This window comes from Corylus avellana, chromosome ca9 (assembly GCF_901000735.1).
Source record: "Corylus avellana chromosome ca9, CavTom2PMs-1.0".
NCBI classification, from domain to species: Eukaryota; Viridiplantae; Streptophyta; class Magnoliopsida; order Fagales; family Betulaceae; genus Corylus; species Corylus avellana.
Window position 1 is genome coordinate 22,233,149 of NC_081549.1, and position 106,247 is coordinate 22,339,395.

Consider the following 106,247-nt stretch of genomic DNA (forward strand, 5'->3'; position numbering starts at 1 on the left):
ATTTGATTTTCAAATGCAAATTCTTGCGTTCAAGTTTAGAAGAATTTCTTTAATTCAGTTTAAAGTAAAACTTGTCCTATTTTTTATTGAACTTATAAGAACTTTTATTTGTATTTTATGGAGCTATAAATGCTACAAGTTGAAGCTATAAATGCTACAAGTTTCTCTTATGTCTCTCTAAGAATAATGTAGCTCTTAAAATCATCATTTAGTTTGTAATTAATTATTATTGAATTTTGATCAAATTATGATTTTAAAAGCACCTCATTTTTTTAGGGACATAAAAGTGATATAAGAGAGACTTCTAAAATTACTCATAAACTCATTGTATATATGCGAATTGGATCCTTGACACCCCACACATTCCTCGAAACTATCTTGACCGTTTAAGGTAACACGATTAATTTGTTCTTCATTACATTGCCAATTTGGAATTAATCCGTCAAAAAAAGCAGCATGGGACGCCCTAGGAAAAGAAACTCAATTATGATATCATAGGTAGTCGCCTTCCTTATCGACTTTACGATCCTATAGATTAAGTTTTACTATAATCTCTCTTCTTTTGTGACAGTTAAATTACCATTCACTTAATTTCACTTACCGAACATAGATGTTGACGGGAAGGACAGTAAAAAATGAAATTTTACTCACATTTTTCTCTTTTTGTTGCATTCTCTCTCTCAAATATCCAACTGACTTAGTTATTAGGGTTTTTTTAACTGTTTCTCACCATCTGGCATGACCCCGTAATTTTTCCTTGTTTTGCAGGTGGTCCATCGCCATCCCGGCATTCGAAATGATATATCAACATTTTATATTTTAATTAAAATTATAAATATAATAATTGAACGTCATATTAATGATTTTTATAATTGGCATATTCAAAAAAATATATAAAATGACATTACCCAATTGTAAAGTATTAATAGAACTCAAAGCGTGGGTTGCGATTAAATTAAAAAAGAAAAAAGAAAAAAAGAGGGTTCCTGTCCCGGCATCTTGGAACAGCTAGACATAAGAAATGGGTCAGACAAAAAATGCAGAAGATACTCATATCCAGGGGAACCTCGATACTGCCCAGAAGTGTAATACTAAATTCCAAGAAGCCATTTGCTGAATATTTTCATATTTATACCTATGTACTTTTCAATATCCAGCAAAGATTTGGATGTCGAATATAATCTGATTTGCTACATTGTTAATTGAAAGAGCTCATAATATCCAATTAAATATGAGTAATGAATTGAGCAAATCATGGATTGCGTATCAAAGTAAGATACAGAGCTAATGATCTTGTTGTACGAAATATTGTATTGTATAAGAATGTGTGTTTGGTCGTGCCATAAGATTGATTATGGCCCTTGCCAGTGATATAAGATTGATTTGTAAGTAATTCAAAAAAAAAAAAAGAAGAAGATTGATTTGTAAGAACAAATGGATGGAAATTGATATAATTGTATGAATTGGAGAATGGTGATGTAAATGGATTGAATGTTTAAGGAATTGAAATGAAAAAAGTGACAGGTTTAGACCATTTCGAGTATAATCAAAACTCCTCCTACAAAACCAAGCTAGAGCAATTTTTATTTACAACAATTAAATCTCAAAATAAGAATTTTTCTAACCCAAACTCCATTGAAAAGAATTCACTGATTCTATCAAAAAAGAAAAGAAAAACGAATTGAATAAATCAAAACAGCAATTTGAAGTTTCTGTTGGTTTTTCGATTGCTGTTTTGATTTATAGTTCACGTCGGAAAACCAATAGAAACTTCAAATTGCTGTTTTGATTTATTCAATTTGTTTTTCTTTTCTTTTTTGACAGAATTAGTAATTTTGGAAATTAAATTTTTACATCTTGATCAGGGTTGTCGGCAAAGAAGTTTTGCAGTAAGGGGCGGCGTCATGATTTGCCTTCCATGCCTGCTAGTGGAGGCACAAACTTGGGTGAAGAAGCTAAAGAAGCATGACACCCGTGAAGAAGAAAAAGAAGATGACGACATATCAATACTTTGGTAGAGTTAGGTTTTTTTTTAAATATTTTACTTGATGTGTTTAGCTTGGAAAAAAGCTGAGGTGGGAGTATTAGTTTGCATAATAATATGACTTGAAAAATTCAAGTGAGCTTTTTAAAAGTCATAAATAAATATGACATGTGTCATAATTTTATTAGATGTGATGTGGCACACTAACAGAATTCGTTAAGTCAATGAATGAAATTTAATTAGGGAGTAAATTGTAAATCAAGTAAACCATAATAACTAATTTTACATTTTTTCCTTTATATTATACACACAAGCCCAATTATTTTAACAAATCTAACAACTCAGCCCATGTGTAAGCCCAAGCCCATTATTCATGCTAACGGCCTTCAGCAACACTTGCATCATAACTTATTAACAACCCACATGCCTCTATAAAAAAAATTTAATTTATTAAAAAATAAAAACCCTAAAAATTCAAGAAAAACAAAAAAAAAAACCCCGCTCAGTGCCGCTGAATCATTTTTGAGTCTTTCAAATCTCTTATTTCCCTCTCACTCTCAGTTTCGTCTTCCACTCTCCCGCGGCGTGAGACCGAAGCCCACAACCGTTGCCTAGCCTTCCTCTCGGCGCACTCGTCACCGACGCCAACTCGCTGGCTCGCACCCCTCTCTCTTCGCCTTCTGATCTGATATTCTCGCAGTTCCCTCCGTCCTCCAGGTTCGGATCCTAAGCTAATACTTTTGTTCTTTTTTCTCTCTGTTCTAAATCTTGATTTTGATAGCGTCAGAGAAATCCGCCCCCGCAAATCTCAGAAAGAAAAAGCCAAGAACGAAAACATTATGAGTGATAGTATTGGCTTCCTGCCTAGAGATGCTTATAAGTTCGAAAAGAGTTGTCCATTTAGGCTTTCTGGTTAGAACCATTATCTAAATTTGCAATATATACTAGGGTTGCTATATATATATATATATAGTCCGGATTTTTTCTAGGGCTGAATTTTATGGAGTAATTTTTGTTTAGTTATATATATTGGTCGCTTTTCATTTAATTTTTGTATAGTGATATCCATGAACATGTCTTATTCTGGGTTAATATTTGTTAATTCTTTAGGTATGTACGCTTTTCTGCCTTTAGATATTTGTCTTTTCCGAGATTTCATATACCCCTTGGTTCCGCATGAACCAAATTTATTTCCTCATCCATTTGTTCAACAATTACATGAATACTGGATATCGAAAATTGTGACATAGTACAAGTCTGCAGACACACCCGTATTTTGCATTTCTTAGTTTCCTTTGCTTGCATACATACAAGAATAATAAAGATCATTTTAGACATACAAGAAATTAACGATAATTTCAATTGATGACTGAAAATTTAATATTCTTTCCCATATTTTTTTCTCTAGAATTTTAGTAAATAATGATTTTTGACCTTTTCACGCTTTATGTAGATAGTCTTGTATATTATTCTACATTTTCTCATATTACCACGTCTAGTATGAACTGTTTCTACTCTCTCTGGAGACCGTAACAAACTTAAATCCAGCTATCTTTCTTAGTTTTCTTTGATTGTTTGCATGCCAAGGTGCTCAAGCATATCTATAAACATATAACCAATAGAAGTCTCCTACTACCAAAACACCAACAATTTGGTGCATCTCTTCACCATATTTTATCTTGTTGCTTTTTTTGTTTGTTCCCCACCTATTGATTAGTACATGAACATGATCAATTTGGAATGCTTTATCGAGATGGTATATTTTATGATTAATCTAGAATTTTTGTTGGCAGCATATCTAATTTCACCTCCTGTTATTTGTAAAGAAATGCATTAATTTTAACGGTAATAATAGTAGTAATGTTGATGATATCAATGAGCTCTAGATCAAATGCCACCTTTTGCCCAATAAGAACAAGACGGAGGGTTAAGTTGTGAGTTTGAAACTCATTGATATCATCAACATTTCTATTATTATTGCCATTAAAATTAATGCTATTGAATTGTTGATGATATAATAACATTAAACTACAAAAGAGATAGCTTCTTTTGTTTTACATTTTCTTGAACCTTACAAGTAGTTATGTGTCCTTTATTTCTCTTAGTGAAACAGGAATATTTTATTATCATGGAAAAGCAGCCTAAACCAGTGGCATGTTCTTCTGTGTCTCAATCTAAAGGAAATCTTGTAGAGAGTAGTGACAGAATCAGCATTCTTCTAGACCGTATTGCTCTTCACATCCTTTCATTTCTCATGATGGAGGATATTGCACGATTGAGCGTAGTGTCAAAGCGGTGGCGAGCATTATGCATATCTATTCCATCCTTGACTTTTGATGGCATGAAATATGAACACAACCGTCGTAAACACGATTGCTTTATGGATTTTCTTGATAGGTTCATCTTTCGACGCAGTGAAATAAAGATGCCGCAGTTTTGTGTTCGTTGGATATCTGACAAGTGGTATCTGGAAGGATATCGTGTTCTCACATGGTTGCATTATGCAGTTAGGTCTAATGTGGAAGTGCTTGATCTCGAACTCAATATACGCAGTGCAGGAATTCTTCAAATGCCACTTGATGTTTTTCGTTGTGAATCCTTGAGGTTTCTAACTGTGGATTTGCATGGACGGGTTTTGCAACTACCACCCTCAAATGGATTCACGAAGCTTCAATCGTTAACTCTAAAACGTGTTCGAGTTCTTGACAAGCTTTTTGTGGAACATGTCTTGTCTTTTTGCGAGTCCCTTAATAAATTATGCCTTGATAATGTTACAGGGATAAGTAACATCAACATCAGGTCCTCATCTCTAAAATATCTGGAAATTAGGAGCTATGACTATAATGACCTCTTCCATATTGATGTCTCGGTGGAGCTACTTGATGAGTTGATAGTAGGCTGGAAATTTACTCCCTCTGGCGACAGATCACTGAAAATTGCTGCTCCCCACCTCAAATATTTGACATGGGATGGATTTGGGCCAGATCACTATGTTTTGGGGAACTTAGAGTGTTTACGTTCTTTTGCATTAAGTCTTGAAGAGCTTTCTAGCTCCTCGTACTTGGTGGAGTGTTTCAAGAGTGTGAAACGGATTGAAGATCTAGTGATACATGTGCAGTGTCTTAAGGTAAGGAAACCCATGATTTCAAACTCTGATCTTCACCCACTTTGGTAAGAATTTCAATGCTGAGAACTTATCTTGCAGTGAAATGCTTGAGGAAATATAGGTTTTTCCAAAATTTGTTTGCTTGTGAGAGAGTATGTTGGCAGCCATCTTATTTATATGAGTAGGACAAAGCCATAACAAATAATTTGTTACAAGGATGTCATGGCTGAGTTTTTTGTAGAAAGCCTGTTATGGATGAGCCTTAGGGAAGTGGTCTATACTAATTACAGATAGAGATTGCTATGTTGGTGATGGTGAATTCATCTTTGTGTTAGAAACAGATATTTAAAAGTACATATGGAGCATTATATGATGGAAATTCATTTCAGGGAACTTTTGTTATTTTGGAATCAAAACCAGTTGGACAATTAGGTAAATTTTAGCCTGTTTATGTCACATAAAGGTCCTTTTGAAGGCACTTTCATCGCCATTGGGTGGTTGTTAAAACTTGGATTTTGTATTTGTTTGTTTATCATTGGAGTAATGCTATATATTATATTTTTATCTCACAATTATCTTACAATGATGATGTAGCAGCTTCAACCAACCATTGCGTTTAAAAAGAAAAAAGAAAAAAGAATTGATCCAAGAGTTGGTTAGAATGGCCACATCATCATTGTGGGATAAAAATGTGGTATATGGCATTACTCTTATGTTTGAGCTTCTATAAAATTACAAAAATGTGAAAGTAACTATCATGTCTTATTGAGTTTATGGTTATAGTTAAATAAAATTGTAGATCGAGTCTGCTAGATATTTACATGTAAACTATGTTCCTGAAAAGATTATAAGGATATGTAAACGGTATAATAGCATTTAACTATAGAGTAATAAAAAATATTAAAGAAATTAGGAAAGCTCAATATAATTGTTTACTGGTTGGGTAGAAACTATGGAGCCCAATGGCTTTATTAAACTTAATTTGGCTTTTATGGTTATGATATGGATCTGAGGGTGTGGAAAAACATTGTCTTCCCACACCCTCAGTGTGGAAATGTTTTCAGTCCTAACAGCTAATAAAATTTTTACAATCCGTAATATTCTTTTAACCAAGCATTAGGAAAATGGGATGATGATGACTTTCTTTTGTGAAATAGTTTTTTTGCAAGGACTTACCTTATGTATGTTTTCATTTACCCAAAAAATAATGAAAAAACTAGAGGAAAAAAATCACTTTTTATTGAAATGATTTGAGCAATAATATTTTCGAATTTATGTATCAAATAATGTATTTCTAGCATTCAATTTCTCCAAGGACATATAGAATCTTTTGGAAGCTAATTTGTACTTGGTTATTAATTTGATAGTTTTATTCACGAATCTGTTGTCTTCATTATTCTTCCTTGTTTCATGGCAAGGATGTCTGTTCAAATATCATTCTAATAATTGACATTCGTGATGTTGTAGGCATTACTAAAGGCAGGCATGCTGCCAATTCTTTGGGAGTGTTTACATAGTTTGCGTATAAACTTTAGCTCTTCAGATGGTATGGATGATGATCTAGTCCCAGCAATAGCCTTACTTCTGCACGGATTTTCTAATTTACAGGACTTGCACATAACATGTTGGAACGACCCTAAATGTGAAGCTTATTTTAGAGAAAAGGTACCCCATATGATGTCTTATGTGCACACGAACCCACGCAATGATGCATGTTAAAGTAGTTTGTATTCTTCCCGTATTTCTCTTGTATATTTCTTGTGTACTTGGGTGTGTGCTCATTTACTGACCATAAAAAAAAGTAATTTGTAGTTCTTGTGTATCTTATTCATTAAAATTCCATTCTGAAAAATGGAAGATCTATAGATCTCCAATCACAAATAGAGCCATTTGGGTACCCAATAATGGGGTATTTCCCAAACAAGGACCTACTCCAAATTCATGGTTTCAATAATTCCTCTAAAAGACTTTGTGTTGTACTAGATCTATTACAGAAAATGGTTTTCAGTGAGTACATTGCAGTCAGAACTAGTGTTTTGGGACCTGAATGACATTGGTTGGGGATTTGAACAATCATAAATTTGTACTGAAGCTTTGAATAGTGTTCCTTAATTTGCTGAGGATTTTAGTTTTATTGGTTGTTATTAACACCATTGGTTGTGATTTAGAAGTGCTGAACCTTGGTAGAAGAGGGATTCTTATGAATTGAATGGCTGTGGCTGTGGCTGTGGCTGTGAATTAGATTTATTTTTCTTCCTCCAAAGGAATTAAAAAGGGGCATAGCAGAGGAGTTAGTAGTGACTTATGGTAAATTTTCTCTATTCTCAGAGTAGAAAGAGGTGCACATTTGGCAATTCTCATTGAGGTGGGGTGTATCTCTCACCTCCAACTGAAATTGTGGTGTCTATGTGAACTGAGATTCTTGGCCCCTTGGGTATATGAGAACAAAGCATATAGACTCTGCCAATCCTAGAATCTATTATTTTGTTGATAATTTCCAAACCCTTAATTGCATTTATTTGAAATGTTATGCTATCATAGATTGCTCATATTTTGTAGTGGCTTCTCATGACAGGCTGCCCAATTTGACCGGCCAGTTACAGTCACCCCCTCCCCCCAGTCAAAAAAAAAAAAAAAAACAAGTGACAGTCTGGTCTCAGAAACAGTAACTGGAAAAATTCTAACAGTCGTTTTATGATCTTTGTTTTTTTAGGCGAGACCATTGCCCGAGAAGGCATCTGGATTTAACACAACATATTGGGTATCCAAAAGGTTGACGAGTATTCGTCGTTTGAAGAGGGTAAAGATGGAGCTTATGAAAGGGCTTCTTTATGGCAAAAATTCATCGGAGCTGCTAAAGTATATCTTCAAGCATGCCAGAAGGTTGGAGCAGATAGACGTTGTTTGTCCATCTTCCTGGAAATCATATATTCTTGCGAAGATCACTGAATGTGGGGTGGCTTCAACTGTTAGAGTTTGTGTCGTTTGTAAGTAGACATTTTATACGTCCAATGGTTTTTTTACCATCATATGTGGAGATTCGAACTTGGGGTAGACGCTTAAAACTTGATTTTACATAAGACATGTTTGATAAAGTAATATTAAAAAGGAAATATGAGTCATATTTTTAACTAGTATAGTTTTTCTTTTTCTTTTTTTATCAAGAATACAAAGGTATAATTTTTGAGAAATGCTAAATTCAATGGCGATTTTCATTGTCATGTGTGAAAGTAAGCATTTGGGAGTTTGTGAAGTATTTCTCATTTTTTTAATCAAGACTACCATTTAAGGTATGGTGTTCTAGTGGATACAATAGGGTTAATGACATGAAATTATATTGATCTTTAGATTATTTTGACACAATTTGTTGCATCCAAATAAAAATAGGAAGGAATGGGAGAATTCTAAAGGAAAATTTTATATTTCATCTCTTGGTTCTTCTTTCTTCTTTTTTATTTTTTAAAATTATTATTGGATTCATATGGGTCCTACACATGGACTCTACAAATCCAATGTGATTTTGAAAAGTGGGAGAATGAGAGAAAAACCAAAGAAGAATATATAAGAAGAGATCCGCTCTCACTTAATGTTTTTCCTAATTTATTGAAAATAGCGATAGTTTTTTGTCCAATTAAAAAAGCTGCATACTTGCAGTTCTCAAGGTTATTATTGTTAGTTTGGAAACCTCGAGGAAGACAAGGCAGTCTTCAATAATATCATATGAATAGCTTCTTTGGATTATTCTGAACTTGAGGGTATGAAATTTGGCTGCCTACCTTTAGCTTTTTGGGTTAAACATCCATATGCTGTCTTTAGCATGTGGTTTCTAGGTCTATGCATTGATTCATAGAGAAGAGGGAATTTACATGCTTGGACGCATGCATAATTGTGTGATCTAACTAAGAAGAGTTATATTTCAAGTTGGACTAAAGTGTGAGTGTGGTGATCCTATCACATTTATGTATACGAGAGAAAAAAAAAAAAAAAAAATTCAAATACAAAATACAAATTTATGATTCAGTTGATCAGATGGCGGAGTTCAGTCAACGAATACTTTTAGGGAGAGTTGCTAGAGGGGAACTCTCCAATGCTTAAGTTAATAAATAAATGGTTTGACGCTCTAAAAGAGTTTAGAATTTGTGTATGAAATTAAATGTTAGGTTGTGGCTAGAATGAAAATATCACTAGTTTATTGGTCGGTTATGGCCTGAGCCAAATTTTGCACCAAATTTTACACTTTGACAAGTTATGACCTTAGCTAGATTATATGCTTAAAATCATAGGCGGAATAGTTATCCTCTGCGCTACAATTACAACATTCTTTAGCTAACCATTGTGCTGATGTAGTTGGTCGAGTTATTTAGTTTTTTTTTTTGGTTGAATCATATTGCTTGTTCTTTGTTTTGTTCCCTTGCATTGGCCTTTGTGGTCTAGCCGAACTTGTTTGCTTTTTGGCTCAGATTGGAGATTATTTTGGAGTCGGAGTTTGGTTTCATTTGCTATAAGGAGTAGAAGATTAAGATAAAATATTTTTATGAAAAAAAAAAGTTTTTCTTCCATTTCAGCTATTGGACTAAGAGGCTTTGAATTATCACGAGTGGCTTTGACACTCCTAGCCTTCAAGGGCAATGAATCGACCCTTGTGGGTTTGTGACTTGACAACTAGGTAGATTGGCACCCAACACCTAACACACTCATTGGATCACTCCCTGACCCATCTCATTGCTAAGATCCTTTGTATAGACAGAGACTGAACCAACCCCATCATTGACTCCATTTTGGATTTTCTTTACTATATATTGACCATGACTCTAATAAACACCAATCAATTTTGGCTTTTAATTCTATTTTACAAGGTGGAGAATGGTCATGGGATGGAATCACGGGGCCAGAGTAGCCCCCTTCCATGAAATTTTTCCTTCAATCTTAACCAAAAGTTCATGAATTATGCGGAATTATTAATAATTTGAGTAGAACCCACTAAAAAGTCACAGACCGACCCTCCAAGGCCTTGATTCTGATTTCGTCTCTACGAATGGTGTCACTCAAAACAAAGTCTTGATGTGGTTCTATAAGTTCAATTATAGAGGAGGCAAATCCTTATTAAAAACAAAATTGGTGAGACACATTTAGTGAATGAATTTTTTTTATTTGAAAAGTTTGGCTAAATTAGGATCCCAATCCCCAACAATTTTCTATTCAAATTGTTAGGAAGCAAATGTGAGAGAGTTTCTATTTAGAGCATTAGCAGCAGATGCCCTATATACCATTCTCTTCCCTATGTTTAGGGAAAATTTAAAAAAAAATTACAAAAACGTACCCACATCAGAAGCCCTATATTTAACCTACACTAAGAGGTATCTACAGTGTTTTTCAATGCATTGAGAAACACTGTAGATACTCAATGCTTTATTAAATTATAAACAAATAATTCTCTCTCCTCTCTTTTTCACGCGTCCCCAACAATTCTCTATCCTCTCTTATTCTCTCTGTTGGGCGTTGGAACTGATTGCAATGATAAAGAAATAGCTAGTATTTAATTGATATAAGGAAAAAGAAGAAAGAGAAAATAATAATAATAAAGATAAGAGTAAAAAATTGTATTTAATTGATATAGGAAAAAATAAGGGAATAAGTGTTTTTTTTTAAAAGGAATCAAAAAGTAGTTTTATTTCCTAAATTTAAGAAAAATGGTTGGAAATGTGCTGCTACTGTTCTAAAGTGGGTGGGCTGCTCGAAACCTATTTGGACAAGTGGCCTCTACATAAAACTTTTTAGCAAAAAAGTTGCTGGGATTTTGAGCCATAAAAAAGCATATCGAGCCATATCAAACCAATTTAAGCTTGAAAATGAAACTCCTCCTACCGAGAAGGCCACTCAATGACACAAGATGGTTTGAGTGGATGAAAATGGAGGTAAAGAAGCAAATGCGATAAATGCCATTAATGCATATATCTCATTGAAGGGATCTTCCCTACTTCTACCGGACAGGAAGACTGAAAAATCCAGCAAAGCATGGAAGTGGCAAGTTCCCATCCATATGAGCTTTCAGTTCATTGTACACCCAATAATTTTGTTGTGTGGGGGCTTTACTTAGGTTACGAGAATGTCCAGACTCCATGTACACGAGGGTTTCTTGGTTGGATACAACTGTTGCCCTTAAATGCATGGCTACGTACACAAGATCATTGTCTTATAATATCTAGTAATTTTAATATGGAATAAGAAAGGGGACCATTCAAATGTCTATTCATATGATTTGATTGATGGGTCATTTGCAATATTTTTGAGTGTCGGTTGACTGATTCTTCAAATTTTTAATAATTTATTATTTAAATTGTTAACAATTCGGATAATAATTGTATGAAAATTCATATGGGACTCAAACAAGTGTATGGATAATTTAAAATTTGTTTGAATATGTTGGTTCCAAATCAAATTGCTAACCATTCGAATAACTCAACTGTTGAGGATAGAGCATGATTAGATATGACCCTGCTTATGAAACTTGGATTATTATGACTTTATTACGACACAAGTTTTTACGTGATATAACATTATAACATAAGAAAGAGTTAATTAGAAAAGAAGATAAAGAAGTCATTCATTTCATTGCACACGTCAAAGGCATTCATTACAGTATTATTATAAGTTTTTTATAAATTGATGTGATAAATTATAGTTGGAGATAAAATGAAAAAAAAAAAAAAAAAAAAAATTAGGGATAAAAGTGTCGGATCCCTTTCAAAGAGATCGGACGAGGCTATTTTGGGGACTTGGAATATACACGCACGGTGAAAGACGAAAGAGATGGTGTGGCTACCTCCATCGGTTGCTTTCCAAAAGGACGAGACATTTAAAACAGTCAACCTGCTAGCCTGGCATCTTGGAGCGGCAGCTAGGCATCAAATTTATTTTCGAGAAGATGACAAAACTCTCCCTCACTTTTTCCGCTTTACTCTTGATTTATCAATGCCCGTTTCTTTTGTTTTCTTTCCACTGAAATAGAAATTTTTGGAGTTTTAAGACGTACAGATTAGAGGTCGCTTTCATAACGACATGCATGAATTATTCTTATTACAAGAGTTGGGTGGAGCTATATATATTGTTTATTCTGAAAAGAAAAGAGGGCAAATATGGCAAGCATGCTCACTTGGGTCAGATTTATATATTCACGACAATAACAAGAATAACAATAATGTTTATAATGTTACAGCAGCAAATATGGTAAGCAAAATTATACTTAAAAAAAAAAGAAAAAAAAGAAAGGAAGATAGGAAATAAACAGAATGGATGCATAAGGTGGGCAGAGATAACACTAACCCTAGTTTGCAATTGTGAAAATGTTAAATGTTACAATTAAAGTATGAAATAAATTTTGGCGAGCAATCGATTCTGTGTGTGGCAAGTTCAGAAAGACCCAAACAAACATTCCAGAAAAATCAATTTCAAGCATATACCCAAAGAACTATGGAATAATCGTATATATTTTATGATAACACTTGTGTTAAATTATCAATTTATCAGTTGTCCTATAAACTTAAGTTTTTAGGATAAATAGTAATTTAAGATGGTATCGGAGCTAAATGTCATGAGATTGAGCCTTAACTCCGCCAAATCACCCTCTATTTAAATGAAATACTCCACGTGTTGGGCATCTCCTGAGTTTGAGCCCACACGTGAAGACGAGTGTTAAAGTAATGATTATAACTCCGCCAAATCACCCTCCATTTAAATGAAATATTCTACGTGTTGGGCATCACTTGAGTTTGAGCTCACACGTGAAGACGAGTGTTAAAATAATGATTAAGTGATTAAATTTATCTCTTCCTATAAGTATAAGCTTTTGAGATAATTGATAATTTAACAATTTGCTCGATCAAGTAAGTGATAAAAGAAAAACTCTTTTAGTTTTATATCTCATGAGGCATGATAAAGGCACAACTTTTGCCCAATTTTCCTCTTATTTTTTATTTATTTATTTATTTAAAAAAAAAAAAAAATTCTGACGCAATAACATCCTAAAATACGAAATAAAAAAATGATCACGTAAGATGTTATTGCTTAAGAATTTTTTTTTTTAATTTTTAATTTTGTTTTTTAAAAAATGACCACATAAAGAAAAAATTGGACCAAAGTTATGCAAAAAAGTTGTGCTTTTATCATTTCTCTTATCTCATTCTAGAAAACTATCATCTTGTCTCTTGTCCCCAAAAAAGCACTGAGCTTAGTATTTATTTATTGAGAAATGCGATAATGCAATAAAAATGTCATTTTTGGCCTATAAAGTCTTAGGTAACAAGAGGCTATAAGCTCTATTCGTAATTACTTTGATCTCACCTATTGATGAGCCTATGACCTCTTACTATTTAAGACTTTTATGGATAAAAAATAATTTTTTTATTGCACTATAGTATATCTCAATCCAAACCATATGATCTTCCATGTCATTGAAAGACAATTAATCACGACCACACACGTCATCTTCAAGCCATAACTCGTTCCACCAGCCCACCCTTTTGGCTTCTTCACTTCTCCTATAAATAGGCTCCACTCGCCATGAACACCTCACTCGGACTTCACTCTTTTACTTCCGGAAAACATGGCAGATGGTGAAATTCAAACGTTGGATCAGTCCAATCCAAAGGCCCGAGAAACGCAAAGAGAAACGGAAAACAAGGCAACCGTGAGCCTGCTTTACAAGGCGTTGGCGCATGGAGAAACGGAGGCGGTGGCGGGGCTCCTTGCAAACGACCTCGAATACTGGTTCCACGGGCCCCCACGGTGCCAGCACATGATGAGGGTGCTGACGGGGGAGTCGGCCGGCGGCAAGGAGTTTGCGTTTGAGCCGAGGAGCATAACGGCGATCGGCGATGACTGTGTGATCGCCGAGGGCTGGGAAGGCGCGCAAGCTTATTGGGTGCACGTGTGGAGTGTGAAAGACGGAGTGATAACGCAGTTCAGGGAGTATTTTAACACGTGGCTGACGGTGTGGGATCTCCGGCCATGGGAGGTTGGTCACGTGAGTGACGCACTTTGGCAGAGCCAGCCTCGAGACCTGTACAGTCGTTCTTTGCCGGGTCTTATGCTGGCTATTTAGAAACGAACCCACTTGCTGTGGCTGTGGGAATTATTATTGTATACAAATCAAATTGCAAATTATGTAAACAGTTAAATAAAAATAAAAAATAACTTAAAAAAAAAAAAAGAGAGCTTGAATGGCCATAGCTTTGTGCTTGATCATCAGAAGAAGAGCAGAAAGAAACAGTAGAAAATAGGAGGGCGTGGGCAGAGAGAGAGAGAGAGAGAGAGTTGGAAGGAAGAGAAGTAATTGGGCTTAGCTGGACGTGCAAAGTGAGCTGGACCTAAGAAACTGGCGAGTTAAGTTAGTATAATTGGGCTAAAATAGCTTTTAGTCTTTCAACTTGTAAAATTGATTCAGAAGCTTGTTGGGCCATCCTCAAATTGCAACACGTTCTCCATTTTCATATTCAATTCTATCTTCTATATTACATTTTTCACCATTAACATCACTTCCACACACTTTTCTCTTTAAAAAATGAAAAATGATTTGTGTTAATATTTTGCTCGTATTTTTTTCATATCATCTTACAAATCAACCATTAGATTTGTGGATTTACGTGGATTTCATAAATCTAATGGTTGATATATTAAATTTGTAGATGAATATATCATTTTTTTTCAAAAATAGTAAACAAGTGTTTCAAATTTAAAATTTTATCTAATTGTATTTTTTTTTTTTTTTCGTTGTTCCATGTCATTTGGAATTTTAGTTTATGGTCTGTAATTTTATAGTAATGGGGTCTGATTTATGATTTGGGTTTTAGATGTTTTGGTTTTATATTTCTGATATGTACATAGTGTTGTGAATTTTATGTTGATCAAATTTACATGCTCTGCTTGCTTCTTCTTCTTTTTTTTCATACGTTTGGTACTTGTTTTAAGAAAAACATTATTCGATGTGATGTTAGGAATATATTTTTTATATTTTAGGTGTAGATGGACACAAATTTCCTCCAAACTGATTTAGAGAAAATTTTTTTCAACTTACTCTAATAAATGCCAAATATCATCTAACATGTGTTGAGTTCCTAAAAACTCAATGTTAGGCTCCTAGGTTAATAGGAGGGTAATAAATGACTGCTAAGAATATTAAAAAAAACATGTGCATCTCACATGTTATAAGGAATTAGGATTTAGGACCCTTTCTATTTCATTTGAACTGAAGAGTGGATGTGTATTTTTGTCCCCTCAAAAAGTGAAAAGATAAAAATATCCCTCTACCTATAACTAACTGGATATTATCCAATTCATTTGAACTGAAAAAGATCATGTTCCATGTTATAAGACAATCGACATTTATTAGAGTAAGTTGAAGAATTTTTTTTTTTTTTTTTCAAGTGTAGTTTAAGCTAGTCCAGTAAAGGGCACAAATTCTTGTAAAGGCACGAAGTCATCTCCATGCAGGAGATGATTTTGATTTTTGATTTCCCTAGTAATGCAGGAGGTTTTTCAACCACAAGGGTATCATATCAAAATTTGCTCCTCTGATTTATAGAATCACAGTATCACACCACATAAATGATAAGATAAAAGATCTGACTCTTCACATTCCAAAATCAAATTATCGTTCTAATTATTATACCATGTAAATAAATAGAATTGAATCTGTGGTTGAGCTTTGCCCTCTCTGTTTGCATCTTAGATCATCAAAGATATAAGATGCCAAAAGAGAAGCCTCTCTGCTGATTCAAAATCTCACCAATAACCATAATGGTATGCAAGCATAGGAGACATAAGCTGAAGACAAAAACTTGGTACCCATGCTCATATGCAGACTTGAATCCAACTCCAAGTAAAGGGCATGTCGAGGTACACTGTACACATGCTAGAAGAAATGAATGCAAGAAGGTGCAACAAAAAATTGGATAAAGAATTGACTGTAAATACTAATACTACATGAAAAAAGCATAAACGCTACAGCATTTGAGTCTCTCCTGAATGCCTGAAAAGAGTTTCTTCTGATCATGTTTTTTGGTTAGTCTTCTCTCTGCATGGATGAAAGATCAGGTGGCTTCATAAAATTGTCTAGACCTTCTGCAGAAAACTCCTGGACCATGGGAAGCTGCCCATTGGGACTATGATGATAGTTTGAGGAGTTTTCAGTCCTGAGCTTAGACAACCTAGAGTTGTTCCAAGGTAAAGAATTAGGGTTGGATCTGAATCCAACTACACCATCTTCACGCGGTAAAGGGGAAAGTGGCGGCTGGGTATTCTCATCCTTCTGTTTTTGGCAAAATTTATCTTCCATGATATCATAGAAATCAGCTGTTCTAACTTCCTGAGCAAGAGCGCACCAACAACAGAAAAGCCACTCTGCGCAATCTGCAACTGCTGGTTTTCCACAAAAAATGTTATTTGCAGGCAAGTTGAATCTCTTCCTCATTTGGATCCTCCAGTATCCGCCATAGAGTAAGCCAAACAAACAGAGCACGACACCAGTTAATCCTAAAGCTTCCCTGACAATCTCATCATCAATGTTGATGGCAGCCAAATTGAATATCCAAAATGGAGCCATGCAAAAGAGGACAAAAGTTGCAATATGAACATACATATTCCCAAACCCAAGTCTTTCCATATTCCACCCAAATACACAAAAACAACAGAAAAGAGAAAGATAGCCTATGGAAATGTTGTCCCAAACATCAAATAGACCGCCTTGCCATTTTGGTGCATATTCAACAATCCTCTGCTCATTTCTCAAAGCAAATGAAAATCTTTTTTCCATAGAATTCCTCCTTGGATGGCTGAGCTTAGTGCTGCCATTAATAAGAGTTTGAACCTGTCCTTCCTCATCAACTTCAGAGACATACTCCCTCCCAAGGGGACTTACAATAGAGTATACACCTGCTATTGCTGGAGCAGCAATCGCAACAGAGAGACAGATACCGACACCCACAGCAGGTCGGTTGGATCGTTTGTATCCCAAGTTAAGGCCGCATAAGGCATATTGAGCAAAGCAATTTAAATGGAGTAACACAACTACCACCATCATATGGGCCCATTCATATGGCTTGTAAGTACCATTCTTGCAGTATATTTTTCTGAGCGCAGAGATGTCCTTAGACTTCCACCTGCAGAGAAGCACAAGGTGGTGGAATCGCTTTGGGTGCTGATACAGACACATGAGAGTGAAAAGAGCATTGAGGATTTGATTATTGACCTCAAACCAGGTATTTCTTTGTGACTTCTTTCGTAGGAGACCATTTAACATACCTGTCATAACGAGAAAAAGGATTGCTCCTGAAATGGCAACACAGATTATCCATAAAAGAAGGGCCATGTTCAGTGGGTTCCTAATCCATTCTTTACAGGCTGTCCTCAGAGACTGCCAATCAATCTTATGAGCTAGAACCCCACTGAAACGTTCTCGGAAACCTTGGCTGGAAGAAAGTACAGAACGTGAGATTTCATCTTTTTCCTCTGCAATCTGACGGAATTTAGCTGATGGGGAAGCTAAATTACCACTGGAGCTGTTTTTCACCAAGCGCAATCTACTGGGAATAATTGATAAAATGTCCTTATTACCTCTTCTAGGATTTTCATCACTCAGTAGTCCCTTCCGAGATGTTGAAACATGCAGAGCTCCGTTTCCATTATAAACGTACTGGGTCGGACTTGAGGTTGATTCTTCCTGAACCGCAGTAAAGTCTTCCCCATTACTAGTTGGAATCATTTTACTGCCAAATTTGATTTTTACAAATATCCCGGATTTCAAAAATTCTAAAATCAGAAAGCCTACAAACCACTGCAAAAGACTACACAGTGACGCCAATCACTGAAGAAATCCAGAATGCTAAACTACACTGTTCAGATTCAGAAAATACGCGAGGAAAATTTCAGATTGTCACTCTTTGTGGAGAATCAGAAAACATAAGACGGAACCGGCTCATCTAGGAAATACTGATGCTACTGTTCTGATAAACAAAGGAACCTGATGAAATATTTGAAGAAAAAAGGAATGCATTTAGTTGACTCCAATTTAAAAACTTCACTTCTAACTCCAAGAAGAACACAAGCAGAACATGATTGATATATATAGCATGCAAGTTGAATTCTCATAACAAAAATGTTGCAATATTTCAAGTACAACTTTAGAACTCAACAAGGTAAGTAATACAAAGACCTGGGGTTCTCCCACCTGACCAGCACATACTTGTTGTCTAACACCTTGTGAATAAAAGGAGACTAATAATTGGTCATCATAGCACCTAGTTCACAAACAATCCTTCAGGACTAAGTGAAAATCCCAAAAAAGTGATACAGAAAGAACATAATTTCTACTTGTTTCATTCCAATTCCGACAGAACCCACCACAAAGCAACAGAATTCTTTTTGTTTTTTCATATATCCACAGCATGATGCACAACCATTCTTATTAAACAAATAGAACGTTCCAACGAAACAAAGGATAACCAGATAAGCAACGAATCAAACTACGAATTACAACCCATTAAAGAACTCACTTTAAACCGAATCTATATCAATTCCAGCATTCTTGTGAAAGCCCAACCCCAGAACTAAAGCAACAAGTAGAAACTGCCATATTTCGGTCGACCCAGAAAAGAAACAATGATAATCAAGAAAATTGGGAAAGGTAAACAGTACCTCTGAACGGTGGATCAATACCTCTGAATGTTCTTCTTCATCCATCGACCATCGTCAAAAAGCTTTAGCCGCGTCTGGTCATCGGCAGATAACGACGCGGCGTTGAGTCTTTTGGAGTTTTACTGATTCAACTTTGCAAAAGCGGGACAATTGCCGATGTTTCTTTTCTCCTTAATTTCTTTGGTGTTTTCTTACTGTGTCAGCATTTGGAAGATTCTCAGCACTCCAGACGAGACTAGTCCTTCATTTGCTTTTTCTTTTTAGCTCTTGGCTCTTCTTTTCTTGGTTTTACCGTTCTGGATAACATAATATATATATATTATATAATTTTTTTGAATAAATCTATGGTAAAGTTGTTAAAATTTAAACTATTACTTTTAATCATATAATTCACATTAAAAGGGATACAACAGGTTAACAAAAGTAATGCATACTTATATACTCGCAAAAAAAAAAAAAAAGCATACTTACTATGAAAAAAATATGTGAAATATTTAAAGAAAAATAATAATTAAAATTCTAATAGCTACTTTATTTCCTGGGTTGAGAGTAGGCAATTAGCCAAACAAAAGTTCTGCTACTTTATTAACTACTAAAAATAATACCAAAAGTTAGATTCGAGAGCGATTGATCTTCCAACAAAATAGTCGATAAAATCTTGCAGTTGGTGCGTAAACGAATCTGGAGGTAGCTTTCACTTTTCAGTTACATGAAGGCACGTCTACAAGAGGAGTCCTGTTATGCGGCTGTCTTTTAGGACATATATTAAAAAATAATAATAATACTAAAATTTTGTATTTGTTTTTTTTTTTTTTTTTGGGTTAGTTAAATTTTTATAATTTAATATTTAATTTTTAATGCCTCAAAACTTATTTTTAGATTCAAAATTAAAATCTAGGGGTGAAAGGTTAACCCTTTAGGTTTGTATCACCTAAAAGAGATTTAATTATCCTAAATTTGGTGCTAATGCCTTAAATTTGGTGCTAATACCTCAAATTTAGTGTTAATTTTTTAAATTGAGATTTCCCTTTAATATCTTTCTTCTTCAATTTTTTTTTTTTAAAAAAAAAACAAAAAAATTGGCCACGTCAGATTTGGCCGACGCTGGGATGACTCCAAGCTGCCGAAAATCTCAACTCCTACAAGAGAGACAAAGACTTACCGCTTAGGTTCTTAGAGTAGAGATTTTCGGCTGCCAATAGTCAGCCAAACCTCTGCCAAGTGAGATTTTATTTTTTTATTTTTTATTTTTATTTTTATTTTTATTTATTAAAAAAGAAAGAGGTTACAAGGGGATTATAAATGACTGAATTTGAGGCATTAACACCAAATTTAGCATGTCCGAATCCATTTAGGGTGATACCATCCTTAAAGGATTAACTTTCCACCCATAGGTTTTAAATTTAAATCCAAAAATGAGTTTTGAGGCATTAAAACCCAAATATTAGCTCATCAAAATTTAGCAAACATAAAAAAATAACAAAATTTTCATTTTTGTTTTTATTTTTATTATTATTTTATTTTTTAGAAGCAGCCACATGTTTGGACGACGCTTGCTGCCTCAATTTGGCAGCCGCATAGACGGATTCTACCGCTTATGCATATGGTTAGCATAGTTAATGATATAGGCGATTAAGATAAAACAAAAACATAAAATAAAAAAATGCTTGAGATAATATAGTTATTACTGCAGCACCAAGTGACAATTATCACGTTAATCATTAATTAATTAAATTGACAAATTAAATTTCTTTAGAGTAAAAACTAAGCAACAAAATTTGATAAGTAAATTTAATTATTTAATGACTGAAGTGTGACATATGGATTTATAGTAAAAGTTGCATTACCCTTTATCACACTTTTATCTCAAAGCCGACCATAGAGACGGTTGTTTTCTTAATCACACGTTTAATTACAAAAATAAACTTCTTGTAGAAAAATCAAACGCAAGAGTGTCACGTGGATCTCTCTAACGCCAAATCAAGCAGCAAACGGAAGAACTGGCGAGGATACATGGGTGGCTGCTCTGCAAGTGCCTGAGATGCACACAGATCTTCCAGTGAGAGATATCATCGTGCAGCATGTACGTGCCCGTTAAAAATGAATAGCCACTGTTTTTATATACATCTATCACTTGATTTTTTTTTTTTTTTTTTTTTTTAAACCATCTTTTTTTCAACATGTGAGATATAAGAAGTTATCAATTCCCAATTTAATTCTCATTAGAAACTAATTAGTCCCTTGGCTGATACTGCTTTCCAACTAATCAAATCAATTTTCATTGTACATTGTTAAAATATTAATAAAATTATTAAATTCACCATTTACTATCGGTTAAGCTTTTGGATAGCTAGTAATTTAACAAGATTTTTTTTTTTTAAAAAAAAATAGTAAGCGGATGATTTAACACGATACCATATTAAGTTACGACTTTTTGGAATAAGTGATTATTGAACATGATAGCAAAACTGAGGCCTTAACTTCGATCTTTGACTCTACAATTTAACTTCCACTTTCAAATACAATATTCTATGTGTTATTTGGTCCATACAAGAGGAGAATGTTAAAATACTATTTAAATGATTAAATTCATCATTTTCTATCGGCTTAAGCTTATATGAGTTGGACCCCTCAATATTATTTATTTATTTTTAAGTTTTTCTTATCTAAAAATCTGGTTCTGCCCGGGTTGAGAGAGAGAGAGCGTTGATTTACCTGATGAATCAGAACAGTGGAAGGTGTCATTCCAGGCACTGTATTGACCTCTATGATCAACACCTGCAAACAGTGAAAGTGGAATTAAAAAGATGTCAACAACAATCAATAAGGTCTTCCATTAATGATTCATGATTACTTGAAGGCGGTATCTTTCATTTGAAAATGGCAGCACACGTGGATCCCCAAGACTAAAATGATTCACACCACGAGATAACATTGACCATCTCTTAGTGGCCCTACCCAAAAACATAAGGCAAAAAGAAAAAAAAGGAAGAAAAAAGGTCCCTTAGTAGAATTAATATACCCTCTAAAGCACATGTTCATGCATAAGGCAAGGGGGAAAAGCATGTCATGTGACATAATGAAATCAACATACCTCTCCGCTGTCAACATTGACAAATGCATCAATCCGAGAAAATCCTTCTAGTTGCAGAGTGTTTGCAATGAGTTCAATATGTTCTTTACATCTCTCCAAGGCCTCTTTACTGATTCACGGAAAAGAGCAGGACACAAAGAATAATTCCAAATAAATACAAAGATATTGGTAGTAAAAAAGTAAGCCATGACACAGTATGTTTTATAATGAAACAAACAATACAGGTTCCAAAAGCTCTGCTACCAGTGTGGTGTCACATACAGGAATGTAAGAGTTCCTAACCCTACCTTGATTATTCATTATAACAAAAAATGCAGACATATAAAGTCAAGCAGACAACTATTCAATTAATGATAATAGTGCAGATGTTTGTAATACACTACTTCAGGAAGATACGTATCTTCCACAAAGACAGCACCAAGAAATTATGGACCAAAGACAATGTTGTACACAGAACACGTCAACATGAAAGACACATAAGCGCCACAGAAAGCACAATAGAATCCGATGCTATTAGATAACATGAAGTAAAGCGTCTCCTGGAAGATATGTGACAATAGAATCTGATAACCAAAAAAAACTTCATTTTCCAAAGAATGAGATTCTTAAAAAAAACCTGATAATTGATAACGGGGGTGGAGTCAGATTGATGCCAGTCCCACCTGTCAACGAAGTAATATCTCCGTAAGGTTTGGAAATTAAAAGCAGTGTGCAATAAAGATTGACAAAGCAATGTCCTCGTGATGCAAAACAGTAAGGTTACATCATGTTCCATACTTTTACTTCTCGCCTTTTGCTTAATTTTTGGTAGAGGCACTGCTGCTGAGCATCAAAATAGAGCAGTAATAATTATGCTAATTGCTAAGATAGGGATGCTTCACCCACTAAGGGTTATTCAGCCAAATCCCTAAAATAGGATCTATCTTCACATTTATATGCTTTATTAGACATTTGCTCAAAGGTGATACATCATCACGCCAATACTGTAATTAATTAATGACACGCAAGAAGAAAACAGGAGCCATAATGCACTTCTGGCTTTTTTTTTTTTGGTGCAATAATGAATAACTACAGGCAAAGACATACCTTGGAATTTCTCCTCTAGTGACAAGATATCACCAGTCTCCTTGACAGTAACACTAGGACTCAATGAGTGCATGGATCCACGCTTTCCTATAACACCAACAGTTATTTCCACCCATCTACTGCATCCTTTCCACATAAGGCGATGTCCATTTTCATTTGTGGAATTGGATGAAACAATTATCTCATCAGTCTCAATAAAAGGTTCAAAGATTAATAGATTTGGAGGAGGGTTTGGCATCTCAATCACTCCATGTGCCTGTATATTAATGAAAAGGACATATACACAGGGTACAAAATTAGAAGTTGATAATGGCATTTCAATTGTTGCATGTACAAAGCTAAATGATGATTGAGGGAGATCTATAATAACTTAATATATTGCAATTGAATTTAAATCTTAGTGAGAAATGTAATAAAACTAGTCACTAAAGTGGAGAAGCCTAACAAACAACTAACTCTATACTTTCAATAATGATAAATGATTAAATGGCATAATGGTGGATTTATTAATGACTTTTTAGATAGCCAGGATGTCATAGAATAAAAGACAATATACTTCTGAATTACATATATCTCATTCGCTTATAATTCAGGAATCTGATAGCTCTCACACCAGTTGTTATGCTTGCCTCAGGCAAGTACTGCCATCTATCCTTTCATTTTATTATAAAGGATTTGTAAGCAAGTTACATTGCAAAGTTGTTGTCAAACAAAGAGTATAATGCTCGAGGAAAAGCAAGGTTGCGTATCATATTTTAAGATAAAGATACCTGTAACAAATTTTACAGATAGGACATGCCATAAAGACAAAAAGGCCATATTGGCAACCAAAAATAAAAATAAAAAACCATTATATGTACCTTTGACAAACTATTTGAAGGAATCCTTAGAAGGCAGTCCTCCAATGCTTTCACATACACTTCAAGGTCCTTGGCACAGCTGCATGAACAAAAACATTTAGTACCATGTGATTGAAATCTGTACAACAAAATTTCGCTATAGGCGCCACATAAATGAATTCACTTGAACAGGTGGCATGTTTTCTAACATCCATTCATCCATAGCACATGAAAAATGAAATTAACAAGGGGTATAAACCTACCATAATCTTGCAACCCCAGTTGAACATCCATCTCTTGCTGGTTTAACACATAATGTTTCACACCGAAGCTTTGCGGTCAAATCATGCCATACATCTAGTATGGGCATGTTCAGGAGATCCTCTTTTCTCCGCACATCTTTGTTTATGGTAAGAACTCCCAAGGTTGCAAGCTGTATATATCAAGAGATTTAACGCATGCTTATGGAGGAAAGATGCAACCCATACCGAGGAATAATGATATCAGCAAAACACCACTTATATTTAAGAAGATCAGTTGCCATACATGGTTAAGAGCAAGAGATGTTGCAACTTTGTCCATACAGGTCTTTGAAGGAATCATTCCAGGGCCTTCAATTGAAAAATGGAAAGGAAAAATGAGCATTGATACCAGAAGAAATTATATTTCTCTTGAAACAGTTGTTGATAAGAAAAAGGACCTGTATAAGAAACTCCTTCAGCTTCCAACATAGCCTGAAGTGTACCATCTTCACCAATGCCTCCATGCACTACACATAATAATAGATAAACCTCATAAAGACCAAAGTATAACATGTTATAACATAGTACATCTGATGATAACTAGTAAGTGAAACATATATTTCTTGTATTTTTATATCCACAACAACCAAAGTAAGAAAACTCTTGCAAGGATTTGTCAATAAATTCTATTCATGCAAAGATGATTCAAGAAGCAGAGTCCACATATTGACTGTATTCAGAATAGTACATTATATAAAGGGTGAATTTTCATTAAATAAATAAATTTTTTTAAAAAAATTATATACCCAACCCACTCATCAAGCATTAGTTTTAAGTTATCTGGAATTTGACTGAAAAGCAAAACCTGCAATAAAAACTGTTGCCTGAACTTCCTTGGCTTGCTTGATCCATTGCTCCAAAGAAAATCTCATAGGTGGTTCATCAGCAATATCAAACCCTGTGAACCAACTGTGTTTTGCCAGACCTTCCATGAGATCATTCATCACTATGTTCCGTAACTGAGATGTCAGTGCAGCCCGAGTTGGTTCAATTGCCTCTATGCATGCAGCAATCACTTCTTCTGTTGTGTGTCTTAGCACAAGAGAATAGCTGTAGACAAAGAAATAAATTTACAGATTTGAAGTGTGTAAAACAAATGTATAAAAAAGCAACATAATGGCCATACCAACCAATCTATACATGCTTAAAAAATTACAAAACCTTGGTGATGAGAAAGTTAGGTTTTGTGATGCGAAAGTCATCTATTTATGCTCAGCCATGCTCTCTCGATCTTTTACATTTATGATACAGCTTGTTGAACTAAAGGTTAATAGAATGATCTCAAGGGTATTAAATCTATGTAGAAGATATTGCAAAAATCATTACTGAAGAAGCAGATAAACTATGAAAAGCAACACGCTACAGATGTGGGTGATGGCAACTTCTTGTATCTGACTCTATAATAAACACATTATTTGTAAATGCACGTAAACATACTGAAACTATGGACAACCTTATGTGATGCACAAATATTGTTTTCCTTTCTTCTGTCCCTAGAGAGAGAGAGAGAGAGAGGGAGGAACAAAATACTGACACTTACGGTAATGACCAAACTGTTCTGGAGCTCACATCATTTTCCTTATTGTCTGAATCCACACTAGAGGAATATTCACTTGTGGGAGCAAGCAAACATGGAGTTACTTCAAGCTGTAGCCACCAAATATACCAACTCATACATTATATGATATCTGGAATGCACTTTGACTAAAAATGAAAAACTTTTAAGTATAATATAGAATGTAAATGCATTTTTTTTGTTCAGTAACAAATAACCAAAATTAATTTTGAGTGCATTCATGGACTAGCCTGCGAAAATTCCTCTATGCAGACTCGTAACATTTATGAAACATTCCTCTTTTATAAATCTGCAGTGAACCATCTTTAAGATTTTGCACCTATACCAGATTATGGATTAAAATTTAAGTGAATGTGAAAAATCTATCCGTACAATAGTCAATTCATGCTTATCATTTATCATCTAGATATTCTAAAAAAATTATAAAAGAAAAACTCTAAAAGCAAGTTATGCTTCAGCAATTGCACCACCAAACCATTAGGTAAGCAAGACCACTTCATATACCAACATCTCGCTGAATGACACTTACATCATCAAAAGCTTGCAAATTGAGCCAAACATTTGTTCCACTCATAAGAGATACTTGCCGCTCAGATGTGTCCCCTCCAAAAATGACAGAAACTTTGCGGGTGCTTTCCTCATTGGAAATTACTTCTCTAATCTGAGAGGACTTTGATCTTCTAGGCAAATGCCTTGATCCACTACTGAATGAAGCAAGATTGGGAAATCGCAAGCAAGCATGGAAAATAATGCTCCGAAGAATGTTTGAATGAGAAAATCCAACCTGGATATTGGAGATAGTAACTTCTTTTTTATTGTTAAGTAGCAGCACAGAAAATGTTATTAATATAATGATTTAAGGAATTAAAAAAAAAATGCACACAGTAAATGGTCACCAAGCCCCTTTACAAGGGCATGCAAAAGGCATGAAACGTAATATTTCCATAGCAACATTTAAAGATGCCTTAGAATGCACTAGGTAGGTTTAAAAAAATTCCTTTAAAAAAAAGGTAAAATGAGAAGAAAAAAAATTAGGATGTTGTTCTTTGTACATCAAAACACTATGATTACAAATGGTCTCTGAAACCATTTAGAAGCTGCCATAACTTCATTGCTTCACATGGTTAAATTCGGAATTACCTTTGAAGCTTGCTGAAATAAAAAGCTGGTCTGCTCCATTCCGCTGATCTGATACATACAACAAAATCAATATGGAACAAGAAGGAAGAATCAATACTGGTCATGAAACTGGCAAGGATAATCAGACACCCAACTTACCAGGTTGATATCAGTAAATAATATGTTACCCGATTCAGTCCTTCCAAATTTGCTTTTGGAAAATGACAACATATTAACAGAATTAGGCAAATACCATCCATCAATTCGAGCAAAATCACATAGGCCAAGCCTTTGGAATAACAAAGATGCTCCTTCTCGGATAACTTCTATTACATCTATTGGAAAACGAGGTGGAGTGTGATAAACAACCTGTATAGTATGCATAGAGTTCTGACAATTAGAAAGATGAAAGAGAGCAAGAAAAGAATAGAATGTATTACCTCATTATACAGTCTCACTTAAGAAATAATTATTGCAAAAATCCTTTATAGCATGCACAAATGCTTTTAAGGATTATGTATCAATGTATTTACATGCGTATGCAACATCGCAAGATGTGTCACTACTGTACCTGCTGTGTTGGAAGATACTTTCTTCGGTAATTAAAAATTGCATCATTCTCTCTTGCATCACCACTGCCATGGAATTGAAGCTCCACCTGGTCATTTAAAACACAAACTAAATTCACAACATCATTCAAAACCTTCACTAGCCAATAATTAATGACACCCCATACAAATAATAATAGTTTCAGCCATGAAGGTCTAAACATTTCATTACTTCCACAATTTATTTTTACTTGCATTGGAAGTGCAACTTATCTCGAAATGAATTTTCAAACCCTCCCATACCTAGACCCGATATTTCAACTTTTCAGCTTATTTCATATTCACAAATTATTTTGTTTCTACGCTAAACAAGGTTTAACCCATAGTTTGAGCTAAAAGTCCATTTTCCAACCCAAATGTTAATCCTTCAGGAACTCAACTGGAGAATAAAACAAATGTATCACTTTTGTGTCAATTTTCTCCAAACACCTTTTTTTTTTTTTTGGTGAATACTTTTCTCCAAGCACCTTTAATACACAAATATAATAGATCAACCTTTATGTATTACAAGCACTATAAAGATAAGAGGAACTATTCCTATAACTTTTCTTATAGATACAACTAAGAATATGAAACATTTTTAATTTGAGGATACTCTGTTTTAGTGACCAATTTATGACTGAGTAATATATACAAGTACTGATATAGTATTTTTAAACTAAATTTACCAATTCTTATTAATCACAAAAAGAGGATTTGCTTCGCAAAGCCCTCCCCTAAAGTCATAATTTGGAACAAATCCTTTGCAGTATTGATTTTTCTTATTTTTCCTTTCAAGGCAGTATATATTTTTAGTACATTCTATAATTATTATATCATTCTCTCTTGCATCACCATTACCATGGAATTGAAGATCAGGATTAGAGATTACCACAAAATGAATCAAAGGAAAAAAGACACCAAGAGAGCTCGTACCTCAGTTGGCAGTAGTACAACAGGATGGCAATCCAAACCAGATCCCACATCAAGAACAATAGCTGTAAACTCACTCCCTCCTTCGAGAAATAATTCAATAAGGACTCTATCATCAATACCCTATCAAAGATTACAAAGAGCAAAGATTTTATAAGATAAAATTTATCATTCAGAGGGTTTTGGAGTCAAACTTTGCAGCCACATCTTGAAGAAAATTTGATTTCATAATTCTATACCTTCAATTAATTTCTATGCAGTTACTTTTAAGTAACATGTTTTTTATTTTATTTTTTATTTTTAAAAAATCTCATTTCCTATGTCAAATTAGTTCAACGTTTTTCAATTAAGTTGACAAATTTTTAACCAAGCCTCACAGTCAAGTCTCAAGAAAACCAGCTTACCTCTGAAATAATTTCATTAGCTTTCGTCAAAGAATCTTGCACACCATATGCAACTTTGACACCAATGCTTGATCCAGCTCTTGCTGGTTTTACCTGAAATAGTACGAGAAAGATCTTCAACACATCACAAACTTCTAACGGCAACATGAAAAATGTGCCTTACCACAACTTTCCCTGAGTAAGGGTCCAGCTGATTTCTAGCAAACCACTTTGATAGTTCAGGTTCATTCCTTTCACTTCCCTAAAAGTCATTCCAGTAGTCAGCAGAAAACCAAAGAGTTTTGAAAATTCAACTGAATCTAAAACTGAAATTACCACTTGAATCTGTCTCAAATCTCAAAAGAACTATTTAGATAGAAACTAAAATCAGAAGTAGTCAGTAAGCAGATAGGAGCCTCTAACATTCACTAAATCATTAAAAGGGATGCAACAAATCTAAAATCCAAAATAGCAAAAAATTCTTTTGATTACTTCTACCAATCCAAACAAATTATCCCACTGCCTGGGAGCTTAGGATCTCAAAGAAGCTCTATATGCAATTTATTTCATATAATTATACTTAGCATCCAAAGGCTACTCTTGATTAAAGCTAAAGGTTTTAAGATACACTTTGTGGTGCTAAACAAAAATCATCAAACATATATGAGAAAAATGTCACAGCTTTGTTACAAAAAATATTATGCTTGTAGAATTTGAACATATATGTAGTTATCCTACAGGGCAAACATGACAAAGTGTGATTAGTTATCAACAAATATAACTTGGTTGAGAAAATACCTGCACTAAAAAACTAGGTGCTGTTATGAATCCCAGTTTGCTGAGCTCCATAGATGCATCATACTGCCAATTAGTCAATGGGACAAATGGTTAGTGTTTTTCCTAACAAAGAAATAGACAATTCTGACATAATTAACATTAAACAGTATACTAAAGAGACACGAAGATGAGTTTTGTACAGAGCATCCATTCAATGTAAAACAATGATAATTTTGCTGGACTTTATATATCTGAGATTCTTCTCAGATTAGGAAACAGGGTCCATGCTGTTAGTTTAGGTTATGTAAAATAATTAATGTAAATTCATAACTTCCATCATTAAAAAAAATGAAAATATGAAGATACAAGAGGTTCGTTTATTCAGCTTCATTCCTGGCCAAGTGCATCCCAAAATACACACTCAAGCCACCTTATACCTGGTTTCTAACACATGCAGCTTGCAAGTATAATCCTGGAAACCAATGTTACAAGAAACCTACCTAATGCAGGCCAAATGACAGCATCATGCCTCAAGATGGTGTAAAAAAATATATATAGAGGTTCTAGATGAAGTCTTCCAATTAAATGTCCTACATGTCATGTTAGAATTGGCTCCCTTCAATGAAGCTAGCAACTTTAAGGTCCTCTAAATGTCTGGTGTATAAGAGCATATGAACTGATTCTGGCGTCAAAATACAGAATGATCTAGTATAACCTTGTATATAAATAAAATTATTTTTAATGAGACCAAAGAGTTTCTTTTACCTTGTCAAATGCTTGAAGACACTCATTTGATCCTGTGCCAACAAATGGAATATTATATTCCTCCAAGAGCTCCTGAAAATTCCATCATATGCATCCATTTTACTTAGATCCTATCAATCCATAACCCATTCAAAAGTCATAAAGAAAAAAAAAAAATACTGATATGTATTTGTGCTTGTGTATTTGAGATGTTAAGGGCTGTAATATACTACACCTGAATGCCACCATCTTCACCAAATTTACCATGTATAACTGGGAACACTATGTCTACAGAAGCAGCAAGATGTTCTGCAAATTCAGACAAAGACTGGAAACCTTGGGCAAGGCTATAAAAATAAAACCAAGACAGTGAGCCATCTCAACATTTTCAGTTACATAAAAGAGAGTAAATACCATAGTTAAAAGGCCATCTTACTTTTCAAGTTTAAAATCAAAATCTGCAGGAGTGTTTGAGTATGCCTGTAAACGTGATACAGGAGGAAATTAAAAGACAAAAAATATCTTCTAAGAAGAAGGTTTTTGCAGAAGCCTGTTAATTTGTTTTCATCTAATATGCATGTTATGAGTCGATTAAATAATTCATAAGCAAAGAACCACCAATTGATTTTAGATGAGAATAATAATAATAATAAAAAAAATTATTTGCTCCTGTTGAGCAAGTTGCTGTTCCAGGGATCTTTTAATGAATTAGTTGCATGTCAACCCAAAACAAATAAATAAGCCAAGCATATAGAGCCATGGCTAAAAACTACAGCCCAAATAAAAGGTCCAATGGAAGCCAAGAGCCAGATGAATAAAACACATTCAACAACTCCTCTTGAAATGGAAAAAATGGACACCAAGTGGAATATTCATTGATAACGACATGAAATATGGTTAGTAACCCTTGATCAATACATTAACAAACAAACAAAAATCCGGAAGATCCCACAGCTAAGAGCTAGAGGCAATTCTGTATCATCTCCTGAACCTGGACCTCGAAGCTTAAAACTCCCTCACATGAACTATTTTCCCGACTAAATAGATCCAAGACTTTCCTGAGGCCATTCTGCCCTAGCCCATATTGCATTTCTAGTAGTGCTTAAGCGTTTCTATGTCTGATCTGGTTAGAAAGGAACTCCGGAACCTTTCATGAAACTACAAAAAATGCGTATAATATTTCTCATAAAGTTATGTATTGGGAAAGAGCTAAAGTTAATACTTTCCACAGTTTTGAATCAGCTCATGAAAATGGCTGACTTTAAAGTTAATGGAGCTTTTCTGAGGATGTCTTTAGGCATGAGTAATTATGTAGCCATACTATATTGTTTCTCAAGTGGCGACACGACTTCATCTATAGAATAAGCCATCTTCCTAACTTGAAAATTTCTGTGATGTACTTCTGACTGGTGTATCTCTGTGTTCTGTACAATTTTTCTTCCTTTAATATAATTACTTACCTTACCCGAAAAAAAAAAAAAAAAAGAAAAAAAAAAAAGGTTTCTATGTCAAGGATTCGAGCAAAACAAACATCTTGCAATTTTGTGTATGTATGTGTTGATATTCTAGATAAATGCACATTGCACAAACCTGAGCAGGGGATATTGCATAGGCATTGAGATTGCAGTCAATGTAATAGCAACTCACACGCAAATCATCTCCCTGGTACAAAATGAAACAAACCCACCTTATCAAACATCAAGAAAACCAATATAACCACGCCTCCCAGCTTGTATACTGCAAACACACCAACAGAGACACACCAGGACCATCCGTCCCCAACAACAGTCAACATGAGACTTAACACTCCGTTTGGTTTCCAAGACCAAAGGAAAAAAATGAGCGGGACAATAATAAGCCCCCCCAAAAAAGAGAGAGAGAGAGAGAGGGGGGGAATTCCAATTCTTACTGTTGTTTCAGTCCCAAATTTTCACTTAATCTGCCCAATTAAGTAGGAACTAATAAGAACAAAATTGAAAGACAGCAAGTTCCATTACTTTTTTTCCATTTAATTTCCCGAGAACCAAACAGCATATCAACACCTCTACAAATATGCAGTACTAGATTTTGCGCATATTCAAACATACTTACATATATATGTGTTTATGACGTACCTGTATATGATCAAGAACCGATCTCGCAGAGTTAAGCGAAATTCCACGCTCCGCGGACGGGCCTCCGCAAACGACACCAACTCTAAGAACCCTGTCTTTCTCCTTCGAGTCCTCTTCCTTCTCCACAACCCGGTCGTCCACAACCTCCGCGGCGGCGTGTGGAACTCCGAAACCGGAGCGCTTCGTCTGTGAATAGCTTCTGCACTTCTTACTCAACCTCACTGAATTCTGCGAGAGGACAAACGACTTGTAAGCAGTAAAGCGAGTGTTCAGTCCAACGGCGTCGTTCTGCTGCCTCTGGCGGAGCAACGCGAGCTTCGAAGCGTGAGCGATCGAGGCCATGGGGTTTGCTGAAAGAGGATGATCGGATTATAGAGATCGGTGAAGCTTGGTTTCAATGGTGTGGTATTATAGAGTGAGGAGGTGAGTGAGCTTTCGAGCCAGAGATGGTGGTGATTCGTTGCTGTGCACTTGTGAGTGTGAGTGATTAATATATTTAATTAGAGCTTAGGCCCAAAAAATATAAAAGAGAATAGAGTTTAATATACCTAAATAAATCTTAATCCATTAATTATATATTAATATACTCTTCATAAAAACTTCGTAACTGCTTTACCTGTCAACATCGTCTTCCATTTTCGTTTAAAGAAATGTTTCCGGCGGCAGAGTAGCGCCAATTCTGGACGAAAGAAGTGCGTCTTTCTCATTGGCCGTTGGTGTGTTGTCTTTTCCAGTTGGCTTTATATAGAACTTCGTTTAAACAAGTTTTTACTTAAAAAAGATTTTGTAACAATGTGAAAATCTCAATTAATTTAAAAAAATTGATGTAAGTATTAGTTGAAACTAATACATCATAGCAATGTGAAATATTAATTTGTGAGATAAAAATATAACTTTTAACATTACTCAATTTTTCTTTATCACTTTAGAACTAATCAAATCTATTATAATATAATTAAATCATTATATATTTTTTAGGGTAAATATATCTAAAGTCCTTGGGTCAACATGCTAAAATTTTTTTTTTTTTTTTTTTTTTTGACAATTTACTCTCTACATCAATCGAAATGCCAAGAAAATCTCTACCGTCAAATTTTTTTAAGTACCGTTAGATTGGTTGAAATGCATCATTTTGTCACGTCAACATAATAATTTTTTATTAACTTAATTTAAAAAATTAATAAAAAACAATTGAAGGGGTGGCCTACACTAGGGGTGGCCGCAAGCCACCCCCTTAGGTGGTTTGGGGTGGCCTGCGGGTGGCTTCCGACCACCCCCCTAGGTGGTTTGGGGTGGCTTGCGGGTGGCTTCCGGCCACCACTTCAATTTTTTTTTTAAAAAAAAAAAATTAAATTAATAAAAAATTATTATGCTGACGTGGTAAAATGATGCGTTTCAAAGAATATAGCGGTTAAAAAAATTTGACGGTAGGAATTTTATTAGAATTTCGATTAACCGAGAGAGTAAATTTTCAAAAAAAAAAAAAACTAAACTAAACTTAGGGAGATAAAAATTTTGGCGTGTTGAACCAAAAACTTTAAATATATTTACCCTATTTTTAAATTAATTTTAAGTTTAATTCAATTGGAAAACAAAGGATTAATTCAAAGATTGTAACAAAGTTTCGCCTTCTACTGATGTTATAAATTTAGTTACTTGCACCATACGGTAACACCTCACATCATTCATAGAGACATAAAGGTCAGCAATGTACTTTTGGACAAAGATTTTGAACCATTGGTGGCTGACTTTGGGTTTGCAAAGCTTATTCCGGAAGGTGTAAGCCACCTGACTACCCGTGTGAAGGGCACTTTGGGATACCTAGCACCCGAATATGCCATGTGGGGAAAGGTTTCTGAGAGTTGTGATGTCTATAGTTTTGGAATTCTTCTGTTGGAGATCGTCACTGGAAGAAAACCAATAGAAAAGCTACTCGGAGGGGTTAAGCGGACGATAACCGAATGGGCGGAGCCGCTCATAAGCAACGGGAGGTTTAAGCATCTTGCCAATCCAAAACTTCGCGGAAATTTTGATGAAAGCCAGCCGAAACAAGTTATTAGTATTGCTGCCTTGTGTGTGCAAAGTGAGCCTGAAAAGCGACCCAAACATGAAAGAAGTGGTTAGCCTTCTTAATGGGCATGAACAAAAAGTCAAGGTTATGCCTATGAGAATCAAAAGCATCAAATATGAGGAAGAATTGCTGGCATTTGATCAACCTAGTGATGATGATGATGGTGGTGGTGGTGGTCATGATGAAAGTAATGGTTATGGGGTTTTTGTGCCTTGGAGGGGCAGAAGCACCGCAGAGATGGAAGAATTAATAAAAACGTATACTAAGAGAGGTGTTTCCTCTTGATTTATCATGTGAAGATGCACATTTTTCTTTTCCATGGGACGAGAAAATGTGGTGAGCAAAATTTATTTATAATATTTTTCTTAATTTTTTATTAAATCAGAATATAGTATTAGAACATAACCTATTTAATAAACATGTCATGTTAGGTTGACCTAAACACAACCCGTTTGATCAGTTTCAATTTGTATATGAATTTACATGCAAAAAAATAATTTGTTTATAAGAATTTTATAAAAAAAAGAGTTTATATATGAATTTTGGCCTTTTAGGGTTTTGTTTTTTAATTTTAAAAGAATCTAATTTAATTTATACGAGTTATATAAACTGACCAATGATTGCCCTGAATTCAATTATATAAAACCATAACCCGCTAATTAACAAGACCCACAAGCTTGACTCGAACCGAACATGAAATTAGTGAGTTGAAGTTAAGGGACTCGACTCGTTTAATTAAATGAATCGGGTTATAGTTGACATATATAATTTTATAGTCATACCTCAACATGACCTACACACAAACACAAATTGCCACCCCTACTTTCCTATTTGGTCCTTTTTTTGTCCTTCTATTGGGTTATTAAACATCAAAGAATGTTACTTTATGTGATCTTTTGAAGGTGTCACAACCATAGTACTTAACCAATTTGTACACAAATGCAAACCATATACCAATACCAATACAAGCTAAAAGCCAAAAGGCATAGCTATGATCATGGCTAACAGCCGTCGTACTAATATATACAAGCCGAATGCAATACTATCAATGGGGGTAAGGCACCAATGCAAAATCTTAGGTCAAATCCTCTTCTAGTTCCTTGGCCTTCAAAGCTTCCTTCACTCTCAGTAGAAGTGTGGTCTTCCTAGGATCCTACAGAACAGAATATCGAAGTCAGAGACAAAACAACAAACACTCATAAAGATAGAAAAGAGGTCAAGAAATCAGGAGGGTCAGGGGATCAAATGCCAATAGGACATCACTTCTATCTGTCCGTGTTCATTATTTATAAAACGCTACAACTACCACCACCATACAATAAAACAGTAACCTATTGAGAGAAAATAATCAATACCTGTAAAGCCATAGTAGTCTTTCCAACTAGGTGAGGAAAAAAAATATCATTATTTGTAAAAATATAAAGATATTGTCCCTCAAAAGTTCAATAAGGTCATCAAAGTAAGGATCTGAAGTAACTCTACAAAATTCAGGATGCATAAGATTTCTAACTCACTCAATTTAGAATCCAGACAAAGGAAAGCTAAGAAATTCAGATTTTAATGACAGAAAAAGTACCAGCGGGGTCATGCTATCAAATTCCCTGACAGCACCAGTGAGTTTTGCAACATCTTCCTCCTCAACTGCGGCAGCCAAATCCTGAAATGTGAGCAGCACTTCAGTTCAACAAATACTATGTAATTAAAATGAAACAATAAAGTGCGCTAAATTATAAACCAAATACAACATCAAGGTAATAATTGTCTATACTAAATAATCTCTTAAGAAGAATGACGTACTTAACTCGGAAAAAAAAAATGCTAAAGCACATTTTTTTTCTTATACAAACTCAACAGCAAAGATGAATACCAAGTTTTACTGGCCTAGAAGACACCACTTACAGCTAAAAATCTGTATTCCCGAGTTCTGGAAAAAGTTGGATCCAAATCCTGCACAATCGATTGAATACTTCTAAAGATATTAATTATAAGGTCAACGTCTCAAACACCAACACGGTGGGAAAAAAATCAAACAAAAAAAACAAAAGATTGACCTGATATCGGTCCAATGAGTTGGTAATGGCAACAATATCGCCCTTACACAACTGGCAGAGGCCAGCATTAAGAAGATGTCCTCTTACTCCATACTTCAGTAAGTTATTATTGATTGACTGTCGTGCTATCTCTTCATATATCTCAATTGCCTGCTTATATCTGACAAAAACAAAGAAAAATTCATTCTACTCCACAAGTATATGCTTCAATATTCTATCTCATTTACTTCTCAGTTTTCACATGAAGACAAAAGATATATAAAAGTTGGGAAGTTTGTGAGGAGAATCTAATGGCACCATGATTAGAAAAGCTCCATTCAGTCTGGGACACAACACCAATAAAATACATGACAAAATGTGCAATGAATTGGGATGAGAACTTCTCAATCAAAAGGAAAAGCAAAAGATTCCCTAATGCCGGGTCCACTATATATTTTGATCAAAACCATTACTGTTGTCATAAATATCTACAATATTAGCATATACCACTCACTGTTCAAGTTGAGCAGAAAATTCTGCAACTTTCTGCTTGCACTGTTTCGCAGAGGTTGTTGCTTCAGCACATTCAAAAAATTCAGCTGCCCGCTCAAAATATACAAGAGCCTTGTCTATGTTTTGTTCGAGCTCGTATAACTCACCAATTTCCTGAAGTAAACATGTAATCAAAATAAGCTGCAATTTCTTGGGCTTTAATGAATTCAAGTTCTTACAAGACCCTAAAGCTACATTATAGATACGAGTAATGCTAAAAGGAAGACCCACGTTCTCCATGTGTCCTTCCAAATTGATGTGGCTTTTAAAATTACTATTTGATCAAAATCTAATAGTGATCTATCACAAATCCAATTGTAATTTTAAAAGCCATATCAATTTTGGAGGACACAAGGAGGACAGGGAGATGTTATTTAGTATTACTCTATAGATACATATCCACCCAACAGTACAACAGAACTGAGCATGAAACGGTGAAGGAAAATATGCACAAGATGAAAGGTTGCACTAGAGTTTGAGAAACAATAACAATTTCAAAGGATAATATACTAAAACAATAATCAGGAAGACCAACATATTGCAAATTGTACCTTGCAATATCTCGCAGCCATGTTGTGCCTGCCAATTTCCAGGAAAATATTCATTGCTTGGTCTAAGCATGATATGGCACCTGTAAAAACTCCCAATACAAAAAAAAAAAGAAAAGGAAAAGGTTTTCAAAACAGTTATTATAAAAGTAGAGATTGTGTCAAGTATTGTGTTATTATGTAAAATATGACCTATTACATCTGAGCTACAGGTTCACCCCGAAAGAGCCTCCAAACTCCCTCAAGTTTTACAACAATAAGGAAAAGTACCACTGAATTCACCATTTGACAAGGTAAGAAGTGAAGTAGGAAGCAGAAATGAAAACCAATTGATGCCAATCAAGTAAAAACCTAATTAAACGTCGCTATGGTAGAATATTAATTAAATGATTACATTTATAATTTTTGAAATAATTGGTGATTCAACTTGGTATTGAAGCTATAATCTTAATTTTGAATCCTTCCGTTGTAATTTATCTTCTTCTTCTTTTTATGGGTTTAAACTTTTCAGTTAACCAGCAGACTTACCACGCTCATACTAACAAAAGAATTGGCATCATAAAAATCCATTTATTCATATTTCAAAACATTTGCTCATGAGGGAACACGGAGGGTACCTTTAGTCGATGTTTTCTTGTAGCAATTCGCCGCATTCACGTAAGCCATGGCAGCTTCATGCTTGCTATCGGACTGCAAATAGCACTCGCAAATTAACGGCACAGTTAGCACAAACAGAAACTTGAGATTAACCATATGACACCAAAAGCACTGACCTTCAAATGGCAATTTGAAAGTTTGATGAAAACCGATCCAGCTTTATCCCCTGAACAGAAATGTATATGACATATCAACACAACATGCAATACATTTGAATATACACAGAGTGATAAAAGAAACTATAATATAAATTACTTTTCCGATGCTTTCTCGGTAACCAAACACATTAGATTAGCCAAACGTACAAGATTTAGCGAGTTTAAAGGAATTGGCAGATTGTTCGTACAACTCGGCAGCATCTTCGAATTTGGAGCCGAATAAACCCCAGCCTTTGATCTTCTTATCCGCTTTCTTCTCGAATTCTTCTCCTTTCGCGGTGCGATCCGCCATTTGAGATCGTTCTTGACTTTTCGTCAATTGCAGAGAAACGAGAAGGGGGTATAGAGCGAGAAGCAAGAGAGGGAGAGAGGGAGAGACACGCAAGGTGAAAGCGGGTGATGGGCGACGACGTTTTGGTGGAAAATAAACAGCATGATTTACTTCTTCATTTTCCTCCAACGACAATAATTTTTTTTTTTTTTTTTTTAAAAAAAGCCCATTAAAGCATTTTTCACACGATTTTGGAAAAATATTCTCCTTAGAGCTAATTAAAGCCTTTGGAAAGATTACTCGTGCCAATTAGGAAATGTTTAAGAAAGTTATTGACTAGTTGCATTAAAGAAAACTGATCTTTGATAAATTTAGATACTTTATCTTGATGATTATTTTCTAATTTTTCAATAGTTCTCAACTTTTATGCCATATTGGAACTAGGATTTGTCTTGAATTTTCTTTTCTTATTTCGCATATTACATTTTAATTGGAAGATTGTTGCTAGTTTCTTTTTAAATATCATATATGAAAATCCAGTAAGAAGTGAGAGGAAAAGTTGTTAATTGGTTGCATGAGCCAAAAAAGTGTCAATGGTGCGTGATATGCACTTGTGGGGCCAGACGGGGCTAGCGATTGTAGTGGAGGCCGGTGAAGGAGAAAGGGTGGCGTGTGGACGGTGAAGGAAAATGGAGGCGTGATAGATCTAACCTCCAAGTTAAACACAAAAGAATGAAGACAAAAAGAGAAGAGTGAAGCAAAAGAAACATAAAAGGAGGAGGATAAAGAAGGAGGATGTTGAGCTCCTCTCTGCTCCCCGATTGACACTTATTAAGGAAATTGATAGGGACATTGACATCTTGAAGAGTTCTTTTAGTGAGACCAGATATAGCATATTGAAACACTACTCAACCTAATAGTTTAAGTTCAGTTATATTATATTAGTCACTCATACTTATGACATATTTTCAATGTGGGAGTAAAACCTTTTTACACATACGTGTATTACTCAACAATCTTTCCATCATGTGTGAGTCAATCGTTACATTGTTATGCCCTCCCAAACAAAAGCTTTATCAATCTTTTAGGTCATCTCGATAATCATTTACGTAATATGTGGGTTTGCTTGCACCATGCACATTACTCCTACTCCATAGACTTTTGTTTGTACCCCTGCCATGAATCATTGTCCCTTGCTCTACAGACCTTAATCCATGCCCACAGTTTGCATCTTATCCCTTATTTCAATGACCCCTGTCTATGCTCACACCTTGCATCATTGTTCTTATTTAAAGGACATTATATGTGCATATGCCATCCCACCATACCGCTTACACCACCAACTCTAATACTACTTGTTAGGAAATTGATACGTTGTGAAGTTCTTTCAGTGAAACCATAATATAACATGTTGGGATACCACCTAACTCAAACTCTTAAATTAGTAAATTTGAGCCTAATTATACTATATTAATCGCTCACACTTATGACATATTTTCAATGTGAGACTCAAACCATTCTACACCCACACGTCTACATTTAACAGGAAGTAAAGACACTCACATGGAGAAAACTCATTGGAGGGGCAGAGAAAGAGATGAGCTCTATAGAGACTAGAGAGTTCTCTTAGTCCCTTGAGAGAGAGAGAGATGCTACATTGTTATATCTTTATGAACCTATGGTTTAGGTGGTACTCATTTTTATAAAATATAAATTAAATTATCACGTGACCTTATAAGAAGAGTAATAGAGTATCATAAATGCTGTAGTAGCAAGCATTTTTCAATTGTCTAATATTCATCAAGTAATTAAAAAAAAAAAAATTCATCAAGTAATTCAATTAAACCAAACTAACTGACACCTTTTATTGCTTGGGCTTGGTCACAGTCCTGCTAGAGCCCAAAATGATCAGCCCGAGTCTAACTAAGCTTAGACCAAAAGTTTCAGCTTAAAGGACCGCAGCTACCAACTTAGGTCAGTCCAATTACTAACTCCAAAGTAGCAGGGCGTTTGGGCCTAAACGCATACTCAGGCCCTTAGGCCCCTTACGTCTCTCTCTCTCTACTTTTTTGAATTTTATTTTCGCCTTTGGGTAATTGGGTACCTCCTATTTAATTTGAAATCAATGCTTATTAAGTATCTAATAATTGCATTTATTCATCTAATTTCAAATTAAATGCAATAAAACATGGGGACAACCATAAAATGGAGAAGATAAAACCTGTAAACTTACGGTCACAGATTCAAGCTTAGTCCAACTTGACAAGGCCCAATTTCACTCATAATGAAATTTCATACAGATAACAATACTATTAAAAATACACGTAAGAGTCACGTGTTTTAAGAACAAATGTCGGTCTAAATAAATTGGGTGGGCAACAATTCATCTAAAATTTAAATTTGAAATAAAAATGAGAGGAAGAAAATGAAAGTGGTTTTCGAGGCAGAGTTGTAGTTGGGCAGAGCTGGACCACTGAGACCAAAATGCCTTAAACATGCGTCACTCGTTTTACGTGAAAGCATCTAATCGGCTGGCAATCCACATCTTCCAGTATTACCCGTCGCTTTGTTTGGTTATAGCAAATGCGCGTCTCCCACGACACGACCAATCAACGTCCACTTGAAATCTTTGGCTCCAAAAGCGAAGATCCTCCTGCTCTTAAAAAGTTGCTTTGTTATATGAACATGTCAATTTCTATGCCCTAGCTCGTGGGCCTCTTGTCCCAGATGTAATTTTGATTTCCATAGCAGATTCAATTATTTGTTAAAACCTCACATTCTTTTGATTGCCAATCAATTTTTGGTGGGTCTCTTCCTAATTTGTACTTCACTCAAGGTCATTAATGGCTTTACCTAAAAGATATACCAATGTGGGTTGAGCATTAATCGTGTGGATTCGGCTTGAGTCGAATTCTAGTTATAATCCTTTCAACCAAAAACCACTCTTTTATCTCTCTCTCTTTCTCTCTTTTCATTTAAACAATACTAAAAAGAACTTCAAGAGAAGGAAAGATCTAGCTCTCTTTTCATTTAAACAATACTAAGAAAAACTTCAAGAGGAGGGAAGATCTAGATCTAGATCTAGATCTTCCCTCATTCTCTTTCATGGTAACAGTGCTCGGCGTCTTCTTTGTAAGCTTCACCGGTCTTTGTATCTGGCAAGTTGCTTTAAATCTAGTTTGTATATCTAGATCTAGATCCAAATTTAGTCTCTTAAACCTTAGATCTGATCGTTTTCTTCAGTTAAGGCGTGTCTGTCGAAGGGATGTCTACGATGCCGTGTTTCTCCATTGCTGCTTGTGGGGGGTTTTTGTTTTTGTTTTTTTTTGTTGTTGTTTTTATTTTATGGTCATAGCCATTAGGATGAGGACGTGAATAATGCTTCTGACTTTCAGATCAAGAGGGAAATGGTTTGGGTGTGAGTATTTTGCTCATACCTGAGAAATGGCTTCCTATGCTCCCGGAAGGAGTCTGCGTCAGCAGATTTGTTCTATAATCTGAAAATCGGGCTGGGATAGCGGATGTGTGACGTTATAAATTGATTTTTCATTATAAGATCTGTTATGTTTTCGATTTTTTGAGGTGTAATATTTTAATTTCGGCTATGATCTTGCAAAACTGTCTGTGATTATAAGAGCTTTTATGCTCTTGACCACTATTAATAAAATCAGATTGATTTTCCCAAAAAAAAAAAAAGGAATTCTAGTTATAATTAAACCTAATGAGATTGGCACACGTAGCATAGAGTTTGGAAAATGCTATATGAAATGTTGGCTCTTACTCAGGTGAGCCCCATTTTGATCACACCCTATTATTTGGTATAATGCCTTCTCTCTCTCTCTCTCTCTCATTTTTCCTCTTAGCATTATGCCTCATGTATGATAGTGTGGGTGGAAGAGTATCTTATTCCACAGCGAGACAACAAGCCTAGTTTATGTGGAGTTGACTGCATCGCTTCAATTGGGCCAAAGACATCTGTAGGAACAAATAAAAGATAGATATGAATGATTTATCAAGGGTTGTTGGCGGTAAACACTCTGATATTTAAGTCAATAAGGTAAATCTAGATGAAGAGGTTTGAGAAGATGAGAAGAAAAAAAGTGTGTACCTCTAACTTAAGGTGTATTTTTTTTTCTTCTTCGTAGGACTGCCATGTATAAAACAAGTAAACCAGATATGAGAGTTATCGGAGGTCAAGGGTATGGTAATTGGTATAGAAGATGGTGGATGGTTGTGTAATATATCCTTTTGAGTCTACCTTATTGATCCCCTTCCTTATATGGCCAATCCTTCTTTTCTAGGGTACCAAATCCGAAATAGGCAAGGTTGCTAAAGGGGGAATGTTTTTCCTTAAATATCAAATTTTTCATGTGTGCAACCGTTGATTAGAATACTGTCGGTTAGGGTGCAACTAGTTAATGAAGTTATATGAGGGGTAGTCCCTCTGCTGGAGGTCCATCAATCATCATCCAATGGGGCGCTTGAGGGGCTCGTGTTGGCAAGGTGCTTGGTACCTGTCGAGAGATAAAGGGCCCTAATAGAGCCGTGAGCCAACAAGCTTTCGTGAGCCTCTAGTAGACTTACGATATTTCATATTACCAATTACACTACTATAGTCTCGTCGAACCTTTAACCCATAATACGTATTGTCCACGAAATTAATCTCTATCTTCAAAGCAAAGATAACCTTTTTGTGGGTGCGTGGATGAAATTAGATTGATAAACTATCATTATCAAACTGTATGGTTGAAATGTGTGATGTTAAAGGCTGAGAATGAAATCTTTTGTTAGTAGGCCTTGTTTAGAGCAGATTTGTCCACATTTTAGATTGTCCGAAAAAGTTGGATTTGTAACCTTTTTCTTAAACCATTCAAATTTTTATGAAACTCACACGGCACAATAACAAAAGATCCTTATCATGTTGGCCGTCTAAAGAGGTGTATCTGTCCCAAGAGTGACAAATTTGGTCAATCAAGAAAAACAGCTCCAACATTAACACGACTAATTGTTACAAAGCAGGTGAGAGTCATGACTTGTGAGGTCATGTATTACATAATTTGACTAGAAGTCATAGGACCCATGAGAGCAAGACAAGAAAAAGAACATCAAAGGTACTAATCTTTCTTGCCTCTTCTTTTCTCCTTGATTAGACAAGATTAAAAAATAATGCTTGTCATTCACCTTCTTGATGCGCTTTATTTAGTGCTGCAGATTCGATTAATCTCACTGTACCTAATCAACAGCATACCTGAAAATAGGGGGAAAAAGTAATGGATTTCAGGGCCTTGTCAATTACATGTGCCAGCATGACGATGCCATGACAATGCTTGTTCAACCAATATATTTATTCCACAAGAGACTGAGACAAAATACCTCCCCAAAAATTAACCCCACAAAATTTGTGAACACTATTCCCTACAATGACGATACTAGTTATTATCCTTCTTTTTTTTTTTTTTTTTGGCTAGGGTTTTAGGGACGGTAAATTTCATCTCTAAAGAAAAAAAAATTTGAACTAGTAACTTTTGATTCATGAGACATAATTTCTAACCGATTAAACTATTTCAAAAATTAAAAAGGCTTTCTTCGTACATTGAAAGCCCTATTTTAAAAGGAAACTCCATTTCACACTGCTTTATTATTAATTTATTCATGTTCCTCTTCTTTATGCAAAGAAGATTAAAAAACAAAAACTTTAGCTGCTAGCCTGCAACCCACTACCTTTCCTTTTTTTTTTTTTTAACTTCTTTTTAGTTTTTTAATTTTTTTTTTTTTTTTTTTTTACCATTTTCCTATGGAAATTCACCCAAAATTACCTTTCTACCCTTTTATTCATTGTAACTTTTTTTCTCTGACAATCGACCATCAATCCACCTCTTTTCCTCCTTTTCTGTGTTCTTTTTCAGATTTTCTTCTTTTTTTGTCCTTATCTTTTCACTATTTTTTCCCTTTTTGGTGTTTACCCCTATCAACCCCTAGCAAAGTTGATAGGGGTTAATTTGGGTTTTCGCTTTTTCTTTTTCTTTTTGGCCGCCTGAACAATCTTCGCAAGCCTTTCTTGTAGGAGTGAGAAGATAATATAATATGACAGATTGCCAGGATATTAATCACTAAAAAAAAAATTAAGCTTGAGTTTGAGTTCAATTATTTAATTCAATCTTTTTTATATTTACATGTGTGTACTTAACAAGTATTTTAACTCCACTATGATGGTCACTGATTCACTGTTGTTTTGACACATAAGTACGCAAACCGTCACGTAAAAGCGCCGGCCTTATAATTATATAAACACGTTTAATTAAATTAAGTCATTAATTTGATTATGGGTTGCCTCCACTCCACAGTTGGATTTTTGTGGTTGTAAGTGATATGGCCATTACACTAGAATGTGTCTAATGGCACCTTTACCTACTCCCATGCTGGTCTCTCCCTTTTCCTGAAAACCACCTCAGTAGCCACTAACTTGATATAAACCCTTTTCACTTCTTACTTAATATAATAATTTCAACTTACAATTTTTTCTTTTTTTTTTTTAATTTAATAATAATTTGCTTTTGAATGTGATGTCAATTGGTAATCCCAAAAGACACTCCAAAACGTATCTTTTCTTTTTATGGCTTTCCATATTTTAATTATTATTTTTATTTGCTTAGAATTGTCTTCTTCTACTCACATCCCTTTCACTCCCTCAGTGGAGTGGAATGCCAGGTCAATGGGCCGCATCCGACATATTCATCTGCATATGACAACAATACCCATCCAGCCATAAAGTAAACAACATGGTTGGACCAAATTAATTATTATAATGTGCTTAATTAATCTAATTAATGTGTATAGTGGCAATCTTCGCCAATTTTCTATGGGGTTTTGCCATGATATATATTACTGTTGATGACCCGGTGTGTACTTTCGCTAGTGGTCAATATAATCATTACCTAATCTTGCTACGGAATAAGATCTTCTTTATTTCAAGTGAAACGAGAAAAATTTATTTTACGATTCAATTATTTTGACATTTAATAGTATATAAAATGTCGTATCATTATAATATTATTGTTGATAACTAGCATTCACTTTCGTTAATGGTCATATAATCATTATCTAGTCTTACTATGGAATATAATCAAGTGAAATGAAGAGGATTCATATCATGATTCAAATTTTGTAATTCATTTTATGATTCAATTATTTTGATATTTAATGGTATACAAAATGTCGTATCATTATAATATTATTGTTGATAACTAGCATTCACTTTCGCTAATGGTCATATAATCATTATCTAGTCTTACCATGGAGTATAATCAAGTGAAATGAAGAGGATTCATTTCATGATCCAAATTTTGTTTTATTACACTTTATGGTGTACGTGCACGATGGCACAAAATATATTTTGTTTTGTTTTATTGCATTTCATGTTCCAAATTTAAATAACGTGACAACATATTTACTATGTAGTAAAATATAATTTAAATCCTAAAATAGGAAATATCGTTATCCGTCTTATTGTATACTGCAATTTTTAAAAATAATGTGATATATATTATTATTAGACACCTAAATCTAATCTAAACCCTGAAATATATAAGCTCCATTATCTGTCTCGTCACATATCGTGCCCCAATTTGGTCAAAGTTAAAATGTATGTAGGCCTAGAGCTCTTGACAAGAGCCATAATATATGTATTTTGTTTTTTATGTTCTTAACATCAATCTTTATGTAATTCTCACATAGTACGTCCAATACTATGTCTCATCAATGATTCTTACTCTACCATGGACTTAAGGTTTAAGACAAGGTGTATATATATTCGCGGTATATTGTAGCAGAAACTCGTGGTGAAATTAATAATATGGTAAAACTTAAAAACACGACAACAAATGGGGGACCTAGAAATGGAGAGGCACATAAATGCACGTGTTTTGTTCTTGGATCTAACTGATTACTTGTGGCTTTTTTCGTGGACCATGCATTGCTCTAGGTTAGGTGTTAGTTTTTGTTGAGATCTTATAGGCTGCTAAAGATTTCCAAAATCCTTTTAAAAGACAATGGATGTCCACTCACAGCATGGTGTCCGTCCATCTCTTCCCCTCTCTCTTCCCATAGCAGATCGAAAAGGGCGAACCTTTTTTTTTTTTTTTTTTTTTGTGGTTGAAAAACTTTTATAAAATAATTTTTACTTTTCAAATATTAAAAAGTAGGAAAAATACAGTTTACCTCCTCAAAGTTGACAGCATTTTTCAATTCGAACATCAAAGTTTCAATTTTTGCAATCCACCCCCACAAAGTTCCAATTTTTTTTTTCTTTTTTCAATTCGGCCAATATTATCCCAAAATTTCCATATTGCCCCTGATTTTTATTTTTATTTTTATGATAAAAAAAATAAATAAATTTGGGGGTGCAAAAATGGCCAGATGGGCAAAGGGTGGCTACAACCACCCCGAATTTTTTATTTTTATTTTTTTATGAAAAATAAAAATTAGGGGCAATATGAGAAGTTTTGGATACAATTGGTCAAATTACAAAAATTTGAAACTTTGGAGGGTGGATTGCAAAAATTGAAACTTTGGTGTTCAAATTGAAAAACACTGTCAACTGGGGAGTAAACTATAATTTTCCCTAAAAAGTATTTTTCAGATAATAGTTGTCTATAAGTAGTCTAAGATTAAGACAATAGTTAATCAAACTAGTTGTCGATATTAATGTTTCCAAAACAAAACATAAAACACATTTTAAAAAAATTCCCACTTTTATATATATAAGAATGTTCTAATTACCTCCATGGAATGGAGGAGGCTAGCTGCGCGCACTTCCTTTTGTGGATCGATGTAGGGTTGTTAATTAAAAAACCGGAATTTTCGAGTTGTTCAAAAGAATTTTGGGTTGTTAATTAATTAAAATCACGAAGCTACCCATGAAAGACCAGAAAAAAGCCTAGAACAAATTAAATCTGATCAAGCTTGGCCCAATTCCAACCCATTTTTTGGAGTTGGGGCCAGCTCGAAAATAATTACCTCTGTCGAAGGTGGCGTCCGTCAAATGTTCCCATTTTCGCAGTGACAGAAGATAGAGCTTTTCTATTATTCTAACTCTGTCAGAGTTGGTACCCACCCCTACGTGAAGGTGCATATACATGTGCATCTTCTACCTTTGCAAAGAGGGACCCTCCCCCTCCTATGGTGAAGGGGGTGGCGACGGAGGCCAGCACCAAATAGGCTCAACTTTTTTTTTTGTTGAAAAATTAAACAATTTTCAATTTTTTTTTTGTTATTTAGAAATAATTTTAAATTATCCAAATAAATTTTCAGATATAATCCATTTTTTAATTTTCGTTTTTTTCGAAAAACTTTGCTAATTAAGTAGGCTTTATCTGCCGGCTTTGGCACAACTTATATATATATATATATAGGTTGTCCCAAACTCTATGTAATCTTGCTACATGTCTGCCTCAGTACTGATCATGCATCTTCTCACCAATGCCGACACATGCATTATTGCTTTCTATACATCGAAATAGAAATAAGTCAGCTCAATATAAATGGGGTACGTGTTGACTGTTGGCACTCATCATAAAATCACCAAGGTAAAATACAATAAAATAAATCACCAAGGTAAATTTGTATAATGATTTAATTAGGTTGAGATAGTGATAGGTCATTGACTATGCAAAAAGAGTGAAATTATGATTTTTTTTTTTTTTTTAATGATGTAATATGCATGTAATTATCTTTTTATTCGATCCTGAATAGTTATAAGGAATATATCAAGGTTTTCTTTTTTTGTCCTTTTATCATTATTCTCTTACAGTAAAATTTTACCAAGAGAAATGAGAGAGTAGGACCAAATTGTTGAAAAGAAAACGATGAGCAATTACGAACAAAAAAAGCATATCAAAACCAAAACTCACCACATAAGAAATACAGGCTAAAGAAAATCAACACTAGTAAGCTTACCACTCAATAGATCGATCGACGAGTAAGAAGAAAACTCTTTTCTTGAAAGACAAAGGCTAATTAAACTTATATTCAAAGTAATATAAAGCAAATCATGCCTTTAAAATACTCTACTCTAATAACATAATAAGACAAAAATACCTTTAAAAATAAGCAAAAGGGCGTGAAAATAAACCATAACAGCCGACATTCTGTCGACCTATGACCATTTGAATGAGTTGCACATTCATCGACCGATCCTTCGATTGAAGCATTTTGTCACTCCCCACATATTACATAAGTTGATTAATTCTTGACAACTACTACTAATTTGCAGATTGTTCTTCAAACTACCATTCGTTAACAAAAAAAAACATTTCGTTAACCTAACACGTTAAATCATATAGATAAACAAAAAAAAGGAACGCGTAACTGTTGAGAGATAAAGTGATTATGAAGTTTTTACTAAGAGTACATTAATATACATAATTGAACACAACTCTAGCCCAAAAGCCTAAGCTAATGGGCTAAGGTCCATTTAGGTATATTAAATACTCTTTTATTTTATATTTTCTCAATGTGGGACATAACATTCACAAGTGCACTCACAACAGTAACATGAATAAGTTGCTTTGTATATATATATATATATAAAATATGGGTCTTATACTCTAGAGTATTCCCTTTTTGTTTTTGTTAGAAAAAACAAAATATGTGATTGAAAGGATGAAAAAAAGAAAAAGATTCTTTTGCTCTCTCCGTGTATTGTTTCATAGACATGAGAAGCATCTATGACCTCCACAAAGGGAAGTGGACTTGGAAAGAGACCAGGGAGTCAATCCAGAGGAAGTGGGTCTAGTAAAAACGACAATCAGTACAATCATGATGAAATTCTTGAACCCCACACATTCACCCCTCTTCAACAACAAGAAAGGGAAAGAATCAAAAGCTAAAAGAAAAAGTTGCTGGAGCCACAAAACCCCAGCCACCCCACTGCTCCCCGATGGCCTTCATTTGCTGCACTAATATTATGAATCATCCAATCCAACTAACTCTAATTGCTGTTACTAATCCATTTTCCATTGACTAGACGTTGGTGTAATTAACAAGTTACATAGACTGATTTAATATGCCTGGGGACATAATTCAAACTGTAAAATTACTCCCAACTTTTGTGAGTGCCTTCGGAAAAATGTAGTATGTTTTTATAGTAACATGTACCAGAAGAGCATTCTCATTGGGTTAGGCAAAATAACTCAAATATTTGAGCTGGGCAAGATGTTAAAATAGGACCAAAATGAACTACATCTAGTTCAATAAAATGAGTTGTTACGGTGCTCACCAAATTTCGAAAATACTGTTAACTCACTAAATATGAAAAAGCGATTAAAAAATCTCTAAGATTCTCTATTATCTCAAAGAATTAATAGTACAAAAATTCTTGAAAATGATTATTTAAATGGAATAGGGAAAAATGATGGCTCAAATAAAGAGCCGGATGTAGGTGCTTTGAAAAAGTGTATAGCTAAAATAGAGAAAAAATTTTGTTGAGTTAGATATGAATGCTTCTGAATTTGAATCTTGTCTCCGTTACTTATTTCCTGTGATTTCAATTAATGTTTTACGTGTTTAGTCTCACTTATTAAAAAAAATTTTAAAACTATACATGAAAATAATATATAATATTAATTATATGATTAAATTAATTATTTCTTATCGGTTAAGCTTCTGGAATATATTGGTAGTACTATCGAATCGGTCTCATCAATGCTTGTATGCGTATGCAGATTGTAGACTGATTTCACTTTGCCTTTTTCCGATTTTCTAAAGATTAAACTTTCTTCTAGCTAGTTTTTCTTGATCATTACAGTACCTTTGAACTACACAACATGGTTGACAGGTAGAGCTTCATATAAAACTCGTACATCTTCTTCCTCTTCATCTTCATCTTCATCTTCATCTTCATGATCGATCATCTTCTCCTTCATTCATCGTACGTGTTAGAATTAATAGATTTGTCGTAAAACTTCAGAGAACAACATTTCTGATTAAGACACGACGTTAATATGCATGATCTGTGGCGAGCAACCATCCATGAATATGGACACCACAATATCCTGTCAAGTACAGGCCCATAGTCGTAGGGCTACAACCTGTCCATTTCTCAGTGGTTGTGATGTTAATCAACAAAACTTTTCCCCTCAGTTGTTCCTTCATCACTTTCACAACAATTAATTATAAATCTAATGGATATTCCACATGTCACTTGGAAATCAAATCAGTTTTTCCTTGAGAAAATTGAAAAAAACAAACCAGTTTGCTCGAGAGAATCAACTAAAAGAATTTAAGCAAGATGCCCATGATAACATATACACATACAGAAATCTTGCCAATGTTTTTTAAATTAATGTAAAGAGACTTAATTAATTAGCCATATCATCCTGCATGGCATTAAGATGCTCATCAGCTCAATAAATATGGCAGCTATAGAGATTTAATGGAGACATAGCTCAGATCTAATACTGAGACCTACTTTTTTATGTACCACAATGATGACAATGACAACTTTTCCTCTTTTTTTCTCGCATTGAAGTATGAACAAGAGCCCTTGAGCTCCAGAAAGGTTCCAAATGAGCATGCTAATTACGAGGGTGAGAGGTCAAGGAATATTATTGCTGGGTCTACATTAATATTTTACACCTGACGCATGATCATGAATGAAAATACCATGTAGTAAAGAAGATGGTAGGATATAGTACGTACTATTGCCCTTTTAATTTCCCTCTTTTTTTTTTCACCTGAGTTAATGAATCATTAATGTAAATGGGATGATCTGAAAATTCACCCCCACCGTACCCCATCTCACTGCCTTTATAATAAGCTAATTGTGAGGACCTCTTTGACCTCGAAGAAGAATTTCATATATAGTTTATTTGAGGGATTAAATTCGGAAGGATCTTATTTTTAATTATTTTTGGTTTATAAATTATCTTGTTAAACTAATTATTACTTGTTCTAAAATATTAATAAAAGGTAAATTTAACCAATTAATTAATGCTTTACTTGTTCTAAAATCACTAACCACACCGCTATAGGCAGTTAGCGATTTTTTCCAATCACCAACAAAAGCAGTTATTAGGTGGTTAATAACCTTTCACTTTTTTTGTACACCCTAATCATAAAGATCCTCGCCAATCGCCTCAAATTAAGCCATCCTCCAAGATATTGGTCCAAACCAATATGCTTGTATCCCGGGAAAAACCATCTAGGATAACTCCATTAATGGAGGCTTAATGGAAGTAAAGGTCAACATTGATCGAGAAAGCCTTCTGTCGTGTGGATTGACGTTTTGTTCTCAACATTATGGAAAAACTTGGCTTTCATGCCACTTGGATATCCTAGATCAAGGAGTGTATCTCATCCTCCTCCTCCATTCCTATTAACAGGTCCTCCGGAAAGGAGACTCCTACTTATCTCATTTAATTTCCTTTTCATCCTTGGTTTTGAGACCATCTCAAAGGCTCCTCCTTAGAGAAGATCTCCTTGGTAACCTCAAAAATTTCTCCCCCATATCCCACCTTTGCATGGATTTGACCTCTAATTGGAATATCTTCATAATCATCTCAAACACCATTCTCTCCATTATGAACTTCTCTCATTATGAAGGTCAAAAAATTCACGGAAGTGTCAACTTCTGCGTTTACTACATAAAGCGTGCCGCCTCCAAAAGCCACGTTGATAGCATTCTCCCTCCCCCCCTCTCAAATGCGCCTTTTCCTTCTCATTGATAGTGGGAAAGGCCCCCACTATTTTGGTCTAGCTTGGATTTTTTATTTATTTTATTTATTGCTTTCTCTAGATCACATTTCTATGTTTTTTCTCCTTATTACTCATAAATTGTTTTTATTTTTATTTTTTAAAAAAGAAAAAAATAATTTTCGTCCCTAATTTGAATGATAGGGTATAGTTGTAATTTAGTGGGCAAAGTAATGGAGGTGTGGACCTAATGTCCCATAGCTAGTAGTAGTGACAAGCTGTTTGGGTTGAAAACTCATGGGGTCCACACCCAACTAAGCCCTTCATTTCTTGCGCCATACCCACCTTGAAACACATCTCATTTGCCTCTTTGGTTATAAATGGGTGGGCAAAGAGGACAGAAATTTGCAGATGGGTGTCTCAAATCCACCATTTTAATTAAGACACCCACCCCCCCTCTCCCTCCTCTCTCACTGCATATATCTCTCTATCTTCTTGCTCGCGGGGGAACTTGCTCGTTGTTGTTGTACAAGGAAAGGTGTGTGTTGAGCAAGATGGAGAAGCAGGGCACGTGCATTACTAACTGATATGCCAACTATTCACACTTTCATATACACATTTCTTGCCGGAGTGAATTAACTAATATGAGAGTTTAACAAGGTTTTGAGTTAGTTCTTCATGTGCCCGTCTTCCCCATCATGACCACTGCATCTTATATATCTATATTTATATATATGTTTGCTGGAGTGAAGAACCAAGAAGAAGCTCATGACTATATATCCCAGAAATGAAATCATTAACCTCAGGGATTTGCTGAATCGATTCAATTTCAGAAGCTCCATGTTCCGGGTGAGTTATGATCATTTGATATAGTTTTAGTAGTAGTGTCAAATCTGCAGTCATATATTCATTTCAAGATTTTTCTTTCTTTTTTGTTTTTTTTGGTAAAGCATTTAGAAGATACTATGAACAGTAATTATATATATACATACACTATAATTATATGGAGAAAGAAGAAGAAAAGATGTAAAGCACGGAGGTCACAGTGGATAACCATTGACTGCCATAGTAATTATATGATTTATATCAGTGTCATCATCAAAGAACCCCAACCTTTTGAGAATGATGAAGGGTTAATTGACCATTTAACAGTAAAAAGTTTGATTTGATATTCTCTCTCTCTCTCTCTCTCTCTCTCTCTCCAAATGCATAAAGAATGCTGTTTTCAGTCACTTAGTATTTGTATTATACTTTCCTACCAATTATGCATATAATTAGATTTGTGCTTTGGTTGTCTGAATCATAATATTACTTGCCTATTGCGTGTATATATATATATATTCAAGAAATATGATATATTTTCATATTCTTTCTTCATTCGATTATTGAAACCCTTGTGTTTTCTTTTCTCTCTCTCTGCAGTTTTTTTTTTTTTTTTTTTTTTCTTGTCTGCATAAATTCAATGCTCTTGAAAGGGGTGATGATAAATACTGGTAAAACCTCACCATCTCGGCTATAACTTAACTATCTCTTTTACATGAAATGTTTACGGTATTTGAGCAACTGAAGTGAATGTGACATTGATATCAGGAAGGGTACGGAGCCAGAAAGGTTGAAGGAGGAATCTAGAATGGTTTGAGTTTTACTTTGTTAATGACTATATATTTCATCATTTTAATTTGTTCTTTTAACTTGTATGAAATTTATATTTACCGAGATTATATATATATATATATATATATATATATATAGAGAGAGAGAGAGAGAAACCTGAGCATGAAATTAAATGATTATAGTGAGTCCTAATAGAATTCTGAAAGAAACCCATTATTGAGGTGAATTTTGCGAATTCCCCTATATATTGATTCTTGGCTAAGAATAAATTTTTATTTTACCATCTCAATCGCTAGTTTTCGTTAACATTATATATATTATGTATATTAATTAGCATTTCTGAGTTAATTTTGCTTCAACATTGTCTCTTAATCTTCAACCCATAAATATATTAATTATTTGGGAAAAATCCACTTTACCCCCCTGAAGTTTCTGGGGTTTTTCAATTTGAACCCAAAAGTTTAAAAAGTGGTAACGTATCCCTCCAATGTTTCAAAAATTTTCAATTTAAACATTCTGTTACAATTTCCTTAAATTGAACGTAAATTTTTAAAAAAAAAACATGAGGGTAATTATGTAATTTTAGAGATTTCCGTCCAATTTAACGGAAATTATTAACGGAAGGTTTAAATTGAAAATTTTTAAAACATTGGGGGGTATATTGTCACTTTTTAAACTTTGGGGTTCAAATTGAAAAACTCCTGAAACTTCAGGAAGGTAAAGTAGATTTTTCCCTAATTATTTAATTGAAAAATAGTACTTAAAAAGCTTTCCTCTTCATTGAATATGGCCTGAAATCCTAACAGCAGTAGTATCACATTGAATTAAGTTTAATTTGATTCCAGTCAAGTGAAAAGGTAACTAGGGTTCTTCCCCGATCATCCCATATCCACCGTTTATTTTTCTTACAGGTGATTTTTTCACAGGAGACAAGGTAAACTCTCTTTCTTCCTATTTTTCAGCCTGCTATCATTCTTGTATAGAGTGAATGAGATAAGAGAGATATATGTATCAAAAGAAGCATGTTTTCAGGGAAAAGGGAGCAAGATGGATGATCATAATAGGTAATTGGGTACCACCACCGAGGAGACAATAGATATTACTCTCTCATATGTCTCTATTCCATCCTTTTCACCATCCCCTCTCTTCCACGTTCCAGTAATGACAACGATAAAAAGCCACTGGCACACAACACTTCGCTTTCTAATCTGCGTGTAATTTCTTCTCTCATTCATCCACTCGAAGCTTCCTGTCATGATGTTAGTAGAAGCTACTTCTGCAGTTAAACCATTTTTTCTTCGGCTTTCTCTTTCATTCTCGTCAACAGCTGGTAGACGGCTCCTTTAAGTACATCTCGTGGATAATTAATGAATGCTTTTAAAGGAGGCACGCAACCAGTATGATATTTACCCAAATGATTTGAGTTTAGCTAATCAGGTGGTTACATTTGGATCAGCAAATTTACTCTTAATTTTAGCTCTTCACTTTTATTATTATTATTATTTTTATGATTACTATTTCATTTATATATTCATTTTCAATTATTTCTTTATTCTTTCTTTTCGAGGAGAGGAATGTAAGAGTTTTTTTAAAATTTTTTTTTTTTTCATATTTGGTGAGCATTGTAACAAATCACCAAATGTTTTAGCATTTTATATTTTAAAACTCTCATTTACGTGTGGGCTTAAACTGTCCCTTACTAAATGAGTCTCAATATGTAAAATTTTTAATTGAAATGCGATGTGAATGAAGGAGACAAAAAGTTCGAACTCAGAACTTTTGTTTTGATACCATGTTATTCATCAGTTATCCTAAAAACTTAAGTTGATAGAAAACGATGATTTTGCAATGTGCTTATGTCTACTAAAGATGAACAAAAAGAAAATGTGATATACATAGTGCTTTCAGGATGCTACAGTTAATTTATTTTAGTGGAAAGCGAAAAGGGAGTGATATTCCTTATTCAAGTAATAATAATTACTTCTCCAACACAGGCCGACAATAATCAAAGCACTTTTACTTTGTGATTGTTAGTAGAACAACCATCTTAAACAAGATAATTACATGAAGTCTTCTAAGAAATCATTTAAAAGAAGAAAATTTGCATTGGATCGTATCAAGCATGAATTTTAGTTTGAACAATAGGTTTTTTTCAATCATTTCTTTTAAATTGACATCTATTCTTAGAACATATTGTCACATGCTAATAATGCATGTGATGCTCTATTAATTTTTTATTTTTTATTTTTTATTTTTAAATAAATGCATGTGATTCAATAGACTTAGTTGGGGAAAATTTCTCCAACTAATTTGAAGGAAAACTTTGTCCTCTTAGTGTTGTATTAAGCTGGAAGCTGGCTGCTGGCTGCTGGCTACTGGCTACTGGCTGCTGGCAGGATTCGGATCAAGTTTTCCTTTCTTTTTTTCTTTTTGTTTGCAATGGCGACTGAGTACCACAAAAACAGGAAGAAGAAAAAAGTCATGAAACAAGCCAAAAAGAAGAAGACAAAGCAATTCTGTCCACGACAAAACCTAAAAGCCTTCTGTCTCAGGCAAGCTAGCTAAAAGCACTAATCACAAAAAACTGGTCCCTGCTAACGAGGTTCCAAATCTGGAGGGTTTCGCCTGTGGCACCCTGGACTAGATTATATTAGACTTCATATATTAATCTAAATTATCTGGTCTCAGCTCCAACGCATTTCACAACTTATTTTTATAGTAGCAGCCAAGGACAAAGATTTATAAACAATTAAAAACCAAGTTATGGGGAGGAGGTTGCCATATTGCCCTTGCCCCTTGGGGATAAAGAAGTTTCTGCTGATAACTTTGCACAAAACCAAAACCAAGCAAAGAACAGAGAGAGAAGTGGAAGCAACCAGCGGCTGCCCAGTTTTTGATTTGCATATTTGGAATATAAACTGAGATGTAATGGAAATGGTAGAATATGGAAGAATTACAATAGGCTATTTGGGCCTCCAAGTAGTGACTACAATCTGATATTTTCTTCTATTTATAATAGTCCAACTCCTTTTATTACAATCCAGCCCGTTTGGTTGTAAACCACTGATTGTTCAGCCCATTAACTATTTACTATCAAAACGACTACTAACAAAACATAAAACGCAGCTTCTCATATACTCCTTTTCGCACCATAGTGCAAGCCAGCCGTTTTCCATTTTTTTTTTCAGAAGCCATATGAGTATGCCACGTGTTCTCCAGATGAACATTTCTCCACTAGAGACTCATGCCTCATGCGACAGAATATTTATATTTATAAATAGCCTGAGAAAATGCAATTGTGTTGGTAAACCTCTTAAATCCCTAGCACAACATACACATTGCCACCAAAAACAAAATTGAAACATAAAAAACATCGTTGTAATTCTTCAAGAGAACTGATATATGGATACCAAATCTTAATAATGGGTATCAAGTTAATGTTAAGCTTATTCATTAGAGTGATCAAAACAATTAATCACAAGAAATGATACATGTACTAATGAATGAGCTTCATGTCAATTTAATATTTATCTCTTGATAAAAGATTTAGTGCTCATAGCATTTCTCTTCGTTCAAATCACCTTCGAGCATAATAATAGGCTTTGGTCGAATGAAATGCTCTAGATTCTGGGGCCTTCGTTATAACTGAAGACGGGGAACAAAGAGATATCCTGAGAACATGATCAAACCAAAAAGGGTAAACTACAGTTCACCCACATATCGTTTGCTTCAAGTTTGATTTGTTAAACTTGTGATTCAAAGAGTTATATTTTACCCACATGAGATCTAATCATATTACCGTTTGCTTTATGAGTTTATATTCTGATTGTAGTGAGGTCGCTATTATGTTTTTTAGACTTCCTTTAAGCAAGTGCTTTAAATATGATTTTTAAACCAAATAGTGACAAATCAAATTTGAACAAAATCATCAGTGGACAAAGTATAATTACCAATAGAAAAAAGGATTATTATACTATATGGGTTAATGTTCCACCTTATATGCAGCCTAGGCAATGCCAATTTACCTACTCATAACAAAACTATGGAGCAAGTTTGTTTCCGCAGCAAACTCACTCCAACATATGATCAGACAATCTGAGAGTAGTGGAGGGTATTTGGCTTCTGCATCATGACGACAGATGCACTGGACACACACCCACAGACATACTAATGCTTGGCAGAATCTCAAGCTAGACATCTAATGCCTAGAAGTAAGGCATTTTGTCCAAATAAAATATTAGAGTTCAAACAAAGAAAAAAAAACATAAAAGAAGCATTTATATGAATGATGACAAAGCACAAAAGGAACCGGTAAATTTGCATTGACAGTAGCTGAACAACAAACATCTCCAACTCAACCAATCAAGCAAGTAGGTTTGGAAAAAGAAATACCAAGAGGGATGACAGAACACCAGTATCATGTAAGGGAAAGATACTAGCTAGGCTTGTAAACAGGAACATACCATGTTATGTCGATCATGCTTGAATGGAGAGAAGTACAATTGACAGGCAAAGTAACAGAGAGTTGAGCCAGGATAAATTGCTTCTCTGCAGAAAAATAGTATGTCCTTTTCCGTGCTTGCACAACAGAGACGTATTTTCACCGTTACTCAAACTGAACCCCATAGCAAACACATGGAAGCAGCAACTTGTAGTTCAACTCTTCAACACCGACTCTAAGTAACAGCACTCCGAACATCGATGAGAGACATAACATAATTCACTAGGTTTCCAAATCAAGTTTACTGTCCAGAAGCCTAAATGGGTGAGTTTACATTGGGTTCAGCATTCACTAAACCAGTCAAAATGGTCTCAGAAAAGCTAAGTTTAGATCCGGAGCTAAGAAGCAATGCTTCCCAGGCAAAAGACCCAGGAACAACATTCTTGCCAATCATTTTCTTAATCAATTCCACTGCTTTACAAACCAAGCCTTTTTGGCACAACCCAAATATTATCTCATCAAATGCCGTACATCGAGGACGGAAACACTTCTCCAGCATTTCCTCGGACAAAGCACAAGCTTCAATAATTTCACCTTTACCAACAAAACCTTCCAGCATAATCCTATATGTCCGCAAGTTGAACTCAATACCCTTCCCTCCCATCTCTTTCACTAGCTCCCTCATCCTACTCAACTCCCCAACCTTACACAACGCATCCATTATTGTATTGTAAGTAATCACATTGGGTTTGCACCCCAACTCCTCCATTGAAGCAATCATCTTAATTCCAGCTTCCACATTACTCTTCTTACACATACCATATATATATACATTATAAGTATAAACATCAGGAACCAAACCCAATACAAGCAATTCATCAAACAGGTCATCTGCCTTCCCATAATCCCCTTCTAGGATAATCCCATTTAAAACCATCGTATAACAAAAAATGTCGGGCTTAATCCCATCTACTTTCATCCGATTCAAAACCTCCAAAGCATCCAAACCCTTCCCTCCCCTGACCAAAAACCTAATCACATTAGAATAATCCATCATTCCAGGACAAAAACCCAGTTTCCTCATTCTCTCCACAAAACCCATAACCTCAACACTGGACAAATCTCTTTGTTCACACAAAGATGACAATATCAAAGAGCAAATCCTCACATTAAGCTCATACCCATCATTTATCATACAATTCAGAATCTCAATGGCATATCCAACCCTTCCAACTCTACAAAGAGCACTGACTAATATCCGAAAAGTTGATTCTTCGACCCGTATATTCATGAACTGACTCTTTAGCAAAACCTGAGGAACCATTCTAAGACCTTCGCTTTTCCTACAAAGAACTGAGAGCAACGAATTGAGTGAGTACACAGAAGGCACACACCTAAACCTGGCAATCCCATAAAACAAATCTACAGCCTCTTGAAGCTTGTCAGCATTGCCGTAAATCTTTATAAGTTCAATGAAAACATACTCGGGCGTCTCGAACTTTTCAACGCGTTCGATGCGGTCGAGAACGAGAGGAATGTGGTGGAACTGGGAGGTTCTGGCGAAGGTTTTAAGGACATAGAGGTAGGCACTGGGTGTTGGGTCACAGTTGTAGGTGTTGAAGGAGTGAACGAGAGTGGAGAGGAGATGGGGTTGTTGGTGTTTGATGGGGTTTTCTTGTGCTGCTGCCAATACTATTGCTGTTGTTGCTGCTGCTGCTTGTTTTAAGGTTTGCATGGCTTGCTCTTGATTGAAGGTTTTGTGCCATTTGGTCTTGTAGGGTGAGTGTGGCCACTTCCTGTGCTTTCTGAGGAAGTTGTTGGGGCCTTTTAGAGATGAGGGTCTGACCATTTTGTGAATTGGGAAATTGCAAGTAGATTTGCGTTTTAGGCTGGAATGGGATGAAAAGGTTATATATAGATATTCCTCTGTGTGACACAGCTTATACCCAAGTAGTTTTTATTTTATATATATATATATATTTTTTTTGGAACTATTTTGGAAATGGTATTTCATTGAATATGTAGGATCTTAATAAGTAAGAGAAATTGTATGCACCATACTTTTATTTGACTTTTTATTTCATTTTTCCAAGGTGACTTATTTAAAAAGAAAAATTTAAGAATTAATAAGAATTGTCATATCAGCATATATAGTAGAATAAATGTGCAGTGCATAACATTTCTCTTAAAGTTTAGCCTAGGGCCACAATCCGAATAAAAAAAAAAGAGTTCACTCCATAGCAGTTTGGCTTACTTCAAGTGAAAAATTATTGTAAATTCCTTGAAAAAAAAAAAATAGCTGCAAAGGTTGTAAGATTGGAGAGACTTTTAATTTTTTTTTTTTTTTTACTAAAGGCATTTTTTATCATTAAGTTTTGTACAGGAAGATCTCTAGTATTTTTATTTATTAGAGATGTGTCTTTTACAACTAAACAATTAAAATTTGATTGTTGTAGACATAGTATGGACACATAGATTGTCATGTTCGTTTGTAAGTTTACATGACACTTATCACATTATTAATTATAAATAATTAGATTTAATTATAATTGATATGACTGTGTCAACTATACTTCCATGTCACTCCAGGCATTTTTTAATAAAAAATGATTGAGAATAAGATAATCGATCTTGTTAGGACACGTTCTCTATAAATTATAATAAAAATGAATAATCAAGATAAGCATCATCAATGAAATCATCTAATAATCCATTTCTTGGTCGACTGTTAATTAATGATTGACTTAAGTTTCCCAATTTAATGTAATGGCATTTTTCGGCCTCCTTGTCTTCTATGGTAGCTTCCTTGTACCTTGTGGTGCCTTGAAGGCTTGAAGTACTTGGACTAAGTTTTCACACGGCAATTAATTCTTCAAATTTTAGCAAATTTAAACAGCTATTATAAATTTATAAGAGATGCCATGTAGAACCACAAAGAAAACTTCGTGGATTTTGTCACATTCAAAATCCATGACGATTACCCGGCCACCCATTGGATCGAAAACCAACCCCCGGATCCAACCAGGAATATGATTTTCTTTTGACTTCGAAATATGTCAAAAAGTCAAATATATCCTTCTTCTTCGCACTCTTATATATATTGACGTCTTCTTCATCTTCAAAACACGCGCTGATACTTACGTGTACGTCTTCCCAAGGATGTCTTCCAATCTCCTTCGAATCTTGCCTTAGCTTGGTGGGTTAACTCTCAAATCTGATCAATATATATGTGTTAAGAATTAGTATCGATTTCCCAGAAGAATATGGAACAGGCAACGGAAGTAGCGGCTGAAGCTCATCATGCTAACTGGGTCATCAGCCCCAACTATTGCGCTCCTCATCCTGTTGAGCTTACAATCGTCAGAAAGGCAATGACCATAACCCATGGAAACTTTGATATCACAGGCATCGATGGCAACATCGTTTTTAAAGTTAGAGCACCCTTTGCCATCTTCCACAATCCCGGGAATGTCTTACTTGATGCTGCTGGAAATCCCATTCTCACTTTAAGACCCAAGGTTCGCTTTATATATATCTACTTCATAATTAACATCATATTTGTATTGCTTGTGTATTTATTTTTGAACTTTTGTATGATTTATATTGTTTGGTTTGTGTTTCCTTTAACTTTAATTAGAAACATTTGTCTAAGAACACATGTTCACCTCCTCTAGGTGTTCTTCTACGGGTCTAAACTGTTTTTCTGTAAATTTAATTTCTCATTTGTGCAGTTATCCTCAATATTCCATCGTAAATGGAAAGTTTTTAAGGGTGATAGCACAGACTCTGCCAATCTGCTCTTCAGCGCAAAGCTATCTTCAACATTCCAATTCAAGACCACAGTAGACGTGTTCTTAGCAAATAACACAAGAGAGGATGTTTGCGACTTCAAAGTCAAGCAAAGTTTTTGGCAACGATCTTGTGTTGTTTATGCTGGAAACTCTTCCACGGCAGTCGCCCAGGTAATATTAATGTTGATACTCTAATAATCTCACAATCCTTTAAAAAGATCCATATATCCATATATATTGATATTTTAAATTTGAGGCAAGATGGTTTTGTTATGTTTATTTATACTGAATCAATTGATAAATATTGTTGGAAATGCAGATGCATAAGAAGCAATCCCTGTTTGGAAAGGAGAAATTCATGGTGACAGTGAATCCCAACATTGATTACGCATTCATAGCTGCGGTCATTGTGATTCTCTGTGAGATCAATTTTAGCAACAGGAGTACTCCTAGCCCAGCTTCTTAGGTAGGCACTTGGTGTTGGGTCATAGTTGTAGGTGTTGATGGAGTGTACGAGAGTGGCCAAATTTGAAAGCCAATTGAGAAACGATTCTTTTTTTTTGTTTGTTTTTAATCAAAGGGGAATGAGATCCATTTGTTCAAACAAGAAGGCCTTTTTACCTTGAGCTGTAGGTTTCTTTGGGCTTTCTCTCGATAAGGGCTCGGACAAATTGTAATTGGGTCAACGAATTATATTTGTTTGTAAAAGAATGGTGGAACGTGGCTTCAGTTGTTGATGCCACGATGGTCATTTAGTTACCTTTCACCAAATTTGATAAGGTTTTGAAGAATTTTGAGCCTTCTCTCCATTCCTCGTGGGTTAGTGGACCATGAGCCACTATATATATAGCCACTACATATAGTGGCTCTTACCTTTTACTTTCGAGATTGTGACATCTCAGACAAAGGCCCATGTGATTTTGGGTCGTTGAGATACCTTTTATGAGAAATTTCACAAAAAAATTTTCCATTTGTTTTGAAACTACTTTTAAAGTTTTAAAACTGTACTTTCAATTTTTTATACTGTTTCATTTCGTTAAATCTTATAAAAATTGTCAAAATATTCATATATATATTTTTTATAAATAGATTAAAATAAAAAATTGTAAAAATTTATCAACCATCCAAAACATGTCGGTGCCTCATCAATGGGATGAAAAGGTTATGAATTTATCGTTAAATCTTATAAAAATTGTCAAAATATTTATATATATTTTTTTATAAATAGATTAAAATAAAAAATTGTAAAAATTTATCATCCATCCAAAACATGTCGGTGCCTCATCAATGGGATGAAAAGGTTATGAATTTAAGTCCAATAGAAAAAGGCCACACCACCTAAAAACTAATCTACGAACTAAAACACTAGATTTTAAAGCCTTTCTTCTTCTTCCTTATGCCGACAACTCCTCTCCATTTGCTACCAAAAAAAAAAAAACTCTCCATTAACAGAGAAAGAGAGATGCTCTGAGAGAGAGAGAGAGAGAGAGAGAGAGAAACACAGAGATTGTAAGAGAGAACCCGAACCATGACTAGGTCACGGCATGCGGCACTAGAAACAAGTTAACCTTCCCCTCTAAGATTTAATTTTGAATCCAAAAATGAGTTTTGAGGCATTAGAAACAGGTTTTAAGGCATTATAATCGAGTTTTGAAGCATTAAAATTTGATTTTGAGGCTGGGTTTCGCTGGATCTCACTGGATTTTGGGTTTTGTTTAGCTCCGAAAATACAATATTTATCTCATTAAGGTTGTTAGAATTGTAGTGCCAAAACGTAATTTTGACAAAAGCTTAAAAACAAAAATTTTACCAAAAAGCATTTTTTTACTTAAAAATTATATATTTCAAACGCAATTTTAAATATACCCTAAATATGTGTTACATACATAGCATCTCTCTTAAAGTTCAGCCTAGGGCCACAATCCGAATAAGAAGAAGAGTGTACTCTAAAACAGTATGGCTTACTTCAAGTAAAAAATTATTGTGAATTCCTTGGGAAAAAAAAAAAGTAACGGTGAAAATTGTAAGATTGAACGAGAATTTCAATTATTATTTTTTTTTTACTAAAGGCAATTTTCGTCATTAATTTTTGTACAGGAAGATCTCTAGTAATTTTTTTTTTTACTAGAGATATGTCTTTTACAAACTAAACAATTAAAATTTAATTGTGGTTAATTGTGGTAGACATAGTACTAACACATGGATTGTCATGTCAATTTATAAGTCTACATAAAATTCAACACATTAATCATTAAATAATTAAATTTGATTATAACTAATATGACAATGTCATGTACACTTCCAAGTCACACATTTTTTGAAGAAAAAAAAAAAAAAGATTGAGAATAATATAGTTGATCCTTCTCATGGTAAAAAGGGAAATACATAATAAATTATAATGAAAATGAATAACCAAATCAATGATGTCATCTAGTAAGCCATTTCTTAGTCGATTGTTAATTAATGATTGACTTAGGTTTCCCAATTTAATGTAACGGCACCTTGGTTGCATTATTTGGCCTCCTTAAGGGTCCGTTTGTTAAAGAGTTTTTGGGTTTTAGTAGTTTAATATTGTAGGGAAAATTGATTGATGTACAAAAAAGTAAGATTTTTTTTTTAAAAAAAAAGAGAAAAAGTAAGAATGTTTGGTATAGAAAAAAGAAAAAAAAAAAAAATTGTTTTGTAGTAATTTTTTTATTTGAATAATAATAAAAAGTGATTGATGTAATGTAAAAAATAAAAGAATGTTGAAAAAAATAAAAAAGTGAGGTGAATGGTATTAGATCAAAAACGTTTAGCAAACGGGCCTAAACAAAAAGAGGTTAATTGTCTTCTCTAGCTAGTGGCTTCCTTGTACCCGGCCTTGTGGTGCCTTGAAGGCTTGAACTTGGACCAAGTTTTCACATGGCAATTAATTCTTCAAATTTTAGCAAATTTAAACAGCTATTATAAGAGATGCCATGCAGAACCACAAAGATAACGTCGTGGATTTTGTCACAATCAAAATCCATGACGATTACCCGGCCACCCATTGGATCGAAAACCAACCCCCGGATCCAACCAGGAATATGATTTTCTTTTGACTTCGAAATATGTCAAAAAGTCAAATATATCCTTCTTCTTCGCACTCTGACGTATATTGCATATATATATATATATTGACATCTTCTTCATCTTTCAAAACACGCGCTGATACTTACGCGTACGTCTTCTCATGGATGTCTGGTCTTCCAATCTTCGTAGAAGTACTCGAAGAAGTGGTCAACTCTCAACATTTCCTGCCTCATCAACTTGGTAACAATATATATATATATATATATATGAGAAGCGCACAATATATGCATAGATAAGCAAAAGCCTCAATTCACAATATATGAGAAGCGCACAATATATGCATAGATAAGCAAAAGATAAGAAAGTTGTTCATAATTAGTATCGATTTCCCAGAAGAATTAATATGGCACAGCCAATGGGTGTGCGGCCAGTAGCTGATCATCCTGCTTCAGTTATCAGCTCCAATTATTGCGCTCCTCATCCTATTGATCTTGCAATCGTCAGAAAGGTCAAGCCCCTAACCGGGGAAAGCTTTGAAATCACAAACATCGAAGGCAACATCGTTTTTAAACTCAAAGCACCCTATAGCTTCAGCCATAGCCTGCGTGTCTTACTTGATGCAGCTGGAAATCCCATTGTCACTTTCAGACAGAAGGTTCGCTACCTACTTCATAACATCATATTTCTATAATATTTAGCACTTTCTCATTCGTGTGAATACACCCCCCCCCCAAAACTTGTGGTTGAGCTAAAGTTGAATATGGTTCACACTTGACCCACACACGAGCGTGCAAGTTTGGAGTATTTTTTCTTTTTGAAGAGTTTTTCAAAAAGATTTCATTTCGTCAATAAAAAATCATTGTGTATTTGTTTGTATGTATTTCTGGATTTTTGTGTGATTGCTATCGTTTGGTTTGTGTTTCCTTTAATTTTAATTGGCAAAGTTTGTCTAAGAGCCCCTATTTACCTATTCACCCTCTCTAGGTTCTTTTTTTTCGGGTCAAAACTGTTATTGATCGGTAAATTCAATTTTTCATTGGCCCAGATAAACTCATGGCATGGTAGATGGAAAGTTTTTAGGGGTAGTAGCACAGACTCCAGCAATCTACTCTTCAGTGCTAAGCGATCTTCAATGTTCCAATATGTCAATAGCACAATAGACGTGTTCTTGGCAAATAACACAAGAGAGGATTATTGTGACTTCAAGCTGAAGGGAAGTTATCGGCTACGATCTTGTGTCATTTATGCTGGAGACTCAACCACACTAATTGCCCAGGTAAGATTAACGTTGATACTTTAATAATTTCACAGCCCTTTAAATCCATATACATTAATTATATTAGTAATTTGGCATTAATAGGCTCTTACGATAATAAAAGGCATGGCCTTATTGCAAGAGATCCCAGTCACTTGCGGGCATAAATTGAAAGGAAGCTTGTTTTGTTATGTCTATACTAAATCAAGTAATAATTGTTGGAAATGCAGATGCATAAGGAGCAATCCCGGCAACGCATCTTCCAGCTTCCAAAGGACAAATTCACGGTGACAGTGAATCCCAACATTGATTACGCATTCATAGTTGTGCTTATTTTGATTCTTTACGAGATCGATAGTTCGGACTGAGACAATCTGGAATTGGTATGCAATCCTAGATGTGGGTTGATCTATGGATCCTAGATACTTTCCTTCTAAAAGACAAGCAATATGTTTGTGGCAATAAAGATGCATATATATATATATATATATATATATATATATATATATATCAAATAGAGAAGTGGTAGAAATCCAAATAAATGAATTTAGAAAAATTTTAAAACTGATGTGGCAAGAGTTTTTAAATTAAAAAAATAAATATGCCATAATTTAATAAAAACTTCATATTTTGCCCATAAAAGTTCATGTGACAAGATGCCACATCTTCTTTTTATCTTGTCTTTTTTCCTCTATAAAAAAATATGATGTGACATCTTGCCACATAGACTTTTATGAGTAAAATGTGAAGTTTTTATTAGATTCTAGCATTTATCTTAAAAAAATGCAATTCTCTCTTCTTTGTCTTTCACTCTTCTCTCTTCTTTGTTTGCTACTTACAGTTTGTCATGTTAGTTTTAAATTTTTTTTGAATTCATTTGTTTAATTCCTTAACACTTCTCTATCAAATATGATGTATGACGACATACACCTATTTTGGGGTGCAAACATTGGGAGCATAAAATGACAAAAAAAAAAAAAAAATCGTGCAATTTCAAGACCCAACCGATGTTTTACAACATTTTGCTGTCAAATCCCCTTAGATGGGCCATTCTGAAGGGCCGAACAACTCTGCCACACGACCGTTGGAACTAAGATACAACTGGAGCGACTGAAACATACAAGGAAAAATGATTTTGACAAAGAATCACGATCCTAATGGATTGTCGTTGACAAAATCAATTTTATAGATTTTTCTATTTTAAATTAGGATTTTGACGTTTATTTGAATTTTCCATGCATCTTTAGTTTATTTTATTGCCTTTAAGATTTAATATTTTGTAATGTTTCCTTCTTAATTAAATGATTTAGTTACTTTTAAAGTTTTAGCATCCGTCTTTAGGTGCTCTAGGTTGTTATAAAAAGACAAATGGATGTATTGCAAAAACAACTTTAATAAATAATCAACTATTGAAATCATTAAAAAAACTATTGAAATCAATAAAACTTAGGTGCCTTTGTGTTTCTAAGCTAGGTGATAGCTTGTTTATTTTATAGGAAGAAGATGTAACAGCTTCTTTTCTTTTTATCTTGTGCAACGGAAACAACTTTTCTAACAACATACGTCAAATTTTGTTATAAACGCTACACGAACATTTTCCTTATTTGTAACAGGGTATTGGATCATCATTAATGCAATTATAAAACTAGTCAATTTTAAGGTGTTTGAGGGGTAATATTGTCTTAATATTAAAGTTGAAGAACAAAATTTATAATATTTTCCATCATTTTACACTAAATGAATATTCTTAATTTCAAATAAAATGAAAATAATCCTGTCTTTAAATCTAAGGTTGTCATCTTAATTGAGTTATCACTTAAAAACTTATTTGGCCATATTGCCCGGCAAATATTTTCTTCCTCATGGACTCCATTTCGGCAGGAGAAGCCCCCATTGCACATAAATAAGAAAACTAAAACAATATATATATATATATATATATATATATAAGAGACCCTACATTTTCTTCAAAATTTTGACTACAAAATAGTAAAGTTGTTACCTATAGTTATAAAATCACATTGATGGTTGGTTAGAGGACATCAAAAGTGCGTTTAACACCCTTAAAGTTTGTTTGGAGAAAAAAAAAAACACGTTTGGTGAAAAAAATTCAAAGTGCTTTTGAATGTCAAAAAACCTAAAAATAACCAAAACGCACTTTTGACAAAAACTTAAAAATGAAGCTTTTGCAACCAAAAAATAAGTTTTTTTACTTAAAAACTTTATTTCTTAAACACAATTCCAAACAGGTCATAAAAATGTTTTATATATAGTTGTTAATTATTTTTTGGGTGTTAATTATTCATTAAAAAATGCTTATTTTTGGGTTATTGTTTGCATTCCAATCTAGCAAGATTTCCCGACAAAAAAAAACTAGCAAGATTTCCTCTTATATTTTTGTATATTTGAAATTATTAGCGGCGACTTTAAGTAACAATAGGGGCGAAAATATGTCGCCGCTGATAAGGAAATGCTGTCGTTTCCAGAAATTTTTTTCCAAAAATGTTTTGGCGCATATCCTTAAACATTTCGCACCAAAATATTTTTGCTTGTTTTAAACCTAAAAGGCTGAAAGTCTAACAACCTTTACTCTGGCCGTCCGTTCATCTCCCTCTCTCAAATCGTCTCTCTCGTTCTCTCTTCCTCTCTCGAATCGTCGTCCATGGTGGTTCCGGTGATCGCAGAAGGTAACTTTATCAAAATTATTTTGCTATTTGTTTTCCCAGGTTCTGTTTTGCTATTTTTTTTGGTTCACCCAAGTTCTTTTTTGCTGGTTTTGTAGTCACTTATTTCTAATTTTGGTTCAGTTATCCTGATTGTGGTGCGATTGGAGGGCTGCAGCTCTTGAATATTAGCAGAAACAGTTTAGTTGGTCCTCTGCCCACGTTTCATGGTTTTGTTGGGTTAAAGTTCTTGGACTTGTCTTTCAATTTATATTCAACAAAATAGTAATGACCAATTTAGGCACATCCTACTTCTAAACATATATATTTTGAAATTATAAATTCAAGCTGTTAAATAGTATATATATATATTAGGTTGCGATATTTTATTAGTGGTTGTTCACATTTTGATCTTTTCGTTTCACTTGATGGCTTCACTTGTAATTTTTTTTCTCTATTCTATCTAATTGTTTACCTATGGTTATAAGGCTTTGGTTGGTATAATTGTTTTGTTCTACTACCTCTTTTATCTCAGTTTCTTCAGAAAATTTGAATGGGGAAGCTTTTACTTTTGTTCCCTTGATGTCTATTAGGATTGTCTCTGTAGGGGGATGACTTGATTCTATTATTGTTTTATCTTCTTTTTCCCAACTTATTTTAGTGAGTGTGTTAATCTTAGGGTTTTTGTAGAATTCTTTAATGTATTGAAAGAAATCTATTTGTATCTTATATATATAAAGGGTCCATTGAGTTAATTGAAAACATGTTGCTGTTATTCCTTGATAAACTCAAATGATAGAGATAGAGAAATGTTAAAATTCACTAAATTTGAAACAATTGCATACTTCACTAAATTCAAAGGTTTGATGATTATTTAGTCCTTTAAAAGTGAATTGAAACATGATGGCCTAATTAGACTTTTTTCGCTGTTCTATGTCTTGTATACTTGTTGGATGTTTGATCTTTGGAAATCCCTTATTACTTTGACTCATACACATCGACTTAATATTTGAAGTCATTCTATATTTAGCAATATGATGTGAACTTTTTCCTACATAAGGTGACCTTATAGACCAGCTCAGCGTGACATACATATCATTTTATCTCTATTGGTTTCAAAAGATGTCTTCTCCATGTCTGTATTCTAAGCATGAAAATAACCTCTCTCTCTCTCTTGATTATCAAGCAATTCGTGTGCATCTGCATGAGTGCCTATGTATTCAGTAAGAGACATTACAAGTTTAGTATAGGCTTGAGCTTTTCTGACATGCTTTTAATTTGTTTTCAAATATCTTTGCTTTTGACTCCTATTGCTGCTCTTGGCCAGGACATTTCTAGTGCTCTTGTTTACTAGAGATGTCTTTTGATTGCTATATATAGGTAGATAGATACATACATGCATACATATATGTCTATATATACATACATGTGTGTGTAGTTTTTGTGACAGCATTCTAGCATTAAAATCTATCCCTCCCCCCTCTCTTGTCGAAATTTATATTCTTTTATTATTGTTGCTTCCACCTTTTGAATTGTTTAATGCTTTTGCAATACTACTGCACTATTTCTTATGTTTATCTTGTTTTTACCAGTCCATTGAATTCAAAGATATTGTTAAAATTGGACGCACTCACACTCAAGATGCCACACCTTTGACTCTTGGGCAAGAGTTTAGTGGCTATTCTACACAAGTAAGATGACATAACTTTGTTGGAAGCATAGACCAAGCTTTATACTTTTTGGGATGGACTTCTCATTGCTTTGCGCTGTTGCAGGTGAAGTATGGAATTGACCGGGTCTTGTGCACTCTACCCCAAATGTATCAGGTCAGCAATGCAGATTAAAGTATTGACTCTTTCATTTTTCTTTTCCTCGCCTTTTACATGTCTCTGATTGGAGATTTTATTTGAGCAGCTTGCACAGGGTGGTACTGCTGTGAAGTAATTTTACTTCTTTTGGTGTCTGTGATGTGTATTGTTCTAATTATGAGTACTGTTGCTTTGATCTCGTTCTTCTGGATTGATTCTGCTCTGTTTGTATCAATATTCTAAGACCTCTCAATAGATTTATTTTATTTTTTTTATGATCCCTATTAACACCTTTTCCTTATTGCTTCAGAAAATTATTATCATAAAACTGTTAGGTTATTTTTTTGGATTTGAGCTGTAATGAACATGAATCCTGTATTGTTTCCTTTGAATATTATTCAGAAAAAATGCTTCTACACTTCAGTTGTATTCTTCATGTTTAGTTTGACAGTAGTTGTCATTTGACTGTAATTTAGGTTTGATGTAAAGATAGCTGCAGCAGTAGCTGACGAAACAAACTTACCATTTGTCATTGCAGAAAACAAATTTGAAACTTTGGTTAGCTTCTAATCCCCTAACTCCTGCTTTTCTTCTATCATTTTTTATTCTTTTTGTATTATAATTTATATATAATAAAACCCTTTTTTTTTTTTTAATTTTTATTATTATTTTTTTTTTTAATTTTTCTCATATCAATAGCGGCGACCTCCACGTCGCCGCTATTAGTATATCATTAGTGGCGACTTACTATTGGTATATCATTAGCGGCGACCACCATGTTGTTGCTAATGATATACCAATAGTGGTGACATAAGACCCATTTCAAATTGTTTTTTGCATTGAGAGAAAAATTATTTGTCGCCGCTGTTGAGTAATCATTAGCGGCGACCCTAAAAGTTGCCGTTATTTATCATTAGCATCAGACTATTTGCAGGAGATGTGGCCGGGGTGGATTCGCGTGGCACCCCCATGGGCTGGGGTGGCGGTGAGCCGCCCCCACCTCCCTCTGGGGTGGCTCCTCTCTCACTTGGGTGGCTGCAAACCCCTCTCAATTTTTTTTTTTTTTTTTTTAAAAAAAATTAATTAAACCTGATATAATTAGGTGGTTTGGTTTTATCTTCTTAACATGTTCCATGCTAAAGTGTCACATCTTCATAGGTGGGCACAAAATGGTGGTTTTGTGCACCGACCACGTTGAAGTTATTTTCTTTAAAAATTGACATACTCTCTTAGAGTACAATTAAAATTCAAGAATAACTTCACTCTCTTTTCTTCCAAACTCGTCTTCCTCTTTCTCATTTCTGCATAATTTTTATTCTTCCCAATTTCATTCAGAAAACTAATATGCACAGACTAGAGACAGATACAGACAGACAAGAGGTGTCTTGCCTGAGACTGGACATTTCGACCAACGTCAGCCTAGATGGCGTCGATGCCTCATCCATCATTTCCAAAGCCACCTCCACCGTGGCCAATCTCATTGGCAAACCTGAAGACGTGCGCTTCCCCCCCCCTCTCTCTCTCTCTCTCTCTAATATTTCATTTTTACTTATATATATATATATATATATTTCATTTTTAATTTGGATGATTGAGGTGAATACTCCAACTGGTGTATTTCCCCCAATGCGGCTACGTAACCGAAGTTGTTCCTTGTGGAAAAACTGAGGTTACAACTTTTATTATAAATTTAGATTGAAATTTTTGGATTGATTGATCGGGAGCTACATACTATATAAGTAGATAAATAAAAGAGCAAGTGGTCGACACCTATTTTTATAGTACTTTTTTGTCATATACTTGAGCTGTGACTGTAGATCTTGACATTAATCTTGATTCAACAAAAGTGTGTTAAAGATGTCAATTCAGCCATAAAAAGCAGAATGGGTTGATTTGCTATTAGTGATGGCTTAACTGTTTGGAATGATGTAGATCACATTGCTTTGATTTGTAGAACAAAAGGCAGAATGGGTGAGAAGAAAAAGAAAAGGGAGAAATTACGTAGACAATACAAAACAGAAATTACTGTTTATTTATAGCATGTAGATTACCATTTCAATTGTTTTCATACTGTAGGTTGTGATGATTGGGTCGAAGGGTTCAATACCCAGATCAATGATATCATTTGGTTCATTTGATGGGAATGAGGAAGCATCAGCCTTTGCTGAGTTGGTGTCCAATCTCGGCATCAACTTGAATACAAAGGATAAGCTGAGTAGTGCAATTGCCTCAATTTTTGGGAGCAATTTGTCCATCTCCAAGACGAGATTCTTTGTCAAATTTTATGACGAGGCAAGCTATCTTTCTCATTGAATTTTTCCTTACATCAAACTCAAGAATATGTTGTTTAGAGCCATATGCATTTTTATTTTTTTGCAGGGGTCAACCTCTGGAACAGCAAATCATGAGAACACAGCCATAGTTTCCATGGTAATGGCTGATTTTTGAGGGTGTGAATCTGAGATTTTTGAGGATGAGGAGCCGTTGCAACCGTCTGCGTCTGAAATGGATGAGCCAAATGAGTCGTTGCAGCCACATGCTCGAGGGTGTGAGGATGAGGATGAGGATGAGCCCGCCGTAACAGTGCTAGTGTCAATTCCCCCTCAGACGCTGCACTCGGCTCGAGCACAAGCGGCAGCAAATGATGGCTGCTGAGCCACAATTAGTCATTGGCGAAAACACTCCGTTGCAGCGACTCGTGGCAGTTCAGGGGTCAATTCCCCCCAATAGACGCACTACTTGGCTCGAGCTCAAGCGACAACTAATGATGGCTGCTGAGCCTAGCCGTTGGCGAACACACTCATTTGCAGCAATTCGTGGCAGTTCAGGGGTCAATTCCCCCCACTAGACACATCAATCGGCTCAGGTGCAAACTGCGTGTTCCAGTAGTTGAACATTATGAGGTACAACGCAAGCGCAAGGCCAGGAAATGCCCAGTGGGTGCTGAGGATGCTTCTGAAAATCAACCCAATGCTGAAGATGCCAATGCTGAGGAAGTGGCTCTGGGTTGTGTTCATCCTAAGGTTCATCAACATCATTCCTCGGGCATGTGGAAGATTCACCACCATCATTTCTCAAGCGTGTGGATGAAAAAGTATTAATGGATATGAAAAAGGTCTTGAGTATCCAAGCATGGCACTTGATGAGGCAATTGTTCATCTTCAAAACCTATTTACCTACTCTGGAGGTCATGTAGTTAGATGGAATGATGGAGACTCTAGTAAGGCCCATGGAACTGCTAAATTTATAAAAAAAATTAATATCGAGTTTTATGCAGGTATGTAAATCAGTACAATTTTTTGGTTTTATAAATCAGTACAATAAATATTATTTGTTTATAGGCCACGATGGATGTGATAGCTTTATATACAGATTTTCTGAAGTCTTCGAAGGGGAAAGACAAAGAAGTTGTTGAGGACACTCAACATCAATGGTTTAATTGCTGTGTTGATCCGGTTTTCACAATAAGCAAGCATATTCCCAATGGATACATAGAAGGACGTGGTGGTTCTTCATCAGTGAGTTTGGCCAAAAAAAAAAATATATATGGATAACATCATCCAGGTCTGTTCTATTCTTGTTTGATTTGCTTGTCAGATTATTAATGTCTTCTAATGTCTTCTTGCTTTGTTTTCAGGCGATGGTGAATATTCTACACAATATACGTATGAAAATTTGGGCATCAATACGGACACATCCACACGCCCGAGGAATGATGGTGGTGAATCTTCCACACGTGTGGGAATGATGTTGATGAACCTGAGGTTGAACACAACCCAGAGCGACTTTCTCAGCATTGGCATCTTCAGCATTGGGTTGATTTTCAGAAGCATCCTCAGCACTCACTGGGCGCTTCTTGGCCTTGCGCTTGCGTCGTACTTGATCATGTTCAACTACTGGAACACGCAGTTTCCACCTGAGCTGATTGCTGCGCCTGGTGGGGGAATTGACTCCTGAACTGCCACGAGTTGCTGTAACAGTATTTTCGCCAACGGCTGATTGTGGCTCAGCAGCCATCATTAGTTGTCGCTGGAGCTCGAGCCGACTATTGCGTATGTTGGGGGAAATTGACTTTGAACTGCCACATGTTACTGTAACAGAGTGTTTTCGCCAATGATTGATTATGGCTCAACAACCATCATTTGCTTGTGCTCGAGCTGAGTGTTGCGTCTAAGGGGGGAATGACACTGGCACTATTATGGCAGGCTCATTCTCATCCTTACACCCTCGAGCATGTGGTTGCAACGACTCATTTGGCTCATCCATTACAAACGCAGGCGGCAGCAACGCTCCTTATCCGCAAAAATTTCAGATTCACACCCTTGAAACTCAGCCATTACCATGGGAACTATGACTGTGTTCTCATGATTTGCTGTTCTAGAGGTTGACCTCCACAAAAAAAAAATAGAAATGCAGATGGTTGTAAACAACATATTCTTGAGTTTGATGTAAGGAAAAATGCAATGAGAAAGATAGCTTACCTCGACATAAAATTGGACGAAGAATTTTGATGTAAAAAATTCTGAGAGAGATAACATATTTCTCGGTCAACTTTCCTGCGAATTGCCAAACCATTTGTTGTGTAAAAGAATGGTGGAACGTGGCTTCAGTTGTTGATGCCACGATGGTGATTTAGTTACCTTTCACCAAATTTGATAAGTTTAAAGAATTTTGAGCATTCTTTCCATGCCTCGTGGGTTAGTGGACCATGAGCCACTTTATATACGTGCTCTTACCTTTTACTTTCGAGATTGAGAAATCTTAGACAAAGCCCATGTGATTTTGGGTTGTTGAGATACCTTTTATAAGAAATCTCACAAAATTTTCATTTGTTTAGAAATTACTTATAAAGTTTTAAAACTTTTAATTTAGAGTATTAAACTTTTAATTTTTTACAATGTCCTATTCTGTTAGAATTTTTTGTTAAATCTTATAAAAATTGTCAAAATACCCATATTTTCTTTTATTATAAATAAATTAAAATAAAAGATTGTAAAAATTCATGATCCATCCATTACATGTCGGTGCCTCATCAATGGGATGAAAAGGTTATGTAACTTAAAAAAAGAAAAAAAGACAAAAAAGGTTTTAATATGTATATATTGGGCTCTATATAACAGAACTTAGACCCAAGTAGTTTCTTTTCTTTAGAAAATAGTTTTTTCTCTGGATATGTATGCACCACTTTTATTTTACTTTTATCACTTATATTATATTTTGTTAAGTTGACATTGTCAATTAGCTCTTATTCAAGAAAAAGAAAATTTAAAGATTAATAGACTTTTACACCATAAATGTGAGATAATTGACAATGTCAATCAACTCTTATTTAATATATATATATATATTAATTAATTAATTAGACTGTTACATCAACAAAATAAAACAAAAGTGTTGTGTATAACTTCTCTAGCCTAAATCAGAATAAAAAGAAGAGCTAATCCATGAGAGTCTGTTTGACTTACTTCAATTGAAAAATTATAAGAGATTTCTTGATAAAAAAAATAAAAAAATAACGGTGAAAACTCCATCCCAAGCGAGAAGGAAAAAACAAATTAGAAGAAATCAAGGTTTTAAACCTTTTAAAATCCATGACGATTACCCATTAATTGGGTCAACGAAAATTGCGTGCCCATTTTTGAGATATTGCCGAAGGAACCAAGCATTTTCCTTCTTAATTGAATTGATCACTTCAAAATTAATTGGACATATTGCCCAGCAAATATTTTCTTCCTCATCAACTCCATTTCCGCAGGAGAAGCGATCTTGGCAAGAACAAGAACAAGAACACCTTCTGATTTAAAAGTCAAACTAGAATAAAGACGGCCTTGTCTCTTCTATCAACTTCTTACTAAAAAGCTTTTTAATTTGAATTTCAATCTCATTTATATCTTATTTACAATAAACTATATGATTTTGAGTCTAATGGATCACGTGGGATCTTACAAAATATCCCAAGTAGTGGCAGCCTCTGTTGTTTGGTGATTTTCCTTAAAGCATCTCTCTTTTTCGGATGAAGGTTGGCCTTTCCTCCAATTGGTTTATCCTCGTGGGCCTAGGCTAGCAATATACGCATGCATCCAAAAACATGTTGGTGCCTCATCAATTCCAGCAGTTCTTAACGGGCCCCTCAAAGCATTATAATAGAAAGCCCGTCACAGAAATAAATAGCCCCTTTCACCAAAGACTCAACAAGGTAGGGCTGTGTTAATAATCATGGCTCTTCCGGCTCCCACTCCAGCCCCAAGTGGCACACAGTTTGCCTCTCCTGTTCCGATCATCGGCCCTCAGTATTGTGCTCCTTACCCGGTGGATCTTGCAGTTGTAAGAAAGGTCCTCACCATTTCCGATGGCAACTTCGTTGTCACCGACGTCAACGGCACCGTCATTTTCAAAGTAAAAGGAAAATTCCTAACCATTCATGACCGTCGCGTCCTGCTTGATGGTGCCGGAAATCCCATTGTCACTCTTCGACAGAAGGTTTGGATCATTTCGCCATAAACATCATGTTCTATTTCCTATTTTATTATGTCTTGATTGTTTTATATTTCTTATATTATCGGGTAATTGTATATTCTTGTTATTTTCTTATATTTGTTATAATATTTATTAAATTATGAATTTTTGTTTATTTTTTATTTATTTAAGTTTTTGAAATAAATAATAATTTAATTTTATCATAACAGAATTGAGATTTCTAGCAATTATATAAGATTTTTCAAAACTTATTTGAGCATGTGGTAATTGTTAGAGCGACTCTGTTTGTAGGTGGCGAAAAGCCCAAGTCTATATGAACACTTACTTGCTGAAGATCCAATCCAATATCGTAATAGAACTCATGAGTTAAAACTTCGACTCATTTCTTATTAGTTTAATTAAAATAATTAAACTTTTAAGATAAACAAACAGTAGCTTAACAATATTATAAATTAATTGCAAAAGATAATGTTGTTATATGTTTCCACTTTCATGTGAATGCTTAATTATGTACCAGAAACATTGTTTGGTTTGTGTAGATCATGAGTGCCCATGATAGATGGCAAGTTTTCAGGGGTGAGAGCGTGGAGGAAAAGGATCTCATTTTTAGTGTTAGGCGAACTTCAATCTTCCAACTAAAGGCCAGGTTACATGTGTTCTTGGCAAATAACCCAAAGGAAGATGTCTGTGACTTTAAGGTTGAAGGAAGTTGGTCTGAAAGATCTTGTATCATTTATGCTGGAGAATCTTCCTCAATAATTGCCCAGGTATAGCTATCTTTCTTTTCTTTTTTATTTTTGGTTCAATTAATTGGACTTGACTGGAACATACGAATGCTCATTGAAATTGTAGAAGTACTTGGGCTTTCTCCTGTTAGAACATTAATTTATTATTAGCTTAAATTTTTTTAGATGACTGATGATTTAACATGGCATAATTATGCTGATTAATATGAAAATTGCAGATGCATAAGAAGGCAACTGCCCAAAGTGTTTTGATCGGAAAAGACAACTTCAGCGTGACGATTTATCCTAACGTTGATTATGCGTTCATCGTCACGCTTGTCGTGATTCTCGATGGGATTAACAGCGAGGACGGGGATGAATGAGATTTTGAAAAAAGTGGCAGAAGGTTTTGATGTGTTTGGCTTGCTCTCTACTCGCCTATGTTCACCACGATTGCACTTAAACCTTATTTTTACTTAAATAATGTGGTTTGGTTTGTACTTAGTTTAATATCATATTATGCTATCCTCTTTTGTGAAATAAGCAGGCTGTTTGCGTTTTTCCTGTTGAAATAAACTATAGAATATTAGAGAATATAGGGATAAACTGAATATTGTATTTCTGTGTGTCTAGAACTGTATACAATATGACCTATTTATAGTTAAATAAGGTCAGATAGAATAGGAATTACAATCAAGGAATTAATGTACAATATTACAAAATAATATCAATGTATATACAAGGAAAATATATCAAATTAGCAATTATGGTGATTGTCAGCAATTATGGTGATTATCAGAATAAAATCAGAATATATTCTGATTATATTCTAACATTTCCCTTTCCCTCATTTGAATAATTTTTTTTTTTTTTTTAATTTTAAAAAAAGAAGTATGTTTGCGTCACTGAAAATTTGGATTAACATTACTATAGGAGACTAAGATGGTTTCAACTTTCAAAGAGATTGGGCTCAAGAATAAAAAATAATATAATTGTTTAGAACCGACGGAGATCTCTACAATTGAGTTGTTAGAATTGTAGTGCAATTTGAATCGTTCATAAAGAGTGCCGGAGGCTTGCCCCTTCTAAATAGGTGGACGCTACACTCAAAACTTTTAAAATAGATGGGCTCTGTACTTACAAAAATAAATAAATAAATAAATTTATATAAAAAAATCATTAGTTTTCATCTAAAATCAAATTGAGAAAAGCCTGTCATTAATGCAATAAAACTAGTAAATTCCAAGTAGTTGGAATCTGGGTTCGCCCTCTTAATTTACGGTGATGACCAGAAAACTATTTGGACATATATTGCCCTGCAAATATTTTCTTCCTCGTGATCTCCATACAAGACTCCCCCCATTGCATATAAATAAGAAGCCTTAGAAAAGGCGATCTTCACAAGAACCAGAACACCTTCGTTCCTCCCAAGTTCTCAGGCATGGCAAAATCGAGTGATTTAGCATTAGCTTATTCTCGTGTTAAGCATTTTAAAAAGAGAGCCTCTATGGTCCGGTTTGTGTGCAAACCCCCCATTTTACAGCATCAAATCCTCATATGACACCTCATCAATTTAAGAAAATTGCAAAGTACCAAAGTGAGAAAAAAAAAAAAAAAACAAAAAAACAAAAAAACAAAAAAGCAAATCAAAGTGAAAAACAATTTCAAAAATACCCCTGGCCGCAAGACCCACGGCGTGGTCTCGCGAGACCCACGTGGTTTTATACGTATCCATATAATTAATTAAAAAAATAATTTTTTAAAAAAAATGAAAAACATTAAAAAAATAGGGTTAGTATATTATAAATCATTGAACCAACTCGCCAAAACAGTAAAATTCAAGTTTTTTTTTTTTTTTTTCTTCAAATTTTTTACTTCCTGGGTTAATCGAAATGTCAAATAAATTTTCACCGTTAAATTATTGTAATGCCCGTTAGTCCCAATCAAAACACATTGTTTTACCATGTTAGCATAATAAATTTTTATTAATTTAATTTAAAAATTAAATCTTTTAAAAAAAAAAAAATTGAAGGGGTGGCCAGCGTGGGGCTGCCACCCCTAGCCACTCCCAACCCCTATGGGGTGGGCAAGGGGTGGTTTGCCCATCTCTGAGGTGGCTTGCGGCCACTCTATGAGTGATTTGGAGTGGCCTTTCGTTGCCTGTCGTTTTATATTATTTTGGAAATCGATCGATCAGAATTATTAACAACTTAATTTGCTTATCTATATATGCATTGAGTGCATCTTATATATATATATATATTTGAGAGTTAACCCACCTTGGCAAGATTCGAAGGAGATTGGAAGACATCCATGGGAAGACATACGCGTAAGTACCTCAATATTCCATCGTAGATGGAAAGTTTTTAAGGGTGATGGTACGGACTCTGTCAATCTGCTCTTCAGCGGGAAGCTATCTTCAACATTCCAATTCAATACGACAATAGCCGTGTTCTTAGCCAATAACACAAGAGAGGATGTTTGTGACTTCAAGGTCAAGCAAAGTTATTGGCTACCATCCTGTGTCGTTTATGCTGGAAACTCTTCCACGGCAGTCGCCTAGGCAATATGAATGTTGATAATTTAATAATGTCAGTCCTTTAATTAGAAAGATCCAAATATCCATATATATTAGTAATTAGACAAAATTAATGGGCCAATCTCACTCTTATTGCACGAGATTCCCATTACTAGTGGTCTTAAATATGAGGCAATTAAGATGGTTTTGTTTGTCTATACTGAATCAATTGATAAATATTGTTGGAAATGCAGATGCATAAGAAGCAATCCCTTTCTGTTTGGAAAGGAGAAATTCATGGTGACAGTGAATCCCAACATTGATTACGCATTCATAGTTGCAGTTATTGTGATTCTCTGTGAGATCTACTATAACAACAGCAGTACTCCTAGCCCCTGTTCTTAATTAGGTAGGCACTGGGCGTTGGGTCATAGTTGTAGGTGTTGAAGCATCTAAACCTTGAGCTGTAGGTTTCTTTGGGGCTTTCTCTCGATAAGGGCTCGGACAAATTGTAATTGGGTGAACGAATTATATTCGTTTCTGGCCCTGAGTGTCACCATTTTGTCTCTCAAGTCTGAATAATATATTCCTCTGGCTCTGGATATAGCAAGAGCTCAGCATGAGCCACTTGGTTTGATCTCTTGCAAATGACGTGACATAATGCTAACATCATTAATTTCTGGGTCAACTTTCCTGCGCATTGCCAAACCATTTTTTGCATGTGTAAAAGAATGGTGGAACGTGGCTTCAGTTGTTGATGCCACGATGGTCATTTAGTTAACTTTCACCAAATTTGATAAGGTTTTGAAGAATTTTGAGCCTTCTCTCCATTCCTAATGGGTTAGTGGACCATGAGCCATTATATAGCCACTGCATATAGTGGCTCTTCCCTTTTACTTTCGAGGTTGTGACATCTCAGACAAAGCCCATGTGATTGTCCGCTCAAATTTGGAAAGAGGATATGGAACCGCACCAAATAGAGGAGAAAAAAAATAAAATCAACACAATGATTAATAAAAATGAAGAACTAGAATTTTTTCAATCCAGAATGAGTGCTGCAACTTCATGTTCCTTTGTCTTTGTGTGGCTTTTCCTATTCCTTTCAAGTTGCACGATTCTTTTGCTTCTTTTGTTTCATTTGTTTTTTTGGCTTGCGCCCAATAGTTGCATTCATAAATGTTCCCTTCCAAAAATATTTGTCCCTCATTACTTGGCCTACTAGAGATTGAGGGTATTGAATCAGCCTCCAATCTTGCTTTGCGAGTAATGCCATATTAAACCATTCCAAATCACGAAATCCCAACCCCCCTTCCGCTTTCGCCTTTCCTATATTTTTCCAACTCATCCATGCTATGCCCCTCTGTTTCTTCTTGTTTCTCCACCAAAAATTTGACATCATACTTGTAATGTCCTGACATAAAATTTTAGGTAACTGAAACACACTCATTGTGTATGTGAGAATTGCTTGTATGATCACCTTTAATAGTACCTTCTTACTGACTTGTGACAGAAACTTTTCCTTCCACCCATTAAGCCGCTCCCATATTTTTCCTTTTAAACCTGTGAAGGAACTAACTCGTGAATTGCCAACAAGAGGGGGAAGCTGGGGTTGCCCATAACTTACGGTGATATCGAGAAAATTATTTGGACACATATTACCCTGCAAATATTTTCTTCCTGGTGAACTTCATACTAGACGCCCCCCATTGCATATAAATAAGAAGGATACATGTCAATTGGTTGACGGTTTGGAAGAAATTTATGTCACTAGCTAAGCCCCGTGCAGTGATAAGCTCTCGATATTGTGCTCTTACCCTGTGGATCTTGCAATTGTCAGGAAAGTTTTGACCATAACCGGCGGGAACTTTGTTGTCACAGACACCAAAGGCAACATCCTTTTTGAAGTTAAAGGAGCCTTTAGCTTCCATCAATACCCGCGTGTTTTACTTGATGGTGCTAGAAATCCCATTGTCACTTTAAGACCAATGGTTTGCTAGCTAGCTACTTCATAACATCATCATATTTCTATTGTTAGAAATTGGTAAATCTTAGTGTTAAAATATGGGTCAATTGGGTTGCAATTGATTTGTAGTTGAGTTAGACGTGACTTCTGTTCAAAATTTGGTTTAGATTTGCAATTTATAAAGACTTATTTGACCCGCACCTTGTTGGAAATAATTTTGGATGGTGCACAAATTCTCATTGATATAAAATCATTACAATCTAAAACATTAACAATAAAATAAATAAAATACAAGCGATGAAAAGTAGAGTATGGAAAGATCTCACAATGTGCTATAGAATCACGCAAGAGCGTTGTCCTTAAAGGTTGATTCGTGCCTCCCGGAGTATGTAACTCAGTGCGATCGGATCCTTTGACACGCAACCTCCCAGGATTAGACTATAGCGTCTACATTCGTTAAGGACGCACTTCTAATAACGAAGAGTAATAGAACAACCCTTTAATCTTCTTGATGAAAAACCACATAGAGAAAATACAAGAAATAGAAGACAATATAGGTGGAAAAATCCACTAATTCTATGTGGCTATATTATATATATAGATCCAAGTAAATCATGAAAAATATATAAGGAGATATTTTCTTGTAGAAGTCAGTTGCTGACTCTTTCAAAGCTCACAATTAAGTTAACGTTTTTTCTTTCTAAAACTTATGATCATGTAATAAAGACAAAAAACAGTCATGACAATAATATCATGTTAAAGTCTATGATCAATTGACCATGCGTTAAAGACTTGTCTTTAACCTATGAAATAACCAACGGTAAAATTATAACTTAATGACCAAACGGTCATAAATATATAGTAAAGATGATAAAATCTCATAAAAATATTTTAATGCCAACCAGTAAAATATTTGGAATAACTGAAAAATATTGTTAAAACCAATAGCAAAATAATAGATTGTTTGTAACATACACAACACACCCGAGCATGCAAGTTTGAAGGTTACGCCATGCAAAAGTTTTTCAAAAAAAAAAAATTCATCAACAAAAATCCTTTCGTATTGTGTGTATTTATTTTTGGATTTTTGTGATTGATATTGCCTGGTTTGTGTACGTTTTCTTTAATTTAATTTTATTGTTTTTCAGTAAATTAAATTTCTCATTCGCGCAGTTAACCTCAATGTATCATTGTATAAAAGATGGAAAGATTTAGGGGTAAGAGCACAGACTCTGGCGATTTGCTCTTTAGCGCTAAGTAATCTTCAATGTTCCAATTCAAGACCACAGTAGACGTGTTCTTGAAAAATAACACGAGAGAGGATGTTTATGACTTCAAGGTTGAGGGAAGTTTTTGGCAATGATCTTGTATCATTTATGCTGGAAACTCTTCCACAGTACGTAGTTGCCCAAGTAAAATTAACGCTAATACTTTAATAATTTCACAGCCCTTTAGAAAGCGATTCATATATATTGGTAATTGGACAAAATTAGTAAGCAGATCTGATCCCGTGCAATAGAGCAATTCATTTGAGAGCTTATACGAACCCTATATGATCTGATAAATACCACGCACGGCAATCTGGGTCCTACCTACTTGAATTGCCCGAACAAACTATCATTATAATAAGATAATCCTATTGCACAAGATTCCCGTCACTAGTGGGCATAAATTGGAGGCAAGCTGGTTTTGTTATGTCTGTACTGAACCAATTGATAATTTTTTGGAAATGCAGATGCATAAGGAGCACTCCCTGCAAAGTGCCTTCATTGGAAAGGACAAATTCATGGTGACAGTGAATCATAACATTGATTATGCATTCATAGTTGCATTTATTGTGATTCTTTATGAGCATAAAGATCAACGGTTGGAACTGAGACAATTTGGAACGGAGAATATGATCCACTTCATTTCAATTATGTTCAAGATTTTAAAATTTGTGTATTTAACGATGTATATGAAGTTAATATTAGTACGGTCTTTTAAAAGATTAAAATAATATAGAATCATGTACACCATTAAATCGATGCACCAACTTTAAATTCATCATGGATATTAATCATCTCACGTTAACCCTTGTTGCACCTGGAATTGGTACATGAACAATAAGAGCAGGTTTGCTTTTATGCGATCTTTGATGTGATTTGAAATTTTGAAGAACCTCTTGCATGTGGAATAAGTGGACGCAGAAATTACACCCGAATGGTAGTAAGGGATCATAATTCTTATTTTTTGGTCAAAGGATCTTAATTCATTTAGAACATGGTATTGTAATGGCAAAAAATAATAGTTCCATGTTTCCAAATATTCATGGGATATATGTTTTTTTGCGCGGGGGAGGGGCCCGGGGGGAATGCTCCGGTAGTGCTCAAAAACCAGCATTCCGTCAGGGACATGGCCACCCCCACCTCTCAATTTTTTGTTTTGTTTTTTTGTTTTTGTTTTTTTTTTTAAGTCAAAACTTAATTATATATATAGTAATAAATATATATTATATTGACGTGCCATTGAATTTTTATATATTTATTCTTCTTTTTTTTTAACAATGAATAATTCAAGAGTTAGTTGAGATTGTAACGTTAGTGTTGTACATTTCTATTTAGTTGAGATTTTAATCAGATGAGTTATAATTGTTTAAATCCCTAAATTAAAATTGGGGTGTCCCTCTCTCTACGAGCTGCACCCTAATTGTAAGGGATTCTAATTAGTTTGCAACATCATGAGGTTGTAGTTGTTGTCTTTATCGTTTGTTTTGAGTAGTGGTTAGTAGTTATATATGTTCAAAATATTGAACTTGTCTAACAATATGGAAATGAATATTGTCGTTGTCTATATATAAAGTATAAATGGGGTTTCATACGCCAAGAATCTTTAAAGGAACTTCAAGACCATGCTGGCCGGTCAGTGTCCAAGTCCTTGTTTAATATTATAGACCAATTCAGAAAGCTTCATAGAAACTTCAACTCAACCATATATGCTATAGAAAATTAAACTTCTTAATTTAGGTAAAGAAGTGATCAGTGAATCCCCCATCAAATTAAACTACCAGAAAAAACCATTGCACTGCTCAAATGTTTAAAGCAGAAGAAATACGCATGAGACCATAGTTCAAGAAATTATTTGCCTCCCCCAAGATGAAGAAAACCCTCAAGGCTTTGGGCAAAATGGCTCTCAAAAACTACTGACTCCATTCAAATCCTGCTGCTAATTAACCCTCTGGTCAACACTTTAAATTGTATGGTGCTTGGGAGTTAGGAGTTAGTTGTTAGCTCAAATGCCAATAATGGAACTTATGATACGCCAAATGGATATAAACAATGCTACAACGATTCCGTTTACTTTTAAATTATTGTTTAATACGACGAGGAACTGATATTTACTTTTAAAAATAAGGTCTCAACGTTGACTTTCTCAACTAGTACATGCAGTAGCGTGTACTCGATCAATGTTGGATTTTTTACTTTTATCTTTTCTATATCTTAACTTCCCACATGCTATATATATATTCCAATTTTTTTACAAAAAAAATTGGGTTCCAATTTTACTAATTAAATATAGAGAAATAATTAGCATTAATAATTTGTCTATATATTTTTTTTCATGTTCTCTTACAAATTTAAGAAAAATATTAGGGGTTAATAAGTTTCACACACACATAAGTTTCTACAAATTTAATAGTTGATTTATTAATTAGTTAATGGTGTTCATCATTGACTTATGTAGAATTCATATAAGTTCAGAAATCTAATAATTGATTTATAAGATAATATATATATATATATATATATATATATATAAAGTAACCGTTTCAATATATATATTCAAATTGGTAAGAGTAATGAATTGGAATAGTACTTAACGGGTCCCGCCCTCGAAGCATTATAAAAGAAAGTCTCACACTCACAGAAAAAATAGCTCCTCTCTCTATCCCTCGTATTCATGTCTAAAGTAGCAGCTCCCACTCCAGCCCCAAGTGCACGGTTTGCCTAGCTCTCCTGTTCCGATCATAGGCCCTCACTATTGTGTTCCTCATGAGTTAAATCTTGAAATTGTCAGAAAAGTCCTCAACGTCACCGACGGCAACTTTGAAGTCACAGACGTCAATGGCACCGTCATTTTCAAAGTCAATCAAAGAATTCTATCCCTTCATGGCCATCGAGTACTATTTGATGGTAATGGAAATCCCGTTGTCACTGTTCGAGATAAGGTAATTTGGACAATTTCGCCATAATTAAACATGACATTCTATATATATATGTCCTACACCGTCACATTAATTAGTAAAATTAAATTTTAAATTAATTAATTAATTAAATAATTAAATTTTATTCGTTTAAGTAAAACAAAAATAATAGTTCTAAAGACATATTGATACTATCATAATAGTTCTGTAATGATATCATTGGTTTTTTTTAGCTAATCAAATAATTAAGGTAATGATATTATTGGTTAATTGCAAAAGACTGTTGTTATAAGTTTCCACGTCCATGCGAATGCTAATTATGTAGCAGAAATATTGTTTGGTTTGTGTAGATCATGAGTGCCCATGATAGATGGAAAGTTTATAGGGGTGAGAGCACAGAAGAAAGTGATCTAATTTTTAGCGTTACGCGAACTTCAATCGTCCAACTAAGGACCAAGTTACATGTGTTCTTGGCAAATAACACAAAGGAAGATGCTTGTGACTTCAGGGTTGAAGCAAATTTCTCTGAAAGTTCTTGTGTCGTTTATGCTGGACAATCTTCCTCAAAAGTTGCCAAGGTAGGGCTTTATTTTTTTTTTTTCTTCTTTTTTTTTGGGTTCAATTCATTGCACATAAGTGTATTAAAAGATTGGAATATCAAAGTAATTACGAAATATCAAGACATGTCCACGTTTTAGTTTCTAATGAAATGATTGAGCTTTCTTTTTTAAAAATATTATTATTTTTTTTAACTTAAGATTTTGAAATAAGTAATGCTACCCACCACACAAATATCCGAAAGATATCTCATAAAACTGATGTAGCAAGGTCTAGTAGGATAGTAGCTGTTATTTTTTATTTTTTATCTTAAAAGAGTTGATCCAATGGCTATTATTTAGACCGTGTCATCAGCTTTGTGGAATATTTGTAGAATGTTTGTGTGGTATATAGTCTTATTCTTTTGAAACAAAGTAATATTATATATTTCATTTTTATCCCACAATGTCGACGTGGTAGTCTCAACCAACTCTCCAAATTTTTATTTTTTTTTATTTTTACAATGACGGATCCAAAGGTTGGTTGAGATTGTCAAATCAATATTGTGGGGTAGTTGTAAGATAAAAATGTGATTTTCAGCATTACTCGTTGAAATAGGAGATGATTGAAGATAGAGTAATGTTTCATACTATATTTTTATGATACAACTATCGTATAATGATGATGATGTGGTAATCCCAACTAACCTTGAATTTTTTTATTATTATTTATTTTTTTTAAGTAACAATTTGTCTTATGGTTGGCTGGATTGTCACATCATCAATATTGCAAGATAGTTGTGAGATAAACATATATATGGTTTAATTTCTAGCATTACTCTTTAACATAGTATTAAAACAAAGGTCATGTGTTTAAAATTGTGCCTTTGTAATTACCTATCATTTCAATTGAATATTTTACTTATTAAGGAATTTACACGAAGTAAATGCATGATTATAGCGATCTTGAATAGGGAGAATCTTATACTAATTTAGTTGATTAATGTGGAAATTGCAGATGGAAAAGAATAAAACAGTTAGAAGTGTTTTGTTCGGAAAAGACCACCTCAAGGTGACGATTGATCCTAACATTGATTATGGATTCATAGTTGCGCTTATCGTGATTCTTGATGCCATACCATCACAACTTGCAACTGCACGTAGCGTGATATCAGGAATGCGATTAGTCAGTTAACTCAGTTTTATCTTCATCTTTTATGTGTTATTTATGTTCAGAATTACTTTGTAATTGTTATCTACCTCTAGTTTGTTTTGAATAAGTTGGTGGTGTAACCTTTTGATTTTAATGAATGAATGAAATAAGTATTTTTATTGAAGTATTTTTACCCCAGAGAAGAATTAAGATCTTCTTTAGTTCATTTGAACTGGACAATATCCAGTTAGTTATAGTGAATGGATATTTTTGCTCCCTCAAAAAATGAAAAGACAAAAATATTCCTTAAGTATAACTAACTGGATACTCTCCCGTTTATTTGAACTGGAGAAAATATTATTCGCGGGCAGAATATGTGGATAATAGACTTTCAGAATAAGTGGGCTTTCCAACTCTCTTTATGAGCCGCTCAAATTGCACCCTATTTTGTAAGGGCTCGGGCTCCTAATCCATTTAGAACATAATATTATGAGAACTTTCAAAAAAAAAAAAAATTATTCCTGAAAGAATGGTTTATTTTCAAAGAAAATTTGGATTAACATTGCTATTGGAGACTAGAAGGTTTCAACTTCCGAAGAGATTGGGCTAAACAATACAAATTTTTATAATTGTTTAGAACCGACCTAGATCCCTACAATTTGGTTGTAGTGCAAGTGTGATCAATGCCAACTACAAGGGTTTAAAGGATTTGAATCTCTGACAATTTGTTGTTCAAATTACTAACAATCTAAAAAATAAAATATAAGAGTTTTTATAAAATAAATAGACAGGTTGCAGCAAATAGACAAGATCACGCAATTGATTATCTAGATGATCATGACACCCAATGTGAGCGGGTAGTGCTTTGTTGCTTACCTTTTACTTTCGAAAGTCTAAAAGTTCAGAATTGTACTTTAAACAAAAATTATATAATAAAATCTTGAAAATTAAATCATTAGCAGTCTCCATATCATATCAAATCGAAAAAACCTGTCATTAATGCAATAAAACTAGCAAAATTCTAATTAGTAGTTGGAATCTGGGGTTACCCTCTTAACTTACGGTGATAACCAGAAAACTATTTGGACGTATATTACGTACCCCGCAAATATTTTCTTCCTGGTGAACTCCGTACTGGACGCCCCCATTGCATATAAATAAGAAGCCTTAGAAAATGCGATCTTCACAAGAACCAGAACACCTTGTTCCTCCCAAGTTCTCGGGCATGGCAAAATTGAGTGATTTAGCATTAGCTTATTCTCTTGTTAAGCATTTTAAAAAAAAACAAAAAAGCATGTGCAATCTCACTTTTTAGAAGGAGACATGTCAATTGTTTGACGGTTTGGAAGAAATTTATATCATTAGCTAAGCCCCATGCGGTGATAAGCTCTCGATATTGTGCTCCTTATCCTGTGGATCTTGCAATTGTCAAGAAAGTTTTGACCATAACTGGCGGGAACCTTGTTGTCACAGGCATCAAAGGCAACATCGTTTTTGAAGTTAATGGAGCCTTTAGCTTCCACCAACGCCCGTGTGTTTTACTTGATGCTGCTGAAAATTCCAATGCCACTTTAAGACGGAAGGTTTGCTAGCTAGCTACTTCATAACATCATATTTCTGTTGTTAGAAATTGGTAAATCTTAGTATTAAAATATGGGTCAATTGGGTTGCAATTGATTTGTAGTTGAGTTAGAAGTGAATTGAATTCTGTTCAAAATTTGGTTTGGACTTGAAATTTATAAAGCTTACTTGACCCCACACCCGAGCATGCAAGTTTGAAGGTTACGCCATGCAAAAGTTTTTCGAAAAAATTATGTGTCATCAACAAAAATCCATTCATATTGTTTGTATTTCTTTTTGGATTTTTGTGTGATTGATATTGCTTGATTTGTATTTCCTTTAATTTTAATCAACAACGTTTGTTTATTAAGAAGTACATCTATTCACCTCCGTTCTTTAGGTCTAAACTATTTTTCCGCAAATTAAAATTTTCATTGGCGCAATTAATCTCAATGCATAGTAGATGGAAAGTTTTTAGGGGTGATAGCACAGACTCCGGCGATCTGCTCTTTAGCACTAAGTGATCTTCAAAGTCCCAATTTAAGACCACAATAGACATGTTTTGGCAAATAACACGTACAAGAGAGGATGTTTGTGACTTCAAAGTCAAGGGAAGTTTTTGGCAACGATCTTGTGTCATTTATGTTGGAGTCTCTTCCACAGTAATTGCTCACGTAAGATTAACGTTAATACTTTAATAATTTCACAACCCTTTAGAGATATATTGGTAATTAGACAAAATTAGTGAGGGGATCCGATCCCATGCAATAGAGCAACTTGTTTGAGAGCTTACCTGAACCCTATATGATTTGATAAATACCAGGGCAATCTGGGTCCTACGTACCTACTTGGATTGCCCGAACAATGAGGCCCAAACAAGCTGTCATTATAATAAGAATGTCCTATTTCACACTAGTGGGCAAATTGGAGGCAAGCTGGTTTTGTTATGTCTATACTAAACAAATTGATAATCGTTGGAAATGCATATGCATAAGGAGCACTCCCTGCAGAGCACCTTCATTGGAAAGGACAAATTCAAGGTGACAGTGAATCCTAACATTGATTATGCATTCATAGTTGCGTTTATTGTGATTCTTTACGAGATCAACATGCAGTTCGAACTGAATCAAGATTCTATAAACAAGCAATTAATAGAAAGAGAAAACTACCTTCTGACATCTGTGATGATTCTTCGTCTGTGTCTCAAAACATAACGCACCTGAAAATGGTAGAATAGAACACTGTCGAGAAAAGAAGACACAGTTGTGTGTACTTTTTCTGGTTAGTGTATCAAAAGCAGTATTTGTAGTTCTGTAGATTGTTATGTATACAATCAACCCATGACTTGAGATATTGGGGTGGGACGACAAGTCCGCCATCAACATCAAAAAAAAAAAAAAAAATGGAATTCTAAATGGCTTCAAGGCATGTTATACAACCGTCTTTTGATCATTTTTTTTTTTAGCAAATTTAATTAACTATTGAATTTGTGGATTCATGTGAATTCTACACAAATTCAATGATGGATTCATCAATTCATTATATGAAAATGGTTGCAAGAATGAATTTTATGAATTTTTATGCAAGTCAAAGTTTTGAATTTTCATCCTAAAAAGGTCAACTACACAAAAACCGGTGCGTGTCTCTCATCCTTGCTCTTTTTTAAATTAACATTAGATTCGTAAGGTCCTGTGTAGGACTCACATATTTAATTATGATTTTAATAAGTGGAAATATGAGAAAATGATCCAAATGAGCAAATGAAACAATTTCTGATTTTAATACTTTAGCCCACGCAAGTAATTATTAACGGATTGTGCCCCAATATGGTTGAGTTGACTTATTGCATACTCTAATAAATGAATTAGAAGTAAAATAGAGATGATTTTTTTTATGGTTCAAATTAAATTTTATAGATTTAACTGTACATAACACCATATACAGTACTATTAAATAAACCAAAAAGTCGTCAGTTTATGGGTGAAAAGATGGTTACAGTTAGCGGTCATAGCCAATAATTGCTAACCGTAACCACGTAGGTGGTTAATAAAATCTACTAACCGTCTTTGCTAACTGGCAGTTAGTAGTTAATAACCTTTAATTGTTTTTTAAAGAAAAAATTTAAAAAGTTAAACTTAAAAAAATAAAAAATAAAAACAAAAAAAAATAAAAAATAAAAACCAAAACAACGTTTTTTTATGGTAATATAAAAATAACCTACTATATACGACATCATTTCTAAATTTTTACATATATATATATATATAAAGGCGGTTAGCGATTTTTTCAAAACCTAAAACCTCTAACCGTAACAGCCTAGGTGGTTAGCGGTTTTTCTTAACCGCCTTTAAAAGTGGTTAGTGGTTATATAATGAGATTAACGGTTATTAACCACTCATCTTTTCACCTCTAGTCGTCACTACAGTGGTCGCAAATACCCCGACAGTAAAGACTCACTAGCGACAACATTATTAGTAGTAACTGAAGATTACTATCGGCAACAACAATTGTTGTCACTAAAAATACCTCCCAGACAACATGTGTTGAGTGTTGCTTGGGTTTGATGCACTCCAAAGCTAAACTAAAGAATGTACAACTTAGTCTTCACAATTGACACATAAGCATGACTTTTAACTTGTACACACCTCAAACTTTGGTATGTTTCTCCTTGGTCCTTTTATGCCAACAAGGAAGTTATGTTGCTGACAAGAAAGCTTGAAAAAAAAATTAGGTCGTCATTATGTCATATGAGACATGCTATTCCTCCATCTCCTTTTCAAATTTACCATTAAATATGAATTCTACATGTCTAATGATAAATTTGAAAAATATATAGAAAGAAAATGAATGGGAAATAAAAAAGATAAAAAAACATTTCTCGTGTCAAATATGCTCCATTGTATCTAATTAAGAAAGCAATAGAAGTGTTAAGCTTCTACTTACAATAATCAAGTCAGGACAAGGCAGCAAACTAATAATTAATGCCAACTCTTTAACCGGCTTATAGAGATGAAATCGCCTAAAGACTAAGCCAACCTATAGCAGCACATGTATCTATGTAACAGTAGCGGATTACCTCATTAACCAAAAGTAATAGTTCATAGAATGCATATAGTTAAGATATGTTAAAAAGTATTGATTAAATCATTTAGACAATTAGCGGATTACCTCATTAATTGTCTAACAATATGGAACTATCCAGGTGCTAATTAGTTGCTATTGCCATTGTCTACATATAAACTGGGTTTCATACGCCAAGAATTTTTAAAGGAACTTCAAGACCATTCTACTTAGTGTCCAAGTCCTAGTTTAATATTATAGACCAATTCAAAAATCCTCATAGAGAACTTCAACTCAACTTTGTACTAAAACTTCTTCATATAAAGAAGTGATCAATGAATCCCCATCAAAACTACGAGCAGAATCATGGGGGCAATTATCAGCTATCCAATCTAGTTTACAGATAACAATAACAACAAAAACCATTGCACAGCTCACATGTTTAAAGCAGAAGAAATATGAGACCTTAATTAGTTAATTGAAGAAATTATTTGACTCCCCAAGATGAAAAAAACCCCCAAGGCTCTGGGCAAAATGGCTCTCAAAAACTACTGACTTCACTCAAATCCTACTGCTAATTAACCCTTTGGTCAACACTTTTAAATTGTATATGGTGTGTCGCAGTGTCTGGGACAGCCCATATGCGCTTGGCCCAGCTTGGGAGTTAGTTGTGAGCTCAAATGCCAATAATGGAACTTATGATACAACAAATAATTAATGGATATATATAGACAATGCTACAAACAATTCCGTTTACCTTTTTTTGAAGGGAATTTCGTTTACTTTTAAATTATTGTTTAATATGAAGAGGAATCCACTGATATTTACTTTTAATATAAGGTGAACATTGACTTAAAAAAAACAAAGACTATATATTACAATATACAATGTTAGATAATGGTTTTCCTTTTAAAAAAAAAAAAAAAGGGGGTTCCAATTTTTCTAATTAAATATCTATCTAATGTCTGGCATTGTTTTCTTGGTCTTACCGTTTCTATTGAAATTGGTAAGTGTAATTTTGAAAAAGTCTTTGTTTTTTCATTATCATATGATCTTATGCTGCAAGTTTTACTGTGAAAATTATTTTTGCTTCTGCCCTGAAAAAAATTCCTATATATGGTACGTGCATGCATGGGAAGATCAGTTTCACTTAGATCGAATAGATGGAAAATGAATGTTCTTTATAAAAATCTTAACTATAAGACAGATTAATATTAAAAACTGTTATACTCCACATTAATATATAAATAAATGCTATTTATTTCACTTGAAATGAAGAGCATTGGTAAATCATCCTGTGGTGCATATTTTACATGTCCAGAATATCAAAAAAAATTAAAGCAAGAGTTTGTCACCAGTTTGTGGCACAATTGGATCTCTGCTTATACCTTTTACTTTGCATTTTGGGTACGTTGTTTAGATATATAGCTTTGACTTCGCGTAATTTGCTGTCTTTTTTTGCCAATGGCATCTCATTGTAAATTACATGTTTCTATATTCATAAAGGAATAAATTAACTAGCACATATCCTTGTGATCAACACGTCTTGCTTCTTATCTTGGTTACACGTACTAGACAATTATCTCCTATATATTATGACAACGAGTCAACGACTGGAAAGTTGAAACGGAGCATAATCAACTTCTTCCTTTTTTTTTTTTTTTTTTTTTTAATTTTTTAATTAATTTTTTTGTTTAAACATGTACTGATACATGATCTTAAGTCATTTTAAAATTTTGAATAACGTAACAATGAGAAGTGCTATACTTTCTTTTATTATTTTTTTCAAAAGTTAATTTTCAAATAATGTACGTGTTACCATCCTATAAAATTATTGTTTTAAAAAATATGTCGCCGATTCATAAGATAATGACACATTATTTAAGAACCAACTTTTATATATATATATATATATATATATATATATATATATATATATATATATATTTCTCCCCTGCAAATAGTTTCTTCCTCCTGAACTCTGTACTGGATGCCCCCAATATTGCATGTAAATATTGGGAACTAATTAAACGCATGTCTTTCGCTGTATGATTTTAAGGTCAAAGAAAGTTAGTTTCGATTTCGAAGATTTATCAGCCATAAACTTTTAAAAAAAATAATAATAATTATGAGAGAATTTTTTTTTTTTTTTTTTTTTACAACAGTAAGGGTTATCTTATGTGTTATTTCACGTGTGCTTCACCTATTAAAAAATGGAGTTTGAGCCTACATGTGAGGGAGAATGTTAAAGTAATGATTAAGTAATTAATTAAATTTACATCTTCCTATTAGTTTAAACTTTTAAAATAATTAATAATTTAACATAAAATACTGTAAAAAGAAAATATTACGTACTGTGTAGTTTTCTGGTTCGTGCGTCAAAACCAGTAGATTGTGGTGTATACAATCAACCCATGAGCCATGATTTATGATATTGGGCTCCGACGACAAAGTCCGCTATCAACATGTATAAAAAAATGGGTCAAGTCAATCTCATTTTTTTATTTGGAATAGCCACTTCCAAGTTCCAAGGGTCAAAATGGGTGTTGTGGGTTACTTCCATTGACGTAAAATATATATATATATAAGTTTTAATTTTTTAAAATTTATTAGAACATATGATATGTGGCATGTTTTAATTAAGTTGACGTGACGATCTGTTAGTTTTATGGACGAAATATAGACAAAGATATTAACCTTGTGTTTTCAAATAGCAAAAGTATTATGTATATATGATACAAAACATACACTAAGTGATCATGAAAAATAATAAATAAATAAAATAATTAAAATACATATACTAGCTAAAAAGACATATATTTAACCTAATTTGTTGTCTATTTGCCAATGGCATCTCATCTTAATTTGCTTCTTCCCCTGGAATCTTCTTGGAACGAGCATGGCTCATCAACTATATATGATAAAAACATAGCCCCTCACCAAAGACTCAACAAGATACCTAGGTGTGTGTTTTTTCCCTTCTCCCTCGTAATCATGGCTCCTGATCAGTATGGTGCTAATCATCCGGCCGAAAATAAACGGCCTCCAGAAGATCAAACTCATATCGACTGGTTCCCAAAAACCTTTCATAACTCTTCTCACACAAATCTTTCAACTAATCAATCCTTTCGTCCTTTTTTCGTTCAAAACTCTTTCCCAATTAACAAACCTCTTACAACTGTCGGAAATGGAAGCATTTATCTACCAGCCCCAAGTGTGCAGTTTTCCTCTCCTGCTCCGATCATGGCCCCTCTGTTCTGCTTCTTATCCGGCGGGAGATCATGCAATTGTCGGAAATGGTATCGAGTCTCTACCAACCGCTCCTGTTAAGAAGATCATAGACTTTCGGTATTGTGCTTCAAATGACGTAAATCTTACAATTGTCAGAGAAATCATCAACATTACCCACAGCAACTTCGTTGTCAAAGACGACAAAGACACCGTCATTTTCAAAGTCGATGGAAAACTTGCATCCGCTCATGGCCGTGTTGAAATACTTGACGGTGCCGGAAAACCCGTTGTCACTCTTCAACCGAAGGTTTGAACAATTTCGTCGTAAACAAGGCATTCTCTGTCCTATTTTTGTTGGAGAAATAGGTATACAGAAATAGTTAGGAGAAACTTCATTTTAAATTCCTAAACTACTATACATTTTAAGACCACTTAAAATTTAAAAACTCTCAATTTATACCCATAAACTTTCAATTTCATTCAATTTACCCACTTCGGTTAGTTTTAACCAACCAACCCTTAGATCATTCTTATTAAAAAAAAAAAAAAAAAAGTTGGTTGCTGGAACTGCCTTATCATCATTTTAGAATAAAAATGTAATTTTTTGCCTTATTCTTTTTTATATTAATTAAATGCTTAAATTTACTATTTATTATCCCTTTAAGTATTTTTTAGATAAATAATAATTTAATATGATATTAGAGCAGATGTTTCACACTACCGATCAGCATTTGAATCAATTCTTGTTAAAATGAAAAATAAAATCTAAAAATAGGTTAACAATTTCATATCAAATAAATTTGATAAAAATGTGACATATAACATTCTCATTAATGATATTATTAGTGAATTGAAGAAGATAATGTTGTTATAATTAGTTTCCACGTCCATGCGAATGCTTATGAAACAGAAACGTTGTTTATTGGTTTGTGTAGTTTATGAGTGTCCATGGAAGATGGAAGGTTTTTAGGGGTAAGAGCACGTACGGAGAATCGTGATCTACTTTTTAGCGTTAAGCGAAGTGAAATCATCCAAACAAAGTCCGAGTTACATGTGTTCTTGGCAGAGAACACAAGGGAAGATGTTTGTGACTTCAAGGTTGAAGCAGGTTGGCTGGAAAAATCTTGTGTCGTTTATGGTGGAGAATATACACTATTCCAAAAAAATTAAATAATGTAACAACATTCAATATTAACCATAAAATGACTTGAAATAGAGATTATCCTTAGTTTAGCTTCACTGATTAAGAGATAAATATTAAAATATTAATTAAATGGTTATATTCTCCAATTAACGTAAACTTTTGAAATATGCATTCATTTAGCAGCTCTAAGGTGATTTACTAGATAGGGAGAATCTTAGACTAATTCTGCTGATAAATGTGAAAATTGCAGATGCATAAGAAGGGAAATGTGATCGGAAAAGATACTGTTAGTGTGACGATTTGTCCTAACAATGATTCGGCATTCATAGTCGCGCTTGTCGGTGACTAAGAGCATCACATCCCACTTATACAAGGCAGCTAAAAAAAGTGTACTTAAAAATGTAGTTAACTGTTTTTAATTCAAACATTGTCGTTTTTAACTTGTGCTTTAGTTCACGTTTGAGCCGTTTGTGCTTCAGTTACCTTTCGGTGGTTGTTGCAATTTTTTACTTGGGGTTTGGAAAGGGTTGTGGCCCTTGTGGGGTCTCTCGAAGGTTCTTATCATTTTTTGTATCCATTTTGCTTCAGTATCAGCTTTAGTAGGCTCTACATAGATGGATAAGCCATTTGTTTGGCCCATTTCTTATCATCTATATGTATTTCTGCATTGTTATTGTTGTTTTGAGTACCTTGGTGGGAGTCTACCCCTTTTTCATATTTGATTCCTTGTAATTCTTCCCTCCCACTTTTCTTAAAGAAAAAAACAAAACAAAAACAAGAAACCAAGAAATGTTGTTTGCGTACCGTGAAAATTTGGATTAACATTGCCATTAAAGACCAGGGCTGGCTCAATAGATTTTGAAGCTTAAGGCAACAAATTTAGGTAGGTCTTTTTTATATTTAAATATTTAATTAAATCATTTTAATTTTAAATCTTTTTTTCCTTAATTTTTTCAAACGACATGTAAAATTCATATTTGTTACGAGACATTTAATTTCAACATATGACATTTTTGTGTTAAGTTACGTATAGTTCTTTTTATGTAGAACTTAATTTTGCAGCAAACAAAATTTACTTTATTTTAATGAATTAGACATGTTGGTTTTAAGTTAAGGTAAAATTATGAGTTTACGTACTGCTTTAAGGCTGCCATTAATGTGACTTTCTTCTTCTTTTATTCCCCAAAGTCTCAATATTTTAGGATTCAATTCTTTGTAAATATTTTTATCATAATTGAGGCCTTAATTAAAGAACATTCACTAACTTTTTGTCATAATTAGGACCTTAATTTTGTTTTTTATAAAGAAAACTTAGTTATACTGTTACTATTTGGTGCCTTAGTTAATTGGTGGCCTTAAGCAATTACCTAATTTGCCTAGGCATTCAGCCGCCTTGTTAGAAACTAAGACAATTTCAAAGATATTGGGCTAAATAATAAAAATCACATGAGTTATATGTTTAGGACCCATATAGATCTCTACAATTGGAGTGTTCAAATTGAAGTGCAACTCCGGTAGTCCATAAAAAGTGGGACCATGGGCCTACTTGTCCCAAACAAGTGGATGCTACATCCCAAACTTTAAAAAGTAGGTGAACTTTGCAGCCGTCTCTATAGACTACTCAAATTGTATCCTAATTTATTGTAGCCCTCGTTTGCCAACAACCGGGGCTGGCACTGTAGCTGGAACAGTGCTGTTCCAGCTACAGTGCCAACAGCAAAAATTGACTTTTTACTTAATTTTTTTTTTTTAAAAAAAATATATATATATATATATATATATATATATATATATTAAAAATAATAAATTAAAAAAAAAAAAAAAGAAAAAAAAAAAGGAGAAAGATGGGGTGGTTCTAGCCACCCCCTTGGCCAAAAAAAAAAAAGGGATCTGAGTGCATTTGAGGGTGGTCCGGGACTGGGGGTGGTTTCGGCCACCCCATATGGCAAAAATTTAAATAAAAAATCAAATTTTGCTACTGACACTGTAGTTAAAATAGTGTCGTTTTAGCTACAGTGCCGGCCCCAACTGTTGGCAAACGAGACCGTAATGACAAAGAAAATAGTTTCATGTTCCCATAGCATCAAGAAAGAAATAAAATGTTTGGAGATGCATTTATGAGAACTTCTTTCAACAAAATTATGACTGAAAAGACGGTTTATTTCCAAATGTCCTTGGTATCTTTTTATTTTATTTTATTTTTTTTATTTTTTTTGCTTTTCCCCCGCAATACGTGGTAGATCCCTCTCTCTCTCTCTCTCTCTCTCTCTAGCTTCTTTTCTTTTCTTTTCTTTTTTTTGGAAAATGTTAAGGTCACAACATAAATTTAACTTATGACCAACTTCTCTCTTACGTGTCATTTAAAAAAAAAAAAAAAATTGATAGAGAGGATTTTGGAATTCTAAAAAATTGGGAAAAAAGACAATTTGTTTGGTTCAAAATTCAAATTTTTTTTACACGTAGGAGAGAAGTTGGCCATAAGTTAAATTTGTGTTATGTCGGTATCAAACCTCTTTTTTTTTTTTTAAGGAAAAATGCTCGAGTGATCCAAAGTTATTAATTTACTCAATAAGAGAAAACGTTTTCAAAAATATTGATGTATGGGTCACAATTCAGAGGGTGCATATTAATGTTTTTTTTTTTTTTTTTTAATTTCTTTTCGATAAGAGAAAATAAAAATTATTGACGGATGGGTCACATTGCAAATTTTTGTATACTTTGTTGAGATACATTGATAATTTTTAAATATTAGAGGCCAAAATTGCAAATCGGATGAAACTTTGAGGGATGAAATTTATTTTCCTCATAAAAATTTATATAATTGTTTAGAACTGACACAGATCCCTACAATTGGATTGTCTGAATTATGGTACAATTCGAGTCATCCATATAAAGAGGAGCCACGGGGATCATCCACAGTAGTCGCCCAAGTAAGACTAACGCTAATACTTTAATAATTTTGCAACCCTTTAGAAAGATCCATATATATTGGTAATTAGACAAAATTAGTGAGCGGATCCGATCTCGTGCAATAGAACAACTTGTTTGAGAACTTGCCTAAACCCTATATGATCTAATAAATACCAGGACAATCTAAATCTAATCTATTTGGATTGTCCGAACAATGATCAAACAAGCTATCACTATAATAAGATTGACCTGCAGCACACTAGTGGGCAAGTTGGGGGCAAGCTAGCACAAGGGGGTACTAATCGCGAATATGAAGAGGAGCATAGGTGAAGTGGAAACCTCCTAGGTTTGGCAGGTATAAGGCCAATTGGGACGTGGCAGTGAATTCCATCCCGAAGACAATTGGTGTTGGGGTCCTAGTGAGGGATTACTTGGGTGAAGTTCATGAGGCACTTAGTAGAATAATACAATCCCTGTGCCTGTGCCTTTGTTTATATATATATATATATATATATAAAAAGTCGATGTTCACACGTCTTTAAAAGAAATTATTCGTATAATCATGTATGCTGTTAAATATACCAACTTTCAATATTGATTGTAAAATAATATTTATTTCAGCTTATTCCTTAAATTGGTACCAGAACAATATGAACAAGTTTGCTTTTATGCAATCCTTGATGTGATTTGAGGAACCCAAGTGGACGCCTCAACTAGACTTTCGAAATCAGTGGGCTTTTCAACTCTTTTTCTATGGGCCGCACAAACCCAAATTGTAAGGGATTTAAATATTATTATTTTTTTGGTTAAAGGATTTTTTTTTTTTTAAGTAGTTAAAGGATCTTAATTCATTCAGAAGTCAGGCATTGTAATGGCAAAGAATAATAGTTTAATGTTCCCAAAGTCGTCAGGAAAAATATTGTTTTGAGATGCATTTATGAGAATTTTTTTTTTTTTTTCCCAAAAAATTACGCCTAAAAAAAGGTTTATTTCGAAATATTTATGGTAATTTTTTTTTTTTTTTTTTTTTTGAATGCACGGGTAGTGATTAAGGTATGAACTTTTGTCAAAATGTTTTCTAAAGTTTAAAAGTTATCGATTTACTCTATAAAATAATAAAAGTAACATCTTTATAAAAATAAAAATAAAAATTACTATTTTTTACACTTATTTACTTTATAAAATAACATATTTTAAGTAAATTTTTATATTAGCTATTAAAAAAAGTCGCATAAACTGCTGGGGTTTACCCAATGTCGGGGGTCAATGGGGAATTCTAGACAATATTTGGATGATGGTTTTCAAAGAATCAAGATAGATATCGCTTCTTGGATAAAGAACTTATCTTGAATGTCCACATCAAAGTTGGGTGCTAATTAAACGTATTCCTTTCGTCGTATGCTTTTAAGGTCAAATACTTTAAAGTTGTTTAGAGTGATGAATGTAGATGTCTAACACTAAATCACCCATAAATTCTTTATATTATTTTATCTCTCTTGCTTCGGCTGTTATTTTCATAATTTAGTTAGTTTTCTCCACAAACTTCGACTTAATTTCAGAACAGAACTTCGTCATCCCGAAAAAAAATAAATAATAATAATAATAATTATGAGAGAATGTTCCTATATGTTATTTCTTACATTTAGAATCGAAAAATAAAAATAAAAACATAAACAAAGGACTCTTGTGTTATGATCTATAAAGAACCAATAGAAAGAGAAAACCACCTTCTGATAATTGATATCTACTGTGATGACTGCTCGTCTCTGTCTGAAAATGGTAGAATAGAACGCTGTCGTAAAAAGAAGACACAATTGTGTCTACTTTTTTTCTGGATAGTGTATGAAAAGCAGTGGTTGTAGTTCTGTAGATTGTGGCGTATACAATCAACCCATGACTGATGATATTGGGCAGCTGGAACGACAAGTCCGCCATCACCATCAAGATAAATAGGACAAGTCAATTCTAATTCTAAATGAATGGGCTTCTGCTTTTGCAGTAATGGAGAGTGATTGGTGTTTCCATGGAACATATTCCATCATTAATGTGCAGCTTCTATCATGAGTGATCGGAAGAACTGTTGACTAATATTACTATATGCTTTCATAATATGACTTTTCAACGTTCCTATGGACCATTGAGTGTCATAATAAACTTTGTAAATTAATCATTATACAAAATTTATCATAATTCCTATCAATTGAAGACTGTCTTTTTTTGCTCGCCTGTTTCTTCTGACCCTGATGGAAGAGGCAAAAGTTACATATCATTTTTTTTTTTTTTTAATTCACAAAACAAAAATATTAATAAACAACTTAAAATATAAAAATATATATTTTTTCTTTTATATCATATAAAATGTTATATATATATATATTTCTCACTCTATAAGGCATGCCTCATCCAAGCCTTATACTTTTTACAATGCTCCATTAACTTGATTGAATAGAAATATAATATATAGCGTTACCTAAAAAAAACCTTCAATTTGGTCTAGTCCATAAACTATAGTTAATTACATAATACATAGCTCCTTCTGTTAATTTCTTTAGACTATGCTTTTTGTTTTTTATTTGTAAAAAGTGTTTTAAATGTGACATAAATTTAAAATTAGTTTTTGAGTATTTTGTGTTTTAAGTTGTATGTCAATATATTACTTTTAAAAAGAAAAAACAAGTAGAAATAAACTTTAGCGAAATGCTATTTTTCCATTTGCATTTATTTTTTTAAAATCCACAATTAAATTTGTAAAACCAACATGTTTCAAAGCTTTAACAAAAAAGTCGACTTTTACTACAAATCTCTTACAAACTGCTATGCCAGTTCACGTTTACCGCATCAACAACTCAATATTTCAGATTCCAAAACCAAAATCAACCTTGTCAATCTGTGGTATTTAAATGGCAATTACCTGATGACTCATGAAGTCTATATGCATTAATACTTGCTCTGAAATAAACAAATATTCTGGGGGAGTAGCTTCTAACTGCTCTTGTCCCTCTCCCACCTTTGAAAGCCCATGCAAACGCCAAACCATTTGGAGTGCCTATCTAACTTTTCTAGAGACGCACGCACATAATTATTATAAGTAAAAGGCAATCATACAATATTTTCAAAGGCCAAAAACGTAGCTGGAATAAATTAATTAGTCGTCAAAAAAATTAAAAAACAATAACACGGGTGGCGGATAAACCATATTTATTAATCGTGTTTAATGTTTTAGTCAAAGATTCATAATTTCAACCACTGATGCCTATTCTATCTCTCTCCATTTGTTTAATCGGTTATTGCATTACTATTTATTTTTTTGGAAAAATTACAGTTTACTCCTTTAAAGTTGACAATATTTTTTAATTCGAACACCAAAATTTTAATTTTTGCAATTCACACCCATAAAGTTTCAATTTTTTTCAATTCGACCAATATTATCCCAAAATTTTCATATTGCCCATAATTTTTATTTTTTATGAAAAAAAAAAAAAAAAAAACAAATTTAAGGGTGCAAAAATGGTCAGATGGCCAAATTGCAAAAATTTGGAACTTTGGGGGGGTGAATTGCAAAAATTGAAACTTTGGTGTTCGAATTGAAAAATGATGTCAACTTTGGAAAGGTAAACTGTAATTTTCCCTTATTTTTTTTTAAAAAAAAATGAAAGAGATTTTTTATCAAAAAAAAAAAAAATCAAGAGTTAATTTTTTTTTTTTTTTATAATGTCTATAATACCTTAAATAATAATAATTATTATTACCATTTTATTGGATAAAACATAGATATTAGATAAATCCAGCACCATAAAAACATTAAAAAAAAAATTGTGGTCGTTACGTCATATGCTTAGCCACACTACAAAGCATGCCTTCGCAATCAAAAATAAAATTAGATACAAAGCATGCCTTTCTTTAAATTAAGGTAATAAATTTTAATAATATGGGAAAATATCAAGATATTATCTCGTGTTTTGACTGTCTTTAGAGCTAAGAAATGAGTTTTCAATTTTTTTTTTTTAATTTTTAATTTTACCATCTTGGGTTAATTCAGTTAAATTTGATAACATAAAATTCTATTAGATTTTAAACTTAATAATTATAGACTTTTTTTTTTTTTTTTTTGTCATTTTAACACTTTTAAAGCCCTCTAATATACCCCCAAATAAACCCACAAAATTAAAATAAATAATTAAAATAATTGATAGTGGACTACGTCTCATGAAGCAGAGGTTACTAGTTCGAATCTTCCCTCTCCCTTCTCTTGTGTGGACATGTCAAAAAAAAAATTAAAAAATTAAAACAAGAGGACCATGATAAAATTACCCTAGGCGGTATAAGGTGTCATGCATGAAAGCTTTAAAAACATGGTGGTAAAATAAAAAAAATAAAAATTAATTAATTCAAGACTTAGTTTTAAAAAAGGGCATTGCACAAAGTGTGTGTTTTTTTTTAATACTTTCCTAATAATATTTCCAATAGATGGGATAGTAAAGTAAGGGGTGCACGTGAATTAATAGGAAGATTACGAACTTTCAATTTTTGTTCTTTATGAATTTATTAGGTTGAACTACATAATAGATTGATCAAAATAAATTAAAGCTAGGATTTAAAAAAAAAAATTAATTAATTAATTAAATGATCCATATTTTATCATCACTATAAAATTATTATAAGAAATGATGGCCAAGTTTTGCTTAAAATTGAATAGGAAACTTTCTCCATTTCAATATGTTTAATTGACATATGTCTTTAAAGCATGTAATTTTTACATACATTTTTGTTAACAGACGCGCCTATGATTGAATGACAGTGAACGACAATTGTAACTATAATGATATTAAGGTAATGAAAACTCATTACTGAGTAAGTTATGTTTGGTATGAAAGGCATAACAATTTGGATACTATGTCAAAGAAACTAAATGAGAATGCGAATTACCAACACCTAGACAAAAAAAGACCTTATGGAATGAGTCGATCATCTACCACTTTGGTATTTTACCGAATGAAAATGAGCTATAACAAAGTATAATACCCGAACATGCAAGTTTTAAATGCACGTAAAAATTACATATTTAAAGACAAATATTAATTTAATAAGCTTTGATGTCTTGCAAAGAGAGAAAACCTCGTCTCATTTATTTTATTTTCGCAGAATTCTATTCGGATCAACCTTCGACAAGATAAGCTCAAACCTTTGTGCTTCATCTAAGTACAGAGTAACAGAAGTGGCACATATAAAAAGAGACAGACAAAGCTGGCCCCACAGAGACTCACAACACATCAGCAATCTTTTGTCCCACCCCCAGTCCCATTATTCCCCACTATGACTTTTATCATCACGAACCCCAAAGCCCCCTAATCCACATCACTAATTTCTATATAATATATCCTTTTCACAATAAAAAAAATAACACCCAAAAAGTCTAAGAAAAGAACCCAATTCACTTTCCCGATTTTCACCACTCGCGCCTATATCTAAACTAGATCACGCTCGCTTCCTCCAACGAACTTTGCTTTAAATCTCCCCGCGTGGTGTCACCATGTGGCGCGTGATCAGCTAAATCCGGAAACAGCGTGTGGGCGTGAGGAACTACAGAGTGTCGATACTAAAACCAGGAAGGGTTATCGTAGAACAAAGAAAGCTAGGAGAAAACGTTATTTCAGGAATTTTTGATCAATTTTGAGCGGTGAGAGTTAGAAAGAACCAAAGCGAAGTTGGAAGAAGAAAAAAAAGTTAATTAGGGTTTGTGAATTTCCCAATCATGAAGGCGTGGTTTCCAGGAAGATGAGGCGCGTTTCGTGTTGCTGTTGGAGTCGCGCTTTTTGAATTTTCTCGTCAAACAAACGGAAAAAAGGAAAGCG

The 106,247-nt window shown here is 34.1% G+C and overlaps 9 protein-coding genes and 2 pseudogenes across 24 annotated transcripts; 7 read left to right on the forward strand and 4 right to left on the reverse strand.

Moving 5' to 3' along the window:
• Positions 1 to 2,527: 2,527 nt before the first annotated feature.
• Positions 2,528 to 8,268, forward strand: LOC132161840 (F-box/LRR-repeat protein At4g14103-like). Of its 3 annotated transcripts, none has more exons than XM_059572040.1 (4): positions 2,528 to 2,701; positions 4,090 to 5,111; positions 6,558 to 6,755; positions 7,804 to 8,268. In XM_059572040.1, exons 2-4 carry the CDS (start codon positions 4,113 to 4,115, stop codon positions 8,083 to 8,085), a joined length of 1,479 nt encoding a protein of 492 aa, XP_059428023.1. In that variant the 5' UTR covers positions 2,528 to 2,701; positions 4,090 to 4,112; the 3' UTR covers positions 8,086 to 8,268. The 3 variants fall into 3 exon arrangements, with proteins under 3 accessions (XP_059428023.1, XP_059428024.1, XP_059428022.1); XM_059572041.1 differs by having other exon boundaries at positions 4,098 to 5,111; XM_059572039.1 differs by lacking the exon at positions 2,528 to 2,701 and adding an exon at positions 2,717 to 2,896.
• A 5,408-nt stretch (positions 8,269 to 13,676) lies between these two features.
• LOC132162057 (senescence associated gene 20-like) lies at positions 13,677 to 14,561 on the forward strand. The gene has a single exon (XM_059572304.1). The coding sequence runs from the start codon at positions 13,693 to 13,695 to the stop codon at positions 14,188 to 14,190; it is 498 nt and encodes a 165-aa protein (XP_059428287.1). The 5' UTR covers positions 13,677 to 13,692; the 3' UTR covers positions 14,191 to 14,561.
• A 1,455-nt stretch (positions 14,562 to 16,016) lies between these two features.
• On the reverse strand, positions 16,017 to 19,044 carry LOC132162641 (uncharacterized). 5 transcript variants are annotated; one of them, XM_059572923.1, is made up of 2 exons: positions 18,780 to 19,044; positions 16,017 to 18,083 (listed from the first exon to the last, which is right to left on the reverse strand). In XM_059572923.1, exon 2 carries the CDS (start codon positions 17,845 to 17,847, stop codon positions 16,150 to 16,152), a length of 1,698 nt encoding a protein of 565 aa, XP_059428906.1. In that variant the 5' UTR covers positions 17,848 to 18,083; positions 18,780 to 19,044; the 3' UTR covers positions 16,017 to 16,149. The 5 variants fall into 5 exon arrangements, with proteins under 5 accessions (XP_059428906.1, XP_059428905.1, XP_059428902.1 ...); XM_059572922.1 differs by having other exon boundaries at positions 16,017 to 18,088; XM_059572919.1 differs by having other exon boundaries at positions 16,017 to 18,105.
• Positions 19,045 to 20,544: 1,500 nt separating this feature from the next.
• On the reverse strand, positions 20,545 to 33,024 carry LOC132161726 (uncharacterized). 2 transcript variants are annotated; one of them, XM_059571909.1, is made up of 25 exons: positions 32,950 to 33,024; positions 32,334 to 32,683; positions 31,810 to 31,881; positions 30,656 to 30,699; positions 30,455 to 30,566; positions 30,241 to 30,312; positions 29,497 to 29,559; positions 28,883 to 28,960; positions 28,720 to 28,812; positions 28,319 to 28,438; positions 27,367 to 27,453; positions 26,955 to 27,164; positions 26,817 to 26,864; positions 26,206 to 26,460; positions 25,641 to 25,747; positions 24,906 to 25,150; positions 24,499 to 24,567; positions 24,345 to 24,409; positions 24,062 to 24,231; positions 23,820 to 23,898; positions 22,960 to 23,215; positions 22,490 to 22,535; positions 21,874 to 21,982; positions 21,495 to 21,557; positions 20,545 to 20,815 (listed from the first exon to the last, which is right to left on the reverse strand). In XM_059571909.1, exons 1-25 carry the CDS (start codon positions 32,957 to 32,959, stop codon positions 20,735 to 20,737), a joined length of 2,904 nt encoding a protein of 967 aa, XP_059427892.1. In that variant the 5' UTR covers positions 32,960 to 33,024; the 3' UTR covers positions 20,545 to 20,734. The 2 variants fall into 2 exon arrangements, with proteins under 2 accessions (XP_059427892.1, XP_059427893.1); XM_059571910.1 differs by lacking the exon at positions 32,950 to 33,024 and having other exon boundaries at positions 30,455 to 30,528; positions 32,334 to 32,420.
• On the forward strand, positions 32,984 to 34,670 carry LOC132162499 (PTI1-like tyrosine-protein kinase 2; annotated as a pseudogene).
• Positions 34,671 to 35,263: 593 nt separating this feature from the next.
• Positions 35,264 to 38,751, reverse strand: LOC132191880 (alpha-soluble NSF attachment protein-like). Its single transcript, XM_059607001.1, has 9 exons — positions 38,497 to 38,751; positions 38,308 to 38,357; positions 38,152 to 38,224; positions 37,538 to 37,617; positions 36,949 to 37,100; positions 36,456 to 36,615; positions 36,304 to 36,351; positions 35,981 to 36,061; positions 35,264 to 35,557 (listed from the first exon to the last, which is right to left on the reverse strand). The coding sequence occupies exons 1-9, from the start codon at positions 38,639 to 38,641 to the stop codon at positions 35,480 to 35,482; spliced, it is 867 nt and encodes a 288-aa protein (XP_059462984.1). The 5' UTR covers positions 38,642 to 38,751; the 3' UTR covers positions 35,264 to 35,479.
• Positions 38,752 to 56,135: 17,384 nt separating this feature from the next.
• LOC132192335 (pentatricopeptide repeat-containing protein At2g38420, mitochondrial) lies at positions 56,136 to 60,229 on the reverse strand. 4 transcript variants are annotated; one of them, XM_059607638.1, is made up of 2 exons: positions 58,387 to 60,229; positions 56,136 to 56,369 (listed from the first exon to the last, which is right to left on the reverse strand). In XM_059607638.1, the coding sequence occupies exon 1, from the start codon at positions 60,211 to 60,213 to the stop codon at positions 58,681 to 58,683; it is 1,533 nt and encodes a 510-aa protein (XP_059463621.1). In that variant the 5' UTR covers positions 60,214 to 60,229; the 3' UTR covers positions 56,136 to 56,369; positions 58,387 to 58,680. The 4 variants fall into 4 exon arrangements, with proteins under 4 accessions (XP_059463621.1, XP_059463622.1, XP_059463620.1 ...); XM_059607639.1 differs by lacking the exon at positions 56,136 to 56,369 and adding an exon at positions 56,376 to 57,205; XM_059607637.1 differs by lacking the exon at positions 56,136 to 56,369 and adding an exon at positions 57,339 to 57,568.
• A 1,359-nt stretch (positions 60,230 to 61,588) lies between these two features.
• Positions 61,589 to 63,034, forward strand: LOC132162072 (protein LURP-one-related 10-like). The gene is made up of 3 exons (XM_059572318.1): positions 61,589 to 61,882; positions 62,096 to 62,326; positions 62,475 to 63,034. The coding sequence occupies exons 1-3, from the start codon at positions 61,628 to 61,630 to the stop codon at positions 62,619 to 62,621; spliced, it is 633 nt and encodes a 210-aa protein (XP_059428301.1). The 5' UTR covers positions 61,589 to 61,627; the 3' UTR covers positions 62,622 to 63,034.
• Positions 63,035 to 65,592: 2,558 nt separating this feature from the next.
• Positions 65,593 to 66,898, forward strand: LOC132191318 (protein LURP-one-related 10-like). The gene is made up of 3 exons (XM_059606267.1): positions 65,593 to 65,864; positions 66,255 to 66,485; positions 66,695 to 66,898. Exons 1-3 carry the CDS (start codon positions 65,613 to 65,615, stop codon positions 66,830 to 66,832), a joined length of 621 nt encoding a protein of 206 aa, XP_059462250.1. The 5' UTR covers positions 65,593 to 65,612; the 3' UTR covers positions 66,833 to 66,898.
• A 2,116-nt stretch (positions 66,899 to 69,014) lies between these two features.
• On the forward strand, positions 69,015 to 75,492 carry LOC132162157 (uncharacterized). Of its 6 annotated transcripts, none has more exons than XM_059572419.1 (9): positions 69,015 to 69,151; positions 69,272 to 69,357; positions 70,720 to 70,818; positions 70,903 to 70,953; positions 71,412 to 71,493; positions 72,271 to 72,432; positions 73,012 to 73,227; positions 73,315 to 74,212; positions 74,308 to 75,492. In XM_059572419.1, exons 4-8 carry the CDS (start codon positions 70,910 to 70,912, stop codon positions 73,381 to 73,383), a joined length of 573 nt encoding a protein of 190 aa, XP_059428402.1. In that variant the 5' UTR covers positions 69,015 to 69,151; positions 69,272 to 69,357; positions 70,720 to 70,818; positions 70,903 to 70,909; the 3' UTR covers positions 73,384 to 74,212; positions 74,308 to 75,492. The 6 variants fall into 6 exon arrangements, with proteins under 6 accessions (XP_059428402.1, XP_059428401.1, XP_059428400.1 ...); XM_059572418.1 differs by having other exon boundaries at positions 69,272 to 69,327; XM_059572417.1 differs by lacking the exon at positions 69,272 to 69,357 and having other exon boundaries at positions 74,308 to 74,499; positions 74,573 to 75,492.
• A 1,630-nt stretch (positions 75,493 to 77,122) lies between these two features.
• Positions 77,123 to 91,264, forward strand: LOC132162500 (uncharacterized; annotated as a pseudogene).
• Positions 91,265 to 106,247: the final 14,983 nt, after the last annotated feature.

Coding starts and splice junctions, on each gene's coding strand:
- LOC132161840 (XM_059572039.1), top strand. CDS start 2,824: ATGAGTGATAGTATTGGCTTCCTGCCTAGAGATGCTTATAAGTTCGAA. Junction 5,112..6,557: donor TACATGTGCAGTGTCTTAAG/GTAAGGAAACCC, acceptor GTGATGTTGTAG/GCATTACTAAAGGCAGGCAT. Junction 6,756..7,803: donor AAGCTTATTTTAGAGAAAAG/GTACCCCATATG, acceptor TTGTTTTTTTAG/GCGAGACCATTGCCCGAGAA.
- LOC132162057 (XM_059572304.1), top strand. CDS start 13,693: ATGGCAGATGGTGAAATTCAAACGTTGGATCAGTCCAATCCAAAGGCC.
- LOC132162641 (XM_059572923.1), bottom strand. CDS start 17,847: ATGATTCCAACTAGTAATGGGGAAGACTTTACTGCGGTTCAGGAAGAA.
- LOC132161726 (XM_059571909.1), bottom strand. Junction 30,700..31,809: donor ATGCAATATCCCCTGCTCAG/GTTTGTGCAATG, acceptor TCACGTTTACAG/GCATACTCAAACACTCCTGC. Junction 21,558..21,873: donor TCAATGTTGACAGCGGAGAG/GTATGTTGATTT, acceptor CACTGTTTGCAG/GTGTTGATCATAGAGGTCAA.
- LOC132191880 (XM_059607001.1), bottom strand. CDS start 38,641: ATGGCGGATCGCACCGCGAAAGGAGAAGAATTCGAGAAGAAAGCGGAT. Junction 36,062..36,303: donor GGGAATACAGATTTTTAGCT/GTAAGTGGTGTC, acceptor CTCACATTTCAG/GATTTGGCTGCCGCAGTTGA. Junction 35,558..35,980: donor TTGATAGCATGACCCCGCTG/GTACTTTTTCTG, acceptor TCTGTTCTGTAG/GATCCTAGGAAGACCACACT.
- LOC132192335 (XM_059607638.1), bottom strand. CDS start 60,213: ATGGTCAGACCCTCATCTCTAAAAGGCCCCAACAACTTCCTCAGAAAG.
- LOC132162072 (XM_059572318.1), top strand. CDS start 61,628: ATGGAACAGGCAACGGAAGTAGCGGCTGAAGCTCATCATGCTAACTGG. Junction 61,883..62,095: donor TTCTCACTTTAAGACCCAAG/GTTCGCTTTATA, acceptor TCATTTGTGCAG/TTATCCTCAATATTCCATCG. Junction 62,327..62,474: donor CTTCCACGGCAGTCGCCCAG/GTAATATTAATG, acceptor TTGGAAATGCAG/ATGCATAAGAAGCAATCCCT.
- LOC132191318 (XM_059606267.1), top strand. CDS start 65,613: ATGGCACAGCCAATGGGTGTGCGGCCAGTAGCTGATCATCCTGCTTCA. Junction 65,865..66,254: donor TTGTCACTTTCAGACAGAAG/GTTCGCTACCTA, acceptor TCATTGGCCCAG/ATAAACTCATGGCATGGTAG. Junction 66,486..66,694: donor CAACCACACTAATTGCCCAG/GTAAGATTAACG, acceptor TTGGAAATGCAG/ATGCATAAGGAGCAATCCCG.
- LOC132162157 (XM_059572419.1), top strand. CDS start 70,910: ATGGAATTGACCGGGTCTTGTGCACTCTACCCCAAATGTATCAG. Junction 71,494..72,270: donor AAAACAAATTTGAAACTTTG/GTTAGCTTCTAA, acceptor AATTTCATTCAG/AAAACTAATATGCACAGACT. Junction 72,433..73,011: donor TCATTGGCAAACCTGAAGAC/GTGCGCTTCCCC, acceptor TTCATACTGTAG/GTTGTGATGATTGGGTCGAA.